General features: G+C 49.6%; 5 protein-coding genes, 1 long non-coding RNA gene and 1 pseudogene across 20 annotated transcripts in view; 6 read left to right on the top strand and 1 right to left on the bottom strand.

Moving 5' to 3' along the window:
- Window positions 1-7,345, top strand: part of ITGB3 (integrin subunit beta 3) — a 46,624-nt gene extending 39,279 nt beyond the window's left edge. For both annotated transcript variants that reach the window (XM_040989338.1, XM_040989339.1), the window contains exons 14-15: window positions 2,677-2,843; window positions 4,668-7,345. In XM_040989338.1, coding sequence (XP_040845272.1) covers window positions 2,677-2,843; window positions 4,668-4,733 — 233 coding nt within the window. In that variant the 3' untranslated portion in view covers window positions 4,734-7,345. The remainder of the gene's footprint in view (window positions 1-2,676; window positions 2,844-4,667) is intronic.
- A 1,695-nt stretch (window positions 7,346-9,040) lies between these two features.
- On the bottom strand, window positions 9,041-12,329 carry LOC121162352 (annotated as a pseudogene).
- A 4,268-nt stretch (window positions 12,330-16,597) lies between these two features.
- Window positions 16,598-17,911, top strand: LOC121162277. Its single transcript, XR_005884778.1, has 2 exons — window positions 16,598-16,635; window positions 17,063-17,911. It is a non-coding gene; the product is annotated as an uncharacterized LOC121162277 (long non-coding RNA).
- A 2,979-nt stretch (window positions 17,912-20,890) lies between these two features.
- On the top strand, window positions 20,891-23,834 carry LOC121162349 (leucine-rich repeat-containing protein 37A3-like). Its single transcript, XM_040989335.1, has 2 exons — window positions 20,891-23,137; window positions 23,219-23,834. The coding sequence occupies exons 1-2, from the start codon at window positions 20,911-20,913 to the stop codon at window positions 23,689-23,691; spliced, it is 2,700 nt and encodes an 899-aa protein (XP_040845269.1). The 5' UTR covers window positions 20,891-20,910; the 3' UTR covers window positions 23,692-23,834.
- A 4,551-nt stretch (window positions 23,835-28,385) lies between these two features.
- LOC121162350 (leucine-rich repeat-containing protein 37A2-like) lies at window positions 28,386-56,656 on the top strand. Of its 2 annotated transcripts, none has more exons than XM_040989337.1 (11): window positions 28,386-29,758; window positions 30,276-30,356; window positions 31,489-31,560; window positions 32,144-32,218; window positions 38,361-38,479; window positions 40,695-42,112; window positions 42,458-42,550; window positions 46,534-46,592; window positions 48,066-48,111; window positions 48,223-48,359; window positions 56,207-56,656. In XM_040989337.1, the coding sequence occupies exons 2-11, from the start codon at window positions 30,337-30,339 to the stop codon at window positions 56,544-56,546; spliced, it is 2,379 nt and encodes a 792-aa protein (XP_040845271.1). In that variant the 5' UTR covers window positions 28,386-29,758; window positions 30,276-30,336; the 3' UTR covers window positions 56,547-56,656. The 2 variants fall into 2 exon arrangements, with proteins under 2 accessions (XP_040845271.1, XP_040845270.1); XM_040989336.1 differs by having other exon boundaries at window positions 28,386-29,788.
- Window positions 56,657-57,980: 1,324 nt separating this feature from the next.
- Window positions 57,981-104,400, top strand: PLEKHM1 (pleckstrin homology and RUN domain containing M1). 7 transcript variants are annotated; one of them, XR_005884783.1, is made up of 13 exons: window positions 57,981-58,073; window positions 64,558-64,647; window positions 69,286-69,533; window positions 70,686-71,312; window positions 77,213-77,618; window positions 87,715-87,982; window positions 90,137-91,057; window positions 94,033-94,178; window positions 96,912-97,105; window positions 101,396-101,459; window positions 101,806-101,963; window positions 102,671-102,846; window positions 102,886-104,400. XR_005884783.1 is itself a non-coding variant. In XM_040989333.1 (13 exons), exons 3-13 carry the CDS (start codon window positions 64,600-64,602, stop codon window positions 102,780-102,782), a joined length of 3,192 nt encoding a protein of 1,063 aa, XP_040845267.1. In that variant the 5' UTR covers window positions 57,981-58,073; window positions 64,508-64,538; window positions 64,581-64,599; the 3' UTR covers window positions 102,783-104,400. The 7 variants fall into 7 exon arrangements, 6 of the variants coding, with proteins under 6 accessions (XP_040845267.1, XP_040845263.1, XP_040845264.1 ...); XM_040989333.1 differs by adding an exon at window positions 64,508-64,538 and having other exon boundaries at window positions 64,581-64,647; window positions 102,671-104,400; XM_040989329.1 differs by having other exon boundaries at window positions 102,671-104,400.
- A 2,496-nt stretch (window positions 104,401-106,896) lies between these two features.
- Window positions 106,897-132,577, top strand: ARHGAP27 (Rho GTPase activating protein 27). 7 transcript variants are annotated; one of them, XM_040989321.1, is made up of 17 exons: window positions 106,897-107,298; window positions 108,286-108,969; window positions 124,831-125,223; window positions 125,484-125,666; window positions 125,874-125,954; window positions 126,036-126,116; window positions 126,381-126,448; window positions 126,732-126,822; window positions 127,100-127,204; window positions 129,441-129,539; window positions 129,980-130,091; window positions 130,216-130,344; window positions 130,452-130,550; window positions 130,658-130,735; window positions 130,825-130,959; window positions 131,073-131,178; window positions 131,264-132,577. In XM_040989321.1, exons 2-17 carry the CDS (start codon window positions 108,304-108,306, stop codon window positions 131,439-131,441), a joined length of 2,604 nt encoding a protein of 867 aa, XP_040845255.1. In that variant the 5' UTR covers window positions 106,897-107,298; window positions 108,286-108,303; the 3' UTR covers window positions 131,442-132,577. The 7 variants fall into 7 exon arrangements, with proteins under 7 accessions (XP_040845255.1, XP_040845260.1, XP_040845257.1 ...); XM_040989326.1 differs by lacking the exons at window positions 106,897-107,298; window positions 108,286-108,969 and adding an exon at window positions 121,399-121,588 and having other exon boundaries at window positions 124,828-125,062; window positions 125,182-125,183; window positions 130,222-130,344; XM_040989323.1 differs by lacking the exons at window positions 106,897-107,298; window positions 108,286-108,969 and adding an exon at window positions 121,399-121,588.
- Window positions 132,578-139,710: the final 7,133 nt, after the last annotated feature.

The raw sequence follows: 139,710 nt of genomic DNA, 5'->3' as shown, positions 1-139,710 counted from the left end.
CATTGAGGAAAGAGCAAAAATAAGCTGCGTAGGAAGGGTAGGGAGGTAGGTATGGATTTCATCTAAGTCCAAGGAATTAAAAATTGAAATTCTACACTTTACAGCACATATCAAGTGAGGCGGCTGCCAGTAGCTGTTTGTCCCTCCAGGGGAAGGCCAGATGGTTAGAGGGTAGTTGGAGGCATTGCTCTTAACAGGCTCACTATGGGACGTAGTCATGGGCTGGAGACATTGACTCAGTTTTGTCCTGGATGACTTGCTGCTGCAGCAGACCCCTCCTCCGTTGTAGGGAAGGGGACCCCAGATCCCCAGGCTTACATTGCTATTTCATCGCCTTGCTCTTTCCCTGGCTTGAAGTAGAATGCAGTGGCCAGGGACCCAGAGCTTAGGAGGAAAGTGTTCTCTTTCTCTTCTTCAACACTTACTAAGATGCTCCCCACCGAAGGGCTGAGCCACCGCAGGGCAGCAAGAGGGTGTAACCAAGGGGTTTAACATTGGCCGGTGTGGAACGGGCTCGTGCCTAGAGATTCATCACTTCTAGATAGAGTTGCCGGGTAAAATATAGTATGTAGAATGTAATATATGCTATCTACTTAGGTTACAAAGTAGTTTGTTGTCTGTCTGAGTATGGATTTATCCGGGCTGTCTGTACTTTTGTTTGCTGAATTAACCCTAGTCTTCCCTTGGGCCACTCATCATGAGCCCACTGCTCTGGCTGAGGGTGTTCCCCGGAGACTGCCTGATCTTGTCGCTGCTTTAGGAAGTCTGCCACATAGCCCTTTGAGGGCAAATGGCTAACAGTTTTCCTGCAAAGACCTCCTGAGGTTCTGCCTGTCCTGGGGGCTGCCCTACCCCAATCTCCTGGAGACTTCACAATGGTTTTTTTCCAGAAGAACTGAGGCCCTTCATTCCAGAGAACACTCTTGGTTCCTTAGCTCCTCTCTCCAGGCACCATTTGTTACAGGCAGGTTATAATTTGGAGGGTTGGGAAGCTGCCACCTTGGGTTTGTGGTGGTGGTTGTTTTTGAGTGGTGTCTGGTGAGCACAATGTGTATGTTTAGAGAAGAAGGTGGGAGATGGTGTGGGCTGTGGGGATGACTTCCTTTCCCGGTACATCACTCCTCACACATACAAACACCTGCTTTCATCCACTTGAGGCTGCCAGAGTAGGTCACTTGTCCACCACTGCAGGCTCCTGGGAAGGTCTCTGCAAGACACACCCAGATTGACCCTTGGTGCCCGACATATGCCTGTTTGTGTTGGGTGCTGACCAGGGTTAAACAGAAGTCAGCTTTCAACGGATTTGGGGTTTTAGATACCAAAATGTCTGAGAAAGAACCCACAATATTGTTATGGCCGGGAGGCCTGTTCTCTGAGAATGCTGAAAAAGTTGCTAGGTTAGCAGCCTCATGAACATCAGCATCTGAACCAGGGTGGCACCCACGAGGAACACCTGTAATAATAGTGGTTGGCTCTTTGAGCATTCATTCTGTGTCAGGCGCTGTTCTGAGTTCCTTAAATGGGGTGAACTTAGCCATTCCTTGTATGACAAAGTCGAAAGGTCAGTGCTATTACTTTTCTGTTTTAATGATGGAGAAATAGGAAACAGAAGCCCAGAAAGGCCCAGTAATTTCCCAGAGGTCATGCAGCGGAGTAAGCGGTAAGCCAGGACTCAGACCCAGGCGGGCTGGCTGCAGAGCATACAGCAGCCCAGACAACGACAAGTCACTCTTTGCCTCCATTCAGGGAAGGACAGAGAGGGATGCAGATTTCGGGAAACTAAACGTGACCCTGACAAAAGGGACCAGTGCTTTTCTGCACCAGCTATCTGCTGCTCTGCCAGAATATAGGCTCTCATGTTTTTAGATCTTTCCATTTTTTTAAAAAAAGAATTTATTTTACTTATTTGAATGGAATTATAGAGAAGTCTTCCATCCACTGATTTACTTCCTGAAGGACTGCAATGACTGGGGCTTTGCCAGGCTGAAACCCAAGTCAGGAGCCAGGAGCCTTTTCTGGATCTCCCAAGCTTTGGGCCATCTTCGGCTGCTTTCCCAGGCCACGAGCAGGGAGCTTGGAAGGGAAGTGAAATAGCCGGGATTAGAACCAGCGCCCATATGGGATCCCGAAATATGCAAGTGAGGGCTTTAGCCACTAGGCTACCACACTAAGCTCTCATACATACAGTTTTAAGAACATAATATTTCCCAACCTTCTTTTATTTTTCCTTTGTTGCTACCTGCCCTCCTCCTTCCTTATTTTTTTTAAAATTTTTGCAATGACATGCTTTCTTTTAATTCAAGTTTTAAATTGTTGTTATTTTCGGTGATAGTTTTATAGGTATAGGGATTCCCTCTCTTCCTCCCTTTCCATTTTCCTTCATATTGTTACAGTAGTATAGTCCTTTGGTAACAGAAGCTTAACATTCTGCTATTCAGGTGTACCATGGCATTATAGGTATAGGCAATGATAAAAAAAAAAATCTAGTGTCAAATTGGTGATGATATATGTTCAATTGACTTTATAATCATAAGTTAATAAAGAATTCAATAAGTGATAAGTAGACCTTGTAAGTACTTACTACTACTATTTAGTAGTAAAGAGACCTTTTCATAACCAGTCCAAGGGATTCTGGCATGATTCACAGGCCTCTGCTCCCCATTTCCTTCCTGACAGAGTGTCCCAAGGGCCCTGACATCTTGGTGGTCCTGATGTCGGTGATGGGGGCCATTCTGCTCATTGGCCTTGCCACGCTGCTCATCTGGAAGCTGCTCATCACCATCCATGACCGGAAAGAGTTTGCTAAATTTGAGGAAGAACGAGCAAGAGCGAAATGGGATACGGTAAGAGGGCTGGGCTGGGCTGGGCTGCGGGCTTTCTTGAGCCATTATCCTCAAGTGGAGACAGCAGGTGCTTGGGGTCATAGTTGGGGTCAGCCAGCACTGCAGATGGGCTGTTGTTACCTGTTCTGGAAATGGGGATATGTTCTGAGCATCCTTAACCTTCCTGGAAGCCTCCTGATTCTCTGTACCTCTGGGGCCTGAGGCCATGTCAGTGAGGCCTGATGCGAGCTAGCTCTGCTCGGACACTATGGAAAATGAAAAGAGAAACCTCTTCTCCCGTGGAGGCAGGCATTACTGGTATATATTTCAACTCTTAGTATACGTCTGTATATGTTAGTACACAAAAATTCTTGGGCAAATGGAATCAAGAGATCATGCAAAATTTTCATGTTTAATGAATTTAACAGGTAGCCCCAAATGCTACAGTTCGCCGGGGCTAGACTTAGTAGGACCTGGGAGCTGGAAACTCAGTTTAGATCTCCCACATAAATGGCAGAAACTGAATCCCTGGAGCCTTCTCCGCTGAGTCCTGGGCTATGCACTACAAGATGTTGAACCCAGCTGCTGTGAAATGGGATGCAAGTACTCTACCTGCCCGAGCAGCGGTACTGCGACATGAACATTCTGAAGTCGCCTCATAGCCAACATTTCATTTACTGAGCAGTTAACGCATGCCAGAAAATTCTGTAAAAGCTTTTTACATATTATCTCTGTGTGGGACCTTCAGAAAGTTCATGATGTTAGGAAAAACAAAATGTGAGCATAGATATATCACCAAAAGAAGCTTAGCTTTTAATTCCATTTCCCCCTGAGCATTTTTTAAATCCCTTTCTCTGACAACCCTATGTGCTGGGCAGTGTTCGTACTTTACAGTTATGGAAACGGAACACAGAGAGAGAAATGGCCGGCTTGTAGGAGGGCCTCAGGTTACCCTAGCAGTTCCTTTTGAGGCCAGCTTCTTGAGGATAGTGCCACGATGTCATTTCATCTCAAAGGCTTCCTTTTCCTCCACATGATGAGAAGAAAGCCTCCAGATCAGGCCCCTGTCGCTCATCCCAATTTAATCTGATCAAATATGCGTTTATCAGGGGTTTTCTGGATAGACTTAATTTTACTCTGCTCTTTTTGGGTTCATCTTTTGCATTATTACTTGACTCCCTGAAAGTGCATGCTTCGGCAGGAAGTCTGTTCCCCTTTGAAGGGTGGCCCCAGGCCTTGGTAAACAGCAGAGCCATGAAGCTGAGATGTTTCTCTTGAGATGGTGTGACATATCCTGTATCCCAGAGGTGCACAAGGGTATGCTGAATTTCTTGAAGCCACCCTTAGGATGACTCAGTGTTATGGGACTTGTTGCTTTCTGTTAGAAAATATTTTGGGAAACCGAGTAGGTTTTTCTGAAAACAGGAAAGTTTTGTGATAGTGCGTGGAAGGTTGAGATGAAAACAAATTATGAATTATCTGTTGTAATTACCATCTGCTTTATTACGCTTGCTTTGCCTATCCCTTCCAGTATTGTCACTGTGAGAAAAAGGGAAGGCAGGGCAGAAGAGAGTGTGGGGGAGAGAAGGGCTGGTGGGAAGGCTGGGGAAAGCTGTACCAGAATATTCAGGGATGCCCAGAAGGCAAGGCCAGTGCTTAGCCTGGTAGGAACAGTGGCAAAATGGACATCTCTGTCCTTCATTTGAATCCCTGAGTGTCCATCTGCTTCCCTGATGGTGTATTCCAGAACAGGTGTCACAGGCAAACTTCTCAGATGAACTCAAAGACCTGGAGGCAGGGGAGGGCTGAGGACTCCCCACAGACAGGTCTCTGTTCTCTCTGCAGGCCAACAACCCGCTGTATAAGGAGGCCACGTCCACCTTCACAAATATCACCTACCGGGGCACTTAGTGACAAAGCGACCATCCTCTGAGTACTTCAGGCCGTGCCAGTGGAGGCTGTTTCTGCCATCAGTCTATGGATGACAGTGGGTGGGTGGGCGAATACATGGTGTGTGAGTGTGTGTGTGTATGTGTGTGTGTCAGGGGAATGTGTGACTTGGCATCCTCATGAGCACAGCTCCTGCGCCTTTGTCCTCAGAATGCTACCTGCAGGGATTGTGCCTGCTTCGCTTGATGGTGAGTTCTGAGCCCAGCAGGTGTCCTTCAGTACCTCAGAGAAAAGCCAGCACTCCTGGCCACCCCTTATCCCTGAAGAAAAGAGCATGGCTGAGACCTCTCATCCCCGAGGAGGCCAAGCTGCACCAGTCCTGGAGTTTGGCCTGTGCCTCTCAGGTCTGACTCCCAACAGCCACATCGATGAGGGTGGGGTGTCACCGCCACCTGTGTCCTCAGTGTCTCCATTCATGTCCTCTTCCCCGGGGCCCCAGGAGGAGTCAGGGGTGTGCTGACAGTAACTTTTGCCATCACCTCAGTCTGGCTTTGTCATAAGGCTTTGTCACCTGATTCTTTGAACTTCTGAGAGTGAAGCCTGCAGGGCCACTCAGGGCCACATGGGGTCTGAGGGATGTGCCAGCATCCTCTGAGACCTAATTATAACTCTTTGGATTTGCCTCATTGGCAGTTCAAGTCTGTCACCATCAAACCAGCACCATCTCCTTACCTCCTACTTCCATGCCCTCGCTGTTGTAGATGTTTTTTTTTTTTTCTGTGTACTGGGCTTTCTCTCTTGACCCAGTGTTTTTCTTCCAAGGGAGACCCAGCAGGTTTTCTGCCCTTGGTCCAGGGTCCCTTCCCACCCCTGCCCCTTACTCCTGTGTTCTACCCAGGGCCTGGGAGTGGTTGCATTTTTCTACCTCTTGAGCGTCTGGTGAAGAAATCGCTCTGAGTGTCTGCTGGGCATAAGTGCCAGGATGGAACAATGCGCCAGCCATGTAGTCATTGTGGCTCCTCCTATCGGCTGGACAACCTCATTCTAACTCAGTTTTTAACCTGAGGGGCCATGGTGCAGTTTTATTTCCTTCTCTTCGGGACACCTGAAACCACAATGAGGTTTGCTTAACTGAAAAGAACATGTGAATAGATATCCTTGCATTATGTTTGCAATTTTATTGGATGACAAAAAAGGAGAGTCTGAAAAATCATGAAGACGTGGAAGGAAGCACACTGCCACTTGGTACCACTCAGACTGAATCACTGCTCAGTTGCTGGGGCTGCGAGGAGCTCTCCCTCTTCCTAGAAGCCCAAGGGCATGGCAATATGGACACACTGGACCTTTCCTGAGGAGGAGGGACTTTTCTTTTGTCTCAACAATAGCAATTGTTCCATTAGTGTTGACATCCACCCAACAGTAAAAATCACCACCCTGTCACCCCAGAAAAAGAGAAAGACCAATAAACGGTGTTCTGATTGATAATCAAAAAACCCAAGTCCTGGCCTCCGTGATGCAGCCAAGATGACTTTCACTCTAATTAAGGCAAATCACTTTCTTTCCCCCATGCCTTAGTTTTCCAGTTTGAAAATGGAGTTGGACCAGCGTATCTAGAAGGTCTCTTTTACGGTCAACATTCTAGGAAGCTGAGACTTAAACGATAACAATAGACACACAGTCTGTGCAATATTGACTAGATATTGATTAGCTAGACCTGGCCTTGCCAAGAGCAGATGTCATTCTTACGTTCCTGTGACAGTCTCATCGTGTCCTCCCTTCCATCAGAACCCCTTCTCCAACTTTTGTTAACAGGTACATGTCCTGATGTAGCACTTAAGCACCCTGGTTGTTTTTTCTTAGTTCACTTTCCACACATTTATACCCACATATTAGGAAAGAAGAATTAGCCAACGGCCCACCCATGTGTCAGCCATGAGAATAAGGCTTGGAGTTAAAGAGGCAAATGCCTGAACCCTGTCTTGCCTGTAGATTACCTCCTACTGTTGACGGTGGGACTGTGGCAGAAGGATAAATAGACAGAGGGGAGGGGCGATCACCAGTTCAGGAAGTGTAGAAGCTTCCTGTGACCTCCAGCTACTGAGACCTACTTTATGAATAGAGCAGTGGGATATTTTCTTCAAATGGCTTAAATGAAACTCCATCAAAGGAGAGAAACATCTTGCAAATGGGAAAAGGAGGAGGAATCTATTCTGAGCCTCTTGAATGAGGCTTATAGGTGTTGAAGACCAATGCTGTTTGTGATCATGTGGGGATAACTAGCTGTGCTCATGAGATCACAGGTACAATTTTGGCCGCACACAGATTGACTGTCTAACTGGTATCCCAGCATCGGATTATGTGGTGCAAATGGACTGTGTACCATCCTTCCTTTTTGGGAATACTTTTTGTCCAATCTCAGGGTCTATGTATCATAACAGGAAATTTTGAACATTCCAGTCAAGTTGTCATATTGAGTCAGCTCTTTACCTTTTGGATATTTCTAGGCCGTCCATGAATTCTAGATGCTTCTCCTTGTTAAGTTTTCCTGGCTGAGATGAGCTCAGTGCCTTCCTGATGTGCTAACCACCTTCTGTGTTTGAATTGTGCAGCAGTGAATTAAATGTGCTTTCCCAGAAGAGCTGGCCTATGGCTGCCCCAGGCCTCCTGGGTTATTTCTGTTTCTTTGGGTGAAATAAGCAGCAGCAGATTAATTTAGAACCAGCGTGTTTCCAAATGTAGCAGAATGATGACCATTGTAGGAACTGAAGCAAGCATCAGAATACAGAGTATTTCTTTACAGAATATTTTCAAAATGAGTAGGTTATTTCACAGGGTTACATAGAGAGGAGAGTGGTTGGCAGAGGTCCAGACACTTAGGTCATCTGCTTCCTTTCCCAGGACATGAACAGGGAGCTGGATCAGAAGCGGAGCAGCTGGGACATGAACTGGCACCTTTATGGAATATGAGTACTATAGGAGTGGCTTTACCCATCATGCCACAATGCTGGCCCCGGGTTGAAAGGCAAAGTTACCCAGAGAGAGGATGAGACAGAGAAGGACCTTTTATCCACTGGCTTACCCCCTAGTTGACTACAATGGTGGGATCTGGGCCGTGCCAAGGCAGGAAGGAGCTTCTGGGTCTCTCCCACGTTGGGTGCAGGGGCTCAGACAGTTAAGCCATTTCCCACTGCTCTTCCTATGTCATTATCAGGGACTCTGTTTGGAAGTGGAGAAGTTGGGACAAGAACCTGCATCCACTGGGGTCACCAGTGCTGCAGGTGTAGTGGTTTAAGCCACCACCTGCGATGTTTGCATCAAATACTGCAGGGCTGATTCAGGTCTGGGCTGCTCAGCTTCTGAGCCAGCTCTCTGTTAATGTACCTAGGAAGGCAAAGGAAGATGGTCCAAATACTAGGTCCCATGTCATCTACGTGAGACACCATTGTGGAGTTCCTGGCTTCAGCCTGATGTAGGAGCCAGTAGTTGAGGCCATTTGAGGAATGAACTCACAGAGGGAAGATTTTGTCTGTCTTTTTCACTCTGCCTTTCAAATAAATAAAAGATAATATGACCATAGAGTTATTCCTTTCAGCTTTGTACCTGTGGCTAAATGAATGAAAATGGAGAAAAGTATATGACAATGGAATGAAATGTTTTATGTTAAACCACACTTGTAATCCTTTAACACTTGGCCTCTTTAGTCTAAATTCTGTTGTGATAGAGCCATGTAAAGGCCAATTAAAGGCAGATTGTGAATTGCTGTGCATTGTTTTCACACTGATATATCAGAATGAAAGCACACATTTTGTAAATAAGCCACCTAAGAAATTTTATTTGAGTTTGTAATGCAACTTTCTGGAATTAGATAATTCTAATTTGCTTCATTTTCTTATTTTTTTAAGATTTATTTATTTTTATTGGAAAGGCAGATATGCAGAGAGAAGGAGAGACAGAGTAAGATCTTCCATCTGATGGTTCACATCCCAAGCGGCGGCAATGGCTGGAGCTGAGCCAGTCCAAAGCCAGGAGCTCTTCCGGGTCTCCCACGTGAGTGCAGGGTCCCAAAGCTTTGGGCCATCCTCGACTGCTTTCCCAGGGCCATAAGAAGGGAGCTAGATGGGAAGCGAGGCTGCCAGGATTAGAACCAGCACCCGTATGGGATCCTGGTGTGTTCAAGGCGAGGACTTTAACCACTATGCTATTGTGCCGGGCCTTTGCTTCATTTTTTTAAAGCATATGCGCAAGCAGTCTCAGATGCCTATAATTAGGGTTAAGAATTATGTCACTCCACTTAAGATGGCTACCTAAAAATGGCTTACATGTTAAAGGAGAATTAAGAGTTTAGAAATGATTGCCATTGTTATAGTTGCTTATGTCATAGTGATGTCCTTCCAACCTCTTGCAAGGAGAGAGCATTTTTTTTTCCCTTTGGGTAGTGTTTATTTGAACTTTTTTAAAAACATGTTTTATTCTCGTTTCCTATAAAATAGCTGTTTGTAAAGTTTATTAGTATTGTAATATTTCACATGAATGTTTTACAAAGTAGCCGAAAAGAATTCACATGATCCGGTTTTTATAAGATAACAAAAATTATATTTTATCACGTATTTATTAAAAACTGTAATCTATCATTTATTTTAAAAATTGCCCGGATATACAGAAAAATCTCGTGATGTGAATTAAAAACAACTCTGCCCCCTCATGTCCACACCAGTGTTTGATTTAGATAGGTTTAATCTTGAAGTGTAAACCAATGAGACTGAAGACCAAGCACTTCAGATCCTGAACAAGATAATAAAATACTCACAAGGCTTCTAGATCCTTGAGCTGATTGACATCAGTAAGGGAACCAACTTTTGACGTTGTGAAAGAAATGTGTTCATCTCCAATGATGATTTCAAGTTCCTGCTGGCCCACTCGATCAGGAGGAGGCCACAAAGCATCGTCCTCCTTGGTAATTTCACTGTCATCAATTCTTCTCTTCAGTTCCTCCATCACACTTTTATGTACATAAGCCTCTTTTCTGATCATGACATCATTTTTGTAATTACTGTTATTGGCATATCTTAATTTCCCATTGGGTCGCAACTCAAAGTCCAGGAGTTCATGGCTGAACTTACCCTTGTGACCCACGTAGTAGCGCAGGTAAAAGTCACTCCCCACAGCTTGCAGAAATCAGTCCGGGAACATTTTTAATAGCCTTATTTTCAGACTACTTATCAGTGTATTTCCAGACATGGTGTAAAAGAATGCAAGGAGAACATCTAGAAAACTTAAGAGCCTTTAGGCAAAATATCCATTGTAAATGATCCTATTAGCAATGTTCCCTGCAAATAATTTTCTAGGGAGGAGAGTTTCGTGATTGTGTTTTACCTAATGTATTAGTTGAGTTTTCCAGTGACTCATACATAACTGGCATGTTTTTTTTTGTTTTGTTTTGTTTGGTTTTGGAGAGGCCAGAGTAATGGGTGTGTAAATATCACTTTGGTGGCTAATGGAAATAGTTGGTTAAAAAGAGAGAAATTAGTGCTGGGGTTTGCTGGTCTTTGCTTTTCCTGACCTTACAGTTACCACCGTGACAGAGACTGCTGGTTGTACCCCACTGTCTGTTTTCTCTTTCTTACATAGTGATTGAACCCCTAAATCTTACTTCAGCATATGGCTACTTAGAATGAATACTGTTTCCTATTGCCTCTTAGAGCTAGAAGTGCTGCATCCTTTGAGACAATGAGACATGAGAGAGGTCCATATAACTTCTAGCAATGCTAGTTGAAAGAAGAAACCTTTCTTCCTTTCTTCTTTCCTGCAAGTTGGAATGCAGAAGTACTAGCCAGAGGTTCAGCAGCCTTCATAGATCAAGATGGTAATCAGAGGTTTTTAATTTCCCATTCCTACCTAAAAGACTATGGCATGAGTTACCAGCTTAAAACAACAAACATCATCTTACAATTTCTGTGATCAGGGATTCAGGAATAGCTTAGCAGGGTGGTTCTGACTCAGAATCCTCCATGAGATGGCCAGGACTATAGTCAGCTGAAGGTACAAAAGGGCTAAAACCCTTTTTCCTATTCACATGGCTGTTGGCAAGGTCAATTCCATGCCATTTGTGAAGAAGCCTTGGTTTCTCACCACTTGCGCATCGCCATAGGACTGCGTGGGTTTCTATGTGACATGCCATCCAGTTTCTGAGAGTTAATACAAAAGGAGCTCAAGAAAGGAGGTACACCATTACTCCTGCTATACTTGATTCATTATAACTAGTTCACCAAATCCAAGCAGCATTTAAGGGACTGGGACTGGATGTCATCTCTTTAAAAGAGGAGTAGTGTAGATGGAGTCATGACCTCTCTTGGCAAAGGTATCCACATCTTAATCCTCCCAAACCTGTGAATTCGTTACTTTCATGGAATGGAGGATTTGTTGATGTAATTACTGATCTTGAGATAAGGAAATTATCTTGGGTTTTTCTGTGTCAGTTCAGTGCACTCACAAGGGTCCTTATAAGAAGGAAGCAAGAGGGTTAGCGTGGGAATAAGAGTAGGAGGTGTTATAGTGGAAGCAGGTCTGCATGGCCATGGGTCAAGAAACGCACACAGCCTGTGCAAAGTGCAAAAAGCAAGGAGTGGATTGTAGTTTCCTCTGTAGAAACCTCTGTAGTTTCCAGTAGGAACACAGCCTTTGATTTCAGCTCTGTAAGACACTTTGATTTGAGTCCTGTAGGACTCATCTACAGAAATGTAAGGTAATAAATGTGTTGCTTAACCCACTAAGAATGTGTGAGTGTGTTTACAACAACAGGCATTTATACATGTATTTAAAAACTACTACCACTTATCCTGTAGCCACAATTATTTATAGTTCTTCCACATACAAAATAAGCTCATTCCTTCCGAGGTCCCAGAGTTTAACCCTAATGTTATAGCAGCAAGTCCAAGTTCAGACTGTTACTCTCTGAATAGGTCTAGACGCAGCTTCGTGGGTGTAATTCCTTCGACACAGTTACTCAAGGATATACTTGTCAATCCGAAGTTCTGTTACCACAAGGAAAAAGCTCCGTATTCCTTTGCCACAAAGACCAATGTAAGATGCTGGGGCAGACAGAATAATTGTGACAGACACACCTACTCCTGTCCCGACGAACAGGAAACCAGAGGCACATACAAGTCTGGTCCTCGGCAATTCTGATATCCACTTGGGCACTGGTTTGCAGCTTCACATTGAAAGCCTGAGGACGATTCTCTATGGCTTTTGGCTCTGACACCTGTTTTCTTGGTTTCGTCTTCCAAATCACACTTTGTTCAGGAAGGGGGTTTTGTGTTTGCGAGTAAATGGTTGTGTCGATCTGCTTCCTATTTATAGAATTGGGGGCATCCAAAGGATCCAAAGGCCTGTTTTGTTTCTTTGTGAATTCTTTTCCAGCTCAGGCTGACAGTGTTTCTGATAATACAGTTCTATCGAAAGTTTCGGGGTTCAGTCCGTGAGCTGAAAGTTGCAACCGCAGGTTTGAGATAGATCTTTCCTGTGTGCTTTTGCTGAAGATAAAGACCTTAAGGTTTTGGAAATTCTGCTTTTTTAAAAAAAAAGATTTATTTTTATTGAAAAGGCAGATATACAGAGGAGAGACAGAGAGGAAGAACTCCTGTCCTATGATTTACTCCCTAAGAGACGGCAACGGCCAGTGCTGCAGTGATCCGAAGCTAGGAACCAGGAGCTCCTCCGGGTCTCCCACACGGGTACAAGGTCCCAATGTCTTGGGCCATCCTCAACTGCTTTCTCAGGCCACAAGCAGGGAGCTGGATGGGAAGCGGGGCTGCCGGGATACGAAGTGGTGCCCATATGGGATCCCAGAGTTTTAAATGAGAACTTTAACTGCTAGGCCATGGCACTGGGCCCAGTTTTGCTGTCAAAATGAGAATGCCTGAGACATGTGCTTGCTTGTTTGGAGAACTATGTCTTGCTGAATGGAACTCCAAAGTACCACCCTGGAACACCAAGAACTCCAAGATACCACCCTGGAACACCATACCATCAGTCCTAGACCCCATTTCAAACTCTTGAATGTGACAGAGGATCCAGGATCCAGCTACTTAATACTGGGATTTCCTGAGTAGAAAAAATAGCCTAATCCTGACTCGGGTGTGGGTGTCACTGACAAATACATAACTAGCTAGTTCATGAACACGTTTACTACTCAGAACTCATTATTCAGGATCTGTTAAGCATCCATAATCTGTTCATCAATGTCCAGACTGAAGCCATCATTACATTTATTCACTTGATGGTGACACCTTATAAATAAGCATCGGTATTGTGGCACAGGGGGTCAAGGTGCTGCCTGTACCAGCCTTCTCTGTAGGTTGGCACTGCACATGCTGTAGGGCTGTTCCACATCCAATCCAGCTTTCTGCTAATATGCCTAGAAAAGCAGTAGAGGGAGACCCAAGTGTCTGGATCCTTGCATCCGTGTGGGAGAACTGGGAAAAGCTCCTGGCTCGTGACTTTGGCTTGGCCTAGCTATGGCCACTGTGGCCCCTTTAGACACGCAGCAGTGGATGGAGGAGCTGTCTGGCTCTGCCACTCCCCCTCGCAGTGTTGTTCTGACTTTCAAATAAGTAAATAAATAAAACCCTCTTTTTTTCTTTTTAAAAGGTGAGGAGTAAGAATGGAGTGGCGGGTTGGAAATGCTTGGAAAAATAAAGGAAGAAACTGATATGTTCATCTCAATAGATGCAAAAAGGACATAAAAAGCATTCTTTCATAATGAGAATGCTCAGTAAATTAGGATGGGAGGAATCCATATTAACACAATAAAGGCACAGATAGAATCACATGCAATAGTGAAGGGTCAAAAGCTTTTCAACATTGTACTTGAAGTCCTAGCCAGAGCCATTATGCAAGAAAAATAAGCCATCTTACTAGAAAAGGAAGAAGTGAAGTTGTCTCTGTGCCATGTCATGAGCTTACAAGTAGAAAATCCCGAAGACTCCCTGCCCAAACTGCTAGAAGCAATAAGATTCAGCTAAGTTTCTGAATGCAAAGCTAATGTATGAATACCAGCAGCACCCTTATCTATACTTTATGAGCTGCCAAAAAAGTAAGAAATTGCATTTATGATAGCAGAAAGAATCCAAAAGACTTGAATAGTGAACATCATAAAACATAGGAGCAGGCATTTGTCGTAGCAATCAAGATAGTCTTTGGAATGCCTGCATTCCGTATTGGAGTGTGCAGCTCAAGCCTCCACTCCGCCCCTGGTTAGAACTTGCTGATCATTCACACCCTGAGAAGCACAAGTCACGGCTCAAGCACTTGGGATCCTGCCACACTTCTGGGAGACACGGGTTGAGTTCCTGGCTCCTGGCTTCAGCTGTTGTGGGGATTTGGGGTGTGAACAAAATGTATGTCTCTGTTTTCTCCACCCTTCTGTCTGCCTTTTAAATAAATTATGTTTTTGAAAAAATTTATAAACCTCTGATGAAAAAGTACCCAAAATATGTGATCAACACATAATCAATAAAAATGCTAATGGAGCATTGTAAATATTTTCATGTTGTGCCTCTGGAGCCTGGTGTGTGCTGACCGCATACTTATGGCACATCTCTGCTTTGACTAGCCACAGTGCTAGTGCTCATGGCTACCAGCTTCAAAAGCTCAGCACTAGTCCATTGTGTCTCTGTTTTAAGATATTCTTTGAGAGACAGAACTGGGCTGAGAGTGGATCTAGGGATCAGGAACTCCACCCAGGTCTGCTGGGGAAGGGGGGGGCACAGGAGCAGGGATCTGACTACTTGAGCCATCACATCTGCTCCCCAGGGACTGCACTGGCCTGAAGCTGAAGTCAGGAATCAAAACCCGATACTGTAAGATGTGTTACCACTAGGCTCAACAGCAACTCATGCTTACTTCTTACATGCACAGGATCTGCAACATGTCCCTTATAGAAAACTTTTTAAAATGCCTGAGAGCCTACCAGCTGATCGGTGCGATGGACTGTGCCGGGCCCTGTACTTGTAGCACATACAAGAATCTGGTTTGAACACATCTCAGACAAAGTTTCTTTGGAGATCTCCCCAATCAAAATGCTGGACTCAGAACCAAACCAAGAAAAGAGAGAAGACAGAACAGGTCAACCAACCATCTCAGCTATATCTTGGCAGTGAAATATGGGGCAAATGGAGACACTATGACGGACTATGCCAATCAGTGGATTCTTTAAGGACCTCCTAGTGCTTGGAGTGGCAAGATTGGCAGTGAATCATAACTGTTGCAATATCAAAATCACCTGAGCAAGAACCTCAGAGCATGCCCTACATCCGGGTCCTGGGAGGGGTAGGATATTGGGTGGGCCTTCTCCCTTAATACCCCCTTTAAACATGAAGGAAACAATATGGAAAAAATAATAGTCTTATCCACTTTCCTGTAGCCCTTGAACCTTTTTAACCCTAATTAGCTATGTAAAGATTGTCAAAATAAAATAAATAAAGAAAAAAAAATGGAAACAAAAAAAAAATGCCTGAGAGCCTTTTTTTTTTTTAAAGATTTACTTTATTTTTGTTGGAAATGCAGATATATACAGAGAGAAGATAGAAAGATCTTCCATCCACTGACCCACTTTCCAAGGAGCCGCAGCAGCCAGAGCAGAGCCAATACAAACCCAGGAGCCAGGAGATTCCTCCTTTTCTCTCACACTGGTGCAGGGTCCCAAGTAAGTGCCTGAAAGGCTAAGCCTGGCTTAATCCATTTGTGCTGCTGAAACAAAATGCTACAGGCAAAATTGATGAGCTATTGACTCTTTTTTGTTTTTTAAGATTTATTTTTATTGGAAAGGCGGATCTTCCATCCGATGATTCACTCCCCAAGTGAGTGCAACGGCTGATGCTATGCTGATCCGAAGCCAGGAGCCTCTTCCAGGTCTCCTGGGCAGGTGGCATGGTCCCAAAGCTTTGGGCGGTCCTTGACCACCTTCCCGGGCCACAGGCAGGGAGCTGGATGGGAAGTGAGGCCGCCGGAATTAGAACCGGCACCCATATGGGATCCCGGGCTTTCAAAGAGAGGACCTTAACCACTTGCGCCACCGCACTGGGCCCGAGCTATTGACTCTTATTTCTCATGGCTCTGGAGGCTGAGAAGTCCATGCCCAAAGTGCCAGCAGAGGAGAAGCTACAGTGTTCAGCAGTGGCGAAGGGCCGCTCCTGCTGCTGCTTGCACTGGTGTCCATGCTGGCCACACCAGTGTTCTCTTTACAACTAGTTGTTACCCTGCACATGTAATACGTCTCCTTACAGGTATTTCCAAAAACTGTTGACAAAAGAAGAAAGCAATCTTGGAGGAAAAATAATCCTAACACAATCATTCCATTTCTAAAATACTTTGAGGAGTTGGCAGCCTGGGTAAAGCAAGAATTGATTTAAACTTTAATGGGGGAGAAAAGGAACCCGGTAAATGATCATTGGGTTTCTGGGCATTCAGCTCCTTAGCTATGTGGACTAGGCCTTTGTGGACAGCGAGAGCTGTCTCTGGCATTCTGGAGCTGGCTCATGCTCTTCCTCATCCCCAGGTTCCCCTTAACCCAGCAAGATCCTTCTGTAACAGCCTGCTTGATCCACTCTGCTGTTCCCATCCCATGCACACCCATCTTGTCATTGTTTTTTAAAGATGCATTCTTTTTATTGGAAAGGCAGATTTAAAGAAAAGGAAATATAGAAATATCTTCCATCTGTGCACTCACTCCCCAGGTGGCCATAACAGCCAAAGCTGAGCTGATCGAAAGGCAGGAGCCAGGAACTTCTCCCATGCAGGTGCAGAGTCCCAAGGCTTTAGGCCATCCTCCAGTGCTTTTCCAGGCCACAAGCAGGGAGCTGGATGGGAAGCATAACAGCTGGTATATGAATCAGCACCCATATGGGATCCCGGTGCGTTCAAGGTGAGGACCTTAACCATTACGCTATCACGCAGGGCCCAGATCATTAAATTATGAAGTTATGTTTTCCTGTCAAGATTTATCCTGAGTCATGCCTAGTCTGCTTAATTATCTTGATGATTTCAGGACTTTAGATAAGAGTTCATCATCTTCTCTCCCTGCTGCACACATTTCCTTTCTCCTTTCCTTTTTTTCCTTCCATCATATGTATATACCATTTTTACTTGATACTGTGGAAACAATTTTCAAAATGGCAAGTTACCAGTCTCAGGTGGATGTGCTGTTGGGATGGATCCCATAGACTGTGACAGGGGACGTGGATGTCCTGTTGGGATGGGATCCTAGGGATTGTGAGGGGACAGGATCCCAGGGACTGTGACAGGGGACGTGGATGTACCACTACCTGCCATCGCTCTGTGTTTTTTTGCAGAAGTTTCTTCAATATCAACATTTTAAAGATCCTAGACTCAGATGGTCTTAAACCTAATTCCATCAAAGCAGGTGATACAGTAAGTTTGTATATCATGCTTCTGAATTGGATCAATATTTGTGAAATGTAATTAATCATATATAAAATGTCTTTCACTGTTGCTCCTGTAGAAACATTTAATAAATGGAGAAGGTCAACGTTCCCTCTTTTAAAAGATGAAATTCAGATGAAGTTAGAGAAGACATAAAACAAGTACTTGAGTATCTCTCTGACTTGACCTGAGGTTTTACTATCTGGGTAAGACTGTGTAATCAATCCCATACATGTTCACAATGGGGCAGGCCACAAAAAAGCTACAAAGAACTGAAAGAACTAGTTACATATTAAATATATATATATATATATATATATTTACTGGCACTGAAAGGGACATACATTTTTCTTATCATGTTTAACTCTTTTGTGCCCCCACTAGTATTTCAGCATTTATTTTACATTAAAAATTTTTCATTTACTTGTATTTTGTTTGAGAGATAAGATAGTCATACACAGAGCAAGAGGGAAACACCTTCCACTCACTGGTTCATTCATTCACCAAACGCCTCAACAGCCAGGTCTGGGCCAAGTCAAACTAGGGGTCCAAAACTCAGTGGAGGTTTCCTGCAGGGACGGCAGGAAGCCAAGTGCTGGATCCTCACCTGCGGCCTCCCAGGGTGTTCATTAACAGGAAGCTGGGATTGTTACAGGAGAGGAAGCTCGGAGGACCTTGTCTTCAAGCAAGGAAGTAATTTTTATTTCTGAAACTAGTCATATCAACACTCAGCAGGTCAGAATGATCTCAAAACCGAGCAAAAGATTTGAACAGAAAGGACCAAAGAAGCACATGAGAAGATGTTCAATGTCATTAAAATGGCATTTCTCACTGAGAAAATGTAAAACAAAGTCAGAAAGACATAGCATTTCATAGCCTCTATGGATCATATTAAAATTTTTTCATATATACTTTTTTATGCTTATAGGCTATTTATTTTGTTTTTAAGATTTTATTGATTTTTATTGGAAATTCAGATCTACAGAGAGAAGGAGAGACACAGAGAATGATCTTCCATCTACTGGATCACTCCCCAGGCGGCCTCAATGGCTGGAGCTAAGCCAATCTGAAGCCAGGAGCCATGAGCCTCTTCCAGGGTCCCAGGGCTTTGGGCCGTCCTCAACTGCTTTCCCAGGCCACTAGCAGGGAGCTGGATGGGTAGTGAAGCAGCCAGGATACAAAGCAGTGCCTAAATGAGATGCTTTTATATGCAAGGCAAGAACTTTAGCTACTAGACAATTGCTCCGGGGCCTATAGATTATTATTTTGAAAAAGGGGGGGAATCTCAATTGAACTTGAACTGTGGTTATGCAACAAGGAGGAGGAATCCACCATGGCGGGAGGGTTAGGGGTGGGTGGGGGGAGTCCCAGTACCTATAAAACTGTGTCACATAATACAATGTAATTGATAAAAAAATGAAATGCATTAAAAAATTAAAAATAAAAAAGGGAGGGATTGTTGCTAACAATGTGGGGGAATTGGAACTCAAAAAAATTAGATGGAGGTCTTGATCTGTTTCCCTCTGTGTTTATCTCTCTCAAAAGAAAAACAAAAACAAATTGAAACAAATAAAACTATGGAGTGAGGCATTTACCCCAGCAGTTAAAATGCTGGCTGAGATGCCCACTTCCCATGTTCAAGTGCCTGGTTTCAATGCCCAGCTCTGCTCCTGAATCTAGCTGCTTGCTAATGTAGACCCTTGGAGGTGGAAGTGAGAACTTGGGTAGTTGGGTTTCTACCACCTACACGGAAGACCTGGGTTGAGTTTGTGGCTCCCGGCTTAGCGGGGGGCCTTGTGTCAGCCACAGTGGGCATGTGGAAACAGCCAATGAGTGGGAGCTCTCTCTTCCTCCCAAATAAGTAGTAGTTTCTTTTTTTTTTTTAAAGATTTATTTTTATTATTTTGTTTATTGGAAAGGTGGATATACAGAGAGGAGAGACAGAGAGGAAGATCTTCCGTCCGATGATTCACTCCCCAAGTGAGCGCAATGGCCGATGCTATGCCTATCCGAAGCCAGGAGCCTCTTCCGGGTCTCCCACGCGGGTGCAGGTTCCCAAAGCTTTGGGCTGTCCTTGACTGCTTTCCCGGGCCACAGGCAGGGAGCTGGAAGGGAAGCGGGGCTGCCGGGACTAGAACCGGCGCCCATATGGGATCCGGACATGCTAGGCGAGGACCTTAACCACTGCACCACGGCGCCGGGCCCTAAGTAGTATTTTCAATTTCAAAAGAGAAACGAATTTAGAAATCAGTATGTGCCAAACCACATGCTTGGCATTGGGAGGAAGATGAAGCCCTCACCCTGGAGGTTCTGTGCTAGGGGCTGTGCCAGACAATAAACAGTGTATGCCATATAGGAAGGGTCTGGAAGAAGTCAGTGGGTCCTCATCCACCAGAATTTTAAGAAACTTCTTAAACTTGCCAATTTAACACTGCAGGTGTCTTCTCTGAGTGTCACATGAGCTAGGCCTCTGAAAAGTAGTACTTTTTCAGGGTGGGATGGGGCAAATACTCCTAAGCCAATTTAAAGGGTGAATCATTTAAACTCTCTCTTCTACATTGCCTATTCATCCCAAATCCCTCCTACAAAAATCTTGGAGTCGTCCCTGATTTCATGGTAATTCCTACCAAATAGAGTGAGTGAATGATCAAACATGGACAGAAAGGATACTGAGGCTCTAGAGGAAGTGGACACACTTTTAAGTAAGTAGCCATAAGAAGCATTCTGCCCCTTTCCTAGCTGGCTCTGGTGAGAGAAAGAGCATCTCTTGGATTTCAACTCAAGAGGAGGCAGAGTTCTGGCTACCAGATTCCGACTAGCCATTCTGAATACTCCAAGAAGCCAGGCCTTGTGACTTCCTTGGGAAGCTTTGCCTCCCTTCCCCCCACTACAATGGTCTGCTAGTGTCCTGGGGCCACCTGGGGTTGTGATCCTCAGCCTGCCTTGCAGATAGAGGGGATCTGGTGGGAACAGCTGTCTTTCCTGCAGGAGAAGGGCAGCAGTGACTGTGAGAAAAAGCTGCCCAAGTTCAGAGCAGCAGAGACCAACAAAGGCTGTGTAATGAAGATGTCATCAATAAAGGGCGGGGCAGAAGGCAAGGTTACTAAGGAACAGGTGCCAAGGGACTCACATATGCTTCACACCTTTGAATAAGGTGGATTGCTTTTCCCTTGGTAGTTTGATCTACCCTGACCCCTCCCTGCCCGCTACCAAAATGAGCCTTTGGCTTATACTGCTGCTGCAGTTAGTACAGGCACCACCTCCTCAGGTGTGGGACCAGAACTTGGTCCAGCTGACTCCCGAGGCCTGGTCTACCCAATCTATGGGTGGACTAGATGAGTTCAGTGCACTGACAACTGAAATAGACCCCAGTGGCTTTGATGACCTGGGGTCTACAAATGTTCTAGATGACAATGTCGTCTATCCTGGTGGCTTCCCGATGGAATTAGAGGAACACCCAGGTGAGCTCCTGGAGACCTTTGATGGGGCAGAACCATCTGAACTTCAGCCGGAGGACATACCTCAAAGCCCCGAGACTCTTGAGGAGGGCCAGCTTTCATTGCTCCAAAAAGAAGGCTTAGCCCAGGTTCCACAGCCTCTCAAGGAGACTACACCTTCTCCAATGCTGCAGGGATCTCCAGTTCAGATCTCTGCTGCTGAAGAAGCTGTCCGGCAGCTTGTTCAAAATGAGATCAGTGTTCCACGTCCACCGCTGCAATCTACTTTGCCAAGCATCACAGGGAGGCCAGCGGATGTGATGCTCACAATTACACTACAGCCAGGTGGTGAAGTTCAAAGTACTCTGGGCCAGCTGCAGGCCCCAGTTCAGCCTGCGGGGATCTCGCAAGGGGAATCCCCTCCCTCAATCCCACAAGAGGCTCCAGCTCAGACTCCAGGCCCTTCTGTAGACCTAGAGCCTTTCCCGAGTAATCAAGAGGAGTCTGCTCAGTATGCTGAGCCTTCAGTGGAGGTGGAACCTCTAGGCCAGCAGGTGGCCCCAATTCCTCCTGCTCCAGGCCCATCTGTGGGAACAGAATCTCTTCCAGGCCACCAGGTGACCCCAGCTCAGAGTGCACGTCCTTCTGTGGAGGTCACATCTCCTCCCACCCAGCTGGAACAGCCAACTCAGGATGCTGAGCCTTCGTTGGAGGCAGAACCTTCTCCAGGCCAGCAGGAACAGAAAGCTGTTGAAGAGGTTGAGTCTATATCTTCGCCAGAAATACCTCAGGAAGAGGAACCCTCATCTGAGGAAATCAGACTGTCTCCAGCCCAGCAGGAAGCTCCAGCTCCAGTGTCAGAGACCGAAGAAGTGAAATCTCCACCTGCAGAGTCTCATGAGGCGGCAGTTCCTCCTGAAGGTCAGTCTCCAACATTGCCGAGTGTGTCGGTTAACCCTGTAGAGATCATGACTGAGGCTATAACTTCAAGCCAACAGGAAGTTGCAGCTCAGGCCTCGGGGAACACTGAGCTGGACCTGACACTCCTGAAAGGAGGTGACCACTCAACAGTTTCCACAAGTATTGTTGAGTCAGGAGATCCTGAGGTCACCTTCACTTCACCTTCAGAGGTTGAGCCTTACCCAGCCTTACCTTCTTTAGCTGAGCCAAAGGCCATGGATGAGACTGCAGCTTCCCCTAAGGAGATAGAGCCTATCCCTACAGAATGGGAATCTCCAGCTGAACCCCTGGAGGCCCTTCCGATCACCCTTCCATCTCCACCACGGCTGAAAGTGTCCGCTCAACATCCGGAAATGACTGTGGGTTCCAAAACCCAACCCCAAGTATATTACCTGACTCCATCTCCTACTACAGAGGGTGTCATTTCTTCGGAGCCCCTAACCCAACCTCCAGAGCCACTTCAAGAATCTGTAGATGAGGAGGCAATAGTCCCCAAACCAGCTCAGGAGCAGGCTCCGTATTTAATATTACCCAGGGTCACCTTTCAGCCTTTGAAGCTGCAGCTGACTATAACTCCAGGACCCAGTGTGGAGGCTGAACATTCTACAGCCCTGAAGACCACAACAACTCTGGACTCTGAGATTTCACATCCAGACCAGGTCCAGACTCACCATGCAGCCCTGCCCAAGGTCACAGTTGCACACTGGGACCTGGGAAATACCCCAACTCCAGAACTCAATATAGAGGTTGACCAGGCTCCAACCACTCAGGAGACCCCTGTGCAGCTTACAGAGCCATCTACAGAGGTGGCAGCTCAACCTCCAGTGTTGCAAGAGGTGGCCGTTCCAACGCCAGCTCCACCTCAACCTCCAGTGACACCCAGTGTCACAGATCAGACCTTGAACCTACCACCTACACCTACCAATGGTCCAGAACCCACTGCAGAGGCTGAGCACGAAACCGCCCTGAAAGAACCTACAGGAACGAGTCCAGATGCAATTCTGACTCAGCATCTAAACCCGAGTCCTGCTGTGGAGGTCGAACATTCTACAGCCCCGAGGAGTGCCAAAACACCACCTCCAGGTGTCCCTGAGGTGACACTTCCACAGGCAGAGCTGGTTCAGGCGCAGCATCCAAACCTGACTGAAGTCACAGTTCAGGCGTTTGATATTCAGCTGGCTTTTCAATCCAGAATTGCGGAAGTTGAATCATCTCCAGCCCTGCAGAAGACCTCAGCTCAGCCTCCAGAGCCTCCATTGGAGGTTGTAGCTCCAATTCAGCATATAGTGCCAGTCAGTGTCACAGTTGAAGCTGTGAAGACAGAAATTTTCAAAATCCCAGAACCCACCACGTTGGCTGAACAGTCTACAGCCCTGGAGACTACATCAGCAGCACCTCCAAGGCATTCTGAGGTGCCACCTACATATACAGACCAGAGCCAGACTCAGCAAGTCACAGGCAATCCTCTCAATTTATCTACAGAGGTCAAGCCTACAACTATTTCGGTTACTCTAACTCGGCCACCAGAGCCAACTAGTGATATAGTAACTGTAGCAACATCAACCCGAGTCACGGGTCAACCTTCAGATTCCCGAGTCACGGGTCAGCCTTCAGATTCCCGAGTCACGGGCCAGCCTTCAGATTCCCGAGTCACGGGTCAACCTTCAGATTCCCGAGTCACGGGTCAGCCTTCAGATTCCCGAGTCACGGGTCAGCCTTCAGATTCCCGAGTCACGGGCCAGCCTTCAGATTCCCGAGTCACGGGTCAGCCTTCAGATTCCCGAGTCACGGGTCAGCCTTCAGATTCCCGAGTCACTGGTCTGCTTTCAGAGTTGGAGCCTATCAAAGCTCCAGTCCCTGCTCCAGAGGTTGGCCCTTCTAAAATCCTGAAGACTACAGCTCCACCTGCAGGGCAGTTTCCAACTTTGTATCCTGAAGTCAAGGCTGCTGAGTATGCTACCCAGCTAACTACTTTCATTGAGTCAAAAGAAAGCACCCCCAACAGCACGGACATCTGCGAGCTCTGTACCTGCAAAAATGGAATGCTGTCATGTACCAATCTCAGCCCGTGGCAGAAGCTCCACCAAGTGCCTGTGCCAGGATCCTTCAGTGCCCACAATGACACCTTCACCATCTTGTAAGAACTACCCTTCCTCAGAGTTCTCTAGATCTTGTCTGTCACAGTAGCCTTTTGCTCAATACCTTGCTGGGCCTTCCTCCTGACTCAACCTGTATTTCCTGACTTCCTATCGTGACATTTTTCTTGTCACCTTTCCTTCTCCTTCTCTTAAAAAAAAAAATTAGATTTACTGGAAAGGCAGAATTACAGCAAGAAGAGAGATCTAGAAAAAGTGATCTTACTTCTGCTGCTTTACTCCTCATATTGCCACAATGGCTGGGGCTGGGCCAGGCCAAAGGTAAGGAGCAAGAGCTTCTTCTGGGTCTCCTGTGTGGGTTCAGGGGCCCAAGCACTTGAGCCATTTTCCACTGTATTCCCAGGCACATTAGTGGGGAGCTGGATAGGAAGTGGAGAAGCTGGTCATCAAACCGGTACCCATATGTATGGGATGCCAGCATCCTGACAGCCTGACCTGTTACCCTTGACTGTTGGAATCAGCAAGGCTTAGTAGACAGCTTGTCTGCCAAGAACTGACTTACAAAGCAATGAAAGATATTAAATGAACAACCTTGAATATCAGCTACAGGGGTTTCAGAGTTATACTATGAGCTGCAGAAAACCCTGAAAGTTTTCAAGCAAGAGAGAGGTGATCAAAACAGAAAGATTATTTTTTTAAAGATTTATTATTATTATTTTTTATTGGAAAGGTGGATATACAGAGAGGAGAGACAGAGAGGAAGATCTTCCGGCCGATGACTCACTCCCCAAGTGAGCGCAACGGCCAGTGCTATGCCGATCCGAAGCCAGGAGCCTCTTCTGGGTCTCCCACACGGGTGCAGGGTCCCAAAGCTTTGGGCCGTCCTCGACTGCTTTCCCGGGCCACAAGCAGGGAGCTGGAAGGGAAGCGGGGCTGCCGGGATTAGAACCGGCGCCCATATGGGATCCCGGGCATGCTAGGTGAGGACCTTAACCACTGCACCACGGCGCCGGGCCCAACAGAAAGATTATTTTTAAAAATTTTAAAAGAAATTGATCATTGTCTTAATTTTTTTCTATGCATTTATTCAAAAGGCAGAGAGACAGATTCAGAGAGTTTCCATTTGCTAGTTCATTCTCTAAATGCCTGAACAACAGGCACTGGGTTGGTCAAAGTGGGCTAAGAACCCAACCCAGGTCTGCCATGAGGGTGGCAGGAGGGCAGCTATTGGAGCCAGCTCCACTACCTTCTGGGTGTGTGTGGGCAGAAAGCTGAAGTCAGTAACTGGAGCCGGGTAGGAGCCCAGGCACTCTGACGTGAGATGTGTTTTAGTTACTAGGCCAAAAGCCTGTTTCAGAAATATGATTTTAGACACTATATGGAGAGTCATCTAGAGAGGAAAGCTTACTTCAGGGACATTAAAAAAAAAGACCTCTAGTAAAATCAAGGAATAAAATGAGAATGAGACCAAGTCACCAGCTATGATAGGAATGAAAAGAAAGTCCCTGAGATGAAAAAGGCCGGATGGACCTAGAAACTGATCAAAGGCTGGTGGGTGGATGTATGCACAGAAGAAAAAATATGACTGCAAGCTTTGTCCTGGGTGCTGGTGAGAGTGAGTGGCCTCACAGATGCAGACAGCAATCAGAAAGGAGAGACAATCTGAGGGAGGTGTGTTCAGTTTTAATACTTTATGTTGGTGAACATAATGCACACAAAGCCTTCTGGTTGAATGGGAATGTCCACCAGGCAGAACACGCAGGTACAACCGTGTTGTACATAAGCCATGCAGGAGCACTGTTGATGATGGAGTGAAGACAGAAGCACAGGTAAAGACTCAAAGTTACCCAGACTTGAAACTTACAGTATTTAAGATTGCTTTGGAATGTGGATGATTCATGGGTACATTCTTACTTTGCCAAAGGATCATGGAACAAAGAGAAAAAAATATCAGAATCTACACCCCCACACCCTTTATCATCCTATCCTCTCTACTCCACTATCCATAAGACACTCCCATCTCCATGAGGATATGTGTCCCTCCTCCCAGTTTCTCTCCCTTGCACTTTTCCCTGAGGGAGGTGATGTTTTGCTCCTGGCTCAGTCATTTGATTTTTCCATCCCTCACCATGGCTATGGCCAGTGACCCATTCATGTCAACACATTAGTCCATCTGATTTTGCATTGTCCATGTCCATTCACGTAGGTAGAATAATTGCAGTAGAAGGTACTTGGCCAAAGTGTTAGAATTACTGTACGTTGGAGTTTCTTTATTCTTATTTGCTGCTGAAGATAAATTGATCCATTGTTCTCAGCTGAATTATTTTCTTACTGATTTGCAAAAGGACCAGTTTAGACACCCAGGGAATTTTGGAGGCAGTATGTCCCTCAAATGCAACTGATTGGCATTATCTATCAAAGAGATTGCACAAAGAGGAAGTTAAGCATCTGAAGGGACACCTCAACGTTTGTGCCAGGACCCCATGTTCTTCTTTCTTAATTGTGCCTGCCATCAGGTGAAGCTCTAGAAACTAGAAAGCTGGTAGTAATATCCATATTCAATATCCCCATGAAGTTGCTACGAGTGTTTTCCTTGTTCTGTTCATTGTGTTCCTATCTATTCAAGGATATGAACTGTGCTTCTTTACAGAAATTTCCAAGGAAACGCTATATCCTACATTGACCAAAATGTGTGGAAAGCATATCGCTGGGCTGAGACTTTGTGAGTATATTCTCTCTAAATATGGATACAAAAAAAAAGTAACTGCATCTTAAACTCTTTGGTCCAGTATTAGAGGTCAGAATGTCTTGGAAAAGGTATTTACCCCTTCATGTTAACAAATCAACCTCTACTTATTACAGTTCTAAAACACAGTATTTGCAATGAGACCACTGAAGTTTATTTTTCATCTTGTAAGTAATACATGATTATATTATTTTTTATTTAAGATTTCTTTGCTTTTGTTGGACAAATTATTCTTACAAAGAGGAGAGACAGAAAGATTCTGTATCTGTTGGCTCACTTTCCAAGTGGCCTCCACAGGCAGAACTGAGCCGAGGTGAAGCCAGGAGCCAAGAGCCTCTGCTGGCTCTCTCTTATGGGTTCAGGGTCCTAAGGCTTTAGGCCATCTTCTACTGCTCTTCCAGGCCCTAAGGTAGGGAGTTGGATGGAAAGTGGAGCAGCCGGGACGTGCACTGGTGCCCACATTGGATCCCAGCTCTTGCAAGATGAGGATTTAGCCATTGAGCTTTCATGCTGGGCTCCATGATTACGTTCTTAAGAGACTAAAAACTGATACAGTAAAAATCTTCTTGTAGTGTAACATTCCATCCCTGAAGTAAGCTGCTGTGACTGTGATATACATCGCTCCAGACCTTCTCTTATGTTTTTCTGCACATCATTTAGACACAGGAAAACTAGTGTGATATGTGGGCTTTTTTTTTTTTAAGATGTAATTGTTTTACTTGAAACTCATTAGAGTTACAGAGAAAGGGAGAAAGTTCTAACTTGCATTTAAGTGGCACCCTACTGAGGGTTCCTCCACATCAGAGTTATTCCTGAATAAAAATTGTTGTTATTCTTCATTTTGATCCAGGATTCTCAGTGGAAATTATGTGACTGAATTACATAAGGATTCATTTGAAGGCTTGCTATTCCTGCAGCACTTGTAAGTTAGTTAAGCACATTTATTTCTGAGATTTTAGTTGTTTTCTATCAAATGAATAAGGTGTTTCAATAATCTCTAAAGTTTCTTCTAGTATTAAAATAACAATTCTGTAAGTATGTATAGGGTCTCATGCATTGAATCCATACTATTCATTTTGAATTCTTCAAGCGTAATAGCTGGGTATTTGGAGGGGTTGGTCAGGGGGAGGAATGCCAAGGATTTGGCCATCTTCCACTGCCTTTCCAGGCATAGAGCAGGAATGTAGATGGAAAGTGGAGCAGTGAACTCAAACCAGGGCCCATATGGGATGTTGGCATGGCAGGGCTGTTTTACCTACTATACCACAATGGGCTCCAAATGCCATGCATCTTTATTAGGCCGATTATTGCTACTCTTAGGAAATAGATTCTTCTTTCCAATTTATACAGCTGAAGGACAGTGGGTAGAAACAGCCTTATCTGACACTAACAATAATCCTTTGAATGACCAAGCTCTCTAGGCCTGAAGGGGACAATTGCTTCCATCTTTTTCTTCTGGACTCCCAAACCTTATAGACCTGATCTGGAGAAAAACAGAAGAGATAATAACTGTCCAGTACAACAGGCCCTTCCTTGCTTTTAGTGGGAAGTCCTTTGCAAGCTAGTTATTCTCTGTCAGCATCTATATTGTCATCCCTTTTTAAAATGCCATCATTTTTCATAACTGAAAGAGAATGCTAAGCACTTAGTCTAGTTTGAGGCTCTAAAATGTGTAAGGCAGGCTTCCTACCCTCCTAGGAGCTGCAAGATCGCTTGCAGGGGAAACACGCACAGAAATCAAACATGATCCAACAAACAGGTCGATGACAACACACTGCAGAGGGTCAGTGGAGTAATGCAACCACATTCCTTAAACACTAGTGATTTAGAAAAAAAAATTAAAAGAAAAAAAAACTAGTAACTTGTTCCTCCTTCCGTTCACTCACTCCTTAGCTATTCCTTTATTTCCTAAGTATCTGAGTTTGCTTTGTTTCCATGAGCCAGGTGGAAACATGATAAGCAGTGCGCATCAGCAAAGCCAAGTCCATGCTTTCAAGGTGTTTATGCTTTGAAGGAAGGGGAGAGGCAAGGGTAACAATGTGAAAAAGAAAAGGGCACAGACATGATGTGCAAATTGCTTCTGGAGAACCGAACAGGGAAAAGAGACTCCAAGTTGGATCAGGGGGCTGTAGCGAGAGTGATATTGGTTAAACAGGGCATCATTGGAAGGACACTGTGTAGAGCCACTGGGCATCATTGGGAGGACAGTGTGGGGCGATACCCTCAGACCGCAGAAGGAAAGTGAGAGAAGGGCAAAACACGGGAGAGTGTCTGAGGAACGCCATGAGTACCTGTGGAGTCCACGGAGGAAAGCCGTAAGGAGTGTGGGGCCACAGCCTCCAGGGCTTTGACTGTCATGCAAAAGTCACCAGCCAGGAGAGCCACGTGTTCCTGGCAGCGGTCTGAAGCAAAACCGAGCCTGCATCAACGTCATCCAGGGGCTTGCAGAACTAGGTTCTGTCTCTACCACCCCAGCCCTGCCGAGTTCCTGATTGAGTTCTAGATCCGGGCCGAGAATTTGCATCTTCGGTGCCTAAGTGAAGCCAGTGTTTGAGAACCACTTCTGGAGAGTTCCAGAAGAGAGACTAGAGATGGAGACAGCCACAGCGGGCAGTTGGCAGCCATGCGGGTGAAAAGTGAGGCAAGCTGGGATCCATGTTACTATGGTCACAAGTGAGTGTTTTCCAACAAGAATCCAGTTCATGCTGTTTTCTGTTCTGCTGCCACTGCGCAGCTGAAACAAATCTGCTTTTACGCAATGTCAAGATGACGTGAAATCAGAAAAGAATTCCTACTAAGGATAATATAATTCTGAATTAATTCAAAATGATGAGTTCATCTGAGGAGTAGCTTCCCTTCAAATGATTTGAAAGGTTCTCTGGTTTATTCTGGAACTGAACTAGTTCCAAAAAGAGAACCACACCAGGCAGGTATAAAAGTAGAATATTCGTCTGAATATTAGAAATTACAGATAGAGGTACAAACTTTGATCTCATTATCTTGAATTTGATGAGACTACTAAAGGTCATCTGATCATATCTCTTGCTGCCAGGAAATTTTCCCTTCAGAGTCTTATCAAGAGCTATAGCCATGCTGTATATTTTATTTATAAAGACCCAGAAGGTGAGACTGTTAGGAGAGGTTATAAGTTTGATTAGGAGCTCTGGAATGTTCAGACAGATGCCCAAAGGTGTAGTTTAGACAAAAACTGCATATTCAACATTAAGAAATACAAATTCTGTTCATTCCTACTCACTAGAGATCTAATAGACATTTTCTTTTTTCTTTTCCCAGGGACTTATCCTGTAACAAATTAAAATTTATTGAACGGAGGACGTTTGAGTCACTCCCCTTTTTGACATCTATGTAAGTTATAATGTCATCTTTGGAATTACAGTAAGTCTTAATTGTAACCCCCCTTGGTAGTCAATCAGATTTCGCAATATCATTATAATTCTTACTTGTAGAAAGTTAGCTAGAATTATGTAGCAAATCTTTCTAATCTCCAGAGATATTTTGGGCCAATGTCAGGGTGCTGCGAAATCACCTGCCATGAATTGTTCTAGAACAACTGCCATGTACAGGACAGACCTCCACAAAGAAGAATTACCCAGCTCAAAACTCTAAAGTGCTCAAGTTGTGAAACCTTGTTCCAGAGAGAGGAAATGAAAATCACTGAGCACAAATATTTGTCGCATGTGGTTTGGTGTACCTAATGCACCGCCTGTGTAAATGTGAAAGTGTTAAGTCAGAAGCCAGAGTCTTCCAACTGGGAAGTCTTGAGTGTGTGGAGGCGATGTTTCACCTGTACAAATTAGGATCACTGCTGAAAGATGAATGTTCTAAAAGAGTAACTTTCTTCTTAATTTGTGTCTTTTCACAGAAATCTTGGTTGCAATTTACTCACAGAAGTGAGTTTTGGCACATTTCAGGCATGGCATGGAATGCATTTTTTGCATGTGATGTAAGTGAAATACAAGATAAACACATATTAAAGAGCTGTGTATATGTAAAATCTATATAGTTATCTTTAGCTGAGTGTAAGTCATGAACAAATTCTGCAAAGTATGGCTTAAGTTCCACTCTTTTTTTTTTTTTTTTCCAATGAGGACACCAAGGTGCATTGAGGCTCAGGACTTTGTGTGACAGCTGACATGCTCTGCTTTTCCTAGTGCTGATCTTGGCCTTGGGCAAGAGAGCATAGCAAGCAAGTACTACTCCAGTTAGCACTGCTGCCAGAGTCCCCACAGTGCTGCTCGGATTCCCAGTGCTCCTTGAGATTCCACCCCGAATTTAACTGGGATTGCTGCTCAGTCTGGGGAGCCGAGGTGCTGGTGCTTTCTCAGGGTCACTTTCTTCTAAATGATAAAGCAGAAAGAACAACTGAAAATTCAACACAGTCACCCAGCTCATGGTGTGTTTTGACAAGTGAAGTTATAAACCATCTGTGGGCAAGGGAACTTTTGAAGTAGCAAAGGTGGTGTTTATTTTAAGCTATGATGTGAAAAGTAATAGGAAAGCATTGCTCTAGCCTGATTTTGTGTACATCCAGGGCACACTTGAATGAAATGTTGCAGTTTTATTCCCTCCCTGCTTAACAATTCTGTGATGGTCCACGGCCAGGGGAATTGAGATTTGAGATAGAGATTTTCTTCCAAGCCTGACCTTGGACAAGATAGCCACCTGTCCTGTGGTTCATGATTTCACAGTTCCATTTGCATTCGAGGGAGGGGTTTAAGATGTGCTGGGAGTGAGTGGACCAATACTTGTTGCAGATCCTGGCTGTATGGCCTCCTCCCTCCCTCCATTCATGTGGTGCAGGGTCCCAAGCCTTGGGCCATCCTTCACTGCCCTCTCAGGCCACGAGCATGGAGCCGGATGGGAAGCAGGGCTGCCAGGATTAGAACCAGTGTCCGTATGGGATCCCAGCATGGTCAAGCCAAGGACTTCAGTTACCAGGCTACTGGGAAGGCCCATTAAATTATTTTTGTTAATTTATAAATTCTCTGTCATATATATGTATATGTATATAAACTTTTGCACATGTTTATACATAGAGAAGAGGTGTATAATTTTTATCCCATTGCATTTTTCAGAAATCTTGATCAGAATCCATTGACAACTGTCGAAGATCCCTATCTTTTTAATTTGCCAGCATTAAAATATCTGTAAGTATGAAAAATAAACCGCATGAATCATGGGGTGATTTATACTCCTTGTTTTTACTTTGATCAAAATTTAAGTATTTTGCATTGAGGCTAAAAAGTTGCAATTTAAGTTGAACTGGGCTCCTGGATTAAGAAAAGATGTACAATGTGTAAAACAGCCCCAGCAGACAGTGTTGTTGAGCATATTCAGATACATGTAGATATACAAAGCAGATGAAAAGATATCAAGTAACCAAGGAGTGAAATAGGCAAATGAAGAGGAAGATAATGGCAACAAACCAAACGGTACAGGTTCTGTCCCTCAGTGCCAAGGTCACTGACTTGACAGTGCAGAGTAACTTAAATTTCTTCCATGAGAACTTCCTGGAAGGATCTGCCCTGACAGACTCTTAAGCTGTCTTGTTTTATAGAGTAGCCAGAAGTTAATGCAACTGCATGCTCTTAACTCTTTTTACTTTTTAAAATATCCTAGTTTTTTGTTTCATTTCAATTTTATTAGATTTTGTTCCTTGAAATCATCTTTTTAAGGACAGAACTTTTTCTTGGGGGGTCACATCATGACTGTTTGGGCTTTCTCCCTCAGAGACCTCGGAAGAACACTGGTGTCAATCAGCACAGTTGAGAACATCCTCATGAAGTCTCTCGAACTGGAAAAACTGTAAGTTGTTCTCTTAGGCTTATGTTTTTGTCATTTTGAAGATTTCATTGCTTTCTTACATCAGAGTTATTCAGGAATAATTTGCTCATAATAAAACTTAAGTATGCAGTGTGATAAATTTCATCCTTGTATCGTTATAAAACCACCACTAAATTCCTAGATTGCTTCTGACATGCCAAAATGGGCCCTCTGGACCCTTTGCAGTCAACCCTTTCCAACCCAGACACCTGTTGCTTTTGCCTTTTCAACATTGCTGTTTTTTTTTTTAATGTTAGAAAGATTTATTTTTATTTAATAGCAGATATACAGAGAGGGAGAGACAAAAATCTATTTAATGGTTCACTCCTGAAGTGGCTGCAGTGATCAGAACTGAGCCAATCTGAAGACAAGAGCCAGGAGCTTCTTCTGAGTCTCCCATGTGGGTGCAGGATCCCAAGACTTTGTGCCATCCTCTGCTATCTTCCCAGGCTGTAAACAGGGAGATGGATGGGAAGTGGAGCAGCCAGGACATGAAATGGCACCCATAGAGCAACTGGTGCTTGGAGGAGGCGAATTAGGCAATTGAGCTATTGTGATAGGCCCTCGTCAGTGTCTTTTAAGTCATGCAGTGTATGTAGTAGGCTTTAGTGTTGGGCTTGTTTAACTGAGCACAATCTTTGTGAGATTACGCTATTGCCCTGCCATTGGCTCCAGCAGCAGTGCTGTTGCTGAGCAATATCCCAGTTGTGTGAATAGGCCAGTTTGTTTCAGTCACTCATCAGTTTGCATATCTGGACTTTCTCAATTTTTGCAATAATGAATAAAGCTGCTAAAAGCACTCCTAGGCAGACCTTTGTGTAAACATGTTTTCCCTTCCTAGGTGATAAACACAAGGCTAGGGTCGCTGCAGCAACTACTAACTGCATTTTTTCCTCCTTAAGAAACCATTCAACTGTTTCCTAAAGTGACAGTGCTATTTGCATTGTCACCAGCAGGTTATGGGAGTTGTGATTGCTCCTCTTCTGGTTGCAATCTGTGTGTTTCCATTTCAATTTATTTTATAGTGAGTGGGCAGTGTGGCACAGCAGTTAGAGACGGCTGTTCTCTCCCTGAAACTGTCTGCAGGAAGCCTTAACTCATAAGACAATCAGCTTGGCTATCTTTCACTGCAAGATTTTGTTGTGAGAAAATTCATACCTACATGGGGCCCAGGGTTGTGGCACAGCAGATTAGGAGTGCTGGTTTAAATCCTGGCTTCTCTGCTTCTAACCCAGTTTTCTACTAATGTGATTGGGAAGGCAACAGAAGAAGACCAAAGTGCCGGGGGTAGGAGACTCAGATGGAGCTCCTGGCTCCTGGCTTCAGCCTGGCCCAGCCCCATCGGAGGATGGAAGATTAACTCTCTTCCTCTCTCTCTTGTGGTATGTGTGTGTCTGTCTCTAACACTCTACTTGTCAAGTAAATATTTTTACCACTGTATTTTTTTAATTATAAATAATCAGTCTCTTATGGATGTTTGATTAATGGATTACATCACAAGATCTTATTACACAATCGCTTCTCCACCTTTTGTCTAAGAGTGAGTGAAGATCTTATTACTCAAAGTACAGGTAAGTATGAAGTGACATAGAGTAAGATTCACATATAATATCCCTAGATTTGACATCATACTATATTAGAGCAAATATATGATACCTGACCTTTTGGGATTGACTCATTTCCCTTAGCATAATGGTCTCTAGTTTGGCCCATTTGTCCACAAAATATTGTATTTCATTTTTTAACACCCAAGTAGTATTGCATAGTGTAGATGAACCACAGTTTTTTTATCCAGTCCACTGTTGGTGGGCATTTAGGTTGTTTCCATGTTCTTGCAATAGTAGATTGTGCTGCAGTGAACATTGGCGTGTGTGTTGCTTTCTCATGTAACAAGTCTTTTGGATATATTCCTAGTAGTAGTGGTATTGCTGGGTCATATGGTAGGTGGATTTTTAATTGCCTAAGTGTTCTCCATACTGACCTCCACAGTGGCTGCACCAGCCTGCATTCCCACCAGCAGTGGAAGTAGGGTTCCTTTTTCTCCGCAACCTTGCCAGCAGGTGGTGTTGGTAGTTTTCTGCATGTGGGCAATTCTTTCTGGTGTTAAGTGGAACCTCAGTGTTGTTTTTAATTGGAATTTCCCCTATTGCCAGAGAGCTTGAGCATTTCTTCATGTGTCTGTAAGCCATTTGAATTTGTTCCTTTGTAAAGGTCTGCCCATTTACCCCTGCCCATTTCTTGACTGGTTGGTTTGTATTATTGTTCTGGAGTTCTCCCTTTGTCTCCCATGTAGTGTGCAGAGATCTTCTCCCATTCTGTTGATTGCCTTTTTACTTTGCTGACTGTTTCCTTTGCTGTGCAGAAGCTTCTTAGCTTAATGAAAGTCCCATTCGTTTATTTTGGTCTTGGCTTCCTTTGCTTTTGATGATTTTTCCAGGAAGTCAGTACATACACCTATATCTTGTAGAGTATTTCCAACTTTTTCTTCCAAACGTTTGATGGTTTCTGGGTGTAGATTTAGATTTTATCCATTTAGGTTTGATCTTTGTGTGTGGTGAAAGGTGTGGGTCTTGCAGACTATTACCAGTTATCCCAACAGCATCTATTGAAGAGACCTTCCTTTTTCCCAGATTGTTTTCTGTTTTCTTGCTGAAGATTAGATAGTTGTGCATGTGTGGCTTCCCTTCTGGATTTTCTATTCTGCTCCATTGAACTACCACTCTGTTTCTGTACCAGTACCAGGCTGTTGTGATAACTACCACCCTATAATATGTCCAAAGATCTGGGATTGTGATCCCTCCCGCTAGGCTCTTATTCTTCAGGATGGTTCTGGCTATTCGTGTTTTTTTTTGTGTTTCCAAATGAACCTTTGTATCATCTTTTCCAGCTCTGTGAAGAATGTTTTTGGTATTTTGATTGGAATCACATTGAATGCATATTTTGCTTTTGGGAATGTGAACATTTTGATGATGTTGACTTTGCCCATCCAGGAACATGGTATTTATCTCCACTTTTTTGAAGTCTTCTATTTCTTCTCTTAATGTTTTGTAGTTTTCCTCATGGAGATCTTCCACATCCTTTGTTAACTTTATTCCCAGGTGTTTCATTTTCTTCTCTGTTGTGTATTCTCATTTTGGTTACCTTCTATTCTGAAATTCTTTCCTCTGCAGCACTGAATCTGTTGTCAAGCTTGCTGCCATATTTTTCAGTTCTGAAATTTCATTTTGGACCCGTTTAATTTCTGTGAGAACTCTTTGAGCTCTTCCCCATACTTCTCATTGTCTATGAAGAGTTTCATGTTCATTTTTTAATATTCCTTTTCCGGTAGTTCCTCAATGTCTTTTTCTTGCAACTCTGAGACAGGTTATTTTTTGGTCATTTTTGGGGGGAGTACTGGCTCTTTCATCTGAATAGTTTTTCTGGTACTTCTTCCCATTGTTTTGTGCTTTCTTGTCGTTTTGCGATTTTAGCTCTGGTGTGCTTTGGGGGCTTCTGGGAGCACTGAATCTGTCAGCTGCTCTGTGGGTTGTGAGGCCTCTCAGCCAGCCAGGTAACTAGGATGTTTGTCAGCTGCTGCCACCTTGTGGGCGACCAGTGCTTTCACTCTCCTCATCATTTGCGTTTCCCAGTTTCAGGCAGGGTGTGGAGCTTTGCGACGGAAAGCCTGCAAATTCCAGTTCTGTGTGCAAGCCCCTGCTGCCCGGCACCTTCACAGCCTCTGCCCGCTGTGCAGTTGCCGAGAGTGGAAATGACCCAGCCTTTGCTACACAGTGTGCAATCAGTGGCTGGGATCTCCGCACTCTGGGGTGCACCACTCCTCATCTCCAATGGGCAAGCGCCGGCTCGGGGTTATGTGGCTTTGGTTTGCCCTGGAATTTGTACCTGCACCGCTGGGTTCTCCTGCGGTCTGCTGGGTATTGGCACTAACCTACCCTCATGCACTTTTGGAGTCTGCTCTTACGCTGCTGGGTCACTGAGAGAAACCTCTGACCCTGGGGCTCCCACATCTCTGTGTTGGGGGATTCTGGCATCCCTCTGGGTGGCCCAAGTCTGAGAAACCTTGGGTGGGGGTGGTCTCAGGTCTTGCCGACTGTGTCTCCAAACTGCACCTTTCACTTCCCAACTATCCTTTCTCCAATGCCGTTCCCTCCTCTGGGAGAGGCTGCTCATATCTGTGCCTATAGCTTCCTCATTGGGCCATTTTTTTAAATCCCACCAGTGTCCTGATCTGAGAGTCCTTCTGACTCCCTCTGTCTCTTATGGGCAGGCTAAGGCTCCTGCTGGTGTCTTCCCTGCATCGATTCATGACTCACCAGGTTTTGACTGAGTCCTTGCCTGTCCCGGATGGTATCCTGGTATCCGTCTCCACAAGCTCAAGCGGCAGGTTGCCATCCTGAGAGTTCTTCCCGGTTCTCTCTTGCCTGTGTGAAAGTTGCCTCAGTTTCGCCAATTCCAGGGAGCTTCGGACATCTTTTCCTGCAATTCTGCGCTTCCTGCTCTCTCTTCTGCTTAATTCTGTCCCTATCTCTCCACACACTCAGCGGCACCCTCAAGTAAATATTTTTACAAATTCAAACTTACTAGACAGAATATAATGGTTGCCCATATACCTGTCACATAGATTTGGAGTAGCCTGTCTTCTTCCCTTCCTTATTCTCTTCTTCCCGCCTTCCCTTCCTTCTTCCTTCAGACAGTTTCACAATAATGCCAGAGATGAAAGCATAATTGAGACCATAAATACGGTATAGATATATGTATATACAATGAAGTCATCACCCAACTCCAAATGTCTACCACATCAACAGGTCCTTATATCTCTTTGGAACCCTCTGTTCCATCACTCTTGCTCTCCCCGGTGCCTGTGTAAGTCTCAGCATCTTTCTGTTACTATCATATGCATTTTCTAGAATTTTATATGAATGGAATTATATGCTATGCACTCTTTCTAATCATCTTTATTTATGTAATACGATTAAGACACGACTGTTGTCTGTTGAAATAGCTCATTTCTTTTTCTAGTGGAACAACATCTCATTATGTGAACTCAGTATCATTTATCCACTCATCTGCAGCCGGACACTTGGGTTCTTTCCATTTTTGGCTATCCCAAATGAAGCTGTTACAAGAGCAGCAGTAAGCCACCACCTGGGACACGCATACTCACATCAAAGTGATTGAATTCAAGTGCCGGATTCATTTCCAACTCTGGCTTCCTGCTAATGTGCACCCTGGGAGGCAGTAGCTGATGGCCCAATTTATTGGGTTCTTGCCTCCTATGGGGGGGAGACCCAAGTTGAGTTCTGGGCTCCCAACGTCAGCCTGGCCAGCCCTGACTGTGGTAGATATTTGGAGTGAACCAGCTGATGGAACGTTTCTGTTTTTCTCTCCACCTTTCAAATAATTTTTAAAAATATGTCTCAAGAAAAGCTTTTAATCAAATTAGTTTCAGAGTATTCATAAAAACTTTAAGACCTACCATATGTTCCAGCTATTCTACTTCTGAGTATTTATTAAGCTTTACCTGACACCTCCCAGGGTGTTCACTGGAGGAAGGGGAGACAGGATTCAAACCCAGGTGCATGGAATGTGGGTTGCTAAGCAACATATTCACCATTGGGCTAAATGCCTACCCCTGGCAAACTTTTTGTAAACCCCAACATTGACTGAGAGATCCTTTTACTCTGTATCTTTCTTCAGCAATTGCTAGAGTCAGTCTTTTCTGCAGCTAGAGTAATTTCTAATATTAGATCCTTCGAACAGCAGATGAGAAAGGCTGGGGGCTCTGACTCCTTCTCACAAGTCTGACATTATTCCAGAGTGAGACTTGTGAGCTGGGAGGAGATACTCCTGAGTGACAGTACTGACCAGTGGCACTCGCTTCCAGCCCCTGTCACCTTTATCCCGAGCATACCACACCCCCTGCCTTGCTTACCTTTCTGTTGGGCACCTCTGCATCCTTCCCATATTTGCAACATTTAAGAGCAGCACTTGGTCATCAGGTTCCCAGCCACATAGCCTGATGCCACATCTCAAGATTACCTTTTTCACAGCCTTGGCCTGCCTCTTGACCTACTCAGATAATCCTTTAATTATTAGCTGAATTTTCTGTGTTTCCTTTTAACAGGATCTTACCGAACTCCATGGCCTGCTGCCTCTGCCAATTTAAAAAGGATATTGAGGCTGTCTGCAAGACAGTCAAGCTGCACTGTTGCAGTGAGTGTCTGACAAACACTCAATCTTGTGGTGAGTCTCAAATGCCTGGTGATTTTAATTTCTTATTTGTAAATTAGGGATAAACGCTTAAAGCTATTATGTAATTATTTTAGTTCATTCCTTCAGAGTAAAACTCTCAATTTCTGAACTACTCTCTCAATGAACATCAGGCTCCCAGTGACTGATAGGAAATTTGATGCTCTAACTGTTCCTTGTGCATAAAGAATCACAGGAAAGAAATGGAAGGGAAGGAATTAACGCTGAGGGCCACATGGTGCACTGTGCTCTCAGCTTGGTGCTTTGCTTCCATGAGCACTCATTTGTGCACTGCACCACAGTGTGTAGCCTGCTTTTATACACAGTAGGCCTCCAGTGCCTCTGCCCTAGAGAACAGGTGTAGAACATTGTTGTTGGCTTGTTTTTGCAATTGTGGAGAAGAGTATAAGTGACACTGCTTTATTCTGAGCCTGGGAGTTGGTGGTTCCAAGACAGGCATGGCTGCCTGGCTCCTCTGATGGAGTGGAATGCCATCCACCAGTGGACAGCCCAGCTCTGAACCTGCTCCGAGGCTCAGGCTTCTCATTGGGCAGTCACCCAGGGACTTTGCTGTGGTTTTCCGGATATCTGGAGTCCCACTAAGTAAGTAACTAAACTCCACCAACTAACTTGAAGTCCCACTAATGTTGGGATTCCAGACAAGACTGCTCTATTCTCCCTAGAGCTTGGATACACATCTCTGTCAGGATCCAGGACTTCAGCATACTAGTGAATGCCAAACAGTGCTGTTTGTTGTCGAGCACACTTTTCCACCTATTAACCCCTTCTCTCCAAGAGGGGGCAGAACAAACAATTTAATGGACTCACAGAGAGGAGAAACAAGATGGAGGCATGAAGGGATGAAGCCAGACACCCGGTCTTCTGTCCACCGTTGACTCTCCACGCACTCATGTTCCTTCTTTGTCATGACGCTCACCTCCTCCTCTCACTATCACAGCAGGGCCTGGGAGAGAAGCCCAGCCACACAACAGCACACTTGACCTTCCTGCACTTGGAAGTTTGAAGGCTTCCGCAAGTCAAGCTGGAAATACTAGAAATAAAAGCAAAAACTGGCATTTGCAAAAGCAGCTTCTTCCCCCCCCCTTTTTTTAAAGACTTATTTATTTTTATTGGAAACTCAAATTTACAATGAGAAAGGGAGACAGAGAGAAAAACTTCTATCCACTGGATCACTCCCCAAGTGGAAGCCATGGCCAGAACTGAGTTGATCTGAAGCCAGGAGCCATGAGTTTCTAGTCTCCCACCTGGGTACAGGGTCCCAAGGGTTTGGGCTATCCTTGATTACATTCCCAGGCAACAATCAGGGAGCTCAATGAGAAGTGGAACACCTGGGATACAAGCTGGTGCCCATATGGGATCCTGGTGCATACCGGGTGAGGACTTTAGCCACTAGGCTACCACACCAGGGCTCCAGCCTCTTTCCCTTTTACATTTTAGGGCATTGAGCAACATTTACCCAGACACTGCTACCATCCCAGAGAGCTCACAGAACAATCTGTGCATACGTACCACCTAGCAACCCACAGACCACTCCACCTACATCCCAGACCCCTGCCCATATTTAAAGACCAAGGGTTGATGCGGTGGTTTTCTGTATGAGGAACCTTCTGTGATAAGGGCTAGGAAACATTGAGCAGAGACCAAGTAACTGTTGCCTTGGTGGAAAAGGACACATCCAGAGGAGGAGTAGGCCCCTGTTTTAGCATCTGTGCCTTCACTCCCCTCATGTGAATGTGTCTGGCCATGGTCACCTGTTGACAGCAGCAAGAAGGCAAGGTCGCTGGAGAGGGGGAGAGAGGAAGCCTTGTGCCCCCTGGGTGTCTGAGGCAGGACGGTGCAGGATGTGTCTGTGAGGCAGGCACTTCCACAGGGGCCAGCTGCATGGAGACTGTCTCCCGGCCATGGGCTTTTACTGGGTGCTGGGCAGTTGGCCACTGGGGAGACAAGGAACAACCCTAAACAGTGACTGCTTTTTCATACTCAGGACTCTTCTGATTACACTCTTTTTAAAAATCACTTTTTTCTTCCTTTCTGTTGCTGCCATTTCATAGACTTAAGCTTGGGTTAATTTTTCTTCCTATGTGGTAACCAAATCTTGGTGATTCCGAGCCTAAACTGCTGGGGATGTATATCTGTACACTGACACTCAGTTTCCTGGTAACGAAAGCATTCTCTTCCTTTCTGACAGTACCAGAACCAACGACGGGGAATCCCAAAGCGGAATTCCTGAAGATACTGCAGGCCCGGAAGAGGAACACTAGCACGAAATTAATTATTGAAACAGAGAGTTCAAAGAAACATAAGTTTGGCATTCTAGACTCTACAAGTGAGCGACTAGACTTAAATGAAAAAGATGTTATCAGTTCACTAAATTACGTATTGCCTTATTTCTCAGGCAGCAGTGTAGAAGACATAGAGTCGGTGTTACTACCCTACATTAAATTGTTCTTTTCCAGTCCACAAGAAGATAGATCTGTGGATCACTTGAAAACCAAAGCAAAAGACTTGTCTTTAAAATCTACTGAACGTAAAATGAGAAAGATCCACTTTCTGAAAAATTTGATAAACTACAAAATTCAACAAAAAATGGATGACATTAAAAAAACACAAAAAGCTGCCATGCTGATGCAGCAGGAGACAATCAGGAGGAGAGAGAACGCGCGCCCCCTTGTGGAGGGCACCGTGCAAGGCCGGCTGGGGAGCGCAGGAGCCAGGGAGCAGGAGGAGCTTCATGTGGCCCAGAGGCCCTGGCACCTGGTGGCCAACTCCTTCTACCCAGAGCCCCCACTCACAGAGGAGCACAATGCCAGGGACGCCTCTTCCCTGAAGAGGTACATCGTGGGCAAGCCATCTGCTGCAGCCCGTGCAAAGTCTCTCTCTGAACCGGAAAAAACATTGAATGATCTCTCTCCAGTGAAACGGAGACTGAAGATGAAAAGGAAAAATCCCATCAACACATGGAGCTCTGTAAAGAGGCCTGCGTTCCTTGCCCTACAAAGTCTCATTGATTCCCCTCCCCAAGAGCCTTCTCCCTCTTCTGGAGACTCGAGTTCTCAGGAATTTCCTTTTCCGAAAGCGATGGCTCTTCCAGTACCACATGCAGAAGATATTCTTGAAGCCAGCCTTGCTGCAGCAAATAACTTAGGAAACACTGTGCCAGAAGAATCTCCCCCTGCCAGCACAGCCCAGGGGCATCCATTGGCCACTGGTTCCCCTGAGATTGCCCCCACTGAGAAAAAAATGCAATGGGGGAACCCTAACATGGGCAGGGACATCCCCTCCATGCCTACAGGCAGTACTTACCCCTTGCAGTCATCCCCAGGGGACCAACTGAACCAGCAGCTTCGGTCCCTCATCCCCAATAATGACGTGAGAAACTTCATTTTAATAGTTATCAGGACTCTGCAGATGGACTGTGCGGACCCCCAGGTGCAGCTGTCCTGTGCCAAGCTCATCTCCAGAACGGGCTTCCTCATGAAGCTCCTCAGTGAGCAGCAGCAAGTGAAGGCCAAGGCAGAATGGGACACAGACCGCTGGAAAGAAGAGGACTACATCAGCGAGAGCCCAGGAGGCCAGACTGATGCAGGAATGATCGAGCCAAGTGAGGTGAGGACGGCCACGAGACAGGAGAGCTGCCCTTTCCTGTCGTTTAGGAAGTGTCATTAAAGCACCAAGGAGGAAGAACAGGGGCTCCCAGTCCATATCTTGCATTGGGCACATAACTTTGGCCAAGGTGGCAATTTCCCACTTTGCTCCTTTAGAGAATGAAGCAGACCCGGCAAGCTAGATGAACTGTAGAGTACCCGTGTGATAATTAGATCATGTAACATTGGATCTTATGTGGTCTTGAAGATCCTATAAGCCACTCACCTGGAAGAATACGGGCTGGAATAGTTAAGTGTTCATGCTATCTCTTTATTTGATCTCTTTTCATTGCTCTTTTTCTTTTAGCTCAAAGAAGTCCCAAGGTACAAAATACTCATCATGGCAATATCTGTCACTGTAGCTGTGATAATATTAATAACGGGAGCCTGTCTCGTTGGGGTAAGGACAACGATTCACTTAGGTTTCTAGAACATCCTTTTTTTTTTTTTTTTTTTTTTACAACAGATTTGAATGCAGAGTGAACATCAAAGCCACTTGCCCACATACTGCCAGTTGACGTTCTTCTATGGTCACAAAGACATACTCTCCTGAAAAGCATATGCTTGAGATTTTGAATAGACCCTACTCCCAGGAAATCTCAGTGCAACTGGAAACTAGGTAGCAAGCCAAGCCACTGGCTATTGTGAGAGGTGGAAGACCAGACTTCATAGATAACAAGATTTCCCCACAGCTATGTCAACTGTTTGATGTGCTTACCACTTCCCTCTCTGCTCCTGTTGGTCTCTCTTCTCGTTGTTGAAAGGATGAGCGCTGTATCAGCACCCTCACCTCACAGAATGGTTACTGTCCTCAGGACACTACCAGAAAACATGTTAAAGATTCTACCTGTTCTAATACATAAGGCAGGTCTAAAGACAGGTTGTTTATGTACCTGAATGTAACTGAATCCTGCTTCCTAAGCTGAACCCTGAGGTGTGCTGTATTTATCCTATCCCATTCCTGGAGCCTGACTCTGTTCACCTATTGTTCAGTTACATAAAGTGCATTACTTTTCCCAACAGGAAAGGGCTTCAATATGAAGTCATTGAAAGATCTGACAGTCTTGACTCTACCCTAGCAGTCCAACCCAGTTTACTTCACTGACACTCTTCCTGTGATGTCAGCCCTGTCTGTGTTCCTGCCTAAGTGGCCCCTTACCATACCCCAGCCACACCATGGCCATTCCTACTTTCACCTGTGCCTTTTCTACCTAAAATTCCCTCACTTCATGGCATGCCTTGACTCCTCCAACTCTCTTGGGACTAAACCTTCTGTGAGATGGATCATCGTTTCTGTGAAACCCCAGGGAGGTATTTCCTCTCCCCTGAGAACTTTAAAAATGTGGCAGTTTTCACAAAGGGAAGTGCCAAGGTCAACACGCGAGGGAGCACAGCAAAGGTATATAAGGACTAAAGAGCTTCCCAGGTCTATTGGCCTCCGGTAACACCTGCCTAGTGTATCACTGTTTCTAAAGGCAGACATGCCAGCCACAGCAGGGGATGGTGACAGGAGCACAGAAAGATGAGAGCCCACCAGCATGCTAGTGGCCATCCTGACATTGCACTAGGGCAGAGGGACAGCCCCAGGCAGATGTGGAGGCAGCCCCCTGGTGAGGCTGCGCCTCTGCAGGAGAGGGACAAATCTGGCCACTCCAGAGCTTTCCATTAAACGCTGGGTTCAGCTGATTCCTTTGCATCTTTGTCCTTCCCAAGTTGCCTTCTGATGGTGCTTGAGTGTGCCATGGAGGCCTGCCCCTGCAGAGGCAGCTCCCTGGTCATGCAGTCACAGCTGTTCTGTCTTTTCACTCAGGCTGTGGTGCTGATCAGGTGAGGTTGTTTCCAGTGAGTTTGCTGTTTGTGAAAACAGTCTGATTTCTGAACCCAGGAGCTGGGAGCCACATGGGGTCAACTGCCAAGGGGTCGGTGGAGACAGTATCCTGGATATCTCCAGGTGGCCCCTGGTCTTTGCCTTCGGGGAAATGGCTGAAATTTTGATCAAGTTCTGCGTTATTTTAATGTGTATGTTTAGTTCTGGCTTACTTCTCTTTGTATTCATTCATGTTTTCCTGCGTTCCTCTCCCCAGTTAGATGAGAAGGTTTGTGAGGTCAGGGAGTATGCAGAGTTTTGCCTGTATTAGAAAGATAGTAAGTGTTCAGAGGATCAGAGTTAGGTACAATGTCAAGTTTACGGTGAAGAAGAATGCAATATAATATTCATTTGAAGCAGCATACAGAGTTGAGAGTTCAGTAATACATAGACATGTGTGTTCCTAAAACTTCTGCAGTGTTGCCTCTAGCCTAATCAGTTTGAGAAAACGCTGCCTAGCTGCCTAAGAACTTAGGGTGAATGGCAGACAGTGATAGATGGATACTTCTCATCCTAAATGTATTTCAGTTAATGCCTTTAAAAAAAAAAAGACAAAAAGATACTGAGAATAAATTTCAAGCAGTATTTTTCAGTCTTGGGATGGAAAAGAGCTTTCTAAGCCCAGTGGCATAGGAGAAACCTTTGAAAGATTTGTCTGCCTGTGTGTGACACTGCTAGCTGACTCAGCACTTGGGGAGGTCAGGCTTGGGGCAGAGTCTCCCCTGTGTTCTCAACTTAGCCCTTGCAGCAGTTCCCCTTTCACAGGTCATGGCAATCAAGCTATGGGCCCAAATGACAAAGCCAACGTCAGACCCAGATCTCCTGACTGAAAAGAATGCATTCCTCATTCCCTTTGTTCTCTTTCCCTTCCTTACAAACACACTGAGAAATACTGGAAAGACTTGAACAAGAAAAAGGCCACCAAAGAGATTAATATATTTATTGTATTAAAAAAAAAAAAAAGGTTTCTAAACCAACAACAGCAAAATAAAAGCTAACATCCCAACAGAAGGGGGCGCACTCTGGGATGGATAGGGAGTTGCTAGCACACATCCCTGCACCTGCCAGTCTCACATTTTGCTGATGGGATCTGAGTTTTGTTAGGTTCTTGAAACTGATAGAGTAGTAGCATATTTTCTTCTAGGACTCTTGTAACATTTTGTTCTAATTTCTATTTTGTAATCCCTCGAGTTATTTTTCAATATGATTGAAGTAGGGAATCTAGCTTATCTTTCTCTACATGAGTTTCTAAATCTTCTAAAATAATTTTTCTTTGAACAGTTCACTCATTCCTTACCAATCTAAAATATCCTGATCTGGACTCTGCTCTTTCCATCGACTCTGTGGTCTTTTCTTCCACCCATACCTGTATCACACAGGTAAACTCCAGTCACTTTATGGCTTAGTTCTGAGTTTTATATTTGTTAGAGCGAGCTCCTGCTCTCTCATGTTTCTTGCACTATTCTTGCCCATCATTCCCCACTGAATGGCAGCCGGTCAGTTTTGTAAAAATGTATCTTCGGATTTGTATAAAGCTGAATTGAATTATTTTGATTAATTGATTAATTTGAGGAGAATTGACATAATCACAACATTATAGGAATGCAAGTCTCACAGCTTTCAAAAGGGCTTTAGTGTTTTCATTACACAATCTTACACATCTTTTGTTGAGCATATTCCAGGATAAGCTTTAATCCTTTCTGTTGGTTACAAACGGGATCCTTCTTGCGTTTTCCCATTAGTTGTTGGCAGCACACAGGAAAGCTACCACAGCATGTATGTTGATCTCTTGACCTGGTGTCTGGCCAACTTTCTGGACTCGCATATTACTTTCCACAAAAATGGTAGTTGATTTTCTTGGGTTTTCCGAGTTGTCCATCATTTCACATTCAGATGACATCTGTTTTGTCTTCCTTTGTGACACAATACTGTATTTGTCTTTTTGAAAAATTGATACTCAAGATTTACCTATTCTTATTGGAGAGACAGTGCTGTTCCACCCATTGGTTCACTCTAAATGTCTGCAACAGCCAGAGCTGGTCTGAAGTCAGGAGCCTGGAGTTGCTGTGGGTCTCCCACACAGGCACAGGAGCCCAAGCACTTGGATCATCCTCTGCTGCTTTACTCAGGCTGTTGGCTGACAGCTGAATCAGAAGTACAGCAGCTGGGACTCGAGCCATTGCACAAATGGGATACTGCACTACAGGTAGAACTAAACCTAAACACCATTGCACTAGTCCTTATTTTAGGGCCTCCTCAACAGTGGTAAATAGTAGCAATCCTACTAAGAAGGCAAAGTCTCCTTGACTTCTCTGTTTACTTTTCTGATCCAATTAAAGATGCTTCATCTTTTCCTCTTCAAAGAGGTTTCATGGAGAATTGTCTGCTGAAAGTTATCTAAACAGCCAGTAAAATGTATTAGGCGCCAGATGCATACAAAAAGAAAGGCATGCAAATGATCTGGACATTGTGGTCACTGTGTTGCATAATAATGGCTGTGTCTTCTTCCAAAACAGATTTACTCTCACAGGGCAAGAGCCAACGCCGAGGAGGAGGACATAGGAAAAGGTCTAAGGTAAGTACCAGCCCAGTAATGTGTGAAATGAAACTCGAGAACTAGAAGAGAACACATGGATTCCAGTCACCTCATTGCTTAGTGAGATCTCCACAGACAGGAAGCATACTTCACAGCTGGGGTAGACAGCACCACCATGGCACCTCTGCTGTCCCCAGTCCTTCTTGGATGCAGGGGCTGGGGAGGGACTCCAGCTGTGCCATCCCTGCAGCTGACAGTACTTTGACCATACCAGAGGGCTTCCTGAAGGCTTCCAGCAAGGGCTAGGGGAGTCTGTGTTGCACTGTGGGAGGAGCTGGTCTCCTTAAAGAAGGCAGGAAAAGTTCTTCTCATCCTGCTTGTCTTTATTTTTTTTTTATCTGTTTTTCTTTTTTTTTTTTCTTTAAGATTTACTCTATTTTTATTAGAAAGACAGATTTACAAAGAGAAGGAGAAACAGAGAAGGATCTTATGGGTCTCCCGTGAAGGTACAGGGTCCCAAGACCTTGGGCCATCCTCCACTGCATTCCCAGGCCACAGGCAGGGAGCTGGATGGGAAGTGGAGCTGCCAGGATACAAACTTGTACCCATCTGGAATCCCCGCAAATGCAAGTCGAGGATTTAGCCAATGAGCCATCACACTGGTCATGTCTTCTCTCTTCTAACCAAGCTTCTAAGAGCTTTAACTGGAAGAGATCTTCAAACTAAAGAGAAGTCTGTCTCTTCATTGTATGACAAGGAAACGAGAAAGAGGCAGCATCTTGGCCCCAGGGTCATACTGTTAACATCAGAGGAGGGTCTCTTCCCAGCTGGGGCTCCTCCCTGGCTTGTAAGGGTTTGGGCCTGTGAGCTATGTTTTCTGTCAGAAATCAGCACCCATGTACCACACAGGCACAGTTGCTGAAAACAATGCACTCTCCTGTTCTGCTGGATTCATAAGGGGTATCTTGGTGTCAGTGCGAGCCTCATCCTTTAACTAATTTCACTAATCACTCTCCCATCAGTGACACCTGCAGTGTGAGGCTGCATGAGCTAGGTAACTGCTGTCAGACTCAGGCCCTGCCTGATGTGATTTAGTTTACAGGGGTCAGGGACTGTGCACATAGAGGCACCTTCTCCCTCACCCCCAGGTGAAGGAGGCATGTGAGACTCAGTCCAGGTGGGGCTGGTGCCAGATGCTAAAGGAGGGAGACAGTGCACGTGCCCCATGTGGTTGTGCGGTCTGTCACTGCACAAGGGCGCTTGGGGAAGGCAGTGGTTGGGGCTGACGACCTCACACAAAGCAGTGGTTCAAGTTGGCCCTTAGCCACTGGGGCACCTTCAGGCAGATCGGAGAGCTCCCAGAAGCCCAGATCCCAGGTCTGTGGTGATTTTGCTTTGTGGTATATGTGGGACAGGGACACGTTTTGTCCCGGGCACACCAGAGATGTGCGGGCCATGGAGAGTGACACCAGTCTCTGATTGGCTTGGGCATTTGTTTTCCCCTTCCCCCAGGGACCTTTACGAAGATTCCCTCAAGGAAAGACGGGAGAAGAAGCAGGTAAACTGAGGGACACAGTGTGTCGCTGGAGGGAGGGATGGTGGGAGTAGGGGCAAAACATGCATTCCCCTCCCCATTCCTAAGGGTGCTAAACCTCCTGCATTTTCCTAGGTGGGCTTCTTGGTGAGGTGGCTGCGCTGGCTGAGGGGTGAGCGCAAACCCCGCCGGGCAATGAGCCGGAAGGAATTAGGTAAAAAATTATTTAATGAAACCTCTGACGAGGAAGCAATCTTCGTGAGAGGGGCAAGGTAAATGACAGACTGCCTTCCCCACGTTACCTAACGGGAGCAAACGGGGCGGGCAGAGAGGAAAAGTGGCCTGTTCTGTTCCCCACAGCATGAGCGAAGGCCCGGGCGAGATGGCGGCCGCTGAGTCGACTGCCGAAGGAGAAAGTGAAGCCCCTGAGGAGGTGCTCACCGAGTAAGCCCTTTTGCTGGGGCTGCCTCCATTTATAAAAGCACTTCCCTTCTAATATTCGTGTGTGTGGTATTCATAAGCCATCCCAGCCAAGAGGATAAGAAGTGAAAGTCTACGTTTTATACAAATCACAAGGCCACAGGCAAGAAAGGCTGGTCTGCATCTAGAAGCCTCCGAGGTAGAAAAATCCTCCCGTGGCGGCACCATGGGCACAGGACGAACAGGGGTCCCACCACATGCCCCCAACTGTCAGGTTCTAGGACATGAACATGTCAAACACCGGGCATTCCAGTGCCTTCTCCCCTGGCTTATTTAAGAACCAGTCATTTACCACAGAAGACCTGCCACACTGGCCCCTCTGAGGTCTTTCAGGTTGCCTGGATATTTGGATGTTGAAGCCTCGTGCCCTGTGGCGACCTGTCCTGCCTTTTCCCCAAGCCCACAGCCTCAAATGTGAATGTGTCTCATGCTGTCGGAAGGGGCACTTGTCCTTACAAGTCAGTGGGAAAGTTCTCTGGTCTGGCTTTCTCTGCATGCTGGCCCAAGTTACCTCACAACGTTCCTTGCTAAGAAGGAAAAACACATTGTTCTCGCCCGCTGACTTCAGTGAGCCAGCTAACATTCCTGAGTGTGAAACACAAGACTAAGCAGTGGTGGCAGTGGGTGGCTATGGGGACCACCATTTCTGATTTGTTTACTTGGGGTCTAGCCCTGGAACAGGCATTTCTCAGTCTTGTATCTATCCCAGGAATCCATGGACTAGAGTTTTCTGTTTGGTCTTTAGACATCATTTCCTAGAGAAGGAAACAGAGCCCAAGGAACAGAGGTGACCCGCCCTAGGCCACACATCCACAAGGGAGGACTTAACCCAAGGCTGTCAGACTCCCAAGTTTCCTACACCATTCTGCTCCTCCACTCTAGGATGCAGGGATAAAGGGCTGCCATCCAGGTCAGTAACCTTGGTAGCCACACAGATGGAAAGACAGGGACCACTGCTATTTACTAAACACCAGCATGGCCAGGTACCATCCTGGACAGTTGTGTCGCATCAGTAAGTCACAAGGACATCAACTCTCCCCATGCCAGCTCCCACTGCATCCCTGGGGGATGTTCATTTTAACGAGAGTGTAGGATATAAAGAGGAGCTGAACACGTAAAGGATAAGAAAATTCATGCGGATGGCCACACCTTAGGGAAGCTTTAGCAGTAAGATAGAAGTTACCTGTGGTAGAGCACCTGGCTTCTGCCAGCACTGGTAGGCTGGGGGCCTCAGGGTGTGGGATTTCAGGGAGCCTGGGAGTGGTGCCAGCAGGTGAATACAGGAACCTGGGACTTGTGTCCAGAAAAACAGAGTGAGCCTGAGGATTTCTGCATGTACTTGATCCCAGGCAGGGGCTCGGGGTATAGAATGTGGAGGGGAGAGCCCTAGGTTAGCATGCTGGGGTGGCATGCTGGTGGACTGGGCTAGGGGAACTGTGAACATGCTTGGATCTTGGGTGGGCAGAGGAGTAGGAAACAGGCCGGTATGCATGCCTGGAGCCTGGGTCCCTGGTGGGCCGGCAGAGCTCAACACCAGCACACCACCACCCCATTGGAAGACTGGGCTGGGGAACCCATGTGTTCCTGGCGCAGGGACTGTGGATTGCTCAGGGAAGAGGGTATGGGGATGTGTGGGAGGGAGGACTGCTGAGGAAGTATGTTGCAAGTGAGGAATGACTTCTGGGGGATCTCAATCAAGACCACCACTATACTTGGCAGGTCAGTGAGGGAGCTGAGGCTGAGCAGTTGGAGGAGGGAAGCTAGAGGACCTTTCTGGGTCAGACCAATGCACCTACCCATGTGGGAGACCCTAGCTGGGCTAGTGAACCTTGACCACTGCTAACCGGCAAACACCAGCTCACACTAAAGCTAGCACTGTGGTTCTTCCTGGCAGGGCTTGATCATAGTACCTACCAGTGAGTGTCCAAACAGGGAGCTGGTAATGTTAGGCTAGGCCATGACATTAACCAACACATGAGAGAACCAGGTCTGGGGGCAGATTCTGTGGGGGATACATGGGCTTTCTCCTGTGGAACTGTAATATCTGCTGGTTTGCTCAAGAGCTGGGAGGTGGTGATGGCCTGAGCTACGCATGATCGTGGCATCCCCTGACACTTATGGGCACTGGGGTTGAAACAGGCTGGGCTGGTCCAGGCTGCACCACTCACAAGAACACCCAAGAATAAGCTGGGTGGGCCTGGCCACAACATCCACCAACTCACCTAGAGGCCAAGACACGGTGGGGGAACTTGGAGAACTTCCTGGTGGGCCATAGCTCCCATTAGTAAGCATATGATTCAGGTCTGGGTGTTGGTCAGGCCTGGCAAGGTGCTCCACTTGTCAGCAGATGTATGGGTTGGTTTTGGGCAGGGCCGAGCCAAACTAGCACATTGGCATGTGTAGGAGCTAGGGTGGAATGCAGGCTATGCTGGTCTAGGCTAATTACATCATCAGTTTGTGTGAAAGCCAGGGATGGTGAGAGGTTGGGCAGGGCTAGGATGAAGCACTCACCAGCAAGAGTTGGAACTGCGAGTGCACTGAGACAGGTCAGGCTACAGCATGAATTGGCAAAAGCCAAGACTGGTGGGCTATGCTAGGCTGTGCCAGAACAATCAATGGCACACACAAGATCTGTGGTTGGGATCAGGTCTGGTTGGGGAGCTAAGGGCGATGCCCTGGAGGTTATGGTTCCAAATGGTAAGCACGAGAACTGGGATGGGTTGGCGAACTGTCCTGGACATGACTATAGTATACCTCAGCATGGGTGTAGATTGGGTCTGGGTTGTGCCAGATTGATTGGATCTTGGGGTGGACCATATGAGCTTGGGCTGTAACATGCAACAGTAAGAGCCAGATTGACTGTGGGCTGTTTGGGCAAGGCCACTATTCCTACTAGGATAGGAGGTGGGCCCAGTCAGATTGGGCCAAGGACCCACCAGCGTACGTGAGATCTACCACTGGGAATTGACCTGATAGAGAAACTCAGGGAAATTCTGTCAGGATTCAGTCCCTGCAGATGAGCATAAGAACCAAGGCAGAGATCAGCCCATCCCAGGCCAGGTTACAGTACCCACTGGCATTCATGTGGGTCAAGTCTGGAGTTGGGCCAGGCTGGGCCAGTTCATAGCACCCACTGGCAGATGTGAAAACCAGGACAGGGTGCAGGACAAGTATGGTTGGACTGCACCACCTACCAGTTCACGTTAGGGCCAGGACTGAGTGTTGTCCAGGTTGGACCAGGCTGCAACATCCACTGGTAAATGCCAACCTGAAGCCAGGTATGCCAGACTGGGCTGCAGGACCTACCAGCACAAGTAACACTTGAGGGGATATACTTGGCAGGGGGCCAGTGGGGCCTCCCCTGCTGGGCCAGTGTTACTGCTGCTGAGCATGAGACCTGGGACCAGCAGGAGCAGAACAGGATAGGCAGGGTTACAACACCCATTGGCGTTCATGTGAGCCAGGTTGGGCTAAGTGAACATAGCCACTGGTGCATTTATGAGCCAGAGTAAGTGCAAGCTGGTCAGGCTTCACCACGGTATCAGCTGGCAAGTGCTGGAACTAGGGGCAAGTCTCGTCCAGCTAGACTACAGAACCACCTGAAAAGTGTAAGATCAGGGCTTGGAATGGGCCTAGTAGGGAAACTTGGCACCTCTCTGATGTGCTGCAGCTCCCACCAGTAAGAATAAGAATTAGGGCTGGGGGTGGACCTGGTTGGACAGGCAGTAGCACCCACCAGCATAACTGTGGGCTGGGTAGTAGGGTTGTTTAGGCTGAGCTAGCCTGCAGCACCCAGTGGTGTGTAGAAAAGCCAAATGGTATATGGGACAGACTGGACCAGTCTGTTGGCGTATCTTGCCTGCACAGGAACCATAGCTGGGGGGTGGCCTGGTGGGGGTAATTGGAAGTCGCTCTGACAGGGTTGCTATTACCACTGGTATGCATGAGTGCCTAATGTGTTGTGGGTAGGGTTGGGCTGGGCCACACTATCCATTGGTTTGTGTAAGATGGGTCTGGGGGGGACAGAACTGACCCAACAACTGCAACCACCAGTGTGCGTGTAGGCTGATGTGGGTGATGGACTGAACCAGACCCCACCCTGGCTTCCCATAAGTCATGTCTGAGGTCACTTCTGGTGAGGTTTCTCTGGGGACCCCCCCAACTGGACCACTGGACTGAGAACACCAATCATGGGGGGAAAAAACACAGGATCTACGGTCTGATCATGGGCTGCATGTGTCAGAATTGACCTTAAGCTGCTGAAGATGGAGCAGCGACGGCATGCCCAGATGTACATGGAGGGTGTGGAAATTCACTGGGGCCTGCAGAGGACATCTAGTACCACAGCAGAGGATGGAGGGCAGAACAAATTGGACAACTCTCCCAGCCAAGGATTGCCAGGAAGTATATGGGTGAATGAAAATTGAGATGGAGTATGTCAGCCAGTGGACCTTGAAAGGATTTCTCATCCTTGGAGCAATGAAATCAGCAAGCATTTCAGAACTATCAAAACTGCTCGAGCAGTGCCCTTGGAGCATGCTCCACATTCAGGACCCTGGGATGACATTGGCTATCCCCCCCTTACCTGGTACTAATACGGTTAGGATGCTGGGTGTGGCTTCCCCACCCTGTTTTCTCCTTTCTTCCCCGATACAGGAAGAAGGAAAACAAAATTGGAAGCAGTGGTCTCATCTACCTACTATTCCTTGACCCCTTCCCATCCTAATCAGTGGTGCACATGGGCATGCACCCTTCTCAATTATGTAATCATCAAAAATAAAATTAATATTAAACTAATGGAGCAAATAAAAATCACTGAAACAAAGTTACTTGTGACACCTGAGCCATCAAACTAATCCCGGATATCCTAAGATTACACAAGAGCCCAATAAACGGCTTTTTAACTTAACCTGCTATTGTATTGAGCCTCTATTGGAGCCCCCTGAGCTTATCACCTCATCAAAGTTAGCTGTGGCCACAAGAATGCTATGTGATCCACCATACTAACACATAGAGTGGATTACAATCAGGATTTCCACTGATCTGCAGGTGGATGGTATCATCATACCAGAAGGCTCTGCAACTAAGATTGGCTCTGCTTTTCCTACAGGTCTGCACACTTGGAAGGTCAGGGCAGGGGCTGGTCCTAGGGTGTCCACTCTGGGTCCAGGCTGAAGAGCCAGCTGCTACCCACAGAGAAGGTGGAAGTGCATAAGGGAACAGAAACTCACAAGACCTCTTTAAGACTAGAGGCAGAACCAGCAACTTTCATTGCTGTTTTAAAGATTTGTTTTTATTAGAAAGTCAGATGTACAGAGAAGAAGATCTTCTGTCCGTTGATTCACTCCCCAAGTAGCCATAACAGCCAGAGCTGCACCAACCCGAAGCCAGGAGCCTGGAGCCTCTTCCAAGTCTCCCACATGGGTGCAGGGTCCCAAGCCTTTGGGCCATCCTTCAATGTTTTCCCAGGCCACAAGCAGGGAGCTGGATGGGAAGTGGGGCCTTTAGGATATGAACCGGCACCCATACAGGATCCCAGTGCTTGCAAGCTGAGGACTTCAGGCACTAGGCTACCGCTCTGGACCCCTTTAATTGCTTCTTCATTCCATGAGCCAAGACTGGCTACATGGGCAAGCCCAAAGCCAGGGGGCAGCAGAGGATGGTCCACCCACAATGAGATCAGGGCAGTGTGTGGATCAGACAGGGGCAGAGAACTAGAGCCAACAATCCTAGCTATCCCAGGGTCTCTTTTTGAGTTGCTGCCTACAAAGTCAGTGTCTGTCTCAAACCCAGTTCTTTCTTAGGTTTTGATAGTTTAACTGGAATGCTGACAGGGTAAGACCCCATCTCCTACTCCTCACCGCTCCCACATTCTTCCCCCAGGGCCCAGCATCCAGCCCTGCCCTCGGGGATGGCTCAGCACTATTACTGAGTGCATTATAGACAGTTCCTTCATTTCCACATGTGATCAGTTGGGCAATAAGGACTGACTTCCTGAAGCTCCACACACTGTGTCAAGTAGCCACCCCCTGATGCTGTGAGGACTGTATCATGTGCAGCTGAAATCTGTACCCAGATGCACCTGACACCAAATGCTGTGACCTCCAGAAGAAAGAGGCAGACATTGAAACTGGTTAATGCAATTTCTTTAGAAGCCATTTTAAACTGGGAGTTCCAAAACTTCTCATCACTTAAAACATCCTAAGAGGAAGGCTTGTCTAAAGTCACAATCCTGGGTAGCATGCTCCTGGCTTCAGGACAATAGTAAGGCAGTGGGACCCAACACCAGAGCCCCCTACTGCTAAACAATTCCTCTTAGCCCCCCTCATCAGGGCAAACGTTAAGCCAGTGGAACCAATAACATGGACAGGGAGAGTGTGTGGGGATGAAGTACTGACAGGAGACCAGTGATGGTAGAAGTCTCTCTGAAGTGTCTATTACTCCTTCACCTCTCCTTATATACTCTTCCCCCCACCAAGTCCTCTAGCTAAGCAATTGGATACAGCTGAGTCCAATTAGTCTAGGTGTGTTTAGCCACAAGCCCAGTTCCTGTTCCTGCTCAGCTTAAGGAGTGCTAATTAACTCCGTAGCCCACAACAAGGTACCAACCTCCCACCCCATCTCAACTACTGCTGCCTTTCCCAGCAAGCCTGGTCCTTTAAAGGAGAACCGCTTAAAAGAACTGAACCCCCAAAATGCTTGAATTCAGGGAACAGGCCACATGAATCTCAAATGTATTTCAAAGTAGTAAATCATGGCAAATTTTCCCTGAGTTCCTTAAGTCAGTGTGCAGGTATCTGAGGCCTGGGTTAATGACTTACAGAAGGGCGGGGAACCTCGGCTTTAGTGTCTTGATTATGATATTTTTGGAAGGTTTTAGAGCCCGTTATGAAATGATGGCCCATGGCTCTCCCAGGCAGGGTACAGGATGGCCTTTATGCATTATACAAGAACATTTTTCAGCACTTACACAAAATGAGGTAGAGGTCCACAGTGTATCTCCAACATAAAAAAGGGCTGTTAAGTGAACAAAACAATATGGAGTGTGGTATGTAAAGTCTGCTACTGTCTTGGGCTGTTTTTTGGTTACAGCAACAAAATCTCTAAAGTTGGGTGATCTTCAAAGAACACAAATTGCTCTGACCCACAATGCTCAGAGAAAAGTCAGACCTCCCAAAGCTTCTCATTGCAACTCATGGGACGGTGGTCAAGGATGTGGAGACTAGCCAGCCAAGGTCACATATACATCTTGGGATGGCAATGATTAATCAGTAACTTAACTCCAGTAGACTTATATGAAATAGAGTAGGCACGTCACAACAGTAAAACAAGAGAGATGTGCTAATACCAGACACCAAGGGAGTGAGATGAGCCAGGTGCGTCGGAACTAGATATCAGATTGATGTAAACCTTCCCAGCAGCTCACGTGCTTCCAGATGCCAGGACCATCCAAGACACCCTTCAGGTTCCCCTTCTGGTCCCAGAGCAATTGGCCACCGCCATTATTGTTCAAGCCTTACTTTCCATCTGGTCTCCCCGGTGGGCTCATGGTCCTGATATGAGTGAAAAGTGAGTGATTTAGTGAAAATTTGCACTTGGGTGTGCATTTCCTTCTCACCCATCTCCCAACCCCTCCCAGGACCTGGGCTGTTTTGTGGCTTCACAAGTACCTGCAGTGTGCCATGAGAAGAGAGATAAACCTGCAGGCCTTCACCTGCAAGGTTGAAGGCCTGGGAAAGAAGACCAAGAGACTCCTTAAGAGCAGACAAGATTACTTCAAGGGGTCCCCACAGCACCAGGAGATGGCAGCTGTGCACAAAGCACTTAAGCACATTGTTTGCTCAATCTGGGGCAAGGCATCCTGTAACAAATCACCAACACTCTTGCTGTGCCAATTTGGGAAAGAAAAAAAATTTTTTTTTTTTACCACAGTAACTGGATTTTCCAGGAATGGAAAAATTCCTAGCTACTCACTCTGAATGGCAGCCTGTCTCTATATCCTTATTCTGAAAACCACAGTGCTGGGTCTGGTACAATGGCTCAATTAGCTAATCCTTACTTTACAAGCACTGGATCCCATATGAGTGCCAGTTTGTGTCCCAGCTACTCCATTTTCCACCTGCCTTTCTGCCTGTGACCTGGGAAGGCAGTGGAGGATGGCTCAAAGTCTTGAAACTCTGCACCCACATGGAAGGCTCCCGGTTTTGGATCAGCTCAACTCCAGCTGTTGCAATTACTTGCAAAGTGAATGGGCATGTGGAAGATTTTTCTCTGCCCTCCCTGTAAATCTACCTTTCCAGTAAAAATAAATCCTTAAAAAAATGCCATAGTACTCAACCATTAACTATATTACTATATTGGATATGCCCCCCTCCCCTACCCCAGGATTCTAACTGTGGGTTAAATCCAAATATGGGAAGATAGCATTCTCAGAGAGGTATTATCCAAAGGGCAGTCCCAACTACAACAGCCAGCTTTTTTTTTTTTTTTTAATATATTTTCTAACAGCCGACTTTATAAAAGGATGTAAGACCTGGGCCCACAACCCTTTTGCATGTTCGAGATTGTCCAGGAAGAAGCAAAGAAACACAGGACTCCTGGTCAAGGTAAGGGGTGCTTGGCTACAAAAACCAGCCTGTACCTCAGCCGTCCTGATGCCCTCTTGGCATTTGCACCTGGCAGCCCCCCTGAAACCGCTCCCTCTAGACCCCAAGTTTCCATTTGGCTTAGGCCGGCCTGCAAGTCACGTACCCAGAACAGAGTTCGTGTTGGCTTTCCAGCCCTGCACCTCACTGGTCGTGGTCCCTAAACGCGACATATTGTGCTGAATCCATCTGAAAATGAAACGTCCCTGCTAGCTGGAAAGCAAAGGGCCACCATGAGCCAAAAGAGGCAAGAAAGGGATGCTGGGCGAGGTACCCAGAGGACAGCGCCCAAGGGGGTCCTTCACCGCTCCCGGGCTCCAGGGTGCATTCATGTTTTCCTGGCTCCGGAGATCCCGGTGGGAGGCTCCCATGTGGCTCTGCCCCGCGGGGCTGCCCTCCTGCGCCCTGGGAGACTCGGACGGGGTCGGCGTTTCCGACACCGCTCACAAGGGCGGTGCGACCGTCAGCTGAGGGAGAAGCGGCAGCCCCAACTTTGCGTAGATGGCACCGAGGGCGAACGAGGGCAGCAACCTGAAGCCAGAGCCCGGTCTCTCGCAGACACTCAGGCAGGGTCAGCACCAAAGGTTCCCGGTTGCGCCCCCGAGTCTCACGTCCCCAAGCCAGCTGGCACAGTCCCGGACGTCTGCGCTGGGAGCGCCCCTGGTGGCGGCGGGTCTCTCAGGCGGCCCTGCGATTGGCTGCCCGTGCCGGGGGGCGGGGCTAACGCGAGCCAGCGTGATGACGTCAGGCGGCGTGGGTGCTACTTCCTGTTGTTGGTGTCCGGAATGTCGCGGCGTCGGCTGGGAGTCGAGCGGCGCCCGTGGCCGAAAATGCCCGCTGCTCCTGCGCCCGCTGCCCTGGGTGAGTCAGGACTCCGGGAGCGAGGAGGGCAGCGCAGGAGCGGGTGTGGTGGGCCTACAGCCCTCCCTGTGATCCTGCAGTGCCGGCGCGGGAGTGAGTCTGTGGCCCTCGGAACCCTCGCCCGTCCTTGCCCGCGCCTCAGCTCTGCCCCTCAGTTTGCGCCCGCCCTACTGCTGCTGGCTTGGACAGCTGCTCCCACTCGTGACCCGATCTCTGCCTTACCCCATCGCCGCACCAGGGGTCTCATGACCCCACGTTAGTCCCCTGCCAAGCCCCGTAGAGGCCACGACTCTGGCGACCTCGCTCTTGCCTGTCAGCCGCTCAGGTGACCCCAAAGCTCCACACAGGACGTCCGTCCGCTAAAGAGAACTGTCCTCTGCTTTTGTTCTTTAGTTTGATTAATTCCTTCAAGTATCTTTAGGAGCACTGCTGTGTGCCAGGCACTGTTCTGGGTACCAGAGATGCAGTCAGTGGTGAATGAGTCAGGCAAAGTCTAGCTTCATTCCTTCAGAGTTGCGCCCTGTTGGAATCCTATGGGATTTAGACCGGGAATATCCGGGAGACGCCTGACACTGGGCAGAAGGAAGGGGCCAGGAAAGGTAGCCAGTGTTTTCCAAAATCACATTTCTGCTGATCTCACCCACTCTGCCCTCTTGTAAAAAAAAACCACAGGCTAGGAATTCCCGCTGCAGTGGGTGTTTAATGGAAGCAATTGTGCCTGAAGCCTTCTGCCCCCTCATATCCCACCCCTCTCGTCCAGAGATCCAGCTAGCCGCAGCTAGGAGGAAGTACTGTTTACTGCGGCTCTCACATGTCTGAAGGATCATCTGCTTTTCTGAATCAGAAGATGTCTGTCATTCTTTCCCAACCCAAAATGTGTGACTCCCTGATTGGTGCAGCGCGGCAGGACAGCCTTAAGCACCAGGCTGTTTCTGGGAACTGCCAGGTTCAGCACTAGGCAGTGGAGGAAAGGGCTTTGGGAGTTGGCTGACAAGTCTTTTCCAAGTGGCTGTTTCTTGGCGGGGCTGCGTTTTGAGAGCTGTGAAGCCAGGGGTGTCCATTTCTTCTTTCAATGTAAGTCTCAGCTATTCTTTTTTCTCTTCCTTGGTGTCTGGAGGTTGTAAATTGGACTTGCTGTATGCAGAGAGACAAGCATTTTAATGAAGACAAACAACAAAAACAAGTCTTAATGTTGTGACTGTGTGCTAGGACATTTAGGAAAGGAGAGCTCTGAAACCTGGGGACCTTGGAGGACCCAGGCTCAGCTGATCGGGTCTGGCCATCTCTCAGTAAGCCTGTTTCTTATTTCTTTTTTTTTTTTTCTTTAAGATTTATTTATTGGAAAGTCAGATATACACAGAGGAGGATAGACAGAGAGGAAGATCTTCAGTTGGATGAGTCACTCCCCAAGTGAGCGCAACGGCTGATGCTATGCTGATCCAAAGCCAGGATCCAGGAGCCTCTTCCGGGTCTCCCACACGGGTGCAAGGGTCCCAAGGTTGGGGCGTCCTATACTGCTTTTCCCAGGCCACAAGCAGGGTTAGAATGTGGGATTCTGTGTTACCTAAGGCCCACTTCCACGGACCCCAGGGATGGTCTTCCTCCTTTCCCAGGACTATTGTAAAAATCAAAGTTAGAGAACATGCTCAGGAAAGCCTGCTTTGTTCATTCTGGAAGGCTGTTGTGAGAGAGAATCAGTACTCACAGATAGAAGGAGACCCTGTGGTGTTTCCTACACAACAGAAACAACCTCCCGCCTGCCAAACTTCACCAGGGGTGTTTGAAATGCCCTTTGGTAGCATTGCCCAAGTTCTGTCTGCACTCCTTCCTGTGTAGTTCTTGAAGCCATACCTCTCTGGTTTGGTTCTTGGAGTTAAGAAATAGTGTTTTGAGGGCCAGAAGGGAAACCAATCCCATTCCATGACATATTGTGTCTGACCCACCCAAGGTTGCCAACAGGAACATCCAATAGGAACCCCAAAACCTCCTTCCTGTCCCCTGGTGAGCGCTCAGGTCACTGAACAGATTGCTGACTGTGGGACAGATGTGAGTGGGCAGGGTGCTTTGGCTGCCTGTGAAGGAAGATGTGTCCCGATTGTGGCCTACATGTTTTTGTGATGCCTTGGTGCAGGAAGACAATTGATTGGATATCTTTGTAGGAGGACAATTGATTGGATATCTGTATGAGAACAATTAATTGGACATACAAAACAGAAATACTTCCAGGCAAGGGTGTGGAAACAATTGATGGGTTCCATAGACAGACTGATGGGAACTCCCATAATCTCAAGTCAACTCCTTGTTGTTGATATGTAAATTCTTCAAAGACTCCTCCCTTATCCTGTGATTGATGAACTATTGATCATTAGTCAGTAGTCCATATGTGTGATTATCGGCTCCGTGCACCAAGTTCATTGCTGTTGGAGAGTGAACAAATGGTGCCTGAACAGGAACTTGAAAGCAGATAGAAAGTGTGGATAGTGAACAAGTGGCACCTGAACAGGGACCTAAAAACAAACAGAACGTGCGTCAGAGACCCCCTACAGAAAGAGGTAAGTGGAAATAATGGGCCAGAATCAGTGGAGAACACAGTCTTTTAGCTCTCTTATGTAGAACTTTTGAGTGAAAAGCGGAGCAAAGGCAGCAGTTGCATTCTTGCTTAGATGTTATTCGCGAATATAACCCTTGGTGCCTGGATGAAGGGACACTAGAAACTGAATTTAAGACTTTTACCCAAAAAACTGGTGACTTGTGACTGTTGATGAAGGACATCCATTGTAAAACTAGAGGGGGAATCAACATGGGGGTGAAGGGTAAGGACCTTGGGGAAGGGCACAGGCAGCCCCAGAACTTATGGAGCTATATCATAAAACAAAATATGCAGAAAAACGAACAAACAAAAATTCCAAATACACAAATTGTGAAGACTAATTTGACTAAGGGACACCTGATACCTGATGAAGCATCGTGTCTGGATTAGGCTGGGAGGGTGCTTCCAGAAGAGATGCATTTGAAGCAGTGCACTGAGTAAGGTCCTCACCCAGCATGGATAGGAACCTCTCAGTCAGTAGGAGGCCTGGATAGAATATCAAGACAGAGGAGAAGCACATTGGCCCCCACTTGTAAAGTTGACATCAGAACGCCACACTGTACAGTCCTCAGCCTCCAGGGCTTATGTCAGAGGTCCTCCCATTTCCCAAGTTTTTGGCCTCAACTAAGAGTTACACCCTCCTAGTTCTCAGGCTTTGAACTTGGACTAAGTTAACATTTCCAGCTCTTCTTTGATTCTCCAGCCTCCATAATCATAGGAGACAGTTTACATAGTAAACACCCTCTTATCTGTCTGCCTGTCTATACTGAAGAATGGTAATGGATCACACACCTCCAAATAAGAATCCAAGCCAAGTAGCAAGGAGGTAAACAAGGTCCTAAGATAGAAAGACAGGGCCTACAATATAAGCATTTTGGTTTACTGAGCAACTGTGGAATCTGTTTTTGTTTTTGTTTTTGACCCCCAGGTGTGCAATGGAAGTACAATAGAAAAATTACTTGAAAGAATTTTAAAAATATAGAAATTGAATTTAAGACTTTTACCCAGAAAAATGGTGAAAAGGCCCAAAGGATAGAAGATATTCATGTTAGCTTTTTGGATTACATGGGCTTTAATTAAGGACATTATTATAATTTTAGAAAGGGAACCTGCAAAAACCTCCTCTAAAGGAGACGCTGCCGAATCTGGCTAAAAAGGAAATGCCTTGTAGTACGGATGAGGTAGAAAGAGAAAGGGAACCCGTGAGCGATCCCCCTAATAGGAGAGACTGGCATAATATGGCTAAAAAAGAAATGCCTCATAATACTGATGGAAAGGGGAATGTGTGAAAGACTCCCCTAATAGGACATACCACAATAATTTGGCTAAGAAAGAAAGAAATGCTTTATACTACAGATAAGGAAGATGAAAAAGGGGAATGCATGAGAGACCCTCCTAACAAGATATTGCCATCATAATGCAAGTAAAAGAGAAAGGCCTTGTACTACAGATGAGGAAGACAGAAAAGGACAACTCAAGAGAGACTCCCCTAATCCACTGTAATGTGGCTGGAAAAGAGACTAAAACTTCCTGTTATGCGGTGTAGCCAGTGATAGCCAGCACTCATTGACATTGGGCAAATGAAATGTGGCAGTGTCCCCTACCCTCTGTCCTGAAGGTGGATCCTAACAGCAATGGAATGTTAATTCCATCCTCAACCACTCCACCCACCACTTAGATATTTGCCTCTGCCCACCCTCTGACTCACCTATCCTCTGAGGGGGACAGCATTGCTTTGTTGTGTAGCCACTCCCCTCACAAGCCCCTTTAAAAGGGCTGTGAAGCAGGACTCTCACTCTGTTTCTGGCCAGGTGCTTCCGTTACTCTGGCACCTCGACTCTTGGCTGACCCAGGACAGGTAATCTCCTGAGCATGGTCCCTGTGTACTGCTTAGATGGGGCAATGGTTGTAATAATGTTGTTTCTGGTTTGTGTATTGTCAGGAATTCCAGGAGGGGTGAGGCCTAGCAGTAGTGGAATGTGGGCAGAGAAGCCAGGGAAGTGAATGTCTGCAGCTTTGGAAGTGTGTCCAAACTGTTATTCGTTGCATGTCTCTTAGGATAACATATTGTTGGGAAAGCTGGGACATAGGTCTTCAGCTTAATGGATGGCTGTAAGGGTAATTAATGACCATTTGTTCCTTTTGGTATTATGTTTGGTTGGATTATGATTGGTTGGATTGCCATATGGACTTGTGATTTGCTATTTCTAGTATGCTCTATTATCACCATGATGGTTAATGAGGACTCCTTAATACACCTTAAACATATCACTTCTCGGCCTTTTGGCTAAGATCAAGTGTAATAAACCTTAAACATGTCTGGTGTGATCTCCTTCACACCCCGTAACACTTCCGTGTTAAAACAGCAAAATCCCAGGACTTCTCTGAATGTTCTAGTGAGGAAAATGAAGGTGGAATAAAATTCCCTGGAGACTGCTTTTTCCAATGATACTTAAGAATATAATCAAGCTGTATATTAGAATCTAGACTTTAACACCATCCGGACTTCTAAGAAAGCATGTGCATCCTCTGAACCCACTTCTTCATATGTGTGGGAATGTTATTAAATAACTGGAGCCAGGGAGCAAGCTGGATTCCCAATAATTTTGCAGAAATAGCAAAAATAAGGCTTTCTCCTCAGTATTTACAATGGAAAATGTGGAAGAGTGATATGGCTAAGGAAAACTTGTGATCTTTAGGACCAGCAGGGTAACAACTTCCCAAGGCAGGTGTGTGTTGGGGGTGGGCAGTGATTCATTTATGATTTGTTAGTTGGAGATGGGCAGTGGGCAATTATAGAGCAGCAAATACAACTATCATCCTGGGCTTACCCATATACAGGACACAGCGCCATGGGCCTGGGAAAAAATTGAAACTGGATCTGAATATGCAGGCAGTTATACAAGAGTCATCCAGGGTGCTGGTGAAGCTTATGGTGATTTTATAAGATGCTTGACTGACTCCACATAAAAACAAGTCCGAGGAGATAGTACTAGAAAACTATTACTTGGGCAACTAGTCTTTAATAATGCCAGTGAAAATTGTCAGGCTGCTATTCATCCTATAAAAGAGACATTTTGTTTAGTTTTGGTGTCTCTCCGATGTTGCAGAGATGGAAAATTCCTTGTCTCGCCCTGATCTGCCCAACCCAAGTTGCAGGGGTGGAACCAGGCCATCCAGTAGCACCCTTCTCTTGAGGCCAAGGGAGGAAACCAGATGTCTTGTGGGATTTAGTAGTTTAACTGTGTTGACTTATACTACTTCTACATGCCCTGGATGGACAGTAGCAGTTTTTGTTATTGATTTGGGTAGCCACGTCCACCGGGATTACAGATATCTCTGCAGCACATCAGGCAGTGTGCGAGGCTGCACCCCAGTATGCCCAGCTGATTAGGGCCAGTTTGCAGCTTACACCAACCATCCCTGTGGTGCTCCAACAGAGAATTCAGAGCCCCAAAGCAGTAGTGTTGTGGGAGAACGCTGCCCTTTCAAAGCTGCTCCACTTGGTTTTGCACCACTGAACAGAAGATACTGGACTAGGACAGGAGTCACAGGCCCCAACCCTGAGTTTGAATTGTGAGCCCAATCACCAAGGTCCCTTCAGGTTCTCAGCACCATGACTACCGGCCCCCTTGCACCTCAGATCAGCCTTTTGTTCCTCACCCCTTGATCCCACTGGGTCCTGGTTGCTGTGACACTTTTGATGTGAAGCGCTTTTACCACTCCCTTCCCCCACCTCCCCACCCCCACCCCTGCCTCTGGGGCTGACCCACCCTCTGGCCTCACCCTCTGGCCTTTTCCCTCTTGGATTCCTTCCTTAAAATCTATTCTGTTTCTCCTTTAGTGTTGTTCAAGCCTTGGAGCTTGCTCATCTGGCTGCCATCTTCCCTGCAGGTCCCATGTGATTCTCCGCAGGAGCTGCTAGCTTGAGTGGAGATGCTCTCAGTGGGAGAGAGTGCACTGGACCCCCGGGCTGCCATCCCGGTAGGTGGGCAAATTGGGGAGGCAAGGTGGTTGGGGGGGAAGACTGCTGAAACTCTGTTTTCTCACTTTGACATGGACACTGTCTAGTGAGGCCTCCAGCTGAGAACAGTCCATGGCAGAGACAGGTTTTAAAGAGTCTTACTGGTTATAAAATGGGAGTTTACCCAGAAAATAGTGGGAATTGGAGATAAGGATTTGCAGTAAAATTTTCAGCTTCTTGGTCAGTTGGGCCAATGCATTGAAATGCCCCCCCCCACCCACCCAAAAAAATGGTAGTGGGTGCTGGTTTGTTATTTCATTATTGGAGTAAGCTGGTAACTTCCTTATATGTTTTGGAACATTCACCATTTTCCAGAATTTTGCAAGCAATTATTTGTGACCACTTTACCAGAACTCTCAGACTCCCTCTCTTGGGAGATACCTTTGCATCCTGGCGCAGCTTTCTCAATTCCCTGGGAGAGGCAAGAAGTCGTGTTGTGTTTGGTGGTCCCTTGCTGGATTTCTGAGGTGACTTTCTGGGAAAAGCCAGATTTTCCCTTTGCTCCTCACTGCTGTCCCCCAATTCAGAGAACTTGCCTGTTTAAAAGGAACTGTAGTCTTCAGCGATATGCCCTCCTCTCTCCTGGCTGCTGGAGGGTTCCATCTGTCTTGTAGCTGGCTTTAATGCAAAGCCCTTCCCCATCCTAGCCTCTGCCCCTCTGTAGGTGACAGAACCCTGAGCTGGATTACCATCCAGCAAGGGCTGCATATATATATATATATATATATATATTTTGACTTGCTTATTTGTCTCAAGACTTATTTATATAAAGGCAAAGTGAAAGAGAGACAGACAGAAAGAGCTTCCGTTCACTAGGTCATTCCCCAAAAGGCCACAGCAGCCAGGACTGGTCGAAACAGGAACTAGAGCTCTATTGACATCTCCCAATGGTGTCATGGACAAATGTCTTGGGTCATTATCATCCACTTTTCCAAGCACATTCACAGTAAGCTGGATTGGAAATGGAGCAGCTGGGACTTGAACCTGTGCTCCAGAAAGAATGCTGGCTTCACATGTGGTGGCTTAATGCACCGTGCCACAACACTGACCTCAAAGGTATGAGTTTCTTGGGGTAAGATTTATGTAATATCTATATCACCTCATCCAGCATCTAGTTTAGGCCCTGAGCTAAATGAAGCATTATACTTTATATGTAATATACTAGTAACTCTGGTTTGTAAAAAACTTTTAATGTTTGTTTTAATGTTTGTTTTTTAATAAAAGGCAGGGCAACAGAGAAAGATTTTGTATCTGCTGAATCTTTGCTTAAATGCTCTCAACAGCCAGGGCTGGTACAAACTACAGCCAGGAGCCTAGAGCTCCTTCCAGATGAGTTGAGGGACCCAAGGACTTGAGCCATCATCTATTGCCTCTCAGGATACACTAGCAGGAAGTTGGATCAGAGGTGAAGGTACCAGAGCATGACCTGCCACTCAGATGTGGATGTGGGTATTCTGGGTGGCAATTTAATGTGCTGTACCATTTGCCTACCTCTAAAATAACATTTAAAATTGGGACCTGTTGAAGATGAGAAATTTTGTGCTTCTAAGATGCTATCAAGAAAGTGCAAAGATAACTCACAGAGTGAATGATTTGCATTCAGGTGTGTGTTGAGAATCTAGTGTGCAGAATTCATGAGGAACTCGGGGTGGCATTGTGGCACCATAGGTTCAGCTGCTGCTTGGGATACCTGCTTGCTAGCCAACTTCCTGCTGAAGCTCCTGGAAAGCAGCAAATACTGTCTCGAATACGAAGTCCCTGCCCTCCACAGAGGAGGCTTAAATGTAGTTGCAGCCCCCTGGCTTTGGCCAAGCTCAGCCACAGCTGTTAGAGATGTTCAGGTTGGACAGTGCAGTACCAGGTAGAAGATCTCTCTGTCATTCTGTCTTTTATAAGTCTTTTTTAAAAAAGAACTCCCACAACTCCACAGTAAAAAGACAGACAATCCAGTTGTAAAAACAATAAAAGATTTGAATGTGTATTATCCAAAACAGATATGCAAATGACCCATAAGGGCCTACAAGGATGTTGTCATTAAACATTCAGGAATGCAAATCAGCATCACCAGTCAGGATGGCTATAATCAAGAATATGGCCATTTCTGGCCAGAATGTAAAACAGTGTGGTCACTTTGGCAAATAATTTCCCAATTTATCAGTTAAAATAGTTTTTATATGGCACAGAAATTCCACTTTTAGGTATATACCCAAGAGAACTGCAAACATGGCTGCACAGAAACTTTTGTTAAGAAAGACTTATTGATTTTTATTGCAAAGACAGATTTAGAGATAAAAAGACACAGAAAGATATTCCGTCCAATGGTTCAATCCCCAAGTGACCACAGTGGCCAGTGCTGAGCCAGCGTGGAGCCAGGAACCTCTTCCAGGTCTCCTATACAGGTGCGGGATCCAAAGGCCTTGGGCCGTCCTCCACTGCTTTCTCAAGCCACAAGCAGGGAGCTGGATTGGAAGTGGAGCAGCTGGGACTTGAACTAGTACCCTGGATCCTGTCACATGCAAGGCAAGGCTTTAGCCATCATGCCAGGCCCTCTTGTAACCAAGAAGTGGAAACAGCCCAAATGTCTATTCACTGATGAATAGATAAATATATCTTTGGAGTAGAGTATTATGTGGGGTCAATGCCAACCCCAGCTCCTGATTCCAGCTTTATGCTGATGTGGCCCTGAGAGGCTGCAGTAATGACTCAGGTAGTTCAGTTCCTGTTACCCACATGAGAGACATAGAGTGAGCTCCTGGCTCCTGGCTTTGGACTGCTGGCTTTTGCAGGCCTTTGGGTGAGTTAACCAGTGGGTGAGAGACCTTCCACCCTTGTGTATCTTTCCCTCTTTCTCCATCTGTTTGCCTCTTAAGTACTTAAAAACAAAAAGGAAAGGAGTACTAGTAAATGTATATGAACCTTAAGAATATTACAAGGTATGAATGAAACCAGAAACAAAAATTACATGTATTTTCTGTTCAAGTGAGATATCCAGAATGAACAGATAAAAGCAAAGCAGATTGGTGACCACAGTCACTCCCAAGCTCCCTCTCCCAGCTCATGGCAACCCCTAATACACAGTATCTATTAGAGGTGATGATAATGTTTTAAAATTATATAGTGGTGATGGTTGCATAATTCCATGAATGCACTAAAAATTGTTGCATTATCAGTATATAGTTTAAATGAATTAACTTTGGGTGTGTGAATTATGTCTCATTAAATCTTTTTTAAAATTAATTTTTCAAAGAATATAAACATTTACTGTTTGGAAGGAATTAAAAGAGTAGAAAACTTGCAATCTTTCTCTGAACCATTTAAGTCAGTTTTTGTGATCCCTTTTCAGCCTTTTCCAAACACTTAGATGAATTTGAGATATTTAAAATTCAGATTAAACAGCTGTTAGACTCTACTTCCAGACTACTGACAGACATTTTCTGATGTGTTTGTTTCCCATTTCATGAGTAATTTGAGTGTTCAGCTCGATGCCAAATATTGAAGCTCCCAAGATGAATAAACTAGTTCTGCCCCTGAGCAGCAGCCCGAGTCCTGTGGACAGGAAACGGTGTGTCCATTTAAAAGATGAGGAAATCAGGGAAGTTAAGTCAGAGGAATGAGATGATACAACAAGTCATGTCAGGGCCACGCCTGAGCCTCAAACCCTGGCTGCCAGGTCTAAAACTTTCTTAATGTCATCATGTTCCTATATTCTTGGTGTTTTTAAAATTGTTGTAAAGCACTTTTTTTTCCTCTCAGTTTATCTATTCTGTGGGATCTTGATCATGCAAATGAGGTGTGAAGCCTCACCCCAGTACTAAGTTTATTGATCCTAACTCCTGTAGCTATAACTGTGATAGAGCCAAATTTATATTTACTATATATATTTTTAAAGATTTATTTATTTCTCTAGCCACTGAAGGAATAGTATAGTACCAGGTATTTGGGCCCCTGCTGTCCATGTGGGAGATCTGAATGGAGCTTCTTGATCCTGTGTTCAGCCTGGACCCATTCTGTCCATTTATTTAAGAGGCATAGTTATGGAGAAAGAGGAGGAGAGAGAGAAAAATCTATCTGCTAGTTCACTCGCCAAAAGAACTCAATTTCCAGGACTGGACTAGATCAAAGACAGGCCTGGAACATTGTCTGGGTCTCCCACATGGGTACTTGGGCCACCATCAGCTGCCTTCCCAGGCACACTTGTAGGAAGCTGGATTGGAAGTAGAGTAACTGGGACACAAAATGGCTGCCCATATGAAATGCCAACATTGCAGGTAGTGGCTTAATGTACTGTGCCACAACACTAGCCCTGGGACCTATATTTAAACAAGATGTAAGTAGTTTGATTTCAAAAATCAAAAAGATCCACAATGAGGCATGTACTAAGCAACAATATTATTTTTATCTCTAGGCTGTAGAAGTGTGATTTTCCTTTGCTTCTCTGCAGTTTGTGTTTATCTGTCACCATGAATATGCCAATTTTGTGGAAAAACCCGTACATAATCTACAGAAGGGTATGCATGTGTGATTGCACATGTGCTTGGCAACAGGTACTCTCCCGGGGCTTTCCTCTAAAGGCCTATGTTCTGTTTGGTTCTGTCTAGGTCATCAAGAAGAAGCTGGTGGGATCCGTGAAGGCCCTGCAGAAGCAATATGTGTCCCTGGACACTGCGGTAACCAGTGAAGATGCCGATGCCAACACCATGTGCAGCGCCCTGGAGGCAGTGTTCATCCACGGCCTGCACGCTAAGCACATCCGAGCTGAGGCTGGGGGAAAAAGGAAGAAAAATACCCACCAGAAGCATTTGCCACAGCCTGTCTTCTGGTCCCTTTTGAAGGCTGTCACCCACAAGTGAGCTCAGTGGGAGATTTCCTGCTTCGGGTAGGAGCTGTGGAATGCAGCTCTTGCCAGAAAAGCTGCCTGTGTTCTGTGTAGAGTCAGGGAGAGGCAGGGGACAGAATAGTTCATAGAAAGTTTTATCTGCACTATGCCTGCCCACTTGGGCCTTGAGGCCAGAGCTTGGAACTGCTTGGTGCCCCTGGGCTTTAGCAACAAAGGTGGTGGGGCCTGCAAACTTAAAGCAATTTCCCTTATAGGAAAAGTTGGTGAGCCTGCTATCAGGCGATTTGAACACCTTTGTGTTTCAGGACAATGGAACCCAGGTGGAGCAGCAGCTGTGCCTTTGAGGGGAGGCCTCAGCCACACCTCGAAGGAGTCAGCTGAATTTAGTAACCAGAGTAGAATCTGCCTGCCTAAATCAGTCTACCCTAAAATAATCACAGTTGGTGGACAGTTCGTTTTCCTATATCCCACCTACAAGCCCAGAGTGTGAGTCCCTAACCTGGTCCCCAGATCTATAGCCTATCCTGTTCTCCAGGGAATCCCAGTGCCTCGTTGCTCCTGCCTGCCTTATCAGCTTGACATTCTAGTCCCTCCATGACCTGCCTTGGCTACAACTCAGTCAGCAGCTCTCCTTCTGTGTGCTGTAATTGCTATGCTCTTCTTCCTGCACAGAATGGTCTTTCCTGTACTTGATGCCTTCTTTCTGTCAGTTCCTTGTATCTAGAAGGTTCTCTGGCTTTTACCTCTTGAAAGCCCTAAGGGCATAGCCCAGACACTGCCCTAACTGTGACATTTTTTCTTTTTGCGACCTAGAAGTAATTACATTGCAGCTCCACTGACAAAAGGAGCTCTCCCCCACATGCTGGAAAAGGCAGTTGGCTAGACTGAAGACAGGGCTCCTGTCATTACCCTGTCATTTCCCAGCTTCACTGACCTCATTACTAAGGTGAACAGATGATGTCACAGGTTCAAGGGTTGTTGTAATCAGAGTGGCAATTATTCTTTGTAATTCCAGCCTCACAGCATAGGGTGATAGCTTAATTTTCCTGTAGACTGCTGAAAACACTGTTATCTGAGAAATCATCAGGTGGTCATTATGGTTAACCATGGGCTAAAACAGCACCTCAGTTTTCCTGAAACAGTCTGTCCTCTCCTTCCCAGACACGTCATCTCAGAATTGGAGCACCTGGCCTTTGTCAACACGGATGTGGGCCGCTGCCGGGCCTGGCTGCGGCTGGCACTCAATGACGGCCTGATGGAGTGCTACCTGAAGCTGCTGCTCCAGGAGCAGGCTCGGCTGGCGGAGTACTATCAGCCATCCGCCTTGCTCCGAGATGCCGAGGAGGCCGAGTTCCTCCTCAGCTTCCTGCAGGGCCTGACGTCCTTGTCCTTCGAACTGTCCTATAAGTCTGCCATCTTAAACGAGTGGACGCTTACCCCATTGGCCCTCTCGGGGCTCTGCCCACTCTCTGAGCTTGAACCTCTCACTACCTCTGGTGTGGAACTTCAGCGGAAGGAGTCTCTGGATTCAGTTTCACACTCCTCGGGCTCAGAGGACATCGAAGTACAGCATTCGGGTCACAAGATCCAGCGGAACAGAAAGCTCACTGCCTCCTCCCTCAGCCTAGACACAGCCAGTTCATCCCAGCTATCCTGCAGCCTAAACTCTGATAGTTGCCTACTCCAAGAGCATGGCCCTAAGAGTCCAGACCATTCTGAGGAGCCTATGTCCTATGACTCAGACCTGGGCCCCACAAATGCGGATGACTCGGACCCGTCTCTGCAAGAGTGAGTACCCCTCCTTCTGCTCTCTGCCCATCTTTCCTTCCTGTTGCGCTGACTGCCATTACAGTATAAGGAAGGCCGAAGGAGACATACTGTTTTCTTCAGAGGCCAGAGTTGTGAGGAACTCTAATTGAGAAACCTGGGTGTAGTGGAGGAATGGATTTAGATGGGTTGTGAGGCCCTGGCAAGGGAATTAGGAAACAGAGTTCACAGTGTATTCCCCACTCACAACCAAGGCAGTGAAGTCCAATTTTAAAATTGTTTTCCATCATCCTATATCCCACAAAAGGCAATATGTATGAGGAGTCTTCAAATTCCATTTTTACATGAACCTTGGGAAATACTCTCAGATTCTCCTCACTCTTCAGGACTTTGATATGAAGGGGATCTTTTATATCAGAGCTTCTTCCTTTTTTTTTTTTCAATCTTTTGCAAATTATTCTGTTGTATGAGTGTGCACCTTGAGGAATTTCCTCAGCCCATGTTTAGTAGGTGTTGAAGTTGAGTATTTCTGTAAATAATCTTGGTCTTGTAGTTCTTGGTCTTTAAGTATCTGTGTTCTGTGAACTCCCAGGAAGAAGGTTGCTGAGACAAAGGATAGATGTCTTGATCATTGTCACAGACAGCTGCTGTTGATGCTCCGCCAGGAAGCACCTCTGTCTTCCCACCTGGCCAGCAGAATGTGTTCTCAGACTTTGGGCATTTACTTTACTGGTAGATTAAAAATTGTAACCTTAGTAAGGGCCTCCTTCAGATGAACCCCATTAGGACTTCCTTTTCCACACCCGCATCCTCCACTCTACCTCAGTTCAGATTCCTCCAAGGTCCCCACTCCGTGTGGCAATAGCTGCAGAACTGGGTGGTGCTGTGGACAGGGCTCAGAGCAGGGTGAGCTTCCTGTCCTCTTGCACCACCCCGCAAGTCCAAGGAAAGCAGACAAATTACTGACCCCCAGGTTGTGTTTCTTCACAAGGCTATTTGCCGGTCAAATCGGATGCCTCTGTTTGTACACAGGAGAATGTCTGGTAGGCCCCAGAAGTGACTCCTGAACACTTTAGGAAGTTTGAAGATGTCAGTGGAAGAATTTAGCTCAAAGTCATTGGGAGAAGCAGTTCCTGCTCCCAGGGATAGCAAGGCCCATGGAATGACTTGGGCTTACTCACTTGTCTTGGCCCCCCTGTGTCTCTGCCTCCTTGAGCCAGCCAGCCCTTTCTCCATCATGTGCCTTGTCTTTATCTCATGAATCTCGTGACTGGGAAATTCCAGCATAAGGTTGTTGGATGAGTCACCTTGTGCCCGGTGTTAAAAGCGTTCTCCTGGGCATTGAGGGACTCTCTAAGGATGGGAGTCACTATGTGCTGACAAACCCAGGACAGTTACATGCCAGGCTGGCCACCATTTTACACACATGTGCAGCAAACCATTCTGAGAGCTGGGCCCTGAAGTTAGTTTCTGAGCATCCACGGAAACTTTGTTTTTATATATTTAACGTTTTAAAGGCAGAAGATTATCATGTATATATGTACACTTTAAAGGCAGAAGATTTTCACCAGTACTTAGTATATAAAATTAAAATAATTATGGTTATTGTACAAGTATAAAATGTCTAAAGTTAAACATAAATATCAAATACAAAATATCTTGGGCTCAGCATGATGGCTCATTTGCCTAATCCTACTCTGCAAGTGTCATGATACCATGTGGGTGCCAGCTCATGTCCCTAATACTCCACTTTCCATCCAGCTTTGTGCTTTGGCCTAGGAGGTAGTGGAGGATGGCCCAAAGCTTTAGCACCTTACACCCGTGTGGGAGACGTAGAGGAAAGAAACTCCTTGCTTTAGAGCTGCCCAGCTGTGGCTATTGTGACAATTTCTGTAGTGAACCAGCAGGTGAAAGATCTTTCTGTCTCTCTTTCACTCTGTAAATCTGCCTTTCTGGGGCCAGTGCAATGGCTCAACTCGCTAATACTCCACCTCTTAGTGCGGCATCCCATATTGGCACTGGTTCATGTCCCAACCGCTCCACTTCCCATCCAGCTCTGCTTGTGGCCTGGGAAAACAGTAGAGGATGGCCCAAAACCTTCAGCCATGTGGGAAACTGGTGAGAAACTCCTGGCTCCTGGCTTTGAATGGGCTCAGCTCTGGCCATTTCAGCCATTTGGGGAGTGAACCAGCAGATGGGAATATTTTGTCTCTCCTTCTCTCTGTTAATATGCCTTTCCAATAAAAATAAACCTTAAACAATACAATTAAAAGTGTAAAATACCTAACATTCAAAATGAAGTTTATTAACTAAGTCCGTGCATTGTGCTTTCTGGACAGAGGGCTAATTATCCTCGATAACTTCAGTAGCAGTTACTGAGATGCAGTCTGCAAGTCCAGAGGGTAGACTTGGGAGCCGGATGCCCTGTGTTCGTTTGCCAGTGTGGCAGTTTCGGGCAAGTGCTCAATCTTCTGATCTTGGTATCCTCATCTGTAAGATGAGAGTAAGATCTTGTTCTTCCAAGGAAAGAGTGAATGCATTAAGGTGTGTGAAGTACTTAAGACAGTCTTTTAGGATGTAGTTAGTGCTCGGTGGGTGGCATTATTGTCATTTTCTAACTAGACACCTTGTGTCATCAGGTGTCTTGTTACTTGTCCGTTTGTAACTACTGGAGAAGCTTTGGCTGCTAATGTTTATCAATGTTATTGCCGTGAAACCTTGATTTGGGGCAGAGGATTCTTGCAAATGCAGCTCTCTGTGCATTTCTCAGTGGCCCTTGGCTGCCCAACAGTACCGTGTTCAGGAAAACCACAGGTACTGGCCAACATGGCAGTGCCACTCTGTAAAGAAGTGCTGCAGGCCATGATTTTTAGTTACAATACACATGAGCACACCCCCATGTATGCACACAAACATACATGCGGATATAAAATACAGACTGGGACAGGGTGCCTTGCTGTGATGCAGTGCGTTAAGCTGCCACTTGCAACACCAACATCCTATGTAGGCACTGATTCGTGTCCTGGCTTCTCCACTTCTGGTCCAGCTCCCTGCTAATGAAATGGGAATGAAGTAGAGGGTTATCAAGTGCTTGAGTCCCTGTACCCACATGGAAGACCTGGGTGAAGCTCCTGGCTTTAGCCTAGTCCAGCCCCAAACTATTGTGGCCATTCTGGAAAATGTAATGCTTCTCTCACTCCCTGCATCCATCTCTCCCTTCCTCTATTCCTCTCCCCCTCCTTCTCTTTCGAGCTCCCTCCCTGCCTCCCCAACCTTGCAATATAATACATAAAAATCTTTTAAAAGACTATGCTTCAAATTATTTTCTAAATGAAAATACTCTTAAATATTTTCAATAGGAAGCTACATAAAAAGATGATTTGGGAGCCCAACAGATTATCCTAGTGGCTAAAGTCCTCTCCTAGCATGCGCAGGAATCACATATGGACACCAGTTCTAATTCCAGCAGCCCTGCTTCCCATCCAGCTCCCTGCTTGTGGCATGGGAAAGCAGTCGAGGACGGCCCAAAGCTTTGGGACCCTGCACCCATGTGGGAGACCAGGCTTCAGATTGACTCAGCTCTGGCTGTTGCAGCCACTTGGGCAGTGGATCAGCTGATGGAAGATCTTCCGTTCTGTCTCTCCTTCTCTCTGCATATCTGACTTTGCAATAAAAATAAATAAATCTTTAAAAAATATTTCATTGTCTAGTTTGCTCCCTAAATGACTTGTAACAGTCAGGTCTTGAGTATGCTGAAGCCACAAACCAGAAGCTCTATCCACGTGTCCCTCATGGGTGTCAGTGGTCCAAGTATTTGGATCTTATTCTGTTTCTTTTCCAGGTATATTAGCAGGAGGCTGAAATGCAAACAGAGCATCCAGTTGAATTGGTGTTCTGATTTGAGAATCTGGCAATGCTTAGCCTGCTATGCCATACTATTGACTAGTCACTTTTTTTGTTATGAGATAGGATTGGTATGCCACAGAGTCACCATTTTCAAGACCATAATTCAGTGATACATAATATCTGCAGTAATTTACATTCCCATCACTTATATTTGCCAGGCAATGTCCACATTCTTGGTAACGTGTTAATCACTTGTCTGCTTGGTTATAGCCATTGCAGCATGCATCTCATTCTGATTTTGATTTACATTTCCTGAATGGCTAATGATTCTGAAATCTTTTCATGAAATTACTAACAATTTGTCTTTTTTTGTTGAAGAAAAAGCTATTCAATTATTTTTCCAATTTAAAATGTGGCTATATTTTTGGCATAGAATTGTAAGAATCCTTTATTCTGGTTATACACTCTTAGACAGTATATATGATCTGAAAATAATGTTGCCTCCCATTCTGTGGGTTGTCTTTTCAATTGCTTACTAATAATATGCTGTGAAGCACAAAAATATTTTTAATTTTGATGAAGTATAGATTTTTAGTAATTGTATACAATTAAGGTATTGCATATCTAAGGAACAACTTCCTAATCAAAAGATTTGGAATCTACATCTGTATTTCTTTTGAAATTGTTACAGTTTTAGCTTTTGGGTGGTTGGTACATTTTGAGTTAGCTTTGGGTGTGGCATAACAGTCCTATTGTAATCCTTTTCATGTGACTATTCACTTATCCCTACACCATTTGTTGGGGGGAAAAATCCTTTCCCCAGTGTGATATCTTGTTGTGCTTGTTGAAAGCCAGTCGGTCTTCACCTGTTCTTGACAATCATGTCTTGCAGTGTTTGGGGTTATGATGGTCTAAGTGAGAACAGGGCACCATGGGCTGTCTGGGTTAGGACTCTGCATTCTAAGATCCTCCTTCCCATCAGACAACTACAGGGTGGTTTCAGAGGCTACTGGACCCACATGAAGCCATCAGGTTTCATGTGTGCAGCCTTTCAAACTCTAGCCAGTGTTGTACCCCTCGGGACTCCTGTTTGGGCTTGCACTCTCCTCTCAGTTCATAAGCAGCAGAAGAGAATGCAGATGAGTTTACTTTAGAAATAGAATTTAGGTTCTGAGAAGCCTCAGGGGGCAGAGCAGTCAGTAGCCAAGGCACATTCCAGAAGGCTGAAAAGTGTTTTTCGTTTGCAGTGTATGTACATGGCAGTAACACTGGCTTCCTGAGGCCCCTGGAAGCATCCCTGAAGGCACAGGGAGTGGCAGTCTCACCCTGAGAAGGGAATAGGCTCACACCTCATGTGTCCCAAACTCTAGCCACAGTTGCTGGGGATGTAAGGTTTCTCTGAGTCTGCACCCAGTCCAGTGCTGTCCAATGGCTGTTTTTTGTTTTTGTTTTCGTTTTTTTTAAGTCAACTGTATTATAACAGCAGTACATTTTCTGGTAATTGTTGCTCCTGTCATGCAAAGAAAAAGAAAAAAACTTCACAGAGAGTAGATACAGTGACTTACAATGGCTGATTTGGGGGAACTGATAACTAAAATTTGGGTCTTCATTAGCATTCAAAATCATACCCAGGGACAGATTTCATCCTTACTTTGTCTCTGTTCCAGGGAACAGAACTCTTGGTACTCTAGGTGTTTGTGCTTTAGGACATCTCACGTAGACTGCTCTGAGAGGCCCTGCCATACACAGCACTGGAGAAATGATTGCCCACCCACACAACCCTTTGGTTGAATAAACTCTCCTGGCCCACAGTCAGCCTGTTGAGAATGGCAGTCAGGTCCCGTTTCTCATATCAAGCCCTTATTTCTGCTGATCTCCTGGGTTCCACAACTCACCTGCTCGTCTGGGGCTACAAAGAATCTTTGGTGGAGAGTGTCAGAGGAGGGACAGTGGGTGCTAGGCTGCAGTGGATGGCTAAGAGACTTTTGCTTGTTTCCTATTCTCACTGTTCCAGTGGCCTTGGCCATTGTTGTTGACAACCTGTCACACGGGTTTCTTTGTTTAAAAACTTTTAGGGTGTTGTCAGAGTTCAGCAAAGCCCAGGTAAACTCTGTGCCAACCAGGGGACCGAGCCAAGAATCGGAGATCCCCACTCTCCAGGCCTCGCCCTTCCTGCACAGCCTTGCCACCAGCACACACCTGCACTTTGATGTACCTGCAGAGCCTCCTCCTGCTCAAGCATCTTCTGGGACCCATGATGGTGGCCACAAGCAGGAATCACTTTTCCAGACACCAGGCATCCTGGACTTGCCACAGCTTGACTCTGCCCAAGCTGTCCCTGCAGGAACTGCTTCAAGCCAGCAGCCTGATGGGACTGTGAGAGCGATGACTGGAGCAGGCAGTCAAGAGACTGGCCCACGGAAGGCCCTGGAGGATGGTGGAGCTGGACTAAAGCCGATGGTTTCTTCCCCTACCAGTCCGGTGAGTGGCTCATGTTATTCTTTTTTTTTTTTTTTTTTAATTTTGTTGCATTATGTGACACAGTTTGATAGGCTCTGGGATTCCCCCAACCTCTCCCCATGGTGGATTCTTCCACCTTGTTGTAGTATTAAAGATCAAATTAAGTTCTGATTCTTTCTTTGCAAACATTTACCAAGCATAGAGTCCAGCATCTTATTGTCCAGATAAGTTCAACAGTTTCTTGGGGAGACCATCTCTGGTCTAAAGGTAGAGCTGGCAGAATATCATCCCAATCAATGGCTCATGTTATTCTAAAGAGGTCCTGGGGCAATGTCTCAGCTTGACTGTGGTGGTCCCAAGTAGAATGTGAGTGGTCTCTGCCTGCCTGGCTCTTTGGCGATCGCATTGGGGGGTGCCATGATGTGGAATTAACATTTCTTGGTGTGAGTGGTGCAGATGAGCCAGGCCTGGTGCAGACCATTTCCCGGGGGTCTCCTGCATCTGTACTTCTGGTTGTGGAGAAGGTTAAGTTCATCTGAGCAGGCTTAGCTCCTAACCTCTACCAGTCACCAGTGAGGCCCTGGACTGCTCACTTCACTTCCTTGCACGTTAGTTTCCTCCGGGGTACTTGTTGTCATTCAACAGTTTTACAAAGTGCCAGACTTTAGAAATACTCATTGTTCAGTGTGATTCTGCTTTCAGAACTACTGTACAATGACTGCATATGGCTAATCATTTAAGATATGTCTAGTTCCAATTCAGATATGCTGTATAAAACAAGCACTGGAGGGCCCGGCATGGTAGCCTAGCTGCTAAAATCCTCACCTTGAACACACCAGTATCCCATATGGGAACCAGTTCTAATCCTGGCAGCTCCACTTTCCATCCAGCTCCCTGCTTGTGGCATGGGAAAAACAGTCTAGGAAAGCCCAAAGCCTTGGGACCCTGCACCCGTGTAGGAGACCTGGAAGAGGTTCCGGGCTGCTGGCTTTGGATCGGCTCAGCTCTGGCCATTGTGGTCACTTGGGGAGTGAATCATCAGACGGAAGATCTTCCTCTCTGTGTCTTCTCCTCTCTGTATATCTGACTTTCCAATAAAAATAAATAAATCTGTAGAAAAAAAATCAAGCACTGGATCTTGACACTTTAGTTTGAAAAGAATATGAAACCTTTCATTAATATTTTTTATTAGTTACCTATTGAAAGTTTTGGATGAGTATATGTAAGATATTAAAATTGGGTCCGGGCCCGGCATGGTGGCGCAATGGTTAAGGTCCACGCCTTGCACGCCCGGGATCCCATATGGGCGCCTGTTCTAATGCCAGCAGCCCCGCTTCCCTTCCAGCTCCCTGCCTGTGGCCCGGGAAAGCAGTCGAGGACGGCCCAAAGCCTTGGGACCCTGCACCCGCGTGGGAGACCCTGAAGAGGCTCCTGGCTTCGGCTAGGCATAGCATCGGCCATTTTTAAAAAAAAAAAATAAATAAAATTAGGTCCATCTGTCTCTCTACCTTTTTCAACATGATTTCTCTGAATGACAGAGTTACAGAGAGAGGGAAGGACAGAGGTCTTCCACCCACTGCTTCACTCCCCAAATGTCCTTAATAGCCAGGATTCGGCTGGGCTGAAGCCGGGAGGCAGGAACTTCTTCTGGGTCTCCTGTGCGGGTTCAAGGGCCCAGGGCCTTGGACCATATTCTGCTGCTTTCTTAGGTACATTAGCAGGGAACTAATCAGAAGTGTTATCAGCTGGGAGTGAGGTGGCGGCTCAAGCCACTGTTAGGGACACAACACTGGCCCTAATCTGTCTCTTTTTTTCATTTGCCTACTAGAACATATTTTTAAAATGATCTAAGTTTTATTTCTCTTATTTGAAAAGCAAATCTACAGGGAATGAGATCAATCTTATGTTGCTGGTCCACTCCCCAAATGGCCGTAACCTAGCCAGAGCTGGGCCAGTCAGGCCAGGAACCAGGAAATTCCATGTAGATCTCCATATGGTTGGCAAGGGTCATCATCCACTGCTTCCCAGAATATACTATCAGGAAGTTGGATTGGAAGTGGGTAGGTGACGTGGGAATGGACACTGATAGGAAATGCTGGTGTTGCAAGTGGCTGTGTTGCATGATGATACTAGCTCCAAATATGTAAAATTTGATATTTGCTCATTTCATACTTCTTTTGAATGGGACTATTCTAGAAAAACCATTCTAGTTTGTGGCTAACCCAAAGGGAGCCAGCTGTGGTCATCTTGAGAGAGTTGAGAGTGAACAGCCTTGAGAGCTTTTGGCCTAGAGACACATAGTGGGTCATAGGTGGAACAGCCTCCTGTGGGCTAGTACAGTGTCTCAACTGGCTAATCCTCCACCTGCAAACACCAGCATTCTGTATGGACACCATGTCCCAGCTGTTCCACTTCCCATTCAGGTCCCTGCATGTGGCATGGGAAAGCAACAGTGAGTGGCTCAAGCCCTTGGGACTCTGCACCTGCCTGGGATTCCTGGAAGAAGCTCCTGGCTCCTGGCTTCGAATTGGCTTACCTCTAGCCATTGGAGCTGCTTGTGTAGTGAACCAGCAGTTGGAAGATCTTTGTCTCTGTCTCTCCTTTTGTCTGAAATTCTGTGTTTTAAATAAAAAGAAAAGCATTAAAAAAAAAAAAAAGTGGAGGGGCCTGGTGCCGTGGCCTAGCTGCTAAGGTCCTTGCCTTGAATGTGCCAGGATCCCAAATGGGCACTGGCTCTAATTCTGGCAGCCCCGCTTCTCATCCAGCTCTCTGCTTGTGGCCTGGGAAAGCAGTGGAGGACAGCCCAAAGCATTGGGTTCCTGCACCCATGTGGGAGACCTAGAGGAAGTTCCTGGCTTCCGGCTTCGCATTGGCTCAGCTCTAGTCATTGTGGCCACTTGGGGAGTAAATCATTGGACCAAAAATCTTGCCCTCTGTCTCTCCTCCTCTCTGTATATCTGCCTTTGCATTAAGAATAAATAAATCCTAAAAAAAAAAAAAACAGTGGAGCAGCTGAGACTTAAACCAACACTCACATGGAATGCCAGTGCTGCAAGTGGAGGCCCAGCCCACTAAGCCATGGTGCTGTTCCAAAAGTCGTGCTGTGTCTAGACTCTTAGGTCTGCCCAGTAGCTTGTAAATAAAGCACAGAATGGGGAACAGGTGTGGCACAGTGCATGAAGCTCCCTTGTCGGAGTGCTGGCTTGTGTCCCAGCCACTCCGCTTCTGCTCCAGCTCCCTGCTAATCCACCTGGGAAGCAGCAGATATTGCCTCAGGTCGTTGGGTTCCTGCCACACACGTGGAAGATCTAGATGAAGTTCCCGGCTCCTGGGCTCAGCCTGGCCCAGCCCAGCTACTGCAGCAGTTTGAGAAATGAACCAGTGGAAGGAAGATGTGCTTTTCTGTCTCTTGTCTTTTAAATAAATCAATAAATCTAAAAACAAAACAAAAAATCCCTCAGTGTAGGCCAGAACCTGACTTGGGGAGGCATGTCTCCCTCTTTTTAGCTACTATATCAAGGTATAATTCACATATTATGTGATTCACCTGATTAATTCAATGTTTATTAGTATATTCATGGTCCTATACCTCTAATTTTTAAAAAATAATAATTCCCATTTTTTAAAAAAGATTTATTTTTATTGGAAAGTCAGATATACAGAGAGGAGAAGACACAGAGAGGAAGATCTTCCGTCTGATGATTCACTCCCCAAGTGACCACAATGGCCAGAGCTGAGCCGATCCAAAGCCAGCAGCCCGGAACCTCTTCCAGGTCTCCTACACGGGTGCAGGGTCCCAAGGCTTTGGGCTGTCCTAGACTGCTTTTCCCATGCCACAAGCAGGGAGCTGGATGGAAAGTGGAGCTGCCAGGATTAGAACTGGTTCCCATATGGGATACTGGTGTGTTCAAGGTGAGAACTTTAGCAGCTAGGTTGCCACAGCGCCAGGTCCTGTACCTCTAATTTTAAAATCTTTTCATCTCCCATAAAAGAAATGCCCTACGCAGTAGCAGTCACTTCCCATCTGTTTGTCTTTCCTCTACCTTATTTTCCTCAACCCCTGACAACCTTACTCCTTCTGCTCTGGTCTCTGTGGTTCTGTCTGTTCTGGACATTTGGTACAGACGGAATCACCGAGTGTGTACTCTCTGTGAGGCGCTGCTTGGCTTCCTGTGATGTTAGGAAGCTCTGTCCATGTCGCAGCTGCACCGTCCTTCCTCCCTTTCTGCTGCAGAGGAGCATTCTGTTGTGTATTCATCATCAGGTGGTGGATATTTAGGTTATTTCCACTGTCAGCTCTTAGGAAGAATGCTGCTGTAACAGTCATGTGTATATACATATTTTTTTTAATTGGGGATGCGTTTTTAATTCTTTTGGATGCATAACTAGGAGTAGAATTTTTGGAAAACAGTAACTATATGTAACCCTTTGTGGCACTGCCAAACTGTTTTCCAAAGGAGCTGGAAATGTTTTTTAAGATTTATTTATTATTGGAAAGGGTGACTGCAATGGCCAGAGCTGAGCCGATCCAAAGCCAACAGCCAGGAACCTCTTCCAGGTCTCCCACGCGGGTGCAGGGTCCCAAGGCTTTGGGCCGTCCTCGACTGCTTTCCCATGCCACAAGCAGGGAGCTAGAAGGGAAATGGAGCTGCCAAGATTAGAACCAATGCCCACATGGGATCCCTGCACATACAAGGCAAGGACTTCAGCCACTAGGCTACTGCACAGGGTCCCCTGTTTTGTATTCTTACCAACCATGTACTCATATGTCTTCATATTCTTGCCAACATGCTGTTGTCTAGTTTAAAAAACAAGCAAGCAAACAAACAAACAAACAGTAACACAAAAATTGGAGTCAGGACCAAGGCATAGTGAGTTAAGCCTGCTAGCATCTCATATGGAAACCAGTTCTGATTCTGGCTATTCTACCTCAGATCCACCTCACTACTACTGGCCTGGGACCATAGCAGAGGATGCCCAAATCCTTGGATTCCTGCACCCACGCAGGAGACCCAGAGGGAGCTGCTGGATCCTGACTTCAAGCTGACCCTGTTCCAACCATTTCTGCCACTGGGGAATGAACCAGCAGATAGAAGATCTCGTTCTTTCTCTCTGTCTCCTGCTGTGTGTGTAACTTGGCCTTTCAGTTAAAAAAAAAAAAAAAAAAAAAAAAAAAAAAAAAGGGGGAACAGTGAAGATTCCAACAAACACCTATCTAGGATGCCAACACCACAGGCAGCAGTTTAAGCTTCTATACCACAACAGCAGCCCCTTAGCACACACGTTTTTTATGGTTGTCTAGGGTTTTTATTTTTTGTCCATTTGAGACACTTTGGTTCACTGCAATGCTCTGAAATTATTCAGTGTTTCCTTCTAAAAGCTTTAGTAATTTGCCTTTGATAATTAGGTTAATGATGCCTCTGGTACTAATTTTTGCATATGAGATAGGATTCAGGGTTCCTGTTTTTCCAGAAGGGTGTCTGTCTTAGCACCCTGATATATCAAATGTGACTGTATAGGTCATGTCTCTGTACAAACATGGGTCCTGGAGCTTGTGACAAGGCCATTATTGCCAAGCCAAACTGAAGGTTGGAGGGAGCCTCCTGTAGCCCCCAGTTCAAGCTGGAGGCAGAGGTATGTCCCTTAGGAATGTCCCACTGAGTGGCCTTGACCATGCTGGCCCACTCCTGTGCGGGGTCTGGCTTCTGCTTTGCAGGCTCAGCTTTCCTATTTTGCCACGATTCCAGATCTGACAGCTAATTCAGCAACAGTAATCCTGTGTTCCCTAGTCCTGACCATCCCATCCTGTGACTCCCTACACAAGCAGGCTCCTCCCAGTCGGGGGCCTTCATCTTCCCGATTGCTTCTGCCTGGGCAGCAGTCCCAACTCCTCTTCCTCTTCCTCATTGTTGCCTCAGCCCTCCCTGACCGCATGTCTAAAAGGTGCCATCCCCAGTGACAGTCACACCCAGTTGATCTGCTTGTTGATAAAACATGCAATATCGTTTTATTTATCTCCTTGTTTATTTCTGTCTTCCAAACTAAGTATAAGCTCCATGATGCACAAGGCCATGCCTGTCCCTTTCTGGACCGTTGATAGCACTGCGCCCAGGAGAGAACAGACATACATTAATGGTGCTTGAGTACATCAGAGACCGTGGGGAGGCCAACAGGAGAGTTTCCTTTGAGAAGGGGACGGGGCCATCGGGTTGGTGTGATTGGCACAGGCCCTGCCTCCTAGGCAGCCTTTGGGGAGTCTAATCACCATAAGATCTCCAGGAGAACATGTGGCTGACGCGGGAGAACCTGGGGTGCTGCCACCTGCCGTTCCCACACAGAAGGTGTGGAAATTTCAGGAGGCTAACATTTGTCCTGGTTAAGGGGCCAAAGGCCTTCCCTAGGGTATCATCTCCCAGCAGCTGTGCTGGGATCACCATCACCTCTGAGAAAAGTACCCCCTCCCCAGTGGACAGGTGCAATCTTATCAATCATCTTTGTCTCTTTCCTTCCAGTTACCCCAACCACCTCTCTCTCTTTTTTTTTTTCTTAATTCATTTTTGTTGGAAAAGCAGATTTACAGAGATAACGAGAGACAGAGAAGAAGAGTTTGCATTAGCTGATTCCCTCCCCAAATGGCCCAAACAGCCAGAGCTGAGGTGGGGCAAATGACCACAGCATTATAGGTGTTAGGATGAGAATGAGCCAGAATGTCATGGGAGCTCACGGGAGGTCACCAGCCCAGCCTGTGGAGGGATCGACAGGGTGGTACACAGGAGTCAGAAGCAACTCTAGGCTGAGTCTGAAGGGGTCATGGGCTCTCCAGCAAGGTCATTAGCAGGGTCTGCGGACCACAGCCCTCTCAGGTGTTTGTGAGGCTACCAGGACAGCCATGTGGCCAGCAGCTGCTCCCCCAACTAGTTTTCCTCAGGTCTTGATGAACCAGATAGGATCTAGTACAGAATCTAGTGTTGCAGATGGCCCCAGGAACCATGTCAGTCAGCATATCCTGGTGTCCCTGGCAGAGGAAACACCTTCCAATTCCAGGAACCTGTCAGGGAGGTCCTGAGGGCCTGTTCCTGTGAGGGCCTCCCAAGCATCTGAATCTCCTCACCACTCATGGCTTAAGGAGTCTTCCAGCACCTGAATGGATTTAACTATCTCCACAATCCTTCTGGAGCAGCTCCTGCCCAGCTTCTGGTCCAAATCTTGATGTGGAGTCAGAAATAGCAACGTCAGGATGAGGTTGGTGATAGTTAACAAAACAGCAGGGCTGATCCCACCGCCTGTGTGACTCGTTTCCTCGGTTTAGACAGCCATGTGGAGCGACCCAGCCAGCATCCTTGATCTTCTGTTGTCTATATGTCAACGTAGAAGGGCAGAGAAACCTTGAAAGGTGAAAGGGAAATAAAGGGAATTGAGGCTGCTTCCCAAAAACCCCTGACTTGTGCCCCCCCCATCCCCCAGCAGTGAGCAGCTACAGGCTCAGATAGCAGTGGAATAGAGGGGGCAGGGCCTGTCTGGAAGTCAGCCTGCTCAGAAATGGGAAGCAGTGGCAGAGGTGGGGAGCGAGGACCACCGTATACCTCCCTCTTCTGCCAACATGCCGGGACAAACTGCGTATCCACATGGGAAAGGATGAAGTACCTGTGCCTCTTCATGCTTTCTGCAAAGTTTGACTCAGCCTGGATCATTGACCTAAATGCAAGAGTTGCTACAAAGCTCTTAGCAAGAAACACAGGAGTAAATATTTAACATTGACTTAGGCTGTGGTTTTTTAGATACAATACCAGAGGTACACAGACAAAAATACTAGATAAGTTGGGACAGGTGCAGTGCTGCATCAGGTTAATCCTCTGCCCTATGGTGCCAGCATTCTATATGGGAGCTGGTTCGTTTCCCACTGCTCCACTTCCCAACCAGCTCCCTGCTTGTGGCCTGGGAAAGCAGGATGGCCCAAGTCCATGTGACCCTGCACCCATGTGGGAAACCTGGAAAAAGGTCCTGGCTGCTAGCTTTGGATCAGCTCAGCTCTAGCCATTGTGGCCATTTGGAGTGTGTACAGAGGATAGAAGGGCTTATCTAATTCTGCATCTGTCTTTTGAAAATCTGCTTTTTAAATAATAATTTAAAATCTTTGGTGTATCAGAAGACATCATCAAAAGTAGAATGGGGAAAAATGTGAATTGAATATCTAGTAATGGTCCAGTATCCAGAATATTTAAAAAAAAAGAAAGAAAAAAAAAGCTTTGTCCCTCATCCCTCATCAGAGTACTGTGGGACTTGAACCACAGCTCCACTCCCCTCTCCAGCTTCCTGCTAACAATTACCCTGGAAAATAGAAATGGTGACTCAAGCAGTTGAGTCCCTCCACCCACATGAGAGGTCTGTGTTGAATCCTTGGCTCTGAGCTTCAGCCTGGCCCCTCTTCAGCATTGCATGAATTTGCGGAATGAACCAGCGGCTGGAAAAAGTCTCAATCACTCTTTCTCTGTTCCTTTCAAAAGTAATTTTAACAAGAAGAAGAACATTGGAATTTTTATTAGTTTCCTAGGGCAGCCGTAGCATAGCACCATCCACTGGATGGCTTCCAGCTGGAGAAACTCACCTGCTTGTATTGGAGGGTGCAAATCTGAAATCCAGGTGCCAGTCAGGTTAGCTCTTCCTGCAGTCTAAAGGAGAGTCTGTTCCCTGCCTGGTAGCTCCCCGCATTGCTGGCAGCATTTAACATTCCTTGGCTGCTTTTTTTTTTTTTTTAAGATTGATTTTATTTTTATTGGAAAGTTAGATATACAGAAAGGAAGAGAGAGATAAAGACCTTCAGTCTGTTGATTCACTCCCCAAGCAGCCTCAACAGCTAGAGCTGCGCTGATCTGAAGCCAGAAGCCAGGAACCTCTTCTGGATCTCCCATGTGAGTGCAGGATCCCAAGGCTTTGGGCCATCCTCTACTGTTTTCCCAGGCCACAAACATTAAACTGGATGGGAAGCAGAGGCACCAGGATTAGAGCTGGTGCCCATGTGGGATCCTGGTGCATGCAAGGCAAGGACTTTATCCGCTAGGGTACAACGCCAGGCCCCCTTCCTTTGCCTCCTCATGCCCTTCCCTCTGTGTGTGTTTCTCCTCTTCTAGCGAGGGCATCAGTTTTCACTGTCTGAAGGGCCCACCCTCATCTGGTCATGATGTGTTCAAGAGCTCTAGTTCCAAATAGGACATGTCATTCTGAGGTACTAGAGCTGTGTGGTGTCAGCTGTGTTTGGTGGTTTGTGTGGTTTCAGCACAATTCAACCTGTAACACAACAGAAAGGCCCAATTTGGAAATGGGCAAAGGATTTCAATAGATTTTTCTCCCAAAAAACCTGTCTGCATAATCAGTGAGCACATGAAAAGGTGCTCAATGTCATTATCATAATAGTTAATTGCAAATCAAAGCCACATTATCACTTCATATCAGTGAAGAGATGACCATCACTGAGAAACAGTAACAGATGTCAGAGTTTGTGGAGAAATTAGTACCCTCAGGTCTTGCCAGGGTGTAAGGTACAGTAACCACCTCAGGAAGCAGTTTGGGAGTTCCTTGGGTCTCTAAACATGGAGGTCTATATGTCCTAGCAGTTGCACTCCTAGGAATTTATTCAGGAGAATGAAAACATAACTTGCACGTGAACGTTGATGGCCAAAAAGCCAAGGTAGGCTAAATGTGTGTCAGTTAAGGAGTGGGTCAGCATGCCTGGACAGCAGAAAGGAAGGAACATGCTGCCATCATGAAACATCATGTAAAGGGAAGAAAACCAGAAGACCCATATTGCGTGATTCCACTTCTGTGAAGTGGTTGGAATGGGCAGGTCTGAAGAGACAGAAGGCCAGGTTAGTAGTGGCCTCGCCTCGAAGGGGACAGAGGGGCACAAAACGACTGCTGATTGGCCTGGAATGTCTTTTGGTAGCTAGTGAAGATAATTCTGAACTCAGATTATAGTGATGTTTATACAACTCTGAATTTGCCCAAGTTATTGGACTGTATACAAGGGTGAGTTTTATGATGGGATGATGGGTAAATAATGTCCTTTTTTTTTCTTAACTTAAAAACAAACAGCCGCTTGTCTGTGTTTCTTTCTCAATAGAAAGGGACGAGCTGGATCTCAGAAGATGACTTCTACCGGCCTCCCAGGGAGCCACCTGCGGAGGGAGCTTCCAGCGGATCCCCAGGGCTCTCCAGGGTGACACCAAAGGTCAGAGCTGCTCTCCACAGGCGTCTTTCTCAAGGACCAAGAAAGAGCTCCTCTCTAGGGACTCTAGAAGCGTCTCCACCTTCCCCAGGGCCCAGGAAAGCCCCAGCAGCCCAGGCACAGGAGCACAGGAACTTCCGGGTGGTGCACCGGAGGCAGATGGGTACGTGGCTCCACAGGACGGGGGTAGGCCCAACCCATTACCAAGCAGCTCCAACATTCTGTCCTCCAACCCCCCAGGAGCCATGCATTCTCTCAAGAGAAACCTGATCCCCTGTGTCGTAGTGAGGACCATATTTGCTAATTCAGGAAAGCATAGCTGGGCATCTTTTTTTTTTAATACAGTCATGCTCAAAATTGCCTTTTGAAATAGAAAATCCTCTTTCTGAACCTCCTCTCTAAAACCTGATGGTGGAGAACCCTCTCTTGCACTTGGAGCTCAGAACAAACCCTGTTCCTCACCCCCGGGGGTTCTCAGCGGTCCCCCCAAAGACTTTTCCTTCATGGGAGTTGATCATGAGCTCTTGTGGGGTTTAGCAGCTCTGCTGTTTGTCTAGTGTTTTCTTGTGCTGTTTACAGTGAGGCCAGCCGGCAGTTCCAGTAAATATCAGTAACTGATGATAGCCCGATTTCTCTGTAACTCTCCTGAAAACTAAACCAACAGATAAGGGTGCCCAGCCTCAGCACTTTGGCCACACTGCAGCATTCGGAGCAGAGGGACGTCCCCTGGCTTCTCTTTGAAGTAGGCCTCGCTGGCTCCCGTGGTGAGGGACCTCAAGGGTAAAAGACCAGCTCTGCAGGTCGCTGTGCTGGACCAGGCAAATGACAGTGAATTGATCCCAGAGGTAGTGGTGGGGTAGGACAAGGTACAAGGTAAACCAAGAGCCACCTGGATTTGCATTTACTTTGGTTATGGACTGTGACAGAAACAAAGTCCAGAATAACAGAAAGGTTTTTAAGACCAAGCAACTGGGAGATTAAAGTTTGCCACTTGTCAGAGGAGGAAAATTAAAGAAGAAGCAGATTTGCAGTGGAAGAATCTCTATCTTAAGTTACATCAGCTTTGACATGTCCAGGAGAACATTTGTGGAGCAGATGTATGTATGAATCTGAAGTTCGAGATCGAAATTCAGGGCCCAGCACAACAGCCTAATGGCTAAAATCCTTCCTTTGCAAATGCTGGGATCCCATATGGGTGCCAGTTCATGTCTCGGCTGCTCCACTTTTCATCTAGCTCCCTGCATATGGCCTGGGAAAGCAGCAGAAGATGGCCCAAAGCTTTGGGATCCTTCACCCACATGGACCAGGAAGAAGCTCCTGGCTCCTGGGTTTGGATGGGCTCAGCTTTGACCATTGTGGCCATTTGAGGAGTGAACCAGCAAATGGAAGATCTTTCTCTCTGTCTCTCCTCTCTGTAAATCTGCTTTTCCAGTTAAAAAAAAAATCATTTTTAAAAAGTGAGATTCAGGATACAGATAATATTGGAGTTGTTGGTGTGAAACTTAGGGCAGGTAAGAGGTGGGTGTGCACTGAGAAAAGTTAAGAGCCTGGACCTGACACTGGGTCTCCAGCCGTGGAAGGCCAGCAACAAGGAGCAAGGCCAGAAGACACAAGGTTGAAGAGGAGGCCCTAGGAGTGGCCTCTGGGTGCAGCAATGAGGAGGATGTTGGTGGCTTCCCAGGAGCTGTTTCAGCGGAGTGAAGGGCCAAAGCCTTACTGGAATGGATTCAAGAAGAAATGGGAGCAGGGAACTGGAGACAATTTTGATATCTTCCCCAGCAGTGTAGCTGTGATTGAGACCAAGAAACTGGGTGGTAGTGAAAGCTGTGAGTGGTGATGAGCTATTTTGAAAGATGGCAGAAATCACAGCCTGTTTGTGAGCTGATGGGGATCATTTCTCGGCCTTTTGGCTAATATCAGGTGTGAGCTGATGGGAGTGATGTCACTGAGCAGGGAGCAGAGGGCCACAGGGAGAGCGGAGTCCTTGGTGGTCACAGAGAACATCTGTGCCAGTGGGGGGCTGGGGGGGCCCACTCACATAGCGGTCCCTCCTGGCGACAAGAGGGAAGGCAAAAGTGGAAAGACACCAGTGCTGAGAAGGTATATGTATGAGCGCTGGGTTATGCTGAAGTGGCTCTGGTAAGGTAGGTCAAGGGCAGAGTGAGGAGACACTCAAAAATTCCCTCTGAAGCCAGGAGCCCGTTTGACCATGCCCTCAGCTGGCCTGTGTTCCAGTGGCAGTCACAACCGACACCAGAGGTGGTTTTTCAAGGTAAAGGGGCAGACCATAACCTACCATGCCTATTTCTGCCTCCAGGACTGTCCAACCCGTTCCGTGGCCTCATGAAGCTGGGCACAGTGGAGCGGCGAGGGGCCATGGGCATGTGGAAGGAGCTCTTCTGTGAGCTCTCCCCGCTGGAGCTCCGCCTCTACCTGAGTGACGAGGAGCGCACCTGCGTGGAGAGCTGCTCACTGCTGCGCTGTGAGTCTGTGGGGCCAGCCCACAGTGATGGGCGCTTTGAGCTGGTCTTCTCAGGCAAGAAATTGGTCCTGCGTGCCTCCTCGCAGGATGAGGCCGAAGACTGGCTAGATCGCGTGCAGGAGGCCCTGCAGAAGGTCCGACCCCAGCAGGAGGATGAGTGGGTGAACATCCAGTACCCTGAACAGCCTGAGGACACCCCTGAGTCTCCCGAGGGTGGCCACCCCTCTCACTTGGACCTGTTCTCAGAATCTACAGCCCTCCAGGACACACACTTGGACTGGGCGTCTGCTCAGGTTCCAGAGCCCGACGCTATCAAAGAGTCCCTTCTGTACCTGTATACAGACAGGACCTGGGTACCCTATATATTTTCCCTGTCCTTGGAGTCCCTAAAGTGCTTCCGTGTGAAAAATAAGGAGAAGATGCTAAGCGACAGCCATGGAGTGGAGACCATCCGAGATGTCCTGCCAGATACCAGTCTCGGGGGCCCAGCTTTCTTTAAGATCATCACAGCCAAGGCCGTCCTGAAGCTGCAGGCTGGGAATGCCGAGGAGGCCACCCTGTGGAGGAACCTGGTGCGCAAGGTCCTGGCATCCTACTTGGAAACGGCTGAGGAGGCAGTGACCCTTGGTGGAAGTCTGGACGAAAACTGTCAGGAGGTGCTGAAGTTTGCCACACGGGAGCACGGCTTCCTGCTACAGTACCTGGTGGCCATCCCCACGGAGAAGGGTCTGGGCTCCCAGGGCTGCTTCTGCGCAGGTGCCAACTTGCTGCCCCACCACCCCCAGCCTGCCAGCCTCACTCTGCCCCTTGTGGATTCCAGATTGGGGCTCCCCACCCCTTACTGGCTCTCCATAAGTACCTCCATCCCTCCCTGGGAGATACAGCAGAGGAAACTTGTCTGCTGTCTCTGCTCCTCCCTGGCACATGCCAGGACCGGCACCCTACTCCCAGACAGCCCTATCCTTTCCCTCTCCTGCAGCTTCCTGATGAGGGGTGGGATCTGCTCCTCCCATCCCCATTATCTTATTACTACATCCTTCATCCGTATAGTCTTTGGGATCAGGGTCATGGAATCTTTCTGAATATCTCTACTTCCTTTTTCAGATGGAAATAGTGTTTATTTTATTTTAAAATATTTTTAAATTTGCAAAGCAGATTTCACAGAGTGTTAGAGATCTTCGAGCCACTGGTTCACCCCCCGAATGACCACAATGGTCAGAACTGAATTGATCTAAGCTGGGAGCCAGGGACTTCTTATGGGTATCCTACATGGGTACCGGGACCTATAGACTTGAGCCATCCTCCGCTGCTTTCGCCGGCCATAGGCAGAGAGCTGAATCAAGTGGAACAGCCAAGACACAAACTGGTGCTTATATGGGATGCTGGCACCGCAGGGTGGAGAATTAGCTCCTAGAGCTTTCTCTGGTTATGAAAGTATTCTAGATCCATACTTTCCATGGATCTTCTTCCAGATCTCCACATGGGTGCAGGGGCCAAGCACTTGGACCATCTTCCCCTGCTTTCCCAGGTATATCAGCAGGGAGCTCAGTCATAAGAGTAGCCAGATCTCAAACCAACATTCAAACAGGGTGCCAGTGTCACCATAGGCAGCGGCTTTCACGTGCTGTGTCACAATGCCAGCCCTAGAACTGAATTTTCCGTTTGGATTTGCTTTAATTAAAGGGGGTACGTGCTGCCCGTGGTCACTCTTTTGGACAGCGTAGTTCTCTGAATTGTTCCCCAGTGTGACTCTCTTCTTACTAGCACTTAATGGTGGTATTCCAGGGCAATGCATGTGCTCTATTACTGCAGCGTCAGATCTAACGCTTCTTTGCAGGGCACTGAGCCAGATGCTTCATTGAGCTCTTATTTCATTTCTGCCACAACCTTAGAGAAGCTGGTGCTGCTGATATCTCTATGTGTAGATGAAGAAACGGGCCAGGGTTGCTGAGTACCTTGTTTCGGGCTCTCACAGCTACCAAGTGGCAGAGCAGGATTAGGACCTGGCTTGTCCGGCCCAAGAGTCTGAGCTTGTAAACAGGATACCACCATCATATTGCTCACAGACACTGCATGTTTTGCTGCCTGTAGTCCGTTATTAGCTTTTCCTACTCCCTTCCTCTAACTATGAGGAGATATCAGCTCCTCCAGCAAGGGGTCCTACTGAGAGTCAAAACATGAAGTGGAGCTTAGGTGGGGAGGAGCCCTGGGACCAGAGGGGGTTCCTGCCCAAGTGTCAGGAAGGAAGTAGTGTATAGAGGTTGGGAATTGCTGAGCTTCCATCAGAGAACATCTGCAAGCTGCCACTCACAAGCCCTCTGCACTTGAGCTTGGCGTCTTAGCTGGTAGGAGCCAGGAGTCCAAGGCTGTGACAGGAAGTTCCCCCCACTGTGGGTATGATTACTGCAGGGACAACCCACCTGCCAGCCTGGACTATGAACCATGGAGTCTGGGCTTGCCTTCCACCCTGCACACACAGCTCGGTGGCCAGGTAGATGCTTACTGCTGTTTTGTGGGTTGTGTTTTGTGGTTTGCAGGCCATTTTCATCCTGTCTGGCTCATAGTTTGAAAAATGCCACAAAGCAGCCAGTAGAAGCTGAATTTTACAGATGCTTCTAATGGACCCTTTAACCATTGCTGAAGGTCAGGATAAAACAGCTGTTAAGGAAAGGAGCCAGTCCTCTGGACTTATCCCTGTAAGAGGCAAGGATGCATCCAGGATTTACACTGCCTTTCCTTTTTGCCCTGGGCATACCCTAGTGTGACTTCCACTGCCCCCTGCTGTCCCGTGAGATCAGACAGCTCTAGATTGGAACCAGCAGCACGCAGTGTATAAAGTGCCCTGCCTCTTCACCACCCTTCCTGTGCCTGGCCTCATCTTCCCTACTCTGTCACTGCTTGTCCAGTCTCACTTAATTGCCTCCATTTCTGGGCCCTGGTGGAGGAGTAGACAGGAGGTAGTGCGGCTGAGCGAGCACCAGAAAGCAGGGACAAATGAAACAGCTAAGTATAATGGACAAGAATATGGCCTTCAGGTCCCAATTTTGAATGTTTGCCCTGTACTTGTGCTGCTGTGTGACCAAACAGTTGTCTCAACATTCCTGAGCACAAATTTCATAGAGTTAGGGATTCATTAATAGGGTCAGTTCTGAGTAGAGAAATATCAGTGGTGGCTTGGGTGGTGATGGTGGTGGTGGTTTTATAGATTTTTTTTGAAAAGTAGAGTTAGAGAGTGAGTTCTTCCATCCCCTGGTTCACTCCCTAAATAGCAGCTGGGGTTGACTCAGGAACTCCATTCAGGTCTCCCACATGGTTAGCAGGAGGCCAAGTAGTTGGGCCAATAATAATGCCTTCTCAGGATTATTAGCAGGAAGTTAGATTGGAAACAGAGTTGCTAGCCCTCCCCTATGACCCTGAGTCGTGGTTATTTTTATCATTGTACCTAACTTTAAAAAACTAGCGCTGACTTTGTAGCTCAGCAGCAACTTAAGCTGTTGACTTATGACACCAGTATCCCATAGCAGTCTTCCCAGCTTGTGGCTTTAGCATGGCCACTTGGAGAGTAAACCAGCAGATGGAATATTTTTCTGTCTCTCAACTCTCTCTCATCCTCTGCTTTTCAAATTTAAAAGAACAAAAAAGCTGCACAGGTCATTTCCTAGTAGCTCCTGCAAGTTCTGAGCTGACTGTGGCCTTGTCTGCACTCATTCACCCACTGCCCATCTCTGCAGGCTGCTCGCGACAGATTGGCTTCTCCTTCATACGACCCAAGCTCTGTGCCTTCTCTGGTCTCTATTACTGTGACATCTGCCATCAGGACGATTCCTCAGTGATCCCAGCCAGGATCATCCACAATTGGGACCTCACTAAGCGCCCGGTAAGTCTCGGGCCCAGCCCGTGCTGGCCCCAACAGGTTGAAGCAGTGTTGCCTCCACTTTGCCCTGTCGTTTTCCTGTTTGGAGGAATTTGGCCAAAAGAAGCTGAGGTTGGTTCCTGCCCACAGTCTTTGTCAGCACCTGCTGACAAGTAGTCCCCAAGTAGGGGTATAAGAATTGTTCACTGTTCCTGAGTCACAGACAAAAAAAAAAAATCTATAGCACCTACAGATACAGCAAGTAGATACATGAGTGGGTGGATGCCAGGTAGGTGGGCGAGCTGGTGGGCTGTACAACAGAGAGCAGTTAGTCTCAGTCTCACCTCTGTTGGCCCTGGCAATTCCATAGACTTAGTTCTTGTCTTTGAAAGAGTATTTTTTTTTCTGGGGCACCCCCATTTTGAAGACAATACATGGCTATTTAACAGCTAAACATTACAGAACACCCAGGAATACATCATGATCATGTGTCATCACCCAAAGATAATCATGTCAACATCTTGAGGTTAGCCTGTGCTGTGCCTTATTTCCAAGGGCATCTGCGTGCTACAGAGTTGGGATTCTACTGGGCTCACCTATTTTTTTGGCTCATTGCTGACTCTCAGTTCTTCTTTGTGTTTATTTGCTGTGGAATAAGGCCCTTCCTAAAGTCTTCCACATCTTCCTCCTTTCTAGCTGAGCTTCCTGTTACCACAAGCAGACTAACTCTGGTGTCCTTATCTGTTTCAGGAGAACACAGGGCTGTGTTGAGTGGTTGAAGGTCGCAGGCCCACAGGTTGGGGACCTCTGGCTGACCCACTTGTGCTGTGGCTTGGCTGACACTTGGCAGAATGTTAGCCTAGGACCAAGGCCTCTTTCTTTGTGTCCTTCAGGTGCATAGGATAGGAACAAGCCTTGGGGAGCACAGGGTGGCTGGCTGCCAGCACATGCTCTTGTGCTTATGTAAGCCTCATCCAGGCTGAGTTGGGAAGAGCAGGGCCATTACTATTGGCTGCCTTTAGGCTGGAGGCCTGGTACCTCAGGGCTCTAGGATACCTGCTGCTGGGCAGGCGAGAGATGCTATTGGAGCCAGGAGACAGGGCCTGGAATCTCCAGGTCTTCTGGGGGCGCGTTATGTCCTCTGGCCTTAGGGGACAACTGGACCACAAAGGTGCTCACATAGCAGGGGCATCACCTTGTGTTCTCTGAGGATAGGCTGCAGTGCAAGCCCTACGTGAAGAGCATACATGGATTGTCTCTCTTCACCAAAACTCAGAATAATCTCACCAGATGTATGGTTTGAGTCACCCCATTTTGCAGCTGAGGAGAAGGAGTGCCGAGTGTTACATTTCTCAAGGATGTACAGGTGGAATTCAGCCCAGTTCTGACTCCCTGAGCACTGGGAAGTAGCTGGCCACCAAGCCCAGCTCCACTCCTCGACATATCTAATCACATAGGGAGGAGAGCACAGGACGGGGGGCCTCACTCAGAGCAGGGGGCCGGCATTGCACAGTCCAGACCTGGGCTTGGGGCTCTTTAAAGGGGGTTTTGCTGAAGCCTCTCAGACTCCTTCTCATCTTCCAAGTGGGTTGATGGCTCCTTCCCCTAAAAGTTGATATGAGGATGAGAAAGGAGTTGATCAAGGTCCCTAGCAAGTACTAGGCACATGGTGGTAGGTGCTCAGCCACTAGTGTTAGTAATGGGGTCAGGGCCAAAGATAAGGCCTTCAGCCACCTATCTGTGGGAGAAGTGAGATTAACCACTCAGCTCCACACAGAGATGTGCAGAATGCTGTCGGCAGATGTGGTCAAGACCTGCAGGAGCTTGGGGAAACATGCCAGCTCTGTCAGCTCTGTGGTTTCCTGTGGTGGAGCCTGCCACAGACCAGTCATCTGGTTTCTGAGCCAGGGCTCAGAGGGGCATGCCTGTTTCCTGCCGGCCTGAAAATGAGGGTAGCATATGGGCACCAGTCTGTATCCTGGCTGCTCCACTTCCCAACGTGCTCTCTGCTTGTGGCCTAGGAAAGCAATGGAGGATGACCCACAGCCTTGGGACCCTGCACCCACATGGGATACCCAGAGGAGACTACTGGCTTCAGATCAACTCAGCTCCAGCTGTTGTAGTCACTTGGAGTGTGAACCCGTGGATGGAAGATATTTCTCTCTGAAATACCTGCTGGTTCACTCCCCAAGTGGCTGCAACAGCTAGAGCTGTGCTGATTCAAAGCCGGGGCCTCCTCCAGATCTCGTATGTGGATATGGTGTCCCAAGGCTTTGGGCCATCCTCCTCTGTTCTCCCGGGCCACAAGCAGGGAGCTCAATAGGAAGTGGAGCAACTGGAACGTGAACTGGTGTCCACATGGGATCCCACCACATGCAAGGTAAGGATTTAGCCAGGCCCTAAAAAACAAAAAGGAAGGTAAGAAGGAAGTGAACAGAAAGGAAGGCAGTTACAGAGAGATGTCTTCCATCACCTTGTTCCTTCCCCAAATGGCCATAACAGCCAGTGCTGGGCCAGCCTAAAGCCAGGAACTTCCTTCCAGATCTCCCACGCGGTTGGCATAGTCCCCAAGCACTTGGGCCATTTCCTGCTGCTTTCTCAGACCATTCACAGACACTGGGTCAGAAGTAGAACAGCCAGGACATGAAGTGGTGCCCACAAGGAATACCTGCATCACAGGGAGCAGCTTTGCCTGCTGGGCTGCAGAACCAGCTCCAACTGCTGTTCTTTTCTACCTGACACTGGTGGTGTCTCCAGGTCTGCCGGCAGGCCCTGAAGTTCCTGAAGCGGATACGGGCCCAGCCTCTCATCAACCTGCAGCTGGTGAACGCATCTCTGTATGAACATGTGGAACGGATGCACCTCATCGGCAGGAGCCGGGAGCAGCTGAAGCTTCTAGGCGATTACTTGTGCCTGTGCCGAAGTGGCGTCTTAAAGGAGCTGAGCAGGAGGTAAGCACCTGCTCCCCACAGATATGTGTGCATACATCCAGTACCTGGGCAGGCTGTGTGCTTGGCACCTGAGAAATCACTGCATCCCTCAGGGGGTAGTTTTTGTTCATGTATCCATTCATTCAGACATTTACTGAGGACATACTGAATTCCAGGCACGGAGCAGGAATGTGAGATACTGCGCTGAGCACAGTAGATCAGTCATTCCCTACTGGAAGCTTCAGGTCTGGCAGGGAAGACTGTGAGGAAACCAACAACTCCATCCAGGAGGTGAAGGCTAGGGAAACGCAGGACATGCCAAAAGCACAGAGGCAAAACATCTTCCACACTTTAGAGAAAACTAGGGCAGTCTTCCTGGGAAAAGGAACTCCTAAGATAAGGCCCGAAAAATACATAGGAATTAGAAAGGGAAGAAGAGGGGGAAAGAGTGTTCTGGACAGAAGGAAGGGTCCATGCAGACCCTGAAGGGAGGCCTTCTGCACACAAAGAGCAGGGAGCACTCAGGCTGAAGGAGGGAAGTGGGGAGTGTGGTGAGAGGCAAACCTGGACGGCACGCCAGGCCAGACCATCAGAAGCTGTGGTCCTTGGCTTCTCCCTCCTTGGTCGGTCTTCTCCCCACTGCTGGCTATTATCCATACGTCATCCCTCCCAAGAGTCTCCAGCATGTGCAAGATAGGCTAGGGCAGGGGCATCCCTCTCGATGCCCCTCAAGAAGCTGCTTGGTCCCTGGGCCATGACACCCCACTTCGCATGGACCTGACAGCCTTTCCCTCTGGTTCTCAGGGTGCAGGCCAGTCTGCAGCCTCCTGCAAGGCTCTTGGGAGTGGCTGGTGCCTGTTGCCAGTGTAGGTTCTGGGGACTTAAGGAACCTCACAAGCCCTTTCAAGCTCCTTCCTCAGGCCTGCCCTTTGCTTCCTGTGAGGCTGGCAGAGAGAGCACCTGACTTGTTGATGTGTCGTTCCTCCATCCTGGCTAGGTTCTCCCAGATCTCTGCCGACACTGGCCCTGGTACAGTTCCCCTGCAGCTCCTGAGAAAGGGCTGGGGTGTTGCAGGGATGTTCTGCAAAGCAGAAAGCAGAGAGAAACTGGGTGCTCACAGCCCCCAGAGCAGCCACCTGAGCCCTGTTTCCTCTACAGGAAGGCTCTGCCACCCACTCATCAGCTGGGTGTCTGGCTCTCCCCAGCTCAGTGGGCCTGACTCCCTCCCATTCTGTATAACCCAGAACTCCAGACCAGTGCAGTTCCTAGGATCTTAGGAGCCTCACGCTCTCCCTGGCCTGCATGGACCAGAGCTTCCAAGTAGATTCTGGCCCCACTCATGCTGTCTGCCCTGCTGAGGTGTCTTCTCCAACAGCTTCATTGGGAACCTGCATCCACTCTCCTTCTGCCAGGGTCAGCAGTGCCATCGTCAGCTGCTGTATGCCGATGCACACTTGGCCTGCTGGAGGACAAGGCTGCGTCTGGAAGTCCCATTATAGGGAGGGGAGAGAGCAGGGAAGTTGCTTTACTTCTTGAAACCCCAGCTACAGAATGGGCCAGTGATTGCCATGCGTTTGTGGTCTTGTTGGGTGCTGGTGAGAGCTGCCTGAGGCACCCACAGATGGCCACAAGCAGGAACAGCATATTTGGGTAGCTCCCAGAGGAGGTGGCATCTGGGCTGGAAGCTGGCAGTATTTTGTTTTAGTGCCTTTCTTCACAAAGGCAGCCAGTGTCAGGAGCAGAGGACGGTTATCAAAGGGACTTCCCTTGGTGGACCCATTTACATGGAGAGAGTTGCTCCACATCAGTGGTGTCCTATACATGAGGAACTTCAGAGTCTCAACGCCAAGGTGTGTTTTTTTTTTAATTAAAAAAAATTTAAATCCACACATATACCAGAGCTTCAGAAAGTCCATGAAAAAAAGCACATTGTGAAAGGATTATGCATTTGAAAATAAAATTTTGGCTCCAAAATAAACTTGCCTTTTATTCCCATTTTCCATGAACTTTTTTTTCCCCCCTTTGGAAAGTCATATATCTCTAGAGGGAGGAGAGACAGAGAGGAAGATCTTCCGTCCATTGATTCAGTCCCCAAGCAGCCGCAATGGTTGGAGCTATGCTGACCTGAAGCCAGGAACCCGGAGCTTCTTCAGGGTCTCCCATGTGGGTGCCTTGGGTCGTCCTCTACTGCTTTCCCAGGCCACAAGCAGGGAGCTGGATGGGAAGTGGGGTGGCCCAGGATTAGAATCAGTGCTCATATGGGATCGCAGGCGTGCAAGGTGAGGACTTTAGCCGCTAGGCTACTGCACCAGATCCTCCATGAACTTTTTGAAGGGCCGCCATGTATTGGCCTGGGGTTTAGGAGCAAGAGGAACCCATGGTACAAAGTGGTCTCACAGGCTCAGGCCACGGAGGTCTTGTCATACAGCTGGAATTCATCTACTGCCAGTGGGGAGCACCATCCTGGCGTGTTCTGAGTGGCAGTTTAGAAAAGAGCACTCCTGCAGGAGGACGCGGGTGGAGAGCCGAGCACCAGACCAGCAGCTGGTGGAGTATTAACCCTGGCCCTAAGCAAGCCATGAGCAGTGGCCCAGAAAGATCCAGAATGTAAGAAGGGAACAGAGAAGGCATGGGCAGATCGTGGGGTATGGAGGAGGTCGGAGAGGAGACCCTCACGATGTAAATGGCAGCTGCCTGGCTGGTGCTTTTTTCCTTCCTGATCAGCATCGGTGACGAGCTAAGGTGCAGCTACTGTCTCCTCTGCCTTCTACTGTCTTCCAGAAAGCTGTAGAGATTACTCTAATGCCTGCCGCAGCTAGCCTCGTACCAGAGGACAGAGCAGGCATGAGTGTGTCCCAGTGCCCATGTGCTTCCCTCGTAGAGGACAGGAAAAGGGGTCCTCTCCCTCCGGTCTCAACTAACTCACAGAGAGACCGGTTATAAGGCCTTGCCCTGAGTATGATGGGAGCAGAGACAGTGGCTTGTGGAAGACCCCTGCCTGGCTCACAGGGCTGCCTGGAGAGTAGAGAACAGACGTGACTCCATCCAGGTGAGCCCCACCCTTCCTGCCAGCTCAGGGTTGTCCTGTGTGATGCCATGCTCCTCCTCCACTGTTTTCCTGCTGTGAAATGGCAGCTTCCTGTTCTCATAAAGCTGCATGTTTGCTGGGGTAACAAGCACGGTAAACTGAGTGTGGCTAGCCAGCACTGTCCTCACCGTGCAAAGTACAGTGTGGCCTACTGGGCTAGTCAGTGGGATTCAGTATCTTCACCTCAGCTTGGGCTCTCCCGGATCACAACCAGAACCATCAGGCAGGGCAGGGCCAAGCCACATTCCACGTGCCCTTTGGCTCACACCCTGAAGGCCTGCCCCAGGGCTTGGCACTCTCCTGCCCCTAGATATCTGGGATATGCCTGGACAGGTCCCTAAGCTTCCTCTCACTTGAAGTGTTCTCCACCCCAGCCCCTGTCCCCACCACACACACACACACACACACTCTCTCTCTCTGTCTCTCTGTCAAGCAGGGTGTGGTAGCAGGGGACTTTGTGCAGGTGTTTCCTCTCCATCCCTAGGGACACAAGTCACAGGATCCCTGCCATCAACGTGGCAGAGGCTGAGCCGAGCCCTCGCTCTCCCCTCCCCATGTTGAAAAGTATCTGCTGTGCTTGGGGTGCATTTCAGGCCCTCTCATGTCTCAGCAAAACCCAGATACTTCAGTGCTTCCCCTTGGCTGAACCAGGGCTGCTGTCCCTGGCACTCACTGCCCCAGCATGACACGATGGCGAGAAACACAAGCTAACATCCACCAAGAACTCAGAGAGGTCGGCAAGGGTGCAGGCTCCAGAGCTGGATTCCTGCATTCAGATGCAGCTGTGTGGGCCCTGGCGAGTTGTTTAGCTTCTCGTTTCATTCCTTCTCAAGATGGGGCTTATACTAGGACTGGCCTCACGGGACTTTGGTGAAGGTTAAATGAATGAAGATACAAAGAAAACCCTTAGTCTGGTTTCTGGCACGGGCAGTTCACTTTCCTCCTCCCCATTGTTGTCAATGATGTGTTTACTCTGTGCGAGGCACTGAGCCAAGTGCTGCAAGCAAATGATTTCACCTTCATTTGTCAGGAGAGGTTCAGTAACTGGCCTAAGTCCCAGGGCTTAACAGGCCAATATGTGCCCTTGGCCACTGCCTTGCCCAGGCGGGAGGTGGCTCTGACTGATTAGTAGTGCTGAGAGAATGAAAACAAACACCACACCAGTTGGCCAAGGTCTTGGAAATCCTTCTAAAGAATCTTCTGGGGCTTTTTCTTCTTCAAAGGCTCAACCACAGGAATTACCTCTTAGAGTCTCCTCACAAATTCAGTGTCGCTGACCTCCAGCAGGTAAGAATGCCATGCCCCCACAGACCTCCAGAGGGGCTTCGTCCTGGGCGATGGTACAGGGGCTGGCCATGGCAATCTTCAGCCCCTTCCTACCCCAGAGCTTCCTGGCACTGACCAATTGCCCAGCCTCCCCTCCACCCCTGCCCCCGAATAAACAAGGACACCAGCAAATACCGGGACACGGGTGAGAGTTTTTCCTTTAAGGAAAGAAGCAGATTGGGAGCTCATCAGGGACTAGCCCCTACAACACAGGGGCTGGAGGTCTGCGTGGCTCAGCCTGACCGGCACAGGGACTTGGGACAAGGTGGCGGGAGCCACAGCTGGGGCCTGTGCTTGCCCTTCTCAGATCGCAGAGGGTGTATATGAAGGATTCCTCAAGACGCTGATCGAGTTTGCCTCCCAGCACGTCTACCACTGCGACCTGTGTACCCAGCGCGGCTTCATCTGCCAGATCTGCCACCACCATGACATCATCTTCCCCTTTGAGTTTGACACCACAGTCAGGTATGTGTGACAGCCAGGCAGCCATCTCCCAGCCCCACCTTCCTCTACACCCATAGCCCCAATGTCCTTGCAGTGCCAGTGCCCCGGGCTGGCCAGGTCACTCACAGCAGCCCATATGCAGGGCTCCCAGAACTCCCATGCCCTTGCGGAGCCTTCCATCAGGGGTCTTGGTGGCTGCTGGCTATCAAAGAGGGGCCCCCTGAGCCACTGTCTGGCTTGTGAAACTGAGTGGGTGACTACCCTAGAGGGCTGGCCCAAGGCCTGGCCAGAGTGGGTACTTGGTAGGTGGTACTTGCCACTGCCTCTGCTGCTGTGGGTCATCTTGTTGACAAAGGCCTCAGACCTGCCTTCCACCCATGTGGGGGCCGAGGATGAGCTGAGCTGAGCATTAAAATTCTCAGTGGGTGTCTTCCAGCCAAGAGCGGAGCCCTGAGTGGGCCCAGGGCTGAGGCTTTCAAACTGCAGAGTGTTCTAAAGATAGGCAGCAGCCACAGAATGAGTCTCAAGCAGCATTTCTAGAAGGAGGACATGGCATCCCAGTGTGTGTGACATACTTGTGTGGAAGTGTTGTTCAGGGCAGCTCCAGCACCAGGCAAAGCAGAGCTGTGCATGGGCATAGTGGTGCTGAGCAGCAGGGCCCAGCTTCAGCCCAAGCCGTCTCCGACACAGCCAGCACAGCAGTGCTTAGCCACTCTCTCTCTCCCCAGGTGTGCCGAGTGCAAGACCGTCTTTCACCAGAGCTGCCAGGCCGTGGTGAAGAAGGGCTGTCCCCGCTGTGCCCGCCGGCGCAAGTACCAGCAACAGAACAGTCTCACCTGACCCTGCTGCCCTAAGCTACCCCGCCATCCCAGCTGGGCTTGCCATCAGTCCCTTGATTTCACGAGTGTGCTGGCTGCCCCCACCCCTTGTCGGGAAACTCCAGGAGTGCTGAGGCCTCCCACCCCTTGCTCTGCTCCAGGAGTGTGGACACAACAGAGGCCCACGCCCGATGCTAGGGGCCCTCTCAGCAGGCCAGGGACCTGAGGCCAGGCTGTGTACACACTGTGGGGCAGATGGGATGTTTCCATTCCACATTCCTAATTAAAAGGACTAGTTTTCTAAGGTGGGTCTTCCCACTTTATGTTTCAGAAGAAAATATTTTTTTCTATTCTTGACACTGCACAACTGATCTAAGAACTCCAGGCCTGCTTACCCTGAGCAGCGTGCTGGAGCCTCTGGTGCCTAGCCTGAAGGCTGGCTGGTGGCAGGCAGGTCAAACAGCCTGTCCTGTAGAGCAGGCAGTCCTGAGGACAGCCTCCTTCCTCTCCATGTCCCCATGCCCCTCATTTGCAAAGCCCAGCCCCTCCTTTTGATCCCAGCCTCCCTGGATCTTCTCTGGCCTGGGGTTTGGTCCTTGCAACAGGGAGATAAAATGACTCAACACCAGCACTGACAGCACTTTGTCCCACCTTGATTCATCCCTAGGCCCTCCTCACCCCTGCACCCCGCAGGGCCCTACCCCAGGTGGGCCCTCAGGTCACCCCACCTTCCTCACTTTGACCCCCTCCCCCGCCCCTGGGCCAGGCCCGGCACAGTGAGAAAGGAGCTGGATCCTTGCCCTGCTAAGGTGTGTGGGACACACGGACACCGCCTCAGCCTCAGCTTGTGAACTCACACAGCATGACTGGCTACATGGCAGCAGGGAGCTTGGGGGCTGGGCTGGCAGCCTGAAATGGTTCCCAAAGTGAAGTTCAGAGGCCTCGAGAAATGTGAATGTTGTCGCTCCGCTGCCTTCCCCACTTCTGAGCCCAGCAGGTCCCTCTCAGCGCTGGAGACCTCTGGTGAGCTCTGCCTGCTCCTGTCAGATGAGCCCTCCCCGCCCTTGCCCGGGGCTGGTTTGACTGCTGAGTCACCTGCCAGTCCCCAGAAGCTGCTGAACTGTGAGGTAAAGCAGAGGAGGCGGTGACAAGGGAGTGACAAGGCTGCCACGGTTTCTGTGTCCCTCACAGAGTGGTACGCACCCATACCCAGAACACCAATGCCTCCTAAACTAGGAGGTCTTTCCCCTTCCTACCCCATAAGTGGTCTGATCCGAGCCATCAGTGCTCCAGGTTCCTGAGTGGGCAACAGCCTAGTCTGGGGTGACCCTGGGTCTAGGAATACATTCCAGAAGGTCCCCTAGGAGGCAGCAAGAATGAGGCCCTAATTAGTGGGGCTTCCTTCCACGCCCCCTCTTGCACACCCTCTGCGCCTGGACCATGGCATTGGAGCTTGCCTGCTCCCTCCAGTGGGTAGCTGCTGTGCGCCTCAGCAGTGCCCACGCTGTTTTAGAAACGGGATTGTATGCAATAAGCTGCTGGTGATGAGACTGGGCTCTGGCCCTGAGAAGTGCTTTGCCGAATACTGAAGGAACACTGATTTTTAAATTAATTTTGCAGTAAAGACCTAATCTTTCTAATTGCTGGCCTGGTTCTGAACCTAACCCTGCCTCTGATGAGGGAAAAACTCCTTGTCATCCGTGGTCATCCAGTGGTGCTGGGGTTAGCGCAGGGGGTCAAGGGAAAGAAGTAAGGAAGCACAGTGTTGGGTGTGCACCCACTCTTGCCACACCGGGAGCCGCAGGCCTGTGGGAGGTTTACTCACAGGCATACACAGTAAGCTCCCAGGAATCCATGGGGAATTCACATCTTTGTCCTTTTGCTTCTTGAAACCCTCTCATGGAACTGAGACAGACACCCCGGTAGCTTCTTTTCCTGTGCTTTGGGCAGGCCCCCTGACACTGAGTCCTGCTCAGGGAGGTCAGGGTTCATGCTCAGGGCTCAGGTCCACCTTTACCTGGGTGCTGGCCTTCCTCACAGGACCCCTGCATGGGGAAGCCCACCCTGGCAAAGGAGGAAAGAGACATCACAGGGGAATCTGGTTGCAGGAAAGTGGGAAGGAAAAACGCCAGGTTCCTGTCCTGGAAGACCCCTTTCAGTCTACAAGTGGCCTCTGTGCATCCATGAGCCCTGGCTTCCCCCAGCAGCAGTGAGCAGTGGACCAGAGGAAAGATGAGGGACCAAGGGGTGGCTGGTCCAGTGGAGGAACCCAGATTCCAGGCCCTAGTGCTGCCTTGCTTTAGGCCCTGTGTACTCCGCAAAGTGACTCAGGACACTCACCCACTTCCGTCTTCCCCGTTTCCCTGAAGGAAGACAGCATGTGGGTAGATCCCAATCCAACCCCAAGGAGCTCATTCCATGGTAAAGGCACTAACTATGGTTTGGGTATCCTCACCATGGCATTGTGCTCAGCGTCCTCCATCTACCCTTGCCAACACCCCATGAAGTCACTGTTGCTACCCCTCAGTTTATGGGACAGAAAACAGGCAGGGATGAGACCAAGCTCTAAGATCTAAAGGCCAGCAAGTGGCAGAGTAGGACATCAGACCTGTCTGTCCCTCTGGCAAGGACCACGACCCCTGCCAGCCTGTCTCCTTGCCTGGCCTGCTAGCTGGGGGAGTACGTAGGGTTTGCCCAGTCACTATCTCCAAGCATGTGTTCTGCCACGTGCCTGCCTTCAAGATTCCTAGAAGCCCCTGCCCCCACACCAACTGCTTCCTTACCACTACAGCATTTACCCCCTGAGGGCAGCACCCAGCATAAGCATGGGCAAAGATACCCAAGGAAGGGCGCCCCACAGAGCATGCTGAGACAGATTCCTACTGAAGTCTCAACTTTCATGGAGTGGGCTTTGCCAGGACCACAGCTTGGCCCATGTTGGCCGGAAGTAGCTGATTCCAGCCTCAGGTACTAGGTGGGCATGCACAGCTGCTCAGGCCCCTACAGTCTGGAATGAGCCCAGAGTCATGCCAGGAGGAGAAGGCAGCTTTCCCCAGATTTAACAGAACCACATCACCCTCTCCAGGATCAAGGAGTGGGTGGGGGGTAGGGGGAGGAATCCGCCCAAAAAGTGGGGTATGGGAGATGTGGAGGTTCCTGCCCCCTCGTCCCAACGCCCAGGCTCTGCTGCCGCCTCTTCCCTGGAGGCAACCAGGTGTGGCCCTGGATCCAGAGAGGAGAGGGTGGCGACTCCATTCCTGGGGTACTGGGCTGGGCTAGAGGGGACAGGAAGCAAGGACACCGGGGATTGTCTCTCGCAACCGCAGCCCAGCCCCAGTCCGGGAGGAAGTTGTGCCGGGCTCTCTCCGCTGCTGCTTCCCTAGCTATATTGTTCAACAGGAAACAAGGCAGTGCTGGAGCCGGGCGGCGGAGGAGGCAGCGCCGAACTCCGGGCCCCCCGCGCGCGCCTGTCGGGCCAAGTGAAGACGAGGCCGACCAGCGGACGCCCCGAGGTGCTGGGGCCGCCGAGCAGCGGGGAAGGGTAGGGGGCGGAGAGGGCGGCGCTGAACCGAGGGGGAAGGGTCTTACAGGTGGCTCGTCCAGACCCTGGAGCTCCGCGGGCCGCCTCCCTTTCACGCGCTAAGGCGGGAGCTGTTGTAGGGCGGACCGGCTCCCGCTGGAGAAAGAGGGGAGGGCAAGGAGTTCCCCGCCTTGCGGGAGCCGAGAGAACCAGGCCCGGACCCTTCCCCCCTACCCCCCCAGCGCAGACCTAGGATGGGCACCTCTGTAGCTGGAGCAGCCGGGGCAGCGGACTCAGCCTCCTCCGGCTCCTGCTGTAGCTCCGATACGTTCTTGAGCTCCAAGGATCCTCCTCGCTCCCCCTGGCTGCCTTTCCCTTCGCCCACTTTCCCTCCCCCGGGTCGAGGAGGGAGCCAAGATACTGCACTCCAGTGGGCGTCCCTGCCATGAGAATGCCAGGTGCATCTGGTCAGCTCCAGGACAGGGCCTGGCGGAGGCAGAGATGGGCCCGGGAAGGGTGGTGCCAGCAGCCGAGCTACAAAGAATTGGTAGTTGGGAATCAGGGCGCCGATGGCCTTCGCTTAAATGACAACACCCGATAGGACTACCAGCTTCAGGGTCCCGCGCCCAGAGCGCGCAGAAGATTCCGGATAGCAAGTCCCACAGAGGACGGGGAGGATGGGGTGAAGAGGGGGAGGAAGGTCAGGGGACGCGATCCTACCTTGCCTGCGTTGCACCCGCGACTGGTCAGCGACCAGTCCCCCAAACCTCCAAGGGCCCTGGCACAGGCACTGGGAATCCTCTCCACCCCTACCGGACCCTGATGCACTGGGAGTCGGGAATAGCGCTCCTGAGTCACCCTCTCCCTCTGCTTCTCTGGTCAGTTCCTGCTCCCCGCGTGGTCTCTCCGGCCTAGACCTCGGAACCCCCCGCCCGGAAGATGGAGGGGTGCTAACCCCGCAGCCAGCCGCCGCTCCGCCCCTGCAGTCCGTGCGCTGCGGGAGGCTGGCCCAGCCCACGTGAGTGCGCTGCAGGGCAGGGGAGGGGGAGGGAGGCGGCGGGAAGAGAGGGTCCTACTCTCTGTACGATGTTCGAGCCTCAGTTTACATTCCTTCCCCCATTGAGGACCACTGAGAAAGTAGAGACGGAGGGCTCCCAGGTAGATCCTGTTCTCAGGCTCCCGTAACTTCAGCGAGTTGCCGGGCTCTGGCTGCTGGGCCTCCGGGCCACCTTTGCGAGGCAGGAAAAGGGGCGGTCAGTGAGGATTTGCAGGGAGGCACAGTTAGGCGCTGCCTGGACGCAGCAGGAGCCAGGCTGAGCCGGCAAGAACGGGCAGGGGCCAGCAATCGCTGCGTGAGAGCTTTGGGGGCTACTGAGAATAAGGCATAGGCAGTCACTGCCAGTAAGCAAGTGCATTCCCCAGGAGCCACTCTCACGGGCTGGGCAGGGAGTCTGGGGCAGGTGGAGCTGCGAGGGGCCAGGAGGTGGAGGGGGTGGTGTGGGCGGGGCTTCTGGGTCTGGGCTGCCGCCAAGCCACTGGGAAGAGAAACTGAGAGAACCGGTTCCCCAGCCTTGCCAGCCAAGGCCCCTACGCCTAGTCAAGGTCGGGACACCCCCTCCCCCAGGGTAGAGCACTCGAGGTCCTTCCCCAGAGCCTGCGCCCATGCTTCACCCCGTGGGCTCAAGGCGCAGAGGCGGAGGGCGCTGCCAAGTACCTTTCCTCCGAGGGGATACCCAATGGGCAGGGCAAAGCCAGGCAGGGTTGGGCGCTTCCTAGCAGTCAGGCGGAGCGCTCGGTCTGCCCCGTCTCCCTCACTTTGCGCCTACGGTAGAACGGCCATGGCAGTATAAGGTGATTTTATGCAAATCTCTATTTTAGCTTCAGGGAAGCTAGGGCTGTAACACGCAAGGCTAGCGCAAGATCGAGGCCACTGCTGGGACCCCGCAGTGCGACGCTCGGCTTCCCGCCCCTGACCCCTGCGCTGCCTGTGCTTGCCCGCCTGCAGGGAAACGCCGTGGCGACGATGGCGGCGGACGTCGAGGGCGAAGTATACGTGCTGGTGGAGCACCCCTTCGAGTACACGGGGAAAGACGGGCGCCGCGTCGCCATCCAGCCCAACGAACGCTACCGGCTGCTGCGCCGCAGCACTGAGCACTGGTGGCACGTGCGCCGTGAACCGGGCGGCCGCCCCTTCTACCTGCCAGCACAGTACGTGCGGGAGCTGCCGGCGCTCGGAGACCCCGCCCCCGCCCCGCCTGCGCCCCAGTTCCAGCCGGGCCCGGTGGCCCCCGAGCCGCTGACCTACGACTACCGCTTCGTGAGCGCGCCGGCGCCCAACAGCTCCGCCGTCGAACCCCGAGGCCGGGCCAGCTCCTTGTGCGGTTCCGCGCGGCGCGCCGCGGCGGCCAAGCGCAGCAACCTGGCACCCAGCCTGCCCGCCAGCCTGTACCTACGGCCTGCGGCACCCGTGCGCCCCGCGCAGTCCCTGGACGACCTGGCGCGTGTTGCTGCTACCGCCCCACCGCCTGCCGGCCTCCTCGTGAGCGCGGGTCGCTTCAAGGCTTGCAGCGTGGCCGGCTCCTGGGTGTGCCCACGGCCGCTGACGCGCAGCGATTCAGAGAACATCTACGAGGCCATCCAGGGCGAGGTGCGCGACCCACCGCGAGAGGACAGCCCGCGGCAGGAGGAGGTAGGCGGCTCGGAGCAGGGATTCGGGCGGGGGGCGCAGCACGGCCATGGGCTTGGCCCGAGCGCACCCTCCTCATCCAGTGTCTGCGGGGGTCACCAAGGGTCCGCACGTCCTTGATGAGAGCCCAGAGGTTTGCTCCAAGTTCAAATGGTGGCAAGCTCGCCTTGAACCCAAGTGAGGTCTCTGCTGATCTCCACTTGGCCCACGTGGTAGGAAGAGTCCCGCTGTGAGGCAGAAATGCAAATGTTCTTGAGCACAGGGAGTTTATATAATCTGGGACAACCTTGTGCCCGGGTGCGTCTCTGACACCTCGCAGCGCTTCGCATTCCTAGATGCCCATGGGCGCGGCCTGGGGCAGGCGGGGGGTGGGGGGGGACTGTGCACCTGCGACCTGGTTCGAGGCCTCATGCTTTTCCCAGGAGCTGGATTCAGACAAGCTCAAGTTCGCTTCCCTTTTTGACAGTTTCCCACATCTCAGTTCCTTTTTCCTAAGCGCTTGATGAGTCTGTGTCAAAAGGAACCCTAGTTACGGTGAGGACTTTTTTTCTCTCTCTCTTCAGAATCCGATTGTGTTAATTTGGGAAGTCTAAAATAGGGCACGTTTTAGATACACTCGTGCGTCCTCAAAATCCTCTGGGCGGCCCGAGTTTCTTGGGCAAATCTTCCCTGCCGGGACAGCCCTGACCTAAGTGGGCAGCCAGCCTTCTTGTCCCGTAAGCCCCTCACTGCCGGGGGAACTCTGCTGTCTGGCCTGGGTCGCCTGGGGTGGCCTTCTCCGAGCCTGATGCCCGCAACCCCGTGCGGGGATTGAGCCTGGGGTGCATTCACCCAGCAGACCCCTGCCCCCTCCAGTGCTGAGTTTGCGGTTCGAACTGCACTCCGCGTGGTCACCCAGGGGCCACTGGACACCTTTCCCCAAGGCCCTGCGTCCCCATGTATGTGCACAGCACCGAAGAATTCATTGTAACGGGAGTTTCGACAACAGGAGGCGCCGCGACTTAGGAGCTCTAGGGTGCTGCGTTCGGCTCCGTGTCTGCCGGCCAGCCCGCCTCCTCGTGGCCAGAGCGGAGAACAGCACCTGGCGGGGCGGGGACCGCAACGGGGCGGGTCTCGGTGCTCCCAACCACTGCCCCTGGCCGGGCAACCTCGCTAAATAGGTAGTTCCATACCCTGGCTCCCCTCCGTGTCCGGGCACTGCAGTCCTGGAGCTCTGTCCCAGAAGGTGCACACACAGAGTATGCGCTGAGGAAGGGCGAGCCGCAGCAGCCAGAGCTGCCACCCTAGAATCTAGAACCAAAGAGGAAGGAGCCCCCGCATCTCTGCTGCCGGTGGTCCCTGAGAAGTCACCGAGGCTGCCAGAGTCACCGCAGGGTGGTACCCTTGCCTCTATTAGCTGCAGGTGCTGGAGGGTGAATGGGAGGGTGGGGCACAGAGCGTGGTGATGGTGGGTAGACCTGGATACTGGGCAGAGAGGCTCTGTTTGCTGTGTGGCTTTAACACGTCACTTCACCTCTCTGGCACTGAACTGCACGGAATACCTGCCAAGCCCATGTGTGCTTTCAGATCTAGAGATGACTGAGGCACAGCCCCTAGCCCAGGGGCTCACCCTCAGGGGCAGCTGCCTCCCGAGTCTGCCCAGGCTCTCTGTGACCACCTGCACTCAGGGTGCAGGGGAACAGCATGGGCTCAGGCCAAGCAGAAAGACGCACACATTGGAGGCCTAGCAGCGGAACGTGGCACAGGGTTGGGAGTGGGCGGTGCTGTGTGCTGGGCAGGCCCTCGCTAGGAATTTGGACTTTAGCCTGAAGCCCTTGCAAGACTCTTAGTAGAGAAGGGTGTGGGACCAAGCAGAGAAGCCTGGGGCTAGTCCAAATGAGCAGGAGGTTGGGAAGGAAGTTGGGAAGAGTTCCAGCTTCCAGTTTGCATTCTAGGGGAGGAGCTGCAAGGAGGGGGAGGAAAGATGGGGCTCCCGGGAGTTTAGGTGACAGACAAAGGGAGGAAAGGAGGTGCCCTAGAGGAAGTGACAGCCAAGGAACATCAAGGACCAGCAGAGAGCACTGGCTCGGGGCTCAGAAATGGCCAAGGCAGCAGAGGTTGGGGGAAGGAGAACAGGAAGGTCAGAGGGGTGCAGATGAAGATCCAGATGTTGTGTGTAGACACCCCTCCATTTCCAGGCAGGAAAGGGAGGTTGTGTGTACCCCCATGGAGACTTCCCCATGGGTGGGTAGATACTAGGAGGGAGGTATACAGGGTCTCCAGAAAGGGGTGCCTAATTGGGGTGCCACATCAGCTCAGGGCCATAGGCTACCCAAGAGAAAGGGGTCTTGTCATTCACCAGATCCTCATTGAGCCCCTAGTGCTTGCTGGACATAGGTGGTCCGACACAGGCCCCAGGGGCTCATAGTCCTGCAGGCTGTCCCTCGAAGGTGCTCCCCGGGGCTGAGCCCCAGCCACTGCGAAGGCAGGTGTAGATACTGCCTCCCGCTGCTCCCATTTTCCCCAACAGGTTCACTGAGGTTGCATGGCTGGCTGAGGATTGCACAGCCATGGAGTGGCTATGTCCAAGTCCATTCTAGACCCCCTGACCCCAAAGCACAACCTAGCTCCTAGGCTCGGTGCCACCCTATTTCCCAGAACAGCATAAACCCAAGCAGACCCACACTCCCCCTCCTCACACCTTATGCAGCCAGCCCAGGCAAGGCATGCACCCCAGGGCAGGAGACCTGAAGTCTAAGCCTGACTCTGTTCTCTGCAGTCCAGGGTACAGGAGGAGTAGCAAGAGGCCAAGGCTCGGGGGAGGGAACAAGGGGAGAGATGTGGGATGGACTTGGAGGACTCCCCGCACCCACCCCAGGAGGCCGCCCAGGCCAAAGCCACAAGGCGCCACTAGGGCTCCTCCCCTGGGGATTTCGGGTGTGGTCATCATGCCCGCCCAGGGCCTCCAGGTGAGCCAAGTATCTGGAGTGGTGCCCGCCCCCAGGACCAGGGCATTGGCCGCTGGGAAGAGAGTGACAGCCCAGCCCTGCTTTTTCTCCTGCAAACAGCCCAGGAGGTGCCGCACCTGCGTGGCCTCCTGGCCTGGACGCAGCCCCAGGGCCTCCTGGCTTCTTCCTGCTCTGCTGGGAACCGTGAGTGACCCCTGCCGCGGGATTAGAACCTCTGTGTGGTGGTGCTGGGGAATGGGACATGTAACAGCACTTGCCTTCTCTGTCCCCTCCCTCGTGACTCTTCCTCTGCCTCTCCATCCTTTCCTGTTCCCTCCTTGAAGCTCCCCAGCAACCCCTCTGTGCCAGGTGCCAGGTTTGGCACCTGTTTCCTAGAAGCAGCTCCCAAGGCCACCCAGATCCACTGTGATTGCTATAAAAATCTGGCCCCAACATAGATTCACCTTGGGGTCCCCTTTCTGAGCCAGCCAGCGGATTTCTGTAAGAGCAGGGAGTTAAAACTCTAGTGGGTCCTCTTCTATTCCTTTTTCCAAGGACCCCACCCCCACCCAGCTAGGGCAGCAGGCTCCCGGGGTGGCTCTGCCAGTTTCTCCACACCTGGCCTGACTTTTCCCTCCCTGTGACTCACCTGCGGTCCGAGGCTGACCCAGGTGCCTGCAGCCCAGCCCCTGACTTGGCCCGCAAGAGAGCAGGTGCTTGAGTACTCGCCACCACTACCCACCACCCCACATTCCTGGTCACTGCTCCCAACCATGGGCTTCATCATTCATTTCTTGGCTCCTGGTTCCTTTCAATCCCTCAGCCCTCCTACAGGGGGGCCCAGGAGCTGCCCACCAGCCCCCTCCCTCCAGTGACTGTCCTAGTGGGAGGGAAGGGGCATCAATGCTAGATGCCAGTGCCTGGCAGTTGGTGTCGGCCTGGGACACAGGGCAGCCCTTAATCTTAAACCGGATTGGCAGGTGAGTGGGCATGTGGTCAGGGCTACATGCCAGGACTGGGCCTGGAAGTGAGAGCCTGATGACCCTTGGCTGGTGGTGTCTTGGGGAAATGGGGCCCCCAGGAGGGAACGTGGGGCACAGGGACTGAAAGTGTTGTTAAGTTCCTGAGGTTCTGCTTCAAAATCAAGGAAGGGCGTTTCCAGAGCTGCTGCCTTGGTGAGGTAGGGCCTGCAGGACCCTCTGTGCAGCTTAGCCCGCCCTGCAGCCCTCCTGCTTCTGGCTGGAGATTAGTCATCAGGCATGAAAATAAGTGGGTCGGGGTGGGGGGTGTCCCAGGCTGGGCCTCCATGTCTGCCCTGGGGACTGGACTGACTGATTTGTTCCAGAAGCCTGCACCCCCCGCCCCTTGCCACCTCCCCGCAGGCTTCTCTGTTCCTTGTCACAATCCTGACACTCTCTCACCTGTTTAGATATGTGAATTGCCTTCCCCCAACAAGAGTAGCCTTACTGTGAGTATTTGGATGAGAGGAGGCAGCATCAGCCCAGTGACTGTGGACATTTCACATTCCTTCCATCCGTTGTGCTTTCCTGGCCTTACGTGTTGGGGACTTAACCGCAAACACATCACAGCACACTGACCGTTGTGAATGCTGCTTTTCCATTCCCCGTGTTCATTCACTCAGTAAATATCATGCTTTTCTGGGCACTGGAAGGCAATGAAAAGTAAGTTATAGCGCCAGCCATTGGGTAACTCACAGTCCAGAGGAGAGGAACAGCCCATCTGTGTGTGGGCAAGTGGGGAGGACATTAGAGGAATATGATTTTTTAAATTTTTTTTTAGTATTTATTTATTTCTATTGGAAAGGCAGATTTACAGAGAGAAGGACAGAAAGAAACATCTTCTGTCTGCGGGTTCACTCCCCAAGTGGCTGCAATGGCCAGAGCTGAACCAATCCAGAGCCAAGAGCCAGGAGCTGCTTCTAAGTCTCCCATGTGGGTGCAGGATCCCAAGGCTTTGGGCCGTCCTCCACTGCTTTTCAGGCCACAGGCAGGGAGCTGGATGGGAAGTGGAGCAGCCGGGGCACAAACGTGCCCATGTGGGATGCTGGCACTTGTGAGGGGACAATTAGCCAATGAGCCATCACGGCAGTCCATACTGAAATCTTCTTCAGCACTTTCATTTTATAATTGTGTTTCTTAGTCCCTCTGTCACCTTGACAGTCTTGCATCTTCTTTAACTATGTAATATGCTTATAGCTCCTTTAAAAAAACCAAAGCAACTTATTTTAGAAAGTAAGTGGTAGGGGCCCAGCGTGATAGTGTAATGATTAAGGTCCTCACCTTGAATGTGCCAGGATCCCATATGGGCGCCGGTTCTAATCCCGGCAGCTCCACTTCCCATCCAGCTCTCTGCTTGTAGCCTGGGAAGGCAGTCGAAGATGGGCCAAAGCCTTGGGACCCTGCACCCACATGGGAGACCCGGAAAGAAGTTCCTGGCTTCTGGCTTTGGATCAGCGCAGCACCAACCGTTGCAGCCACTTAGGGAGTGAATCAACGGATGGAAGATCTTCCTCTCTGTCTTTCCTCCTCTCTGTATCTGCCTTTCCAATAAAAATAAATAAATCTTAAAAAAGAAAGAAAAAAAGAAAAGAAAAGAGATAGGTGCTGGTGTGTTTTCCAAATGCCAGCATCCCATATGGGTGTCCATTCATGTCATGTCAGCTTCAGCAGTTATGGACATTTGGAGAGTGAACCAGCAAATGAAACATCTTTCTCTGTGTCTCTCCTCTCTGTAAATCTGCCTTTCCAATGAAAATAGATAAATCTTAAAGGGGGGGAGGGGCCCAGCGCGATAGCGTAGTCGTTAAAGCCCTCGCCTTGTTCGCACCAGTCTTCCAGGATCCCGTATGGTCACCGATTCTAATCCTGGCAGCCCTGCTTCCCATGCAGCTCTCTGCTTGTGGCCTGGCAAGGCAGTAGAGGACGGCCCAAAGCCTTGGGACCCTGCACCTGCATGGGAGACCTGGAAGAGCTCCTGGCTCCTGGCTTCAGATTGGCTCAGCTCTGGCCATTGTAACCATTTGGGGAATGAATCATCGGACAGAAGATCTTCCTCTCTGTCTCTCCCCCTCTCTGTATATCTGCCTTTCAAATAAAAATAAATAAATCTTAAAAAAAAAATAAGGAACAAAGGGAGAGTGGGAGGGAGGAGTGAAATCCTGGCACAGCCCAGTTTCCTGGCCATGTTCTCCATCAGCTCCCAAGTTGCCACTTTGATTCACTCTCTTTGCTCTCTCTCTCTCTAGCCCCAAGATGCAAACATAGACTGTCAGGATTCAATACCTTCTGCCCTGGACCACTGCTCACACAAAGGGGGGGTCCTCTGCACGGACTTCCCAGCTGCCAATTTGATGAAACGGTGTCTTGTGGATGGTACGTGAGAGGACAGCTCTCGCCTCCTGGCAGCTGCCTGCCTGTTCACGTGTTGCAGAGATGCACAACCGTAATAGCCCCCTCACTCTGCTTCAGTGACATTTGCACTTTTTCTCACCTCTTGCTGTTACTACCAATGTTGTAAGAAATAATAATGCCTTGGGGCTGTCATCGTGGCATCCCATGTTGGAGCACCAGTGTCAGTGCCGGCTGCTCCACTTCTGCTCCAGCTCCCTGCTAATGCACCTGGGAAAGCAGTGGAAAATGGCTCAAGTGTTGGGCCTCTGTACCCACAGGGGGAACTGGATGAAGCTGGTACAGCCTGGTGCAGCCTGGTGCAGCCTGGTGCAGCCTGGCCTTCGTGACCAGGGAAGTGAAGCAGTGGATGAAGGATCTCTCCCTTCTCTCTCTTATCCTTCCCATCCACCCCCCACAATAGCACTTTGCTTCTCAAATAACTAAAACAAAGCTTTAAAAGAAAAAAAGGAATAATTTTTTTATCCAAATAAATACGGAGCCAAAAAAATGTTAATCTAGGCTCAGGGTCCAGAGTGAATGACAGCTGTCCGATGGACATCACCAAATTACCATCCACAAGCCTGTGTCAGTTTGCTCTCATCAACACAGCCTGGCCACCAAGAGGGCCAAATCGTTGTTCTCAATCTGGCTGACCAAGAAGCATACAGGGTCATCTAAGAGTCACTGGGGTTGGTCTGTCTTCTGCCAGCAAGTGTGGCATCTTTCCGTGCACGTGGTCCTGTTGGTCTCTCTCTTCCTGTAAATACTCAACTCATAGCTTTCTCCCATTTGTTCCGTTGGTTTTTGTTGTTTTGTTTTGTTTTTGTCTTGCTAAGTTTTAGAAGCTTTTCCTGAATTAGGAAAATGAAGCCTTGGCCTAGTCTATGACTTGTATCCCCTCTCCGCAGTTGACTTGTGATGTTGCTGTTAGTATTGTTTTGCCACACAGAGGTTCTCAAAGGGAATCCATCTATTTTATAGCTTTTGGATTTTGAGTTTTTGCTATATACCATGAGTCACTTAACAATGGGGAGATGTTTTGAAAGATGCGTCATGGGACTTCATTGTTCAAGGAAGGGAGTGATGACTTAGTGGCCAGAGGTCAGCCACTCTCTATGAACTCCTGGTGTAGTCCAGAGCCTGGCTGAGCAGGATGCATCAGAGGCCGTGGCCAACAACGCATGGCAAACCATCTCACAGCCAACTTCTTTTCTTGTGAATAGGAATATACGCTAAAAGAATGGTAGAAAGTATAGGATGGGGATCAATGCCTTGGATAGCCTGTTAAGCCATCACTTGCCACACCAGCATCCCATATCAGTGCTCAATTCAAGCCCCAGCTGTTCCGCTTCTGATAATCTATCTACCTGGGAAAATGATGAAAGGTGGCTTAATTGTTTGGGCATTGCCACCCACATGGGAGATCTGGAAGAAACTCCTGGTTTCAGCATTGCCCTAATAAACCAATAAATGTTGATATAAATATATATATACAGGATAGCAGATACATAAAGCGGTGGTAGATTTGCATCTTGTCCTGGTCTGGGACTGCATCCTGTTAGTACTTGTCTGTACTCAATATCAATTGGCGACACAGCAGGTGTATTCCCAGCACGGTCGCCCCAGGGACTCTATACAGGCCAGGTGATGGGAATAGCTCAGCTCCATTTTTAAAAAAAAGATTTATATTCAGAGAGGAGGAGAGACAGAGAAGAAGATTTTCCACCTGATGGTTCACTCCGCAAGTGGCCGCAATGTTTGGAGCTGAACCAATCTGAAGCCACGAGCCAGGACTGTTTTCCCAGGCCATAAGCAGGGAGCTGGATGGGAAGTGGAGCTGCAGGGATTAGAACCGGTGCCCATATGGGGTCTTGGCGCGTTCAAAGTGAGGACTTTAACCACTACACTATTGCACCGGGCCCCTCAACTCCATTTTAATCTGTGGGCCCACCACCGTGTACACGGTCTGTCAATGGAAGCCTGCTGAGCATGCATATGACTATGATGCGTCTGTGTTGGTTTTCTCCTCTTGGTGTCATTTTCTTGTGTTTAGGTCTCTGTTCCTTGGGAGGCAGGATTAACCCAGGTGGGCAGAATGAGGCATAGGCCCACCTTTCTTCATCTTTTTCTCTGGGGCTGGCAGCAGGTGGTCCCATCCCTTTGCTTCTCCCTGACCAGCCTGCTCCCTGTGTGGCCTGGCAGCCATGGCTGTGGACAAAATGGTGGTTGCTGCCCGTGAGCTGTGGGAGGTACAGGCCCCGAGACTGACCCTGAGATCAGTGGGAAGTTGGGGGTGGAGGAGCAGGAAGAGCAAGTCTGTTCCCAGGTGAGCGATAATGAACTTCAGACTGCTATAACAGTGAGGATGGAGACGAGTGAAAACGGAGGAGGAAGTTGGTTTGCTTTTGGTTTTGTTTGACTTTCATTATGATATTTTTCAAACGTGTAGAAAAGTAAAAAGAATCTTTTGCAAACTTTTTCTAAAGGATTGATTTATTTGAAAGGAAGAGTTAAAGAAGGAGAGGAAGGAAAGAAGAGAGAAGAGAGCTTGTATCCTCTGGGTCCTTCACCAAATGGCCAAAGCCAGGAGCCTATATCTTCACCTGGGTTTCCCACTGGGTGGCAGGGGTCCAACTGCTTGGCCATCCTCTGTTGCCATCCCAGCATTAGCAGGTGGCAGCTTAACCCACTGTGCCATAATGTGGGCTCCTAAAACCTGTTTTTAAAACAATTATCCCCGGGCCTGGCACAATAGCCTAGTAGCTAAAGTCCTTACCTAGGATCCCATATGGCCACTGCTTTGTGTCCCTGCAGCCCCACTTCCCATCCAGCTCCCTGCTTTTGGCCTGAGAAAGCAGTCAAGGACAGCCCAAAGCCTTGGGACCTTGTACCCGCATGGAAAACCCAGAAGAGGCTTCAGGTTCCTGCCTCTGAATCAGTGCAGCTCTGTCCACTTGGGGAGTGAATCAACGGATGGAAGATCTTCGTCTCTGTCTCTCCTCTGTATATCTGCCTTTCCAAGAAAAATAAATCTTTGAAAAAATTATTCCTTAGGGCTGACACAATGGTCCAATTGGTTAATCCTTTGCCTGCAAGCCCCTGCAAACACCTACAATCCCACATGGACGCTGACCTGTGTCCTGGCTGCTCTACTTCCTCGCTGTTTTAGGAGAATTCCCCCATGATCCCTTGCTTCTGGCAGGTCTCAGTGACCCAGGATGCATTTGGTTGTCTGTCTAGTGTCCCCAGCCTCACCCCTTTCCTGTTGCCATGACAATTACACAAGTTACAGAAAATAGAAAGAGGGCTCTTGGCTACCCTGGCCCCCTGGCCCCTGTGTTACCCGTGAGGCCCCCGTGGGCCAGACTGTCAGGACATGGTGACCACTGAGTCCAAGGTGACTTATGTCCCTGCTTAAGCAAGAGGTGATTTGCAGATGAAAGAAAGAAGGAGCGATGAGATGGCTTTGATTTTCATCATGGAGCTTCCGGGGTGGACAAAGGTCACATGGGGGCCAGCCTGGAACCAGGGCCTAGAGGCTGCACTGAATTGATGCTGCATGCCTGACCAGGACAAGAGCGCCAGGTGGGGGCCAAAAGGGCAGACTTGTCCTCCAGGAGGCTGGGGGCCCTGAGAGCAGTGGCCAGTGTTCGAGTGAGATGGGAGGGAGAAGTAAGTTGAAACTGGTGTTACAGGGAGTGCCAGGCGTGTGCTGTTTCTTCTAAAGACCCAAAGAGATTTGAGGTGAGGCTGCTTCTGAGCAAATGGGGGCTGTGGGGTCCCCGTAGCCAGGTTGGAGAGCTTGGTATATGGGGTCCTTGTGCCCCAGCTGGGGGAGGAATGCTGGTGCAGGCTGTGGGTAGAAGGTGACACACCCTCCCCCACCCTCAGTCACACTTTCCCTCCTCCCTAGGTCGGCTCCCACCAGGGCTTCCGCTGGTTAGGAGGGGCCATGTCCACTTAGAGCATGGACCCCAGTGGGATGGGAAGGGGCGGGGAGGAGGATGACTACCTCAGAACACAAGTCGGGGGAGCTGGTGACAGGCTCTACCCTACCATAGCACCCTGGGGATGCTGGCCCAGTAAGCAGTGAACTCCCCAGAGGCTCCCCTGGGTGCTGAGGGCGTCCAGCCCAAGCCGGAAGTCAGAAAAGCAGAAGAACCACTCTGCTGTCTCCTGCCTGCCCCTCGACAGGGAAACTGTGGCCTGGGGGTGCAGAGGAGGAGTCTTCAGAATGCCAGCTCCGTTCTTTTCCAATGTGTCTGTCACCAACAGCTGCCAGGTTAGGCGCCTCGCCCTGCACCTACTTCCTAAAGCACACTGATCTGTGGCTGCCCAGCTAAGCCCCTGGGAGCCCGCTCAGGGCCCACCCACTCTCAGAGGACTCCTCCCAGCACCCTGCAGTGACTTCCTGTCTCCCCCATCATACTCCCCTGGTGGAGATGCAGCTCTGGGCTGGGCCCTGCCTCTGCCCTGGAGGAGGTATGACCCTAGTGGGGACAGATTGAGCTCCTTGAAGCACGCAGGTCATGCTCCTTCTGGCCCTTGTTCCGCCCAGCCTGGTGACACAGCACTGGCAGTGAAGTGCCCCCCTCACCACTTCCTAGTTTGGAGGGCACTTCCTTTGCCTTTAGCCACCCAAGGATAGAATTTCCTTACTGCACCTGCATCTGCCCCAGCTCTTCCTCTGGCGGTTTCGGAGAGAAGGGCTGAGGACAGAGATGGGACAGATGTGATAAAAATGCACAGCTGCTTTGTTTGGGTAGCACCTCATCCTGAGGGGTGAGGGTGTGGTTGAGGGAGGAGGACCCCACTGGGGAGCTGCTGCGGTCGGCACCTCCCCCTCTGGGGGAGGGGAGGTACAGCAGGAGGTCTGCAGCCTCTTTCTGCAGCCTCTTTCTGCAGCCGTAGCAGGTAGGAGGCCTAGGGGTTTGCTCAGTCCCTGTTCCACGGGGCTGAAGCTCACTGAAAAGCCCCAGATATGGGGTTTGGGCCTCTTTCCAGAGAAGAGGAGCCAGCCCCCGTATCCCACTGCAGGGCAGCACTGAGGGCACCTGTCCTCTTCTCCCCTCCCCCACCCAGCGCCTGGCTGCTGGTCCAGAATTTCCGGCTGCTCTGGAATTTTCAGCAGCTCTTCCTGTTTCCTGGGCCTGGTTGCAGTCTTGCCTGGTGACCTGTGTGTGTGTGTGTGTGTGTCCCTAGTTTCAGGGCGGGGAGGGTGTGATGTGTCATACATGTGACAAGGATGAGACCTCTGGGTTTCCCTTCTGCTCTCCACCCTTGACCTCTCCAGGGATTGCGGTCAAGGTAACACGAGAGCTTTTGAGGGCGTAGTAGGGCACAGGCCCCAGCCTTGCTCTGACGTCTCAGTGCCACATGTCCCACACCGTGCTTTACTCTGCCCTGAGCTTGGGGGAGGGAGGAAGTGTGAGAAGGAAGACAGGAGAGACCTCCATGCAGGGCACTGAAGGGGGGTAGCTGATTCCTGGCCCCCTTCTCTGGGTCCCTGGAGAACAGGCAGAGGCACGGTTATGGCACACCTCTTGTCCCCTCCCCACCGGGGGGAGGGTGCTTGTGACACACAGGTGAAGGGCACATGTGTCGTGGTGACCAAGCCTGGATGAGACAGAGCCAGGCGGGCAAACAGTGATGCGGTTACGGTCCCTCCTGCCCTCCAGGTGCCTGGGATGATCTAGACACTGGCCCCTCTGACACTGTAGCATCGGTCCGTAGTCCTTCCTGTCCGCCAGCCCCTCCTCTGCCCCACAAACTTCCTCTTCCCCAGCACATCCTCCTGGGCCATGGGAGAGCTGACAGCCACCCATTGTCCTGTTTCCGCCCAGGGCAGCCCCAGTCCAGCCATCAGCTTCTTGCCTTGGGTCCTGCCCCACTCGGGACAGCCTCCCCATCCCTGAGCCCAGGCTAGGACCTTGTCTCTGCACAGCTCCCGACCCTGTCCACTGCCGGGTTTGTCTGTAATCAGAGCCCCACACGGGACAGTCAGGGCAGTCCCAGACACTGAACCTCCCCCCTCCCCGTCGCCCCACAGGCCCGCCACAGGCAGCACTTCCGCAGCCCCACAGGAAATGGGCTGGAGTTGCAGCTACCCGCCATCTCGAGGCAACTTCTTGTTTCCCTGTTGCCCTTTGGTAGCCCTGGGGTTCTGCCCCCTTGGCTCCACCCCGAGACGTTCCCAGAGTCCAGTCCCAGCAGCTCAGATTGGACAGGATGGTGGACGTGATTGCCAAACTGACCAGGAGGCAGAGTCGGGCCATGCGGGCACAGGTAGGGTACCCTGATGTTTCAGTGGGGGAGGGAGGTCCTCTGCCTCTGCGGAGGCTCCCAGCAGAGGCTGGGGTGAGCTGGGGCTCCTCCTTTCTCGGCTCTTTCCTGTGAGATGATGCTGACAGAACCTTACCTTGGGGCACAGATGAAGAGGGACTGGGAGTAAAGGGGAGGAGCAGAACGAGCCAGTGTGGGAGGCTGCAGCTGGTGAGAGCCAGGGTCCCACACAGCTCTGGCCCCCAGCGCCAGGGCAGAAGGCCGGTCACTTCCTCTGTTCCACTCAGTGCCCTTGAGTCTCTGGCGTACCAGTCCCCAGCCCTCTGTACCGTCTGCACTGCAGGCAGCTCCGCTGGGCCTCACCCAGTGGAGAAAGGCTGGAGGCCCTGTTGCAACCCCACGAAGACCAAAGGAGGACCTGGCCCCAGCTGGACCCCAGGAGGCTCTATAAGGAGGTGGGGGTCAGCAGCTCTCTCTTAGCACCAGCTAGGCTCTGCGTTTAAGACACCTCGGGGATGCTGTTTTTCAGCCAGGTCGTGGCCCCAATGGGGCCAGCTGGGGTGATTGGAAGCATGTCTAATGCAGCCACCTTCCTCTTCCCACTGCCTCCCCCATGTTTTCTCTGATGTTCTTGACCAGAGCTCTCGCTGGTGTCTTTGGTGTTGTCCCATGTGTCTGTGGCTGTAGGCTGGCATGGGATTGACTGTGCATTCAAGCAACAGGTACTTTGGGACGTTGGTGCACCTGCTGGGAGGCAAAAGATGTCCGCTCCGTCCTTCTGGCTGTTGTCCTCAAGAAACATCTGTGTTTGGGGGCAGATGGGTGGGCAGCAAGCCCACGTCCAGGGCAGAACAGACCCTTCCAGAGCAACAAACAGGGTACCAGCAAGTTCAGCCTCTCTCCAGGGAGTCTTGGGCCCTGGGTATGGGCAGGTGTGGGAAGGAAGGGGATGAGAGAAAGGATTACAGCTGGAGACCATGGCCAGAGTGAGGACATCTTTTGCGGTAGGGACAGCAGAGCAGCCTGGGGCGGTCGGGGTACAGAGCTGCTCACCTGGGGTTTGGGGCAGAAAGGCGAGGTGGGGTAAAGGGTCCTGCCTCAAGTGCACAGGAGCTGGGAGGTGGCAGGGACCCATCCCCTGCATTCCTGAGGTCTGGCTGCTCTGTGGAAAGCTGCAACACCCCTTCTCTGATGGCACCTGCTGTGACTCTTAGCACTTGTGCTGACACTCACCTCCACCACTGCCACTGGCTTTTTGTCTTGTCTTAAGATTTATTTATTTGAAAGAACTACACAAAAGGAGAGACAGATCTTCCAGCCTGGTTCACTTGCTAGATGTCTGCAGCGGCCATTGAAAGGCAAGAGCAAAGCCAGGAGCCAGGGGCTTCTTCCAGATCGCCTGCATGAGGACCGGGCTCCAGGCACTTGGGCCATCTTCCACTGCTTTCCCAGTCCATTAGCAGGGAGCAGGGTCAGAAGGGGAGCAGCAAAGCAGAGCAGCCGGAACGCCACTCAGCACCGGCACAGGCAGTGGTTTTACCCACTATGCTGCCACATCAGCCTCTGCTGTCACCACACGCATGAGCGGGACCTGTGTCCGTCCGTTCACTGCTGCACCTGCAGGGCTTGGCACCGGGCAGGCGAATGACTGTTGCACCAATAAAGACTAGTTTAGGTACCTGCTAAGGACCGGCAGAAAGAACAGCTTAGAGTGAGTCATGCTTTTCTTCGCAACAGTGTCACTGTCACTAGAGCAATATCAAAGAAAAAATATATATTGCACAAAACTTGGAAACTGCCAAAGAGGTTTAAAGAAACAAAACAAAACTAAACAAAAATATAGTGCTACTCGGGGAGGATCCTATGTCAGCATTTTGGAAGATTTCCAAAAAAAAAAAATTGCAACTATGCTAAGTTTGCCGTTTTTTAATTTAAAAATATTTTTTAAATATTTATTTATTTTTATTGGAAAGTCAGATATACAGAGAGGAAGATCTTCCGTCTGCTGATTCACACCCCCAAGTGACCGCAATGTCTGGAGCTGAGCCAGTCTGGAGCAAGGAGCCAGGAGCTTTTCTTGGGTCTCCCACGTGGGTGCAGGATCCTAAGGTTTTGGGCCATCCTCCACTGCTTTCCCAGGCCATAAGCAGGGGGCTAGAAAGAAAGTAGGGCAGCCACGATACGAACTGGTGCTCATATGGGGGTCCCAGCACATGCAAGGTGAGGACTTAGCCACTAGGCTACCACACCAAGGCCATAAATAATTTTTTAAAGGAAGAAAGGAAGGTCTTACTTTCCACACCTCTTCCACTGCTGGCATTAGGTTAAGCAGTAACCTGCTCTATTATGAGCCGAGGCCAGAGGCCCGAGCAGTGGACACCCTGCAGAAAACTCAGGAAAAGCTAGAATTTGGGCATTGCCTGAGGCAGCCTGGTGAGATGGGGGTGGGGCCAGGCCTGGGCCAGCTTCAGGTGAGTCAAGGAGAAGGTGGGGACCCCTGGCAGCTACTGGAGCTCAAGTTCAAGGCTGGGGCAAGGAGTGGCAGGAAGTAGGGCCAAATCTCAGGCAGGAATTAGGTACTCAGCAGTGCCTGGTTTAAGGGCTTAGACTTTGCCCTGCAGCCAGCAAGCAGCCGCGAAGTGTGAACATCAGAGGTTGAGGGGGGCCCTGGTCAGAGCACGAGAGGCATGGCCAAGCTTGGAATGGGGCGGGGGGAGGGGTAGGGCCTTTGCTTGTAACCCCTTTTCCCAGCCCATCTGGTGGTTATCCCACTCCCACTCTTGTCTGGAATTCATTCTGACATCTGCAAGCCCGGTGTCCGCACCCCCTGCCCCGGAAGTTTTAGCCCCAAAGCCAGAGGGGGCAATGATTACAACCCCAGAGCCTTCTGGGCCGGTCAGGAAGGAGGGCATTCCAGCTGGAGCAGGGTCCTGCACTGAAACAGCGAGCTGGGTCCCTGTGCCACCGTCTGGGCTTGCACCACCCTGAGAACCAATTTAGACACACTTTATCATTGTTGGCAAATAGAGACTATGGTCATCTCACCCACCCAGAGCACTAAATTCCTCAGCAAGCACTTAAGAGCATTTCTGCATTCTTTGCGGTAATTTCCCCCTCCGGGGGAAACTGAGGCACAAAGGTGCTGTGACTTGCTGAAAGCCACCAGGTGACAAGTGACCAATCGAGATGGTGGGACCCTGAAGCCCCACTAAGGGTTGCGTCTCTCTCTCCTCTTCCTCCAGCAGGCAGACTCTCCTGAGCCAGTGTACGTCAATGTGGAGAGGCAGCCTCAGGCCAATTCACCGGGCGCCCCTGTGGCCACTTGCCCCAGCCAGGTGTGGGAGACACACAGGGACGCAGGCACTGGGCGCCCTTACTACTACAACCCAGACACGGGTGTGACCACCTGGGAGTCCCCCTTCGAGGCTGCCGAGGGTGCAGCCAGCCCAGCCGCATCCCGGGCCTCGGCAAGCAGCCGCGAGAGCCTGGACACTGAGTGGGACCAGTACTGGGACGAGGAGAGCCGCCGAGTGTTCTTCCACAACCCACTGACAGGCGAGACGGTCTGGGAGGACGAGCCTGAGGACGAGCCGGAGATGCAGCCCTGCCTGAGCCCTGGCAGCCCCAGGAACCAGAGGGTGAGGAGAGGGATCCCCATCTGACTGCCTCTGCCCCGCCTCCTGCTCCCCAGAGCAAGATGGTGAGGGGCGTGGCCAACAGCAGGCCTTTGCCCCCTTCCCTTGCCACCCGGGGGGCAGGTAAGGGGGCGGGGCTCTCGGGGGCGGGGCTTCCTGTGGCAGCCTCTCTGACCCCGCCTTCTCCACTGAGCCCCGAGGACCTAGGGCTGTGGGGGCAGCGGGCGTGGAGGCAGTAATGGGTTCACCTTCTGTGTCCACAGCCCCCCACCCCTGAGACCGATTACCCCGAGTTACTGGCGGGTTACCCTGAGGAAGACTACTCGCCTGTGGGCTCCTATGATGAGCCCTGCCCCCTCTCCTCCTTGACCACACCCCCGGGCTGGTCTTGTCATATCAACCAGGACAAGCAGACGCTCTACACCAACCACTTCACCCAAGAGCAGGTAGGGGCAGTGGCAGTGGGCCGCGTTCCTCACGGGCACTTGGGCTTGATACTCCTACGCTGAACTCCAAGGCAGCCTAAGACAGAGGTGCCACACGCACCTGCCCCTCCAAGTCTCTGGTGCTGCCTTGAACTCTGGTTGGAGGGAAGCCTTTTCCTCCCCTCTCATGAGCTGGGCTGGGGGCTCTGACTGCCACTGTCCCCACAGTGGGTGAGGCTGGAGGACCAGCATGGAAAGCCCTACTTCTACAACCCAGACGACTGCTCTGTTCGGTGGGAGCTGCCCCAGGTAACCAGCAGGGCAGAGAGAGAAGTTGGGGAATGGGGAGGGGATTGTATGTGACAGCATCTTCCTCCCCACCCTGCCCAGGTGCCTGTCCCCGCCCCTCGGAACACCACATCCAGCCAGAGCAGTGACACCCCGGCCCAGTCCAGCCCCCCGGAGGAGAAAGTAATGGAGGGACACAGAAGTCCAGGGGGCAGGGTCGGGTGGGATGGGTCTGTCCAGGCCTTACACAAGGCCGCAGGGTTGGGGGAGACTGGGAGACAGGAAGAAATGTCTGCTGCCTTTACTGCAGGCATCATCCCACCACCCTCAACCAGCAGGGTGACCGTGTTGCCGGAAAGGCCTCAGTGGAGTCCTAGGCCCAGCCTGTGGGGCAGCTGCTGGCCCTTCTGCCCCATGGCTCACCCCCTTCCCTCTCCTCCCTCCTAGATCAAGACCCTGGACAAGGCGGGCGTCCTGCACCGCACCAAGACAGTAGACAAGGGGAAGCGACTCCGGTGAGAGGCTGGGTCCACCCGGGCCAGGGCAGGGTGGCCTGCATGAGTACTGCCACTAGGCCAGGCTCTCCTCAGGAGATACCCCAGGAGGGACCTGAGGCACCCAGAGATAGCATGACGCCCCCTAAAGGTCCCTGGCCTGGTAACCAGGTGTCAGCAGCGTTGGGCGTTCACCCTCCCAGCCGGGTACTCCAGGCCGTGTAGTGAAGCTTTCTGCCTGCCTTCTGGAGTGACAGGATTAAGCCCTGCACATTCCCCTCCTCTCTCCTCACCTCCCACCCAGGAAAAAGCACTGGAGTGTCTCCTGGACGGTGCTGGAGGGCGGCGTCCTGACGTTCTTCAAGGACTCCAAGACCTCGGCCACAGGAGGCCTGGTGAGGCCTGGGGCCCCCCTGGGGGGGCCACCCCACCTGCCCTTTGTCTGACCTGGCTTGGGAGAAGTCGGACTAGAGAGCGCAGTGCGCCAGCATGGCAGGGGCTGGGCCAGCACAGGGAGGGAGGGGGAGGCTGCAGATCCCCCTTCTCCCTCCCCCACCCCGCCTGGAGGACAAGCAGTAGGGGTCTGGGGGGCAACGGCAAGGCATGCCATAGGCATGTTGGACCTGAGGGGTTCCCTGGAACCTTGACCCCCTCTCCTTCCCTCTCCCTTAGAGGCAGGCTGGCAAGCTTTCCACCCCTGAGTACACCGTGGAGCTGAAGGGGGCCTCTCTCTCCTGGGCCCCCAAAGACAAGTCCAGCAAGAAGAATGTGCTAGAGGTGAGTCAGAAGAGGGGGAAGGGCCAGCCTCCAACAGGACGGGGTCCCCCGTGACTAAACAAGGGCAACAGATGTGCTTGTCAGGAAGAGAGAGAAGGCCCAGGCGAGAGGCCTCCTGGGGCCCCACCTATGACTGTCCCCATGTGTCTTGGTTCTAAGCCACTTTTGTCCCCACCTCAGGCCCTATGTTTTGAGGCAGAACAGAACAGAGGCAGCCCTGGAGAACCCGTGCAGCCTGCTGCAGAGCCAGGGTCTATGCAAAGCTGCAGTTAACACAGAGCTTGTGCCAGCATCCACACAGGGATGCCTGGCTCCCAGTCCTGTTCCCCTTCTGAATTCCCCTTCTGCCTGTGTGCACCCTGGGTGGCAGCAGGCGGTGGCTAAAGCCCTTGGGCCCCTGCCCTTCGTGGGAACCCTGGATGAAGTTCCTAGCTCCTGGCTTTGGCCCAAGCTCAGCCAGTTGTAGGAATCTGGGGAGTGAACCAGCAGTCAGAAGAATAATCTCTCTTGTCTTTTCTGAAGATTCAAAAACAAGGTAGAGATGGGGGGCCGAGGTGTAGAGGAATCGGGCAGAGGAGGAACAGGTGCTGCCGTGGGAAGCAGCCCGGTTCTCCTGATGGCTGTGATAAAAGGAAAAGGGCTGGCCATTGCACCTCTCCCAGACTGGGGCACATTTCTTCCAGTCGGGAGGGAATTGAGGTCTTTCCTGACCTTAGCTGTCACGGCAATGCCTGGGGTCTGCCTGTGGGCCTACAAGGCTCTGTGAGGGGGTGGGGATGCAAGGAGCTCAGGGTGTGTTGCTTTCTGATGACTCACCGAGCCGCATACAGTTTCAGAAGCAGAGCAGGGCTGTGAAACTGGTCTTACCCCCTGAGCAACGTCTCCTTCAGGCGAGGCTGGGGACAGTTTGGGTGTCACAAGGGGCAGGTGTTTCAGTGTTGTGATGGGTCCCCCTGTAGACGGTTCTTCCCCAAGGCTACCTCTGGCACCTCATGACAGAGGTCTCGGGGTCGGCCTTTTGGAGGGAGCCAGAGCCATGTCTCCCAGCAAGGGCTAGAGGGCAGTGGTGCCCTCAGAAGCTGCCAGTGTAGTGCTTCAGGAAATCCAGGAGCTGCCTACAAGCAGGGAGGGACTCCCAACCCTGGGCGACTGCAGTGTTGTCCTCCAAGTAGAACTCCCAGGATGGTGCGGAGGACCTGACCACAGAGCCCCAGGAGCAGCCAGTGTGGCCAGTCCACTGGTCCATGCCCCCGGTATGATGAGGGTGCAAGTGTCTGGCAAGATGCCACGGTGCAGTACTGCAGCCAGCACTTGGAGGTGCCATCGGCCACTCTTGGGGGAGCACCACACCCAGCCCTGGCCTGGCACATGCGCAGGGTGGCCATGTTGCTGACCTGGTGCCAACACCCGGGCTTGGGTTGTGCAGGGAATGAGCAGCCATTGCTTCTCTTTCTGTTTTTTCTTCCAATTTTTAAAAATTTCTTATTTATTTTTATTTTATTTGAAGGCAGAGAGAGAGAGAGAACTCAGATCTGCTGACTCAGGCACTCAAAACAGCCGGACTCAAGGGCTTGAGTCACCACCTGCTGCTTCCCTGGCCACGTTGGCAGGGAGCTGGACTGGAAGTAGAGCAGGACATGAACCCTGGACATGGGGTCAGGGGAGGGGCAGGCATCCCAAGCAGTGTTATAACCACTGTGCCAAAACCCATCTTTTCACCTTTAAAAAAAAAAAAGCCAGTTAAATAGTCTTCACATACAAATTTAAAAGCAACAGCCCTCTGTCTCTACAAGTTGTGAGAGGATCTGCTGCCTCCACCTCTCCTCAGCCTTGGGGCAGGGTGCTAAGAGCTGCAGCCAGTCCCCTGCAGGACCTGTGAGCTGCCCACGCCCCCTCCAAGTCCAAGAGGGCCTGGGGCATACAGCCTCGCTGTGGCACTGTGTCCTTGACCTCCTTGAGGTGGGGGCTGCGGGCTCTGGGTGTGGGGACAGCCTCTGGGTCCCTGGTGTTTCTGGAGGTGGAGGAGTGGGCCCTTGCCTTCTCCCACATCAGCGGTCTGCATCCGGGTCCCCTTTGCTGGTCTTTTACTCACCGCAGTCCTGGCGGCCAGGGCTGCTCACCCCTCAGGCAGCATCTCTCTCTTAGAGCCCCATGGGGCTGTGGTCAGAGGGAGACCTATCCAGGTGGCCGGCAGACCCAGGGAGCCAGGCTGACTGAGTGACTTGTGTCTCTCCAGCTGCGGAGCCGTGATGGCTCAGAATACCTAATCCAGCATGACTCGGAAGCCATCATCAATACCTGGCACAAAGCCATCACCCAGGGCATCCAGGAGCTGGTAAGCAGAGTCCCAGGGACTTCCAGGCTGGGAGAGGGGTGGCTGGCAGGGAGCTCTATGACTCCGGTGGAGAAGTGTGTCCCCGTGGGCATGGCAGCCCCCCTGAGCCCACCCTGCAGGTGGATGGGAACACAGCCTAGGGGTGTGGCCCCAGCTGGAACAGCAGAGAACAGAGCTGCCAGAGTCCACGTGGGGAGGACCTCAGCGTGGGTGGAGAGCTGAAGAAACCTCAACAGAGGGGCGGGGAAGGGCAATGGTTCGGGTCACTAAGGAAGGGATGGTCAGGATGACCAGGGAGGTAGACCCTGGGGGTCAGGGAAGGGCTGCTCCTTAGGGGAGGGGTGGAGATCAGGCCCAGTATAGGAAAGAAAACAGTGTGTGGGGTCCCTGGCCCGGCCAGCATCCTGGAAGGGCTACAGGCTATCTTGGGGTGATCCCAGTCCACAGACTTGGCCCCAGAGGAGGAAAGCCGCAGCAGCAGCGCTGACTTTGGGTCAAACGAGCGCCTGGGGAGCTGGCAGGACCGAGAGGAGGACGCGCGGTCTGGTGCAGGTGAGCTGGGGACCGGGCAAGGAGAGCAGGGGATTCCCGGCAGGCCCCTCTTCGGGGAGCCTCTGGCTGGGGTCTGTCGAGCCAGTGCCATGGCCGCCCTCAGCCTTCGTCCTGTGTTTGCCAGCAGCAGCAGTGCCTGTCCTGAGCCCGGGGACCCTAGAGAGTGACTTGAGCAAAGTCCGGCACAGACTGCGCAAGTTCCTACAGAGGCGACCCACGCTGCAGTCGCTGCGGGACAAGGGTTACATCCGCGGTACGTGAGGAGGGACATGAGGAGGGTGCGGGGCCAGGGCGGAGGTGTGTACTGGGATCACCCCGATATAGCCTGCACGGGGTGGCACTGACCAGCCTGTCCCCCAGACCAGGTGTTCGGCTGCCCGCTGGCCGTGTTGTGCGAGCGCGAGAGGAGCCCGGTGCCACGCTTCGTGCAGCAGTGCATCCGTGCCGTGGAGGCCCGGGGTATGTGTGCCCGGGCGAACCCCAGGATGGGGTAGGTGGAAGGGGACTCTTGCAGGAATCTGCGGCTGCGGCTTTAGCCCTAACCCTAGCCCTCCGTGCCTTCCCAGGCCTGGACATCGACGGGCTGTACCGCATCAGCGGAAACCTGGCCACCATCCAGAAACTGCGCTACAAGGTGGACCACGGTGAGGCCGGCCCCCAGCACCCGCCTCCCCCACCCCACTCCCGGCCCCCCAAGCGCTGAGGGGCGCTGACCTCCTCCCCTCTGCTGCAGATGAACGTCTGGACCTGGAGGACGGGCGCTGGGAGGACGTCCACGTCATCACGGGCGCCCTGAAGCTCTTCTTCCGGGAGCTGCCCGAACCCCTCTTCCCCTTCTCGCACTTCCCGCAGTTCATCTCAGCCATTAGTGAGCTCCTGGGGCAGGTGGGGTGGATGGGGTGGGCCCACCTCGCTGGCCGAACCTGCCGCTGTCACTGTACCCATTCTCGCTCGCTCTCTCCTTCTCTTTCCCTCACCCAGAGCTGCAGGACCAGGCCCAGCGCAGTAGCTGTGTGCGTGACCTGGTGCGCTCCCTGCCTGCTCCCAATCATGACACGCTGCGGCTGCTATTCCAGCACCTGTGCCGGTGAGTGGGGCCGTGCAGGGCCGGGAGGTGCCGCCTCTACCCATCCCACAGCTCTGGGCGCTCATCCTTCCCATCCCCTGCGCAGGGTGATACAGCACGGTGAGCAAAACCGCATGTCGGTGCAGAGCGTCGCCATTGTCTTCGGGCCCACGCTCCTGCGGCCAGAGACAGAGGAGACCAGCATGCCCATGACCATGGTGTTCCAGAACCAGGTGGTGGAGCTCATCCTGCAGCAGTGCGTGGACATCTTCCCACCGCACTGACACACCGCCCAGCCCGGGGACAGCCACTGGGGTCTGGCCACTTTGCGGCGCCGGCAGAGTGCGCGTGGGCACGACCAGACTAACCAGAAGTCCTCTGGCCTCGCCTGGGGCCTGGGTCCTTCGAGGGGATAGCGGCCCCTGGTGGGCAGTTGGTGAAATGTGATTTTCCGCCTGTCAATGCAGTTGGGGACCAATCATATGGTTCTTGATGCCAACACTGGGGCAGAGTGCCTTCGGTGACAGCCCTCACAATGAAGAGAAACTTGAAGAGTCCTGACTTCTGGCTATCCCGGAGGCCCTGTGGGCCCCATGCGGGCCATGAGGCAGCTACCGACCACTTCCAGCACGGGCCGCCGAAGCTGTGGCCGTCAGGCCTCAGGGCCGTGGCCGGCTGTGCCCCTGTGTTCCGTGCCAGGATTCCTCCTGTTCCCTCAGCACGTGCCCTGCACCTGCTGCCTGGCATGCACCCTTGCCACACTGAATTCCATGTTACAGAAGAGGAAACAGGTTTGCCCAGGCAGAACGACTTTGTTTGGAGTCCAGGGGGTGATCTAAGTCCCCAGTCCCCAGCCAAGGCTCTCCTCACAAAGCAGATTTGGCGGGGTGGGGGTGGAGGATCAGGGAAGCGACCGACTCGCCCAACCCACCTCCAAGCCCCAGCAGGTCTTGTCGGGGGCGAGCATGTGGGATTAACCCTGGCAGGACCTCGTAGCCGCAATTACTGCCAGCCATGCCTTGAGGAGATGGGAGAGTGACAGTCTCAAGAAAGCAAATGTGAATGTGGGCTTGGGCCTCCTCCCCCCATGCCCAGACCACCCGTGGCTCTTGGCCCCCAGCCGCCCCACTGCACAGCCAGTAACCACCCATATTTATTGAACGTTTTGGCACCGTGCCAGCATCTTGCTTGAACAGTTTTTGCTCATTTCTGCCTCTACTATTTATTGCTAGTTCTGCACCCTGGGCAGGGCTAGCTCCTCTGCAACCTGGCCCAGCGGGCAAGGTTGCCCCAGCTTCCCCCAGTGCCAGCCGGCTCAGGGCCAGAGAGGCAGAGGCCTCCTACTGTATGTCTCAGTGTTTACAAGATGTAAGCTGAGCTAACGCTGTTCAATAAAACCTGGTCTATTCTCCTACCTGGACAAATGGACTTTGAGAATGACTTGCAGGCCCAGATTTCTATTTAAACTCCTCTGCCTCAACCTGGTTCCATATGTGAAATGTGGGGGTGGGTGGAGAGTTGTTGGTCGTCCACCTGTCCCCAACCTCCCTCCCCACAGCAGGCCCTGCCACCACTGCCCCAAGGCACTGCTCTCATGGCCACATGTGAAAGGTGCCCACATCCGTGCAAGCTCCTAACACACAGGACCACCTTCTAGGGTGGCCCATGTGGCTGCCCGGATGTGGGCACCTTTCACATGTGAAAGCCATGAGCCAGGAGCTTCTTCCAGATCTTGCATGTGGGTGCAGAGTTCCAAGGCTTTGGGCCGTGCTCCTCTGCTTTCCCAGGCCACAAGCAGGGAGCTGGATGGGGAAATGGAGCAGCCAGGACATGAATGGGCACTCATATGGAATGCCAGCACTTGCAGGTGGAGAATTAGCCAGCTGAATCATCTCACCATTTTAGAACAAAAACCTTTGCAAAGCGTGCTGATCCCGGTTCCTCCTGTGCAAGCATAGTCCCGGGATGGCACAGCCCTGGTGGGAGCCCTGTAACACTAAAAGAGGTGGGCAGGCCCTGTGAGTCTGCTTTTGGAGTTCCAGAGCAAACTCTCCATGATGTCAGCCCAGTGGTGCTGGGGGCACGCAGTTTGCTGTCCATGTGGGGCAAGAGCAGGGGAGAGGGGGGAGGTAGGGATGGAAGGATGCCCCCAACCACCAGGACAAGAGGGCACCTCCTGCACTCAGCCAGGAAAAAGTGGAGCTGTGTGTGGATCTGTGGATATGGCCTTGGCCTGTTCTCGGCCCCGGGGGACGCATTGCCATGGTGACAGCGGTGTCCTTTCCTTCCTGCAGAGGAGTTAGACTCCACAAGGCTTTGTGGCTTTTGGGAGGCTGCACTCGTGTTTTAGAAATGTTTACTTGAGTGGCAGAGAGACAGAGAGACATCCTGTCTGCTGGTTCACTCCTCAAATGCCTGCAGCAACTGGGGCAGGGCCAGGCCAAACGGGATTTAGGAACTCGATCCAAGACCCCCCAGGAGGCCAGCACCCACTGCCTCCCTGAGCAGGCAGGAGCAGCCAGAGGAGCCAGGCATCCAACCCAAACACTTTAACATGGGAGACAGGTGTCCTGATCAGATCTCTGTCCCACACCACCTTCATGGTGACAGACACATCTGAAGCCCAGAGAGGGGCCAGCACTGTGGCGTGGTAAGCTGTGTCCACCTGCAGCACCAGCATCCTACACGGGCATGGTTTCGAGCCCTGGCTGTTCTACTTCCCATTCCGCTCCTTGCTAATGTTCCTGGGAAAGCAGTGGAGGATGAGCCAAGTGCTTGGGCCCCTGCACCCACGTGGGAGACCCGGATGGAGTGCCTGGGTCTCGCCTTTGGTTTGAGCAGCTCTGGCTGTTGCGACCGTTGGGAGAGCTGACTTTATCACAAGTGTCCTTTCGCGTGCCTTGATCCACAGTCCAGTCAAGGCATAGAGTAGCTGCGTCACTCCATGGAACTCTCTAGGGCAGCGGTCAAAGTGCTCCCATGGCCCACAGTGGAGTGCTTCCAAAGCTAGCTTCCTCTTGGAGACAGGTAGTGATGGCTCAAGCAGTTGGGACCCTGTGCCCTTGAGCCAACCTCCAGACTTGCAGGTATTTGGGGAATAGACAGCAGATAAACAGACTCTCTTTAGTTTCTCTGCTTTGCAAATAAATAAATAAACATCAGGGGGAAAAAAAAAACAGATTTCAGTATTGTGGCACAGTGCATTAAGCCCCCACCTGCAATGTCAAATCCCCTGAGAACACTGATTTGAGTCCCAGCTGCTCCACTTCCAACTCAGCTCCCTGTTAATATGCCTGAGAAAGCCGCGGAGGGTGGCTCAGGTCTTCAGGCTCCTGGACCCACATGAGAGACCCAGAAGAAGCCCCTAGCTTCTGATCTGGGCCTGGCCTAGCTCTGATCATTGTGGCCATTTGGGGAGTGAACCAGTGGGTTGAAGATCTTTCTGTCTCTCTTTTGAATAAGTAAATACATCTTTAATAAACAAATAATCCCAGAAAAAAAAGAGGAAGGAAGGGAGAGAAGGAGGGAGGGAGAGAGGGAGGGAGGGAGAGGAGGGTCTAGATTAGACTGTGACAGTCACCCCTCCTTCCTGAGTCCCTGACAACAATGTCTTTTTCCATCTCTGTGATTTTTACCTAAAGGCTGTTATTCCCATGGGCACCCACAGAGGAAACCATCCCACAAGGTGCTTGCTCTCCTGTAGGGCTTCACAGATCCATTCCAGTTGCTGTTGGTGCCAGTCCTGCTTGGCCAGCGCCCACTGAGTAATAATCCACAGACACACTTTTGAGGAGGGTTCCCTGGATGTCAGGAAGGATAGAGAGCAATACGGAAGCTTCTAGTATCCATGTGAACATCACAGCCAGACCTCCGCCCTCCAGGTCATGTGTACCCAACCTGGAACTGGCCTAGTTGGTTAGTATCTTGTCAGATACTGGGTGTGGAAAGCAGAGCTGCCAGCAGGGGGCGGCAAAGGCCTTTACGCAACGGGGTGGTTCAGCAAGGCATACTGGAGGCCTAGCAGGACCTTTTGGGCCCTTGTGTACACAGACCAAGAAAACCTCCCAAGTCTCATCTCCTAGCCCTTGGGTTTCCAGGCAGCATTAAGCTCTAAGGTTAGGGGATGAAGCTGACGATTGTCAGCTCAGGATAACGTACCCAGCAAAACTTTCTTTTGTGTTTGAAAATGAAATAAAATTCTTCCACAGTAAAGAAAAGTTAAAAGAATATGCCTCTTCCAAATCTGCCCTACAAAGGAACCTTAAAGATGTTCTCTTGACAGAGAAAAGAATAGCACCCACCAAAACCAAAGGCAAATGTGAAGACCATTCCAGTATATAACAGCAGAAGACTAAATCAATGAGCAACCCATTGCTAAAATGACAGGACCAAATTACCACCCATTCATATTAACCTGAACATAAACAGGTTAAACTCATCATTCAAGCACCATAGATTAGTAGACTGGATTAAAACAACAAAATCCATCTATTTGTTATGTACAGGAGACATAGCTCACCAACAAAGATCAGTGGAAACTCATGATTTTTTTTTTTTAGTTTCATCTCTTCAAAACTGTTTCTCATTAAATACTTCAGTGAGTTGTAGATCATGCAGTAGCATCATTTTCTTCAAGAAGGTTCTTGATTTTCTTTTTCATTTCTTCAACAACACATCAGACATGCAATAGCATGTTATTTAACTTCACGGTGTTGTTAATTTCTTTTTTCTTCCTGTTGTTGATTACGATTTGTGGCTTTTCATGTAAGGGGATGTAGAGTAACTGTGTCATGGAGACTATCACATCCAGATGTGAGGATACAATGCAGTGTGCATCTCTACTTCCAGACAAAGATGGACTCCCGATGAAACTGTTTACTGTATGACAGTAGGATGCTGGACTCTGTCACTGTCCATGCCCACAATGATGGACATATGACTGTTTATGAAGAACTGTACTGCAGTAATAAAATAGAGGAACTCAGAAGGAAGGGGGTTGGGGGGGAGGGTTTAGGGAAATCCCAGGGCCTATGGAACTGTATCATAAAATGATAGTAGTAGTAGTAGTAATAATAATAATAAGTAACATTTTTTAAAAAGTGAATTTAAAAAAACTTGAAAGGGAATATCCTCCTATTTAAGGAGTTCAAAAATTCTTCACGCTAAAATAAATTTATTCTTTAATTCCAATCTCCACCAACGTTGCTAAATGTGCTGCATAGTCAATGCATATACTAAAAACATTTAGATTCTGGGCTTGATAAGATGGCCCAGCAGCTAAATTCTGACCTTGCAAGCAACGGTATCCCATATGGGTTCCGGCACTTGCCCCAGCTATTCCCATCCAGCTCCCTGCCTGTGGCCTGGGAAAGCAGTTGAGGACGGCCCAAAGCCTTGGAATTCTGTACTCGTGTGGGAGACCCAATAGAAGCTCCTGGCTCCTGGCTTCAGATTGGGTCAGCTCCAGCCATTTTTGCCACCTGCGGAGTAAACCAGCAGACAGATCTATCTGTCTCTCCTTCTGTAAATCTGCCTTCCCAATAAAAATAAATAAAGTAGTTTACCAATCTTTTCTAAAAAAAAAGAAGCAGATTCCCTGAGTCATCATAGAAATGCAAATGTTTAAGACTATGTGATATGACTGCACACCCATGGGTGCTAACACGAACCTGAGTTCCAGGATGGGATTTAGTATGGCCAGGAGACAACGGGAATGGTTGTTCCCTAAACTGCACCAGCTCCTCTGGGAAACCGGCCAGCCCACAGAAACCACACACAACGAGCCACTGTATCACCCAGAAATCTAGCTCAAGGCACCGAATCTAAGCGTAAGGAGCCTGTGATGTTCAGTAGCCACACAGAGTGCTCGCAGCAGCATGGCGTCCAAGGACCAGGATGGAGGACAACCTTCACGTGCCTCGGGCACATCAGCCAGAGGCATAGCATGTGCCATCAGAGAGAGAGCGATTTCAATCACACAAGTGCTGAGCAAAAGAAGCCAGACACGAGCAAGCATGGTCCCCGTGGCTCCAGCTGGGCACAGTTCACAAGCAGGTGAGACGAGCCAACCTGGGACATCAGAGTCGGTGGACCCTGAGGAACTCTGCAGGGCAGAGGGGCGGGGGCAGGGAGAAGGAGCCTGCTGAGCTCCTGAGGAAGTGAGAAGTGGCTGATATGAAATGATGGGTGTTTGATGCCTGCTTGGGACGCCCACATGTCTTGTCGAGTGTCTGGGCTTAAGGCTTGGTCCTCTCCTCATCCTAGCTTCCTGCAGATGCATATGCTGTGTGGAGGCAGCAGGTGTTGGCTCAGGACTTGAGTTCTCCCATGAAAGAGCTTAGAGTGGTCCAGACTCCCAGCTTCAGCCTGGCTCAGTCCTGGCTGTTGTGCATACTCTGGGAGTGAACCAGCAGAAGGGAGCGCTCTCTGTCTCTGTTCGTCTCTCTGTGTCTCCATGTAGAAAGAAAGAAAGAAAGAAAGAAAGAAAGAAAGAAAGAAAGAAAGAAAGAAAGAAAGAAAGAAAGAAAGAAAGAAAGAAAGAAAGAAAGAAAGAAAGAAAGAAAGAAAGAAAGAAAGAAAGAAAGAAGGAAGGAAGGAAGGAAGGAAGGAAGGAAGGAAGGAAGGAAGGAAGGAAGGAAGGAAGGAAGGAAAGAAAGAAAGAAGGAAAGAAGGAAAGAAAGAAAGAAGGAAAGAAAGAAAGAAAGAAGGAAAGAAAGAAAGAAAGAAGGAAAGAAAGAAAGAAAGAAAGAAAGAAAGAAAGAAAGAAAGAAAGAAAGAAAGAAAGAAAGAAAGAAAGAAAGAAAGAAAGAAAGAAAGAAACGGTGCTGTGGCCATCTGTGGTCTGTTGTCCTCCAGGTTCTGGCCCACTGCCAGCCCCTGGCAGGACCTTGGTCCCTGTCTCTTGGTAAACAGCCAACAGTTCTGCCCCAAGTCTGTTCTCGGGTGCTCCCTGGCAGGGCCTGCTTCCTGCACGAGGCTCAGAGGACCTCCAACAAGCAGCTCTGCCTTGGAGGCCTTGCCCATCCCCACCAAGAACTGGCACCACGAGACACGTTGTGGTGAGTGGTTATCACCGTGACGTCAGCTTAAAGGTTAGGGATGTCCCCAAAGTATCCCAGTTCCCTTCCCCACCCTATATGGATAGGTCACCCAGAAGACAGCCTCCAACTTCTACTTCACCTCCTGAGAACATAGGTTCCCTAAATCAAACACTAGGCTGCGTGAGAAAAAGCCACTTTGTTTCCAATGTTCACAAGTTGGGCCAGTGTGACAGCACAGCAGGTTAAGCTGCAGCCTACAGCCCTGGCATCCCACATGAGCAGGGGTCTGAATCCCAGCTGCCCAGCTTCCCATCCAGCTCTCTGCGGATGCAGCTGGGAAGCCAACTGAAAATGGCCCAAGTGCCTTGGTTCATTCATCAGCACTTACTGAACACCTACTGTATGTGTCAGAGCAAAGCACCTGCTACACACAGCATGAGTCAGTTTCCAGAGGGGTCTCCTGGGTCACACCCCATTCTCACAGCGGCCTTGGAGAAAGGAGTCTACCTGGCCACCCACTAAGTCCTCTAACAAACACATACTAAGCCCTGAATGCCTGTTGGATGCCTCGAGGGGAGAGGGAGCAAGAGGAGCAGGTATTCCTCACACTCAGAGCAATAGGCTAATCTGAAATTCTGACGAATCCTGCAGAAAACACAGCAGAGATGGAGCAGGGAGTGCTGGGGCTCCCCTGGTGGCGTGCAGGTGCAGGTGGTCAGCGCAGTCTGTCCTGCAAGGGTCATCTTGCAGCAGACAGGGTGTCCGGCACAGGAACACAAGTCTCCTTCAGTGTTGGTGGAGAACTGGAATATTCTCTGGGAGGGAAGTGGAGGCCTAGAGGGAGAGAGGAGGCAGCCGGCGGGTGAGTGGGAAAGGCTGGCAGCCACTCAGATCGATTCTCGGGTGAGACGTGACTCCACGCCCAGGTTCTCTGGAATCAAGCCCAGGCACTCTGATGGACCACAGGGTCAAGCCAGCGGCTGCATGGAGGGAAGAATGGCCATTGGCTTAGGGTCTGTGTGGGAGGTCAGGCTGTCGGAGTAAGTGCCAGGGCACAGCCTTCTCCTCCAGACCTGTTTTCATCTTTCCAGACAGCAGCACCACCACACCCTCTGTTGCTCCACTCGGAAGCAAATAAGCCCTTCTCGCATCCTTTCTTTCTCTCCCTACCACATCTGATCAGCGCTGTGGGTGTCTGCACCAAGAACATGAGGCAGCTACCGGGTATGTCAATTGCATACAGGTGGCCTGGCTGTGACACCGTCTCAGGATGTTCCTGCTCGCTTGGTGCGGGGGCACGAAGCGAACAGCTGGCTTCAGCCACAGGGAGATCATGAATGCTACCAGCGCACCTTGACAAGGCAAGCTGGGGTTGTTGTGAGAGAATGGTTGGTATGAGACTAGGGATGCCAGAGTGGAAGTGGGGACGGGAGGGGGAGGGGTGATGGTTTGAGAAAAACCTCTCAAGGGTGAGTTGGAAGGGTAAAGGTTTCTCAGAGACAGTCCTGTCAGC

This window comes from Ochotona curzoniae, unplaced genomic scaffold (assembly GCF_017591425.1).
Source record: "Ochotona curzoniae isolate NIBS_2020 unplaced genomic scaffold, NIBS_Ocur_1.0 contig_520, whole genome shotgun sequence".
Taxonomy (NCBI): domain Eukaryota; kingdom Metazoa; phylum Chordata; class Mammalia; order Lagomorpha; family Ochotonidae; genus Ochotona; species Ochotona curzoniae.
This window is presented reverse-complemented; position numbering and strand designations above follow the sequence as displayed.

What these genes read in the sequence shown, in the direction of transcription:
- LOC121162349 (XM_040989335.1), top strand. Translation starts at nt 20,911, where the DNA reads ATGCTCACAATTACACTACAGCCAGGTGGTGAAGTTCAAAGTACTCTG. An exon ending in AGTCACGGGTCAACCTTCAG is followed by an intron (nt 23,138 to 23,218) that starts ATTCCCGAGTCA and finishes GTCAACCTTCAG; the next exon opens with ATTCCCGAGTCACGGGTCAG.
- LOC121162350 (XM_040989336.1), top strand. Translation starts at nt 29,769, where the DNA reads ATGTCATCTTTGGAATTACA. An exon ending in GACAAACACTCAATCTTGTG is followed by an intron (nt 38,480 to 40,694) that starts GTGAGTCTCAAA and finishes CCTTTCTGACAG; the next exon opens with TACCAGAACCAACGACGGGG. An exon ending in CGGGAGCCTGTCTCGTTGGG is followed by an intron (nt 42,551 to 46,533) that starts GTAAGGACAACG and finishes CTTCCAAAACAG; the next exon opens with ATTTACTCTCACAGGGCAAG.
- PLEKHM1 (XM_040989329.1), top strand. Translation starts at nt 64,600, where the DNA reads ATGCTCTCAGTGGGAGAGAGTGCACTGGACCCCCGGGCTGCCATCCCG. An exon ending in ACCCCCGGGCTGCCATCCCG is followed by an intron (nt 64,648 to 69,285) that starts GTAGGTGGGCAA and finishes GGTTCTGTCTAG; the next exon opens with GTCATCAAGAAGAAGCTGGT. An exon ending in GGTGCACCGGAGGCAGATGG is followed by an intron (nt 87,983 to 90,136) that starts GTACGTGGCTCC and finishes TTCTGCCTCCAG; the next exon opens with GACTGTCCAACCCGTTCCGT.
- ARHGAP27 (XM_040989321.1), top strand. Translation starts at nt 108,304, where the DNA reads ATGGCGGCGGACGTCGAGGGCGAAGTATACGTGCTGGTGGAGCACCCC. An exon ending in GCAAGAAGAATGTGCTAGAG is followed by an intron (nt 127,205 to 129,440) that starts GTGAGTCAGAAG and finishes GTGTCTCTCCAG; the next exon opens with CTGCGGAGCCGTGATGGCTC. An exon ending in GCAGTTCATCTCAGCCATTA is followed by an intron (nt 130,960 to 131,072) that starts GTGAGCTCCTGG and finishes TCCCTCACCCAG; the next exon opens with AGCTGCAGGACCAGGCCCAG.